Source organism: Thalassophryne amazonica, chromosome 3, assembly GCF_902500255.1.
Source record: "Thalassophryne amazonica chromosome 3, fThaAma1.1, whole genome shotgun sequence".
NCBI lineage: Eukaryota > Metazoa > Chordata > Actinopteri > Batrachoidiformes > Batrachoididae > Thalassophryne > Thalassophryne amazonica.
The window spans coordinates 71,327,317-71,471,495 of record NC_047105.1 but is presented as its reverse complement, the minus strand read 5'-3'; the positions used below and the strand labels follow the sequence as shown (position 1 = coordinate 71,471,495).

Sequence of the window (144,179 nt, the reverse complement as noted above, 5' to 3'; positions counted from 1 at the left end):
TCTTAAGACAACTTCCTACTTTTGTGGTTTAGGTATCATGTCATCACTGCTAGTTTTTGGTGGTAAGTGAAATACATTCTTACTTGAGGCAACTGGCCAAGTGTTTAATCATGCGGTGACGGCTTGTAACCCCCAGGGCATGGCTATGTAGCATAGCTGTAGTTACAGGGTCCTGCTGACCAGTGGTCAAGGCCAAAAGTGCACTGAGTGTTGGAAAGATAGTGGGAGGAGGGAAATGCTGGAAACTCAGCCAAGTTGAACAAAGCCATGACTGAACATCTTCCAAAGAAAGAGCCTCTGATAAATGAAGTCACAGACAAAACTAGATGAGTTATTGGTGATCAAACAGCACCTCGTGTACAACTCAGTTATTTACAAGATAAAGGGGTGAATTTAAATAAATACGTATATTGTGATACACTTATTTCTTGAACAGCTCAATGTGAACATACAATTCCCACCATTGTACACATTTTATAGATGTAAGCACCTCCACCTTATAGATGAAAATAAGAACTCTGTCCTTGACCAGATTATTTATAATATGCACCGAAAACACATAGTACCATTACAACTGCGACTGCACCATGGCTCACCCGGTGTGATATCTGAATGAGAAAGAGGAGTTTGTTGACCTCTTAGATAGCCTCTGCTCATGAGCTTAGGCAAATCCTCTTTCCCCATACTGGAGCCCACATCTCTGCGCAAAACTTCAAAATCAGAATCTACAAAGAATCAAGATGCATTAGAAATTTATAACATCCATATTTTGGGGAAAAACAGTAATTAGCCCTACTTGTATTGTAGATATGACAAGTTCTCTGTCCAATCTTCAAAACATTACATTTAACAGAATGATAAACAAACAAGCAAATAGATATGTTGATATTTAATGATAATAAATATTGATATTATGCATTTATAATAGTTAATTTCTACTGCAAACAAAAACAGTATCCAAACAATACCTTTATTTGATGCTTGACTGTCTTCAGTTTCAGGGTCAGATATTCTGAACTGCTCAATACTCATATCCAAGATTTCCTCAATTTCTTCATCAATAGTTCTCATTTTGTCTGGCTCTTCCACAGAATCTGCCTCAAGCCCAGGCACCTTCCTCCTTGTTCTTCCACTTCTTGTCGAAGGACGCTGACATACCTCAAACTCCTCATCCTCGGAGGAAGTAAAGAGTCCAACACCCTTTTTAGTCTTGGTTCGTCTCTTTGGCAAGTTCCTCTCAAGTGAAGGTGCTGAGGCTGTCTTAAGCTTGTGAGTAGCATTCCTATTTGAAGAACTCTTTTGGGGAACGTCCATGTTTACTTTGAGCTCCCTCTGGGTATTACCCTCAGTGTCACTCTCATCACTAAACTCGATCTGTATTAATATATGAAACATTTAAAGTTGATTGGTAAGACACAAAAATACTTTTTTAAAGTTCTGCAGTAAAAGTGTCAAATACCTTGAAACGTGATTTCTTTGTACGTCTGGGTGCAGCTGGAACAGGTTGTGCTCTGTCTTGAACTGGAGACAGCTCGGCATACACATGAAACTGAATTTTAGGAGCAGCCTTTACGGCCTTCTGTGCGGAAACAGTGGCTTTGACCTTTTGGACAGGCGTGCAGGTCAAAGTAGGTACCACTGTGTTGAAGTTGAAAGACCCAAGCTCTCCAGCAGTGGGCTTGGACTTTGTTACTACAGGTGTTTTTGGAACTGCATTGTACTTTATCTTTGATTTGGAGCTTGTGACCTGAATTTTAGGTCGAACAGCCTTTACCTTCCTGGCCTCAATGGCTTTGACAGCAGTGTCTTGGTTTTTAACGGTGAAGTCTTTAGCGTTCTTAGAAGGCAGGCGCATAAATTCCTCTTTACATTTCTGTTCTTTTGGCACATTCCAAGTCCAGACACTTGAGAATAGCTCCTCTATGGTGCAGTTACTTTTGTCAGCCAGGTTAACCAGTGACATTATGCTTTTGATGAACATTAAGGCTGCTTTCATAGGTCTCAGCACTGGAGAGGGCATCGAGCCAACAAATGCTAACCCAGCCTCCAGTATTTTCCATAGACTACAGACCTTGTCAAACCTCAGTTCCAACCCAAACAGAGCCATGTGTACGTAGATACGGCCCATCACTTCCTGCATCAAGGATGGCTTAATATCCTTCAATGGGCCATGAAGGGAGACAAGGCTTGCCAGTTTCACTGCAACTTTAGATGTGACATTCTTGCAGCGAGACAGTGTGGCCCAGTGAAGCTTCAATCCAACTCTGACATCAGCGGGATCTAGTTGGACAATCAGATCAGCCTGAGTAGCTGCCCAGCGAGCAGTGATGTAGCCTAGAGAGGGCTCAGAGCAACAGGGACATGGGCAATCAGGCATATGAGTGAGGGAGGAGAGCCAACGGCAAGGTTTATTTTTAAGAGGTGGGGAGCTGGACAACTCTCTCTCTATAGGCTCTTTTGGAATCCATCTTGTGCTCAGGATGCCATTACAGTCATCATCGGTGGTCAGAAGGGGAGAGTGAGATTTTGTTGTTGGACGACCTTTTTTTGGTTTAATTTTCAACTCTGACTTCTGCTCCTTATCAGAAAAGTCTGAAGAAAAACAAAAATAAGGAAATTTTGTAGCTCAGTTAAAGTGTCTACAGAAAAACAATTTAATATACTGGCTATTTAAGATGAAGTTAATGTCAGGCTATTAAGATTTTCTCGCTATTAACATTTAATCAAAATACAGTGGTATATATATATTTTTGTATGAATCAAAACCTCAAAAAATAAACTTTCGGTAACTCATTTTGTAAGCTTCTAAGCACAATTAGTGTATTTAACATCAACTTGATCAATGAAAAACATCTGGTTGCAATGGTGGGCACAGCTAACCAAAAAGTGAGCTTTGATAACCATTAATCCAAGAACTGAAAAGTTATCTTTTACGACGCTAAACCGATAAACTGCTACATACAGTAGTGTTCAGAATAATAGTAGTGCTATGTGACTAATCCAGGTTTTGAGTATATTTCTTATTGTTACACGGGAAACAAGGTACCAGTAGATTCAGAAGATACAAATCCAACAAGACCAAGCATTCATGACATGCACATTCTTAAGGCTATGAAATTAGGCTATTAGTAAAATAAAGTAGAAAAGGGGGTGTTCACAATAATAGTAGTGTGGCATTCAGTCAATGAGTTCGTCAATTTTGTGGAACAAACAGGTGTGAATCAGGTGTCCCCTATTTAAGGATGAAGCCAACACCTGTTGAACATGCTTTTCTCTTTGAAAGCCTGAGGAAAATGGGACGTTGAAGACACTGTTCAGATGAACAGCGTAGTTTGATTAAAAAGTTGATTGGAGAGGGGAAAACATACGCAGGTGCAAAAAATTATAGGCTGTTCATCTACAATGATATCCAATGCTTTAAAAATGGACAAAAAACCAGAGATGCGTGGAAGAAAACTGAAAACAACCATCAAAATGGATAGAAGAATAACCAGAATGGCAAAGGCTCACCCACTGATCAGCTCCAGGATGATCAAAGACAGTCTGGAGTTACAGTGACAGTTAGACGCCTGTGTGAAGCTAGTTTATTTGCAAGAATCCCCCACAAAGTCCCTCTGTTAAATAAAAGACGTGCAGAAGAGGTTACAATTTGCCAAAGAACACATCAACTGGCCTAAAGAGAAATGGAAGAATATTTTGTGGACTGATGAGCGTAAAATTGTTCTTTTTGGGTTCAAGGGCAGTTTGTGAGATGACCCCCAAACTGAATTCAAGCGACAGTTCACAGTGAAGACAGTGAAGCATGGTGGTGCAAGCATCATGATATGGGCATGTTTCTCCTACTATGGTGTTGGGCCTATATATTGCATACCAGGTATCATGGATCAGTTTGGATATGTCAAAATACTTGAAGTGGTCATGTTACCTTATGCTGAAGAGGACATGCCCTTGAAATGGGTGTTTCAACAAGACAGTGACCCCAAGCACACTAGTAAACGAGCAAAATCTTGTTTCCAAACCAACAAAAGTAATGTTTTGGAGTGGCCTGCCCAATCCCCGGACCTAAATCCAATTGAGAACTTTTGGGGTGACATCAAAAAAGCTGTTTCTAAAGCAAAACCAAGAAATGTGAATTAATTGTGGAATGTTGTTAAAGAAGCTTGGAGTGGAATAACAGCTGAAAGGTGCCACAAGTTGGTTGACTCCATGCCTTGCAAAACCAAGAAATGTGAATTAATTGTGGAATGTTGTTAAAGAAGCTTGGAGTGGAAGAACAGCTGAAAGGTGCCACAAGTTGGTTGACTCCATGCCTTGCAGATGTGAAGAAATCATGAAAAACTGTGGTTATACAACTAAATACTAGTTTAGTGATTCACAGGAATGCTAAAAAAAAAAAAAAGCAGTTTGAACATAATAGTTTTGAGTTTGTAGCGTCAACAGCAGATGCTACTATTATTGTGGACACCCCCTTTTCTACTTTTTTTTTTACTAATAGCCCAATTTCATAGCCTTAAGAGTGTGCATATCATGAATGCTTGGTGTGTGTGTATATATATATTACAGATAACCGATAACTTGTTATTGATTCAGATGTGGGCACATCAGATTACACTGTCGGCTTCTGATAAACCAGTTTTACTTTCACTTTTCACTGCTGGGTAAATTCAAGGATCACAAAAGAACACACGAAAAATTAATGAAGAAAAAAACAAAACAAAAAAAAACGAAAACCCCAACACTGTCATCTTTCAAAAGCAGTAAAACAGTATTAGAAGTCAGTTTATCTTGGTATCAGATACACAGTCATTTACGAACTAAAAAGCTGCTGCTTTTTTTCCCCACACGTTTTGAACCCTACGGCTTAACCAAAATATGTCCATTAATGTATTGATTGATCAAAAGATACGTAGTAAATATAAATTCTTACCTTTTAGTTTCAGTGGGATTCATCTGAATAAATAATCCACATAAAGCGTCTTTTTTTTTTTTTTTAATCCAAAACAGTGTCTAAATGGTGAAGAAAAGTCCCTCTGTACACACAGCTGCACCGTGACAGCTCCTCTCCCCCACAGAGTCTTGGCAATTAAATTATACAGTCAGCCACAAAGAAATAAAATAATGTTAAAATTAGTCAGTTTTGTTTTTGTGTCAAGCCGACGATAACACTCACTGTAACGTCCAAAATGAATCTGAACTACACTACCCACAATGCTCCCTGCATGGACCGGCCAATCACATTTTGCGATTAATGATGACATCATCAGCAGGCGACAGGCAGTCAGTTTGCCACAAACACACAACAGATAGACTAAAATGTTTGATTTTAGGGTTTACAAACGTTAAGCAAAAAAAATGTTAGACTGAAAGTGATCAGAACTAAATTTATCGGAAGATAATTGGTTTTAAAACTTATCTGAAAAGCTAATCCACTAGCAAAAACATTAGCGTTGATAATTATGTTATCAGATTAGCTGAACTGTGCCTACCACTGTCTGGTTGATGGGTTGGTACTGCCATTTCACTGACCTGTGCAAAGCTCCAGAAGGTTCCTGACTTTATCCAAATCAAATCCACATTCCTCTCTCTCACCCTGCATCAGCTCTAATTCAGCCTTCACCACCAGCAACTCTGCACAGCTGAAAAACACATTCATTCATGATTTGAACATTTTAAATTAGATTACGAAGTTTGACTGTATGTTCATGATTATTATTTTTTTGTATTCAGAGCCACCGTATAGAATAAATTACAATGCACAAGTACTACTGCTACTCTACAATTAAAGTGAATATGATCTAATCAGTTTAAATGGTACACAGCACAACTGTGGAAAATATAGATTGGGGGAGCACAGCCAAAAATTAAAGCAGTGTGCGGTGCATCCGGAAAGTATTCACAACACTTCACTTTTTCCACATTTTATGTTGCAACCTTATTCCCAAATGGATGAAATCCATTTTGCCCCCCAAAATGTGACACACAATACCCTAAAATGACAATGAAGAAAGTTTTGAGATTTTTGCAAATTTATTAAAAATAAAAAAAACCTAACAAAGCACATTTAATTTTCAATTTCTTTTCATTTATATAGCGCCAAATCACAACAAAGTTGCCTCAAGGCGTTTCACACAAGTCTAATTTAATGCTGCATTTACACATAGGCAGGACACATTACAAATGTCATATTTGCGTCATTCCTGGTACATTCCTGGCATTCTTATCGTGACTTACCACATCTTAATAGGTTTCTTAAATGCTCATCAGCATGCTCCTGCAGGTGTTCCACCTGCTGCTGCTTGATATTTGGGAAAACGGGCGAGACGAGAGCCGCGTGCAGCCAGACATCTGGCTCTCTCCGTCTCCTCCTCTCTGCACCACTCCATGGCAGAGCCCAAGTAAGGATGCAGTCACAAAGTTCTTCTGCTGTGGATGTTGAGGAGCAAACTGGAGCGATCTGAATTGTTCAGCAGCTGATGGATGAATATGAGTGTGTGTTTGTGGAGACAATTCACCTCATTCACAACGTGAAAGAACGTAACAATGCGCTGTTACATGCAATAGCGCATAACATTATTCTTGACTGTGTGTAATAGTTCCTGATAATTTGCCAGCAACACGTGCCATTAATCATAACAGGTTGCAGCAGTTCCTGAGGACACCTGACACCTCTGCCTCAAATCATCACATGTGAGATCAGCGGCCAAGAATGTATACTTCGTAGCATTCGTGACTTGTCGTTATGTGTAAACGCAGCATTACCAACCCCTAGAGCAAGCACACAGGCAACAGTGGTAAGGAAAAACTATCTCTGATTATTTGAGGAAGAAACCTCAAGCAGATGAGACTTAAAAGGGGTTACTCTTTGCTTGGGCCATTAACCACTAATCCTTGAGATGTTTCTACAACTTCATTGGAGTCCACCTGGGGTAAATTCAGTTGATTGGATATTATTTGGAAAGGCACACACCTGTCTACATGTAAAGTCCCACAGTTGACAGTTTGTCAGAGCACAAACCAAGCATGAAGTCAAAGCAATTGTCTGTACATCGCCGAGACAAGATTGTCTCAATGTACAAATGTGGGGAAGGGTACAGAAATATTTTTGCTGCTTTGAAATTCCCAATGAGCACAGTGTCCTCCATCATCAGTAAATGGAAAAGGATTAGATCCACCAGGACTCCTCCTACAGCTGGCTGCCCATCTAAACTGAGCGACCGGGGGAGAAGGACCTTATGCCTGATTTGTAAAAAGATTTTAAAGTTGTCAGTAGGTTTTCAATACCTAAGAGACCTGATACACAGCAAAAAGACAGTTTTGGTTGGATAGTGTGCAGTGCGCAGCCACATGGTAAAGACAACACACCACACAGGAACAGATTTCACTCACGAACATTCCCAGGTCAGATGGGAAATATCGCTAAACCTCCCGAGAATAAACGTGACTTTGGAATAAACAAATATGGTGGACGAGGAAGATTCAAGGAGATATTAGCGTGCAATTAGCATGCACGCTTACGTCTGCTAAATGTCTTTTAAATCACTTCAGAGGTATTATTAGGTTCTAAGAACAGCATTTTCAGTTTTAGAAGTGTTTATTTCTCACTCACTTTTACCTAATATATAACAAAGAGGTTATATTTACACACAAATAAAACACAGTTTGCAGCTAGCAACCAGACTGTGACGTCACAGTGCAACTCTCTGACTGGCTGTCACCCCTGCCACTCAAAAACTAAACTGAACAGATTGAAACAGAATGCGACTTTTTAACCTCTTGAAATGCCTCTTAAACTAGGTCAAGGTTAGCCGTCTTTGAACTTGTCCAAGGTCTGCGTCCCAAGAATGTTCCCTGTGAATTTGAACACTGTGCTGAAACAGAACTGGACTTGTGCTCAACACAGACAGATGGACGGACGCCAGGTCTTCGCAATACTCAATGGCCAAATGTTGGCCTCGGGTAAAAACAAAAACTTTTCACATCGTCATTATGGGATGTTTGTGTGTAGAATGTTTGGGGATGAACATCCATTTTGGAATAAGGATTTAACAAACAAAAAATGTGGAAGAAGTGCAGCACTGTGAATACTTTCTGGATGAACTGTATGTAATTAATGGGCACATACCTGAGTATTAGGAACTGTCATTAACTGACTCAAGCAATTGTTGTGTTGCTTGCACCCTTTAGACCCATTCATTTTAAATATTCATTTTAATGTTATGAGCTACGCCGGTATGAGCTAATATCTGTGTGCCACGTAAACTTTAAACCCATAACATACGGTCTGAGTGCTTGCAGCTTCATGGCCAGTTTAAGCGCTTCAAGGCATTGTAGCCTGGCGTCATTAATTGCACCGCAACTGCTCCTCATAGCCACCATCTGTACTGAGCAGTGTAGTAACTCTGACAGCAGCTCCCACTTCATAAGAAGGTTATCTCCTGCTCACAGAAGGAGGGGAGGGGAAAAGAACCCAAACAAAACAAGCAGTTAAAAACAAACTCTCCACTATTACACTTTTTCATGAATTACCCAGCGATGTGTCAGATATTTTACCATGGTTAATGAAGTGCACATCTGAGGTGCTGCCATTCGCACCATACAGGCCCTTCCCCACCAAAGTGACCAGTAGGCTGCAGAGAAGTTTCAGACTTTCATACAGGGCAGCATCTGGACTAATCATACCTGAAATATAAGATGTAACTTTGGTTACAACTATAACCGTCACTTACACAACACAAACTGAAAACTAATCACAATTCTAGGAAGTGCAGCAAATTGTTCTGCTAACCATGCTGTGTAATACGGCTCCGCTGAACTTGTGGTAGTGCAGCGGTGTCCAAACTCAGATAGGAACTGCAAGTCTGGAAGGCCCGTGCCCGCAACAAATACCAGCTCTTTGATTGTCTCTGCTCATTCACCTCTTTCAGCACCTCACACAAATAAGACACCCCACATTCCACCTGAAAAACAGACATGGTGAGATGAGTATGTAAACCCATGTTTCAGGAACAGAAGTGACAGCAATGCACAAATAAGGAAAATGCTTCCACATTTTCTGGCACGTTGCCTACCTCCCCTGTGCTGTAGCAGTACTGAGCTTTCAGAAGAATAACCAACATACTGATGGAAGACGGCCCATCAGCAGCGCTGTCTGACAACAGAAGCTTTTCTGCTTGCTCAAGTTGGGCCTAAGAAAACAGTAAAATAAATATATAGATATATATAGAGAGAGATAGAGAAACTAAAGAACAGGCATAATAAACATGTAATGGTCACAGTGTCTTGAAAGGACAGTACAGTCACATGGAAAAATCCTAATAGAACTACATTACCAGAGCCAGCTGGGGGGTGCCCATACATAGAAAGAGGCTGGTGGACTGACAAAGGTTGCTAGCACATGTTTTGGCATCAGCAAGTTGATGGGAAAGGCCAATGACAAGCTGGTAAGCTTCCAAAGCCTTCAGAGGCTACCAGAGAGAATGAAATAGTCACAACTTGAACGCTGGTTCTGGCAGCCAAAAGTACACAAACATTTTCTCAAAACAGTGTAGCATTTACTTTATGAACTGGCATAAAGAGACATTTGCTGGTGTTATGAAAATAAACAAATAATGCCAAAAAAGCATGCAGGTACTTAATATCAGTGTGTGTGTATACACACACACACACCATGGTCAGTGAGAAATCCATGTCTAACTGGCGTGCATTATTTTCGTATACACGCACACGTAGTTTGGCGAGTTAAGTCACTGTTATAATCTCTCTGCTCATCACCATAGCAACGCGCAAATCAGTTGGCGCAGATCAGCTGTGTTTTGACAGGTGAATGACAAACGCGATAAAACATGGATTTCCAAGTGAATTTTAATATTTTTGACCAAAAGAAAAACGTTTGAGGAATGGAAAGAGGAGGAGAGCAAACGAGAAGAACAGCAAAAGCAACGGCATGAAGATTTAACATCGGACAAACTGGACAAGATTGAAGGCGGGAAGGAAGAAGAAAACTGTTCTGTCCTTGCGGGCTGTCGGAGCGCTCTGCATCAAAACAGCGAGCGTAGTTTCTGGACCTGTTGCCAGTTGGTCGCAGCTCCACACAGCAGAGAGGGGGGTGGTGCGAGTGACCCGCTGCGGCGCGAGCCCGCAGACACGGTAAGCACATCGGAGGCAAAATGTCTTGCGACTGGCATAAAATAGTCCCAAATACTTACGCATGTTTTATCAAGTTCTATTAAGTTAAATAAATATGTGTGTTATCTTACTGTGTGGAACCATGGTATAAGCGGATTAAACGAGAAGCCGTGCATTATACGGTTTGAATGCACAATGTGGAGTCTAAAACACCACGACGCAAAGCGGAGTGGTGTTACTCCGCAAAGTCGTGGTGTTCACGACTCCGCGTCGTGCATTCAAACCGTATAAATGCACGGCTTCTCGTTGTTTAATCCTTACATATATCGGCTGTATTACATATGTTAAAGTCTGCGCAATGATCTGCAATTTTACCTTCCCCATGAGTCTGAAGAGAGCAGCCATCACTGCAATAGAGCTACAAGTCTGTTTTGGGTTACTAACTGATGGTAGGATTTTGCACTGCAGAAGAGAGGACCACTCATCTAGTGCTTGTTCCAAAGGCTGGCACAGCTCTTAAAAAGAGAAACAGCAAGTGATACATGATTATGCACACATCCACAGCACAGAGTATGGGATGGACTGTGGAGAAGAAAAACAGAGTACAAACATGAGACTTAGTCATTGCTTGATGTTACGAGTGGTTTTTGTATGGATACAATTTTTTGTTTAATTAGGTTTATAAAATTTTATGTGATCATTTGAGACAAGTGTAATAATAATAATTATTTTAAAAAAAACTAAAAAGGGGGAAGAACTTTTTCCACAGCACATCAAACAAGATGATTAATTAAAGGCCTTACTGTTCTCTGCAGCCAGGTTGAAATGTAGGCCTTCATAGACCAGGGTACTGTCATGCATCTTCTGCTTGTCTTCATAATCAAAATCATTGATCTCTGCAGGATTGGCCAGAGACTGAGATTGTTGCCGCAACTCTCGTAGTTTTTTGTCCTTATCAATGGCCTGGACAAAAACAGCACATCAAACCAAAACTCAATGAGTGTAGATTCCAGTTGACCTCTCCAGACTGAGAAATCGAGCAGGAAGCATCACTGCAGATCACACACGTACACACTGCATGTTTCTGAATCTCCCCTCTGGAAGGTGCTACAGATCACTCAGTACAAAAACAACCAGACAAGAACAGCTTCTTTCCTCAAGCACTCACCCTGATGTACACCTTATCACTGTAAATAACACAAGAAGCACATGCACACATCACTCAACCATTTATACTGCTGAAATATATTGCACAAACATCTTCCATCTTGCATGGCATGATGCTATTCTGGACAATAAGCATGTGCTTTTGGTTATTTAGAGGGACTATTACTCTGATTTCATAAACAAAAACAAGTATAATTCAAAGTTCTCGTTGTCACTGTGGCTACACTTATTCAAAGACAGCCATCTGTAAGCCCCTCTTTAATTACTGCTCAGGACTTCTTAGATCCTTCTGAAGAGAAAATACAGGACAATAGGTAAAATATATCCCAGCATGCTCTAGTTCCACAAACAGATCCTACTAGTGATGTGGGTATCATCTCTGATAGGATGCTGGGACTTACCACATTTGCTACTTCTGCTGGGTATGGGGACAAAACTTCGAACCTATTTACAAGCTGTCTTTTTGATTGGTTACCAACTAAACTGTTGAAGGACCTGTATGGTACACATGGGCCTACCATGTTGAAAATTAAGCTGTCAATAGCGTCAGGTTCTGTAATGTTTTAAATCTGCAGTAATTAAACCAATCCTGAAGAAAGCTAACCTGCAATTGAGTTTACTGAAAAACTGATATTGAACCAACCTTTTTGCACTAAAATCCATGAAAAAGTAGTTTGACATCAGCTTGTGGCCCACCTTACTGAGAATAACCTCGTTGAGCCACTATTGTCTCATAAACCGCCATGATCACAATGGTCGCCGTGAAGTATGAAGCTGCGCCAGATTTCTGCAGGAGAGTCACCAAGCCCCGAAGATGCACATATACCACAGAGGCCACCCATGATCGCCTGATGGACGCGCAAAGACTGTGGCGTTTTCACAACAGCAGATTCTCCACTGTCAGCTGATGTCTGCGGAGTACATTAGAAACTTGTGCATGATCAAATCTGAGCAGAGATCAGGCAGAAAGATTAGTCTTCTACTTTTCCTGCACCTGATGGTTCATTCTGGGCTTTTGAAAGCTCCAGTGTCAATAGACCACTGTTACATTGTTTGGCACATGTACACAGAATACTCCACAAAGTCACTCATGTAGGACGCTGTGGGGAGCAGCGCCCTTTAATGAGCGCATACATCCTCCATGTAAATACACGGACATCGATGGATAACACTGCAACAAATGCCTGTAACTTGCCCAAAGAAATGTGGACAAAGTCCCTTAAACGTATCCCAGATGAGACAATCAGAACAATAAACCAACATTTCGTAGATAGTGATGCTGCCAGCTGTAACCCTGTACGCACATTTTTGTCACAGCTGTATTCACGAAAATCATTCAGCAGAATTGTGCCCACCTGATAACCCGCTAACTACTGAAGATAATGTTTTCATTATCGGATTAGCTTTTCAGATAACGTTGAAAACTATCATCAGACCAATTATCTTCCGCTAAGTTTTGGTCTGATAATTTTTAGACCGCTAACATTTTTGCAGATGTTTTTTTGTAGTAGATGCGCAGTTCTATCCTCTACAAACAGAAGAGCTTCTTCCAGAATAAACTGCTCTATCCTCTGCAGGCAAAGGAGAACTAGTCATAGAAAAAAAAAAAAAAAAAAAACTAATTTCTTTTGACCCCATACTAATACACTGGCAATAGCACCCAAGTCATCCAGAGGCAGAGTTTTAACTTATGGTTAGAATTTTAACCAAACTAATTTCGGACAAGTTATTTAAATTAACGTCATGTCTGAAGTTTTATGAAAGTGAAAATATCAGATATATGTTTTAGTTTTAAAGTAAAGCACTAATTTTGAAGCTTTTAGTGTGGACATGGTATGTGCGCAGTGCATTATGGGTAAAAGTTCACGACAGGAGAAATGCATTTGAGATGCTCTGATCAGGCTCCACATGGACAACAGCATTAAGCTCTTTGTATATTGTGCCTAAAATAGGGCTGTGCAATTAACCAAATTTCGATCGCGATATCAATATTTGTATCAAACGATCTCCAAACTCATAATCGAGTGAAGCGATTTAAGGGCCTTTCATCAGGCCAATCCATCAATGTGCCCCCAAGACGCATGACGTCAGACGCGTCACTTCAGAAGCAGCAAGGGGGCGGGATTACTACGTCACACTCTGGCTGTTTCCACAACCTGAAAAAAGTTCAGCAATCGCCTTCTTGAATTTGCGTCGCCTGAACCACAAAAAAGCTTAAAAAAAACAGCAGAACGATTCTCCCATCACCCTGCTGGGAGAAGCTTTTTTCCAGCTACTTTTCGGAGTGACACCGACCGAGGGAGGACTGACGACTTGGTGGGATATCAATCGAACCGCGACAGTGAGCCAATCCGCACGGAGAAGCCGGCCTTCAGGCATTATTCCTGGGCAGAGCGAGGCAGGCAGTGATGGAGCAAACCCACTCAGTCCGAAATCTCCCACTTTTTGGATATATGCGAAGTCCCAGTTTGCCCAACGGAGTTTAGTTCTGCAGCTTTATCGAGGTGAGAATAATATAAAAATAAAACGTGACGTTTACTGAACTGCTGTGAAGGTTTAATGATTGGTTAGCATTACCTTAGCCTTTTAGCACAGCTGATCTGAGTGAACACTTTAATTTCTAAATGGTTCAGTCGTTATTTTTATCAAATAAAGCTACAGCTTTTTTCAGACACCACAAAAGCTCAACTTTAAATAACTTATTTTTTCCTCGCATTTTTTTCCATCGTTTTTTTTTTTTCCCTTTTTTATATATAAACTGTTTAGTGTTTTTTTATATTTAAAGAAATATTTATTTGTCCTAATCAGGAACATTTGCTGTGCAGACAACCAAAGTTCCATTGATGAGCTGAACACCACGTCCAGTTGAAAGAAAACATCTCTGCTCTTCAAAATAGGACAAAAGTGTTCAAAGTTCAGAGTTCAAAGCTGCAGAAGAGACCATCTAGTCCCAAGAATTCAGCATAACATCACCTGCTTCTAAATAAAAGGCTCTTTCAACAGCAACTATTTTATGATTTTTAAAAAAGCTGTTTCATTTTATATTTTAACAATAAATGAACGGATAAATTTCTCCAAAAGGAGATAAGGAGACATGGTCAAGGGAATGATGACAAAAACAAACTAATGAACATAAATTGAGACAAAAACAATGCAGCCGCACTATGTCCTAGTAGCACAAGTCAGGGAGATGCCAAAAGACACTGACCAACTGGTCAGTGACAACAGGGAAGGGAGAGGAAAACAGAAAAATAATACATAATGATATTTTTAATATTTATTTTATTCATTTTATGTTTTATACAGGTAAGGTACAGTACATTTTCAATTTGGAGGTTTTGCGCACATTGAGCCTCATGTATCAACGTTGCGTATGGCGATATTTGAGCGTATATGGGGTGAATGCCAAAATGGCTGCGCTACGTGGCATTTATCAATGTGGTCGTTGGCGTACGCTGCGCTGAAAATATACACCAGGTCGAGAGGTGGCGTAAATTATACACCAAAATGAACCAGCGCTGGAATCCACATAAAAATGATGAACAACATGATAAACAGTGCCATTATACAAATCAATGCATATGTTACATAAATAACACTTTCCTGATTATACTACATAATAATCAATACAAATCCCGCCCTTTGCGGGATTGTTGGTCTCGAGCACGATCTGTGGCCACAGCGCTGACAGGAAGGAAAGCGCTGCTCGCCTTTTTCTCCAGACTTCGAGCCTGGAGCCAGAGCAGCGCTGAGCTTAACTTCATGTGGTGTGATTGTTTTAGACTATGAAATTGATAACTGTAGTTTCGTCATTCCCTTAATTCGCCCGTGCTGCAACCAGGTTCTCTCATCTCCATTCGGTTGTCACAATAAAATAAATACAGAAATACATTTAAAAAATAAAGAAATCTGACAGATTAGGCGTGTCTTATTAATTGAGCGAGCAAATATCCGCATGTCAAGGATTGACATGTGAAAAGAGAATACAGTGGTCCCTCACTATAATGCCGTTCACCTGTCGTGGACTCGGAGTCTCGCGGAGTATTTAGTCCAACTTTGCATGCCTTTTTTTTTTTTATACAGTGTTCTGTGTTCAGCGTATCTGTTTATAAGAATCTCGTTGCCCAGAAGAGAAAAGAGCACCAACAACTACTCATAACTGTTTGTCAGAACGGAAACAAACACCTGCAGCCAGTTGTGAGTGGAAAAAGGCACGGCGTCAGGACGAAGAGGCCGATCTGTGAAATACTGGTCAGTCACTATTAATAATTTCTTATGTGTCCGACCTCGTTCGTTGATCATTAAAATTAATTCGTTAGTTCTAAATGCCATCATAATTATTTATAGGAAAACATTCTATTTTTATTTCTCAAACAAATGTTTGGGCCTGAAACAGTTTGGTATTATTTTCCTACTAAGGTTTGAAGTTTGAGAGTGTTTACACACGAGAGAAAAGTGAGAAAATGTTCATGCCTGATTGAGAAAGTGTATAAACTGTGTAGTGAGGGGTTTTACAGCTTTGAAATGTCTATAATAACTGTAAAAAAAATAATGGTGCCTAACGTCGCAGTTTCGCGTATTGCGGGCTATTTTTTAGAACGTAACTCCAACGATTAATGAGGGACCACTGTAAAACTTTATTGATTATATACTACAAAACAATTGATACTGTGATGACCCAAGGGTAAAATTTATTTCCATTAGCTGTTTTATTGTGCTTTTATTTTTGTACTTCCTTTCAACCCGGAAGTGTATCGAAAAGGACAGTGTCGGAAGGTAACTTGACAAGGTAAAAAACGAGGAGGGTGAGCAAACGCAAGGAGAAACGTGATGGAGCTCAAACGGGGAGAGAAAGTTTAGTTTCAGTCGAAAGTGGCTACAAGGTACGGTAAATTTATCGAGGAATATGTTGTAAATAAGCATGTTATGTCTTTAGTAAAGAGTAGAATATTAAGTTAAAACCCATAAGTAGTCTGTGTTCTAATGTATTGTTTTATTTCTTTGCCCCTTTTTTCATAGCTCTTACGTTGGTTTGAGAACGGCAAAAAAATCAATAAAACCCTTAAACCATCAGTCCGGGCTAACTGATTTCGACTGGAAGCTACAGTAAGAGCTTCACCACTCGCCGCCTCGTGGTCTCGAGGTTCAACGGTGTGTACCCAAGACGGGCAGCAGTTGGTCGGAAAATTGAAAGGACAACGGAACGAACATCTGAATTAAACATGGAGAACTCACAGGACATTAACGGGCAGACCCCGTGTCTACAAAAGGGAATTGAGAATTTTAAAGTTGCTCTTCAAAATGAAAGTGAGAACACAGTGGAAGTCATGCAAGCAACAATTAAGTGGCAAGAAAATCTGGTGGCTCATTCAGAGAGTAGAGGCCAGGACATGCCTGATGTGCCACGCCGCTCTGAAAGAATAAAAACACCAACTGAAAGGATGCTTGCTTATCAAAAGGAAGAATTAAATAAAAAGGAAAAGACTTTTGTACTTATATGAACAGTGGAAAATGGAAGCACGTGCAGCAAGGAAAAAATTAAAATCAGACCTAAGTGAAATAATTCTGTCATCACTCGCAGACATATTAGAAAAGGGTAAAGATGACATCATGAAACTGTACTCTGAAATAAGGAGCCACGTGGCACCACCAGCAGATTTACGGAGAAAAATTGACGCTTGTGAAGCAGTAACTCGTGACATTATGAAAATCATCTTTGAAAGATTATCTGGTGTTGATGGAGATTTTGATGGAGAAGATGTAAGAAGTAATCTACGTGAGCTTCTAGATCGTGACTATGCGCTCTCCATATATGGTTCTGCTGCAAATTCAAATAGCACCCACCATTCCTCATCTTCTCACCTTGCATCGAAACAGGCTGAGGCAGCCGCAGAGCTGGCAGTGAAGGAGGTCGAGTACAAGATCGCTCAAGAGGAAAGAAAGCAGAAGGAAAGGATTAAGGCTTTGGAAGAACAACACAAGAAAGAAATGGAAATTCAAAGATCTGAGTTGGAGCGTCTGCAGGCTGAGAAAGAGGTGGAAGCAGCCCGAGTCAGGCTTGAAGCTTACGACAGACAAATAATACAGGTGGGAAACGTCCAATCAGTCAGAAGTGAGCAAGTCATCCCCAACAGCGCATCTCAGCTGCCATCTAACACACCTACATCATCAGTAAACCCTAGTGTCGCTCAGCTTGCAAAGGCAGTTCAAGACAGCATAATGATGAACAGACTTCCTACACCAGAGCCGACGGTGTTCAATGGAGAGCCAATCCTCTTTATTGAATGGAAATCCTCCTTCATGTCACTGATTGATCAAAAGGGCATCTCAGCTGCAGACAAATTGTATTACCTTAAAAGGTATGTGAGCGGTCCAGCTCGTAAATGCCTTGAAGGAACCTTCTTCAGAAATGATGAGGAAGCCTACCGAGATGCCTGGGAAAAGCTTAACCAGCGGTATGGCCAAACATTCGTTATTCAAAGAGCATTCAGAGAGAGGCTATCAGGTTGGCCAAAAATACAGTCTAAAGACGCTGAAGGGCTAAGACGCTTTTCAGATTTCACAAATGCATGCATGCTTGCTATACCCCATGTAAAGGGCCTGGAAATATTAAACGACTGTGAAGAAAACCAAAGGCTCACACAGAAACTGCCAGACTGGTTAGCTGCCAGGTGGAATTGCCATGTTACAAAGGCCCTGATGGAAGGTAAAGAGTTTCCCCGCTTCAATGATTTTGCTGCATTTCTTTCAGAAGAAGCAGAAGTTGCCTGTAACCCAGTCACCTCTATTCATGCACTCCGTTCTCTGGAGACAACAGGCGACAAAGGTAATCCAAAAGACAATAAAAGAAACAAGGCCAGTGTATTCAATACAAAAACGACTGTACAAAGAGATGAACAATGTACTCATAAAACACGCACGGGATCTCCATGCATGTTGTGCCAAGACACACATCAACTCCACAAGTGCCCAAACCTCATGAAAATGCCTCTGAAAAATCGAAGGTCATTTGTCAAGGACAATAAATTGTGCTATGGCTGTTTGAAACCAGGTCACGGTGTGAAGGACTGTAAATACCGCCTTACTTGTGACATATGTGCAAAAAGGCATCCAAGCTGCCTTCATGATGTAAATTACAGTAGTGATCTGAAAAGAGAAAGGCATATGAATATTGAAAGTGCAGCACAAATTGACACACCAGAGACAACAACCGCCATGTCACTTAACATCGCCAGAGAAGGACAATCTGTCAACACCTCAATGATAGTTCCAGTGTGGGTGTCATCAACTACAAATCCTTGCAAGGAAAAGCTTGTCTATGCACTACTGGACACACAAAGTGACACCGCCTTCATTGATCAGGATGTGAGCCATGAACTGCAAACAGATGTTTATCCAGTGAAACTAAAATTAACTACCATGATGGGAAAGAATACAGTTGTAAGCAGTGGAAAGGTGTGTGGTCTCCGTGTCAGGGGCTACAGCTCTGCAACAGTTATCCAGCTCCCTCCTGCATACACGAAGGACTGTATTCCGGCAAACCGCAATCACATACCAACTCGTGAAACAGCCAAACGCTGGAGTCATTTATCACCAATTATCGATGAAGTCCCACCACTCCTCAGTTGTGAAGTAGCTCTCTTGATTGGTTATAACTGTCCCCGAGCCTTAGCACCAAGACAAGTGATACTAGGCCAAAATGATGAGCCTTATGCTGTGCAGACAGACTTAGGATGGAGTATAGTTGGCAGCTCAGAACCTTGTCTTGAGACTGATATGACAAGCAGCCTCTGTCACCGTGTCACTGTAAAAGAGATCCCTTCAGTAACTCCCATGGATGCAATTCGTGCATTGGAAAGTGACTTCAAAGAGGTCAGCAAAAATGACCGAACAGTGTCACAAGAGGATCTCATCTTCCTCGACAAACTCAAAAAGGGCATAAGGAAGACTGAACAAGGTCATTACAAAATGCCACTCCCCTTTAAGGAAAGACCACAGATGCCTGATAACAGACAGCTCGCAGAGGTCCGACTTAACCAACTCAAGAGGAAATTTGCCCGAGACGAGACATACAAGGAAGATTATGTCAAGTACATGAATGACATCATTCAAAGAGGTGATGCTGAGGAAGCTCAAGATGATGCATTTCCTGGTGAAACGTGGTATATACCACATCATGGCATTTATCACCCAAAGAAACCTGATAAGCTGCGTGTGGTTTTTGACTGTTCAGCCAAGCATAAAGGAACCAGTCTCAATGAGCAACTCCTGACTGGACCAGACATGATCAACAATATGACAGGTGTTCTTCTACGCTTCCGGCAGCATCAAATAGCTCTAATGTGCGACATAGAGAAAATGTTTCACCAGTTTCAAGTCCAAGAGAATGATCGCAACTACCTCCGCTTCTTGTGGTGGAAAAATGGAGATACAAGCACACAGCCACAAGCGTACAGGATGACAGTACATCTGTTTGGCGCCGTCTCCTCCCCAGGGTGTGCAAATTATGGGCTAAAACACCTAGCCAATGAGAACAGTCTTGCCTTCCCACTAGGTTCTCAGTTCATAGCCAGAGACTTTTATGTGGATGATGGAGTAACAAGTGCAAAGACCGTAGAAGATGGTATACGGCTGGCACAAGAGGCTCGTGAAATTTGTGCAAAGGGTGGTCTGCGGCTACACAAGTTTGTATCGAACAGCGATGCACTTCTAAACAGCATACCAGCATCAGAACATGCAAAGGACATCAAAACAAAGGACCTTGCTTTCTCTGAAACAACAGAGAGAGCACTGGGTATTCACTGGAGCATAGAAAGAGACTGCTTCACATTCAACTTTGTGCCAAGAGAACAACCTCCTACACGGCGTGGGATGTTGTCAACTGTAGCATCTATATACGATCCTTTGGGATTTGTCGCCCCCTACCTTCTCAATGGCAAAAAAATCCTGCAGGAGATGTGTCGTCAAGGTACTAGATGGGATGACCCACTGCCTGAACATCTAAGGCCACGGTGGGAGTGTTGGAGAAAAGATCTCATCAAACTAGAGAAATTGCAGATAGCTAGATGTTATGTGCCTGATGGCTTTGGAGAAGTGGTGAAAAGGGAACTGCATCATTTCTCAGATGCAAGCACCACTGGATACGGACAATGTTCATATCTAAGACTGATAAACAGTGACAGAGATGTTCACTGTGCTTTTGTCATGGGAAAGGCTCGTGTCTCTCCCACAAAGGTCACCACCATCCCAAGGTTGGAACTCACTGCAGCAGCAGTCTCAGTCACAGTGAGTAGCCTGCTCAGAGAAGAACTACTGTATGACAATGTGGAAGAGTTCTTTTGGACAGATTCAAAGGTCATCCTAGGATACATAAATAACGAAGCAAGACGCTTCCACACCTTTGTCGCGAATAGAGTACAGAAGATTCGCAATAGTACAATCCCACAACAGTGGTTTTATGTTCCCACCTGTGAAAACTCTGCAGACAAGGCATCCAGGGGAACAACAATGGATGAACTACTGTCATCTGACTGGTTCACAGGTCCTAAATTCCTGTGGGAAAGGGAAATACACCACCCCACAAAGGAGAGTATTGAACTTCCAATCGGAGATCCAGAAGTGAGGAAGGTGCAAATATTACACACACAAACAACCGAACATGTGAGTCTTGCTGATCGACTGGTAAAGTTTTCATCCTGGTCTCATGCCATCAGTGCTGTAGCACGTCTCAGACGCCGTCTGCTGAAGGATAAATCAAAGGCACACTCTACTGTAAGTGAACGACAAAAGGCAGAGCTTGTAATCATCAAAGCTCTCCAAAGACAAGCATATCGGGAAGAAATAAAGTTACTAAGCAAAGGTAGACCATTACCGAGTAACAACAAACTGCACCCTCTTGACATGTTTTTGGACAGAGATGCTGTGCTCAAGGTGGGAGAACGACTGCACCACTCATCCCTTTCAAGCTTTTTCAAACACCCAACTGTCATTCCTCGAGAACATCATGTCGCAAAACTGATAATTGCACATTGCCATGAAAGGGTTAATCATCAAGGCAAAGGTATGACAATGAATGAAATACGATCCAATGGCTACTGGATTCCCAGACTGGGTCAAGCAGTTGCATCCTATGTTCGCCAGTGTGTGTTTTGTCGTAGACTTAGGAGACCTGTGGAATGTCAGAAAATGAGTAATCTCCCAGTGGAAAGAATGGAACCCTCTCCACCCTTTACCTACTGCGGCATGGATGTTTTTGGTCCATTTCTGATAAAACAAGGACGGAAAGAACACAAAAGATATGGTCTCCTCTTCACATGTTTCTATTCTCGTGCCATTCATGTTGAGATGTTGGATGATCTTACAACTGATGCATTTATCAATGGACTGCGATGCTTTATCGCATTACGGGGCTTGGTCAAGCAGATTAAATGTGACCACGGTACCAATTTTGTAGGCGCCAAAAATGAATTGAATGCAGCTCTACAGGAAGTTGATGCTGAGAGACTAGTAACTTTCCTCACAGAAAAGCAATGCGATTTTGTCTTCAATGCACCTCATGCAAGCCATGCTGGTGGAGTGTGGGAGCGACAGATAAGGACTGTGAGAAATATTCTGAACTATACACTCAGCCTCTCGCCTAGTCGACTCAATGACACTTCCTTAAGGACCTTTTTGTACGAGGCAGCAGCGATCGTAAACAGCCGCCCACTCACAACAGACAACCTCAATGATCCGAACAGTTTGGAACCACTGACTCCTAATCACCTCATCACCATGAAGGCTACCACCGCTTTACCCCCCCCCAGGAAGGTTTGTTCGGGAGGACCTGTATGGACAAAAGAGATGGCGCCAAGTGCAGTATCTGGCAGAGCAGTTCTGGAGCCGTTGGAGGAAGGAGTACCTCCACAACATCATGGTCAGACAACGATGGCACAAGCCTAAGAGAAACATTCAAGTAGGTGATATAATAATGGACATGGACGAAACACAACCACGATCTATGTGGAGGCTCGGAAGAGTCTCAGAAACTGTAACAGACAAAGATGGGCTCGTAAGACGGGTGAAGGTATTGCTTGGAGATAAAAATCTGAGCAAAAGAGGTGAACGCGTGAGTAAGGTATCTGTGGTAGAACGCCCAGTTCACAAGTTGATTCTGCTATTAGAAGCTTGTTAGAGATAAAGTTCAATATAAAACGCAGGAAGGTTTATAAGTTCATAATCTTCTGTAAAAGGGTCATTTCATGTAAGGAAATAATTTGTGTGTTAAGTTAAAGTGTGTTAAAACACCAAATTATTTGGTGGGAGTGTGATGACCCAAGGGTAAAAATTTATTTCCATTAGATGTTTTATTGTGCTTTTATTTTTGTACTTCCTTTCAACCCGGAAGTGTATCGAAAAGGACAGTGTCGGAAGGTAACTTGACAAGGTAAAAAACGAGGAGGGTGAGCAAACGCAAGGAGAAACGTGATGGAGCTCAAACGGGGAGAGAAAGTTTAGTTTCAGTCGAAAGTGGCTACAAGGTACGGTAAATTTATCGAGGAATATGTTGTAAATAAGCATGTTATGTCTTTAGTAAAGAGTAGAATATTAAGTTAAAACCCATAAGTAGTCTGTGTTCTAATGTATTGTTTTATTTCTTTGCCCCTTTTTTCATAGCTCTTACGTTGGTTTGAGAACGGCAAAAAATCAATAAAACCCTTAAACCATCAGTCCGGGCTAACTGATTTTGACTGGAAGCTACAGATACGACAGCCGCTTTTGACGCTCTATTGGCACGCGTCGTGATTGGTGGAGTTCTTTTTCATTGCCATCTTTCCGGCTTCCATGTCGTAAAATGAGGGTGTGTCTGAAGCGGAGTCTGAATATTTATGGGCGTGTTTATTATAATTACGATCGTTTCCACCCGCTGCATTTATCAAGATCACGTCAGGCGTACGCCAGAAATGGGCAGGTGCGCACTGCTTGATACATGTCACGGCGACTTTGATGTATTTCAAGTTTACGCCGTAAATTTACGCCACAAGTGCGCAACATTGATACATGAGGGCCCAGTGTCTATAACTTTTTTTTTTTTTTGAGTGAGAGAAATGCTGAATAAATGCATTGTGTAACTAAAAAAAAATCGTTTGAATAATGATTTCAGTATTTACTTAAATAATCGTGATACTGATTTTTTCCATAATCGAGCAGCCCTAGCCTAAAACTCGTGAATATATTCTCTGGGTTTATAGATGTTGTTATTGCGTTTGTTTTATGTAAAAATGCCAGAAGCAGCCCAGATTGCTTTTCCAAAAGCCGAAATTGTGATTCAGGCCGTGATATAACCGCCGTCAAAATGCATAGAACACTGCCACCTACTGGTGACCGGTTATATCACAGTGTTTTCAACCGCAGGATTTTAAAATTATCTGTAGGTTTCCAAAACCTGAGAAACTCCACATGTGGAGATTAAAAACAAATTATAGATCTGACAGGTTTAGTTGTACAGTGTGTGGCGTCAGCCATACGGTAAAAACACCACACACAACCATTCCCAGGCCAAACACCTCGCTTTCTGATTGGCTGCATGTCACATTTAGCTCCTCACGTCCTTAACACACCACACATGGCAGGAATATCTGATAAGATTATATTTAGCATCATCACGATTGTTGGGGCGTCCTTAAGATTGTCGGAAGGGGAAGATCAGGTCCGATATCGGCCTAATTATCTTGCCATGTGAACCAGGCTTGATGTTATGACACCTCACGGAGCGACTGATTGATGCATTATGACACCGCACCGAACATGTTTTCACTATTATTTGATTTCTTTATGCAACTGACATTATTCAAGCATTCAAAAGGCGATGCCTATCGCTACACAATTTCAACACACGAGAGTTTTTTGACAGTTCTTGTTATTGAAAGAAACCTCATCTCCCTAACCAGATAGAGTTGTGATGACATCACAACTCTATCTGGGCTGTAACCTCTACTGGTGGTTGGCTCTCACTGCGGTATTGTATCACTTCCTGTTCCGGAGCACAGCGGTGTTTTGCTGTATCTGTTAGCTGTTTAATCTGCGCAGTTAGATTGATCTAGTTAACTAGATAACAATTTGTTTCACAGTGTAATCTTCACGTGCCTTAACTAAACTTAACTAACTGAATCACCTCTAAATTATTTACACATTATTCACTTTATGTGTTTTTAGGAATCCACTAGCTTAGCGCAGCTACTAGCTCTTAGCCAATTTAGCATGGCGGCTTCTCCTGTCTCTCCCACACTTTTCTGCTCTGGGTGTGAAATGTTTAGTTATTCCTCGGCCTCCTTTAGCAGTAATGGTACTTGTAATAAGTGTAGCTTATTCGTAGCTTTGGAGGCCAGGCTGGGCGAATTGGAGACTCGGTTCCGCACCTTGGAAAATCCTACAGCTAGCCAGGCCACTGTAGTCGGTGCGGACCAAGGTAGCTCAGCCGCTGTTAGTTCCCTCCCGGCAGATCCCGAGCAGCCGGGAAAGCAGGCCGACTGGGTGACTGTGAGGAGGAAGCGTAGCCCTAAACAGAAGCCCCGTGTACACCGCCAACCCGTTCACATCTCTAACAGTTTTTCCCCCACTCAGCGACACACCCGCCGAGGATCAAACTCTGGTTATTGGCGACTCTGTTTTGAGAAATGTGAAGTTAGCGACACCAGCAACCATAGTCAATTGTCTTCCGGGGGCCAGAGCAGGCGACATTGAAGGAAAATTGAAACTGCTGGCTAAAGCTAAGCGTAAATTTGGTACGATTGTAATTCACGTCGGCAGTAATGACACCCGGTTACGCCAATCGGAAGTCACTAAAATTAATATTGAATCGGTGTGTAACTTTGCAAAAACAACGTCGGACTCTGTAGTTTTCTCTGGGCCCCTCCCCAATCGGACCGGGAGTGACATGTTTAGCCGCATGTTCTCCCTGAATTGCTGGCTGGCTGAGTGGTGTCCAAAAAATGAGGTGGGCTTCATAGATAATTGGCAAAGCTTCTGGGGAAAACCTGGTCTTGTTAGGAGAGACGGCATCCATCCCACTTTGGATGGAGCAGCTCTCATTTCTAGAAATCTGGCCAATTTTCTTAAATCCTCCAAACCGTGACTATCCAGGGTTGGGACCAGGAAGCAGAGTTGTAGTCTTACACACCTCTCTGCAGCTTCTCTCCCCCTGCCATCCCCTCATTACCCCATCCCCGTAGAGACGGTGCCAGCTCCCAGACCACCAACCAGTAAAAATCTATTTAAGCATAAAAATTCAAAAAGAAAAAATAATATAGCACCTTCAACTGCACCACAGACTAAAACAGTTAAATGTGGTCTATTAAACATTAGATCTCTCTCTTCTAAGTCCCTGTTAGTAAATGATATAATAATTGATCAACATATTGATTTATTCTGCCTTACAGAAACCTGGTTACAGCAGGATGAATATCTTAGTTTAAATGAGTCAACACCCCCGAGTTACACTAACTGCCAGAACGCTCGTAGCACGGACCGAGGCGGAAGATTAGCAGCAATCTTCCACTCCAGCTTATTAATTAATCAAAAACCCAGACAAAGCTTTAATTCATTTGAAAGCTTGTCTCTTAGTCTTATCCATCCAAATTGGAAGTCCCAAAAAACAGTTTTATTTGTTGTTATCTATCGTCCTCCTGGTCGTTACTGTAAGTTTCTCTGTGAATTTTCAGACCTTTTGTCTGACTTAGTGCTTAGCTCAGATAAGATAATTATAGTGGGCGATTTTAACATCCACACAGATGCTGAGAATGACAGCCTCAACACTGCATTTAATCTATTGTTAGACTCGATTGGCTTTGCTCAAAATGTAAATGAGTCCACCCACCACTTTAATCATACCTTAGATCATGTTCTCACTTATGGTATGGAAATTGAAGACTTAACAGTATTCCCTGAAAACCCCCTTCTGTCTGATCATTTCTTAGTAACATTTACTCTGATGGACTACCCAGCAGTGGGGAATAAGTTTCATTACAGTAGAAGTCTTTCAGAAAGCGCTGTAACTAGATTTAAGGATATGATTCCTTCTTTATGTTCTCCAATGCCATATACCAACACAGGGCAGAGTAGCTACCTAAACTGTGAGTGAGATAGATTATCTCGTCAATAGTTTTATATCCTCATTGAGGACAACTTTGGATGCTGTAGCTTCTCTGAAAGAGAGCCTTAAATCAGAAGTGCCTGACTCCGTGGTATAACTCAAACTCGTAGCTTAAAGCAGATGTTGGAGAGGAAATGGCGTCTCACTAATTTAGAAGATCTTCACTTAGCCTGGAAAAAGAGTCTGTTGCTCTATAAAAAATCCCTCCGTAAAGCTAGGCCATCTTACTACTCATCACTAATTGAAGAAAATAAGAACAACCCCAGGTTTCTTTTCAGCACTGTAGCCAGGCTGACAAAGAGTCAGAGCTCTGTTGAGCCGAGTATTCCTTTAACTTTAACTAGTAATGATTTCATGACTTTCTTTGCTAATAAAATTTTAACTATTAGAGAAAAAATTACTCATAACCATCCCAAAGACATATCGTTCTCTTTGGCTGCTTTCAGTGATGCCGGTATTTGGTTAGACTCTCTCTCCGATTGTTCTGTCTGAGTTATTTTCATTAGTTACTTCATCCAAACCATCAACATGTCTATTAGACCCCATTCCTACCAGGCTGCTCAAGGAAGCCCTACCATTAATTAATGCTTCGATCTTAAATATGATCAATCTGTCTTTATTAGTTGGCTATGTACCACAGGCTTTTAAGGTGGCAGTAATTAAACCATTACTTAAAAAGCCATCACTTGACCCAGCTATCTTAGCTAATTATAGGCCAATCTCCAACCTTCCTTTTCTCTCAAAAATTCTTGAAAGGGTAGTTGTAAAACAGCTAACTGATCATCTGCAGAGGAATGGTCTATTTGAAGAGTTTCAGTCAGGTTTTAGAATTAATCATAGTAGAGAAACAGCATTAGTGAAGGTTACAAATAATCTTATGGCCTCAGACAGTGGACTCATCTCTGTGCTTGTTCTGTTAGACCTCAGTGCTGCTTTTGATACTGTTGACCATAAAATTTTATTACAGAGATTAGAGCATGCCATAGGTATTAAAGGCACTGTGCTGCGGTGGTTTGAATCATATTTATCTAATAGATTACAATTTATTCATGTAAATGGGGAATCTTCTTCACAGACTAAGGTTAATTATGGAGTTCCACAAGGTTCTGTGCTAGGACCAATTTTATTCACTTTATACATGTTTCCCTTAGGCAGTATTATTAGACAGCATTGCTTAAATTTTCATTGTTACGCAGATGATACCCAGCTTTATCTATCCATGAAGCCAGAGGACACACACTAATTAGCTAAACTGCAGGGTTGTCTTACAGACATAAAGACATGGATGACCTCTAATTTCCTGCTTTTAAACTCAGATAAAACTGAAATTATTGTACTTGGCCCCACAAATCTTAGAAACATGGTGTCTAACCAGATCCTTACTCTGGATGGCATTACCCTGACCTCTAGTAATACTGTGAGAAATCTTGGAGTCATTTTTGATCAGGATATGTCATTCAATGCGCATATTAAACAAATATGTAGGACTGCTTTTTTGCATTTGCGCAATATCTCTAAAATTAGAAAGGTCTTGTCTCAGAGTGATGCTGAAAAACTAATTCATGCATTTATTTCCTCTAGGCTGGACTATTGTAATTCATTATTAGGTTGTCCTAAAAGTTCCCTGAAAAGCCTTCAGTTAATTCAAAATGCTGCAGCTAGAGTACTGACAGGGACTAGAAGGAGAGAGCATATCTAATCCATATTGGCCTCTCTTCATTGGCTTCCTGTTAATTCTAGAATAGAATTTAAAATTCTTCTTCTTACTTATAAGGTTTTGAATAATCAGGTCCCATCTTATCTTAGGGACCTCATAGTACCATATCACCCCAATAGAGCGCTTCGCTCTCAGACTGCAGGCTTACTTGTAGTTCCTAGGGTTTGTAAGAGTAGAATGGGAGGCAGAGCCTTCAGCTTTCAGGCTCCTCTCCTCTGGAACCAGCTCCCAATTCGGATCAGGGAGACAGACACCCTCTCTACTTTTAAGATTAGGCTTAAAACTTTCCTTTTTGCTAAAGCTTATAGTTAGGGCTGGATCAGGTGACCCTGAACCATCCCTTAGTTATGCTGCTATAGACTTGGACTGCTGGGGGGTTCCAATGATGCACTGAGTGTTTCCTTCTCTTTTTGCTCTGTATGCACCACTCTGCATTTAATCATTAGTGATTGATCTCTGCTCCCCTCCACAGCATGTCTTTTTTCTGCTTCTCTCCCTCAGCCCCAACCAGTCCCAGCAGAAGACTGCCCCTCCCTGAGCCTGGTTCTGCTGAAGGTTTCTTCCTGTTAAAAGGGAGTTTTTCCTTCCCACTGTCGCCAAGTGCTTGCTCACAGGGGGTCGTTTTGTCAGCTGGGGTTTTTCTGTAATTATTGTATGGCTTTGCCTTGCAATATGAAGCGCCTTGGGGCAACTGTGTTGTGATTTGGCGCTATATAAATGAAATTGATTTGATCACGCATGCGCTTAGGCGCTGTCTAGTGGGATCTTAAATTTCTCTTTTTTTATACAAATTAAAAAAAAGAGACATTTACGAAAGCACATTTATTTGTAAACACCAACACGTTACACTGATTCACTTCTGTTGGTTTTTACATAGAATGAATGAATCAACCAATCAGTATGAGCGGAGGCTTAGTTACCCATCATCCCCTTAGGGGATCTGTGTGTTAATGTTCAAATCTTCAGAATTAGTACATTATTTTAAAATTAACAGATGTGTTATATATCACTTTGTACATTTTAAGAGTTTACATTAATGTAGCTATTCTATCCAGAATAATTTTATTTTTAAAGCAAAACCATAACTCAAACAGGCTTTCCATTTCTAGACCTCTGCCTCATCGCGGGACCACTGCATCCTGTCAGGGTAAATGATGTTCTCCTACAGCAGCGGGTAGAGTGCACAAAGAGAAGGGCTTGCTCATTGGCTGTTTGGGTTTGTGATCGCTATTGATTCTATCAGAAACTTTGGCGGTGTTTAAACTCAAAATCAGCTTCTTAGTAGCTGAGAGCGTATGGGAGGCAAAATTTGAAGTTATCGGTTATCTGTAGCTTCAGATAAGTTTTTAGGCAGTTTATCGGTTTAGCGTTAAAAAAAAAAAAAAAGACAACTTTTCCGTTGTCTGATTACCAGTTACTTAAGCTAGCTTTTTGGTTATCTGTGCCCACCACAGGTGAAACTACATTTCATGCCTTGATTCAAACGTTCTTCACACAAATGACAGCTATATTTGGGAGGAAAGCCGGAAAAACAGCGGAGTTGTCGATCACAAAGTGTTGTCAGGCAGACTGCTGATGCAGCATGCTATAAATTGCAACATTCCATTCATTCCTTGAAAACATTAAAGTGTACTGCTCCAGTCACCATGAAAAGAAAATGACTCGATGTTTTTCAAGCGTTTAGAAACAGTAAAACACGCACTGTAAGCAGCTGAACTTCTGGCTGAGGGCGCAGTCAGAGATGAGAATGGGCAAAGAAAAAAAAAAACTCTGAAAATTGGCGGGGGCAAGGGGGCCACCGTAGGCCCCCTGCGGGGTCCGGGATGGCACCCCTGTTGTTTTGAGCATTTTAGAGGCATTTTGGAGCCACTACAGAGATGTAATTCCAAGAATTTCTATTTTATATTTTTTGTAAGTTGGGGTATGTGTAAACCTGACTGTAATAAAAGAATCTGTCTATGTAGACCTTCTCTCAGTGGTACCTGCCTGTGCTATAGCATATGTACTTACTATAAATGCCATAGCATTGGACCGGTATCACTGAGCTTGCCAAAACTATTCTTCAAGTGTCTTTCCTTAACCTGCAATGAGCTCTGAAATATGCTGGAATGTCATTCATGTATGTGTAAATCATTTAAAGAGCTTAAAACCTAACAAAACAATTTTTGTGGTATAAAACAGACTGTATCAATATTTACATGTAAAATGTATGCTTACAAATTACAGCCCCATAATAAATTCCGAAGTCACACCATGTGAGTTTGCACCCAAACTACTTATGCCAGTCACCAGGAAAACCCCACATGCATATACAGCACAGTATCATTAAAAAGCACACATCCTGTGCACCAGCTGTACCGCAGTCTATAAAATTCACCAAAATAAAAATAAAATGGATATGGGCCGATTTTAGCACGCAGGCAAAATATGTCTTGTCATTTTACAATGATTTATCTATTACAGAGCAAAAACTGAAGGAAATCAATTTTATGGCCTGAAAGAGGTTTCTGTATGAAGTATTTTAGCCATAAGGTCAAGTGAGAGGGGGAAGTGTTGGCTTCTTAAATACTTGAAAGACACTGGACTCACTGAGAGCATTTAGTGCTGCTATAACAGACTGATGCAGAAGGTGCCAGCAATGCAACAATAAAGATGCCAGCTGCCATTAAATGCCACAGAAGAAGGCAGCCGCCAAGGGCAGCTTTTCACTGATGCAAGGCAAACCTCTTAGGATTTTATGTGGAAGAGATTACCAGCAGTTATAGGCCTGTATAAAATAAGACTTTATTGATCTCACAGTGGAGAAATTCACATGTTACGTCAGCTCTTAAAAAACAAGATGGGTGCGAGTAGAGGAAAATGTGCATCAAACAGCGTGTGCAAGGATAAGCAATAATACTTGTATCAATGCAATAAAATAAGAAAATGAGGTAGAAATAGAATATATACATATATATATACACATACACATATATATATATATATACATATACACACACACGCACACGTACATATGCATATATAAACTTGATTGGAATTGAAAAAATAGGAGGATCTTATTTACAATATGTGAAATGGAGTTTAGGTGTGGTAAGGTGACAGTGTTGGGATTTGTAAATGAGTTATTGCACATAATTTGTGGACATAATATTGCACGTGACTTGTGGACATATTATTGCATGTGGTTATTTCACAGTGTTATTGTACAGTTTGACAGCAGCAGGGAGGAACGACCTGCAGTATCGTTCCTTCTTGCACTGAGGGTGCCTCAGTCTGTCACTGAAGGAGCTGTTCAGCTCCACTACAGTCTGGTGCAGAGGGTGACAGGAGTTGTTCATGATGGATTTGAACTTGGCTAAAACCCTCCTCTCAGCCACCTCATCCAGAGGACAGCCCAGGACAGAGCTGGACTTCGTGACCAGCTTATTCAGTCTCTTTCTCTCCTGCTTTGTGCTGCCTGGGGCCCAACAAATGACAGCATAGAGGAGAGCAGAGGCTACAACAGAGTCATAGAAGGTCTTAAGCAGAGGCCTGCTCACTCCAAAGGATCTCAGTCTCCTCAGGAGGTGGAGGCGACTCTGGCCTTTCTTGTACAGGGCGTCAGTGTTGTGAGTTCAGTTTGTTCTTGAGGTGAACACCCAGGTATTTGAAACTGTCCACAGTCTCTATGTCCTCCCCCTGGATGTTCACCGGTGGGTGAGGTGGTGGTTTCCTCCTGAAGTCGATCACCATCTCCTTCGTCTTACTGGTGTTAAGACAAGTGGTTGCACTCATACCAGTCCACAAAGTCTGTGATGACCGACCGGTACTCCAGCTCTTTCCCCTCAGACACACAAACCACAATGGCGGAGTCATCAGAGAACTTCTGAAGATGGCAGCTGTCCGTGTTGTAGGTGAAGTCCAAGGTGTAAAGGGTGAAAAGGAAAGGTGAGAGGATGGTGCCCTGGGGGGCCCCGGTGCTGCACCTTACCACCTCAGACTGACAGCCGAGCATACTGTGGGCGGTCAGTGAGGTAGTTGATGGTCCAGGCGGCGAGATGTCCATCCACACCTGCGTCCTCCAGCTTCCCCTGCAGTAGCGCTGGTCTGATGGTGTTGAAAGCGCTGGAGAAATCAAAGAACATGACTCTCACAGCGCTCCTGCTGGTCTCCAAGTGGGTGAGCACTCGCTGCAGCAGGTAGATGACAGCGACCCCGATGTTGGGCCTGTAGGCGAACTGCAGTGGGTCCAGGATGTCGCTCACCATGGTGCGGAGGTGAGACAGGACAAGCCGCTCCATGGTCTTCATGAGGTGGTAGGTCAGGGCAACTGGTCTGTAGTGGGCTGGTTCCTTGGCGTGCGGTGTGAGTATCATCAGCATAGCAATGAAAGGAATCCCAAAATGCCACAATGTGCCCAAGGGGTACTATATAAAGAAAGAAAAGCAGGGGGCCTAAGACAGACCCCTGTGGAACCCCAAATTTCATGTCATCAAGGTTAGAGGTAGTGTTATTGTACAAGTAATGCAATGAAGACACGCACATCCAGAACACGTAAAAAGGTGTGCTGGACCAAGAAAATTTATACCAAAAAATAAAAAACGAATGATTCACACAACCACAGCGCTCCAATACAAACAAAAAAAAAAAAAAGAAAAAAAAAAAGCTGTATTTAATAAGACATAACATTTCTGGCAACCTGCCCTTCATCAGACCTGACGAAGGGCAGGTATTGGGAGCACTGTGGTTGTGCGGATCATTCGGTTTCTATTTTTAGTGTTATTGTACAAAACACAGAATGACTGGTCAGGTATGATGTCAACCATGCAAGGGCATTCCCAGTAATCCCAAAATGATTCTCTAGCTTATCGAGTAGAATATGATGATCCACGGTATCACACACAGCAATGAGATCTAACAGCACCAGAACGGTAGTGGCGTCCAAATCCATTGCAAGCAGATCATTCACCACTTAGTGAGAGCTGTCTCTGTGGAATGATATTTTCTGAAAGCAGACTGCAGTGGCTCAAAAAGATTATTTTCAGTAAGGTAGTCCACAAGCTGCTATGAAACCACCTTTTCCAGAATTTTAGAACAAAATGATAGATTTGATATCAGCCTATAGTTTTTCAATACACTAGGGTAAAGATAAAATTTCTTAAGTAATGGTTTAATCACTACAGATTTGAAACATTTAGGAACAGATCCAGAAGTTAAAGAAAGATTAGTAATTTCCAGCAAGTCTGCCCAAGACTGGGCCACAGGTCCTTAAACAGTTTTGTTGGTATGGAATTAAATAATCATGTTGAGTGTAGTTTTGAGCACCGAGTTTAACCTCGGTGCAAGACTATCTACTGATTGGGTATTTTCCAACTGTGAAGCTAAGATATCAGGCAGTCTAGGTTCGAGTTCAGCCATAGTTGAGGAATTGATGCGTCGCCACAGTGATAATCCACCATGCACAGCAGCAAAACTGTAAACCTAATAAGTGAGTGATCAGAAACCACTGATGCAAGAGGCATGATGTCAATATTTGTGGCAGCAATACCATGTGCAAGAACCAAATCCAGGGTATTTCCACTAATGTGTGTTAAATCCTGAATGCATTGCTGGAATCATAATATTACATCTACAATTTCCATAAATGATTTGATGAGGGGATCAGAAGGCTTATTTATATGAATGTTGAAGTCACCAATAATCAGAATGTTATCTGCACTTGTCGACAAGTTAGAAATGAACTCACCAAATTCATCTAAGAATTCAGAGTATGGGCCAGGGCGTCTATATACAGTGCCAAAGTAATCATAAAACACGCATGTCAAAGTGGGACATCTGGTCACCTTACCTGCCTGTGACACCTGGCTTGAATGATACTGCTGAGCTACAACAGTTCGCATGGACTTAAAATGAACTTTAAAATCTGGACTGTTTTGCATGCAGTTTTTGTTTGAATTTTGTTCATTTGCACCTTGTTTTATGCTCTCTGTTCTGGTTAGAATGGATGAAGCAGTGGTTCACCCCTCTGAGTCTGGTCTGCTTGAGGTTTCTTCCTCAAAAAACACTTGGAGTTTTTCCTTACCACTGTTGCCTATGTGCTTGCTCAGGGGGGTTGGTAAGGTTAGACCTTACCCATGTGAAGCACCTTGGGGTGACTTTGTTGTGATTTGGTGGTATATAGATATATTGAACTGAAATTCAGAACAGCTGACCTATTCACAGACACTACACATACATACACCTCACATCACTGTATCAATTATATGTTGCCTTTTACATAACTTCAGACTTAATATTTACCACACAAGTACTACAAGAGATACTAAACTGGAGTCAAATTCTCTGCATGTGCAATTGTACTCTGCCAATAAAGCTGACTGCTTGTTATGCAGAGTAGTAAAAGTGTTTCAATGCTTTTGATGAATAACCTACATTGTACAAAAATAGGTATCTCTACAATTAATATATAAACAAAAATTGTGAGCTATCAATTTTAGCCACATTGAGATTATTTTTAGCAAAGAAAACCAGTGAATGAAAATTTCATCTAACATGTCCTTAACATTAAATTCTGGCAATTTCAACTCCTTTTGGTCAGTATTACTTACAAAATACTTTGAAATCTTGACTCGAAACAGTCTTTAGAAGTGTAAAAAGGAAATAGGAAGACAAATTCTGACAACATAAATTATCATATGAAGGAGTAACAGTTGCTCACAAAAATAAGCAAACACTATTCTGAGAAGACAGCAGCTCTCACCTCTTGAAGATTCTTCTCAATCGTACATATATAGAGCCAAAGTAAAGCATGGGCCTTGTCATCCTTCAGCCTGTCTGCATTCTTAAAAGTCACTGGTTCCTCTTCGAGCAGCCGTAAAGCTTCATGGGTAAAATCAACTGCCATGCTGTGCAGGTTTTTTATTTTGGGTGGGGGGGGGGGGGGGGGGGGGTTGGGATTGGGTTGGGAGAGAAGTAGTTAGCTACAATGGTCCTACCCTGGACAAAATTAAATGTACTGGAATACTCCTTTATCAAACAATCCCTGGCTAGTAGTAAGTCCCTTCGGCTGCTCCCTTGTTTTTACACTCGGGGTCGCCACGGCAAATCCAAGGTGGATCTGCATGTTGAATTGGCACAGGTTTTACACCAGATGCCCTTCCTGACGCAACTCCACAGTACATGGAGAAATGTGGCAGGGGTGGGATTTGAACCCGGAACCTTCTGCACTGAAACCAAGTGTATTAACCACTTGGCCACCACCCCTGCCAAAATGCCTTTTGTCATTGTACATACAATGACATTTGTTCTCTGCATTTAACCCATACTAATTATAGTTTGACACAATCCAACCACAAGGAGCAGTGGGCAGCCACAGACCAGCACCAGCTCCAGATCTAGAGACGCTGCTTGGTCAGAGGTAGTGAAAGGAGAAGTCTGTGACATGCATGTTTTTTGATGACAGTGGGAGGAAACAAGAGTTGCGGAAGGAAATCCATAGACACGTAGAGAACACGCAAACTCAACATGGAAAGGAACCAAGCATGGGTGGAATCGAAGCCAGGACCTTCATGCAGCGAGGCAAGAGGGCTGATCGCTGAGTCCATAGCACAGTGTCATGACTCAACCTGAAGCAGGCTTAACCCATGCTGAATGTTTTTACCCTATTCCATACATGCTGCTGCATGTTCTGTCTAAGACAGTAAAGCATCAAGTAAACTTACAGTTTTATTGTAGCTTAAACATAAGGTTTTATTTCTTTCAAAAGGCTCACTGATTATCATAGATACATCTGCTCTCCTACTAGTCGTATCATTACTATGGAGTTTCTATACACGTTATGAACAACAATTCATATCAGAAATAAATGAATTATTTATCCCAGTAGCTTTGGGCAGATGTGTCAGCATTTCTGATTATTAGATCACCAGAAATCCTGATAGTTGTTGGCCATATGAATTGTTCGATTCATGGGTCAGTTCACATCAACCTCATTTTGATTTAGTCCCAGTTCACTGCCTTTTGGATATGGTGTTCTTATTTGAAATTCTAAAAAATACAGCACTTACCAGTCAGTTGCTCACTGAAATCTTGGAAACAGACAACTTGGGCCATTCACAAAGATAGACAGCACGAAGGTGAGTGTGGGTACTCTCCTCATGGCAGATGTCCAACAGATCACAGAGTGTGTTGTAACGTTCCTGGGAAGTGTCCCCCTGCTACTCTTTGTAGGCACGCAACTCTTCTTCCAAAGGCACAGCATTACTTCTTCATTAGGTGTATCAGGACCAAAACCATCACGCACGGTCCTGTTACAAGGTCAGACAACAGCTTCCTTTTTACACTACATTCACTCCCTACATGTTGAAAAATAAATAAAATCTTTTGTTCCCACTGTTGATTTGGCTTAAAACAATAACTCAAATTACACCATAACTGCCAAGATATCATAACATGCACTCTTGTAGCTATGTACAAGCACAAAAATTAGTTCCTGCTCCTGTCAGAGTTTGGTTGATAAAGTTGCCTCTGTACACCAACAAAATGGAGTTGAAATGAAACCATTAAGACATGCTTGTAGTGTAGCTTGTTGACTTTAAAGCAAAGGATTTAATAAAAAAATATCACATTCATTCATTTAGCAATTATGCCCATTTACATACATACATACATATATTATATATATATATATATATATATATATAGTAGTATGAAAAATGTCTTCAAAAGGGGTGATGTGGAGGGCACCCCCCCAACACCCTCTTTCTGTTCGGATTCACCCCTGGTTTGCAGACTCTAAGCATGAACATTTGAGAATTTGTGTATTTATGTGGAAAGCAAGACCTTATTGAGAGGTAATAAGGTTTAATCAGTGCATTTACATTATGTCATCCTCAGAAACCTGAGAGATTTAAATTTTAAAGTGATTTTAGGCATATTTTGTGGGCGACCTGTTAGTGTTTCTTGTTAATGCATCGCGGGTCTCCCTCTAGCTGTGTTTTTTTATTTAACCACAGCAACAACACTCACAGAGACACTTGGAGCAGACTTTGAAAAAAGTTTAAAAATATGTTTTTAAAACTCTGCCCTCTGCTCAATGTGCACTGAAAGACATACACTCTCAAACACACTGTCCGCCTCCCACTCCAGACAGGACACGACTCGCTGCCAGGAGGAGACACAAAAACAAAACAGAGATGTTATTCTAAACAAGTTTTGAACGTGGTTAGTTTTATATCTTGCATTCAGCCATGATTCTGCAGCAGGATGGCATCAGTGTGAAACCTGCATCTTGGCAGCCCAATTGACGGAAATCCGTCATAGCCACAGAGACCTTTAGTCCCTGTGTACATTAAAGACAGTTACTGTAAATCACTTAAGATGTTTCTGTACCTGAGGCGAATATCCTCCTGATCATTACGGGATGCATCAATCTTTGTTTTCACCCACAAAGAGACTGGTTCAGCCATATGAGTAGTGATTTTATCCCCAAGAGCTTTTAGCCATAAAATAACCCAGTTCAAAGCTCTCTCCAGATGTCCAGCCCGTCGAGAGGTTTGCACAGCCAGCATGAATGGGCGGCTTAACTAAGTGGGAACACAGGCAAAATGTATTCTGTTCTTTTATTAACACTGAAGCAATGTCATTTCTGGAAGGGAGGGTGGAGCTTGGAGAGATTACTTACCCGATCAACTGAGAGTGATTCAGGACAATTCTTGCACAGATCCCTGCACAAGATTTCTACGAGGATGAAGGCCTCGTCATAGAGCCGCTTGTTGTACAATCCACAAGCCAAGTTGCTCACAGCAATCACTACAGGCCAGACAGTGATGACAAAAAGGAAAGAAGAAATTGAGTTGCCACTTAATGAAACTTAGGGACATCCAGTGGCTTCTCATGCTGAAAATATCACAAACTCCCAAGCTGCACGATTTCACGAGAGATCCGTGAGGGACAATTTCCAGTTAGCTGGGAAAGTCTAGACAGATTTATCACTTTACCTCATTGATAATGGTCACAATGTTTTTACTGTATTGTTTTTGTATCCATTAGGCTTGAAGGATGGTTCCCACATGAGTTGCTGCACAATGGAGCATGACAAAAAAATAAAATGACCTGGATGAACCACTTTCCTTCTTTTACGCCAGTTCATTTGAATGAATCATTCAAAAAAAAGTGCACCTTCTGTGCCCACTATTGCTCTAGTCCAGTGGTTTCAAACTGTGAGCCCCCCCCCTCCCCCCCCCCTCCTGGGGAGCACCAGAGTTCTTCAGGGGAGGTGCGAGAGATGGGCACCATGAACTGGTTCTTTTTGAGAATCATTAAGAAATTCCTTCAGAGCGGCTGTTGTTTTTGAGGGTATTTTATCAGTAAAATTATCATTTCTTTACTTTGAAAACAGACCCTGCAGCGGGTCTGTTAACAGCTTCTGTAATGGCTCCGCCTTGAAGCTTGAAACAACGAAGCAGTGCTCTGATCCGCTGCTTCGTTGGTTCATTGCTTCGCTGCTTTTTAGAAGCAGCGAGTCTGTTTCGTAATCCCTCTCAAAGCCATTTCAAAATGTCAATCGTGAGTCACTTTTGTGCAGATGAAAGTCACTAACTGAGCCTCTTGTCTTGTTGCAGGCAAGAAACCAGAATCGTCCTCCATTCCGTTTGCACAGCTCCAAACACTACGCCGCTCTCTGCCGAGACAGACTCTGGTCAGAATTAATAACTTCAAAGTGAATCACCTTTTAAATCAAATGACACCTCTTTCCAAACAAACACAGACAGACGAAAACGTTTTTTTTTCCTCCCAAAATGAGATGTCCTGTGTTCTTTATGAATGACACTGATGTTGACTTGAAGCGCAGCCGGCTGTAAGAGCTCAGCTCATTTTGTTCATTTTTACTCATGTCCACAGATCAAGGATCCAGTGACCAATTTCTTATTTATTTAAAGACTCAATAAAACATTGACATAGAAAACCTGTAAAGCCTACTTTTAGTACACAGGAGGTATTGATAAGGAATCAGATCGATAAGCAGAATCAATAATGGCATCGATAGATAAAATCTTATCAATACCCATTGCTTATTATTTATGTTAAAATGTGTTAGTTATGCCAAAGACGTTTAAAAACACACAGATGTTTAAATGTTAAAAAAATGGTTGAGATATGACAAAAGATAAAAATAGAAGAATAGAAAGTTATTTAAAAACATGTTTAAAGTGTTTGAAAAAGGTGTAAAATGTGTAAATGCATCTATGCATTTACACGAAGAAACACACAAAGATATTGAAATTGTGTGTATGTGTGTCAGTGGGCGGGGTGGGGAGCAGCTATTCATTTGTTCTATGGGGGGGGGGGGTTTACTCTCCCACACTATGAAAAACCCCTGCTCTAGTCTTTACCGGAAATTCATCCAGCTGGGGAAGGCGCTGCCATCTTGTCTGTGAACATAGATAGAGCTCTTCAGGGAGGGTAATATTAGGATTTTACAGCAGGCCACAGAGCAGGTGATTAAAGACCCTGCAAGGGTTATGACAAATGTGGTTGTGGAATCCATTAGCTCAGCAGGGAAATTAGTGCAGAAAATCCACGATGGTGATAGTGCAGTTTATGTGGCAAGGAGGGAAATTCATCCAGCTGAGACTGTGGCCTGTTTCCGCAGATGTATCAATAAAAATCATAGAGGGATATGCTTTGCAAACTTAATACCCATTACTACACTGGATGATGTTGAAATTGAGGATGGCCCGTTGGCTGTTCCAGCAATATCAAATATTTTGTGTCTGCTACCTACAACCTGCGTGGAATGTCTCAAACCTAAACCTACTTCTAGGCATCTTATATATGCTACTCTGGAACCTCCCATAAATCCAAACAGTCCAACTGTCAACCACACTGAGGTCCTTGGTCTGGGTCTCATTAACATAAGATCACTGTCCTCAAAATCATTGCTGATTAATGATCTAATTATGTATGCATCACTTAGATAAGAATTATGTGAAACCTGGTTTAAAGCTACAGCTATCCTCCCCTTAAATGAGGCCTGCACACTGGCGTACACATTTAGTCACATCCCTTGTGATGTGAAGCAAGGCGGGGGTGCTGCTCTTATTTCTAAATCTAGGTTTAGCTTATTACCTGTTGGGGGTCACAAATATAACTCATTTGAACATCTGATTCTCCACTCTGCCCACAATGCTATGTATTGCCAAGGTCAGAAGAATAAAAAAAAAAAAAATCAGCTGTATTACTTTATCATTGTCTATAGGCCCCCTGGCCCATACTCTAAATTCTTAGATGAATTTGGTGAGTTCATCTCTAACTTGTTGACAAGTGCAGATAACACTGTGATTATTGGTGACTTCAATATTCATATAAATAAGCCTTCTGATCCCCTCTGCAAGTCATTTATGGAAATTGTGGATGTATTAGGATTCCAGCAATGCATTCAGGATTCGACACATTAGTGGAAATACCCTGGATTTGGTTCCTGCACGTGTTATTGCTGTCACAAATATTGACATGCCACTTGTATCAGTGGTCTCTGATCACTCACTTATTAGGTTTACAGTTTCGCTGCTGTGTATGGTGGAACAAGAACCTTATTCATCACTGTGGTGACACATCAACTCCTCAACTATGGCTGAACTCAAAGCCAGACTGCCTGATATCTTAGCTTCACATTTGGAAAATGCCCAATCAGTAGACAGTCTTGTGGATAGTTTAAACTCAGCGATTGAAAACTACACTTGATATGATTGCACCACCTATATTAAAACGACACCCCCCCCCACCCCACCCCAAAACACCTTGGTTCAATGATTACTTGTGTGACCTTAAGCATAAGGCTAGCAGTCTAGAATGGAAATTGCGTAGTTCAAAATTAGAAGTATTCCACCTTACGTGGCGTGATGTTATCTTAGACTATAAGCATGCACTACTGGCTACAAAGCGGACTTATTACTCTGATTTGATCAACAAAAGCAAGCATAACTCAAAGTTCTTGTTTGACACGGTGGCAACACTTATTCATGGACACCTGTAGTTTGCTCTCCTTTTACAGCACAAGAATTCTTGGATTACTTTGAGAAGAAAATTGAACACATTAGTTTAAACATATCCCAGCATGCCTTAACCCAGCATGCCACTACACCCTGCTAAAGAGGTGGGTGCCATTACTGAGGTATTACCAAGATTTACAGAATCGGATAGCATCTCACTTGGCATGCTGACGAAACTCGTAATGTCTACAAAGAGCACAACTTGCTTATTTGATCCCATACCAACAAAACTGTTTAAGGACCCGTGGCCCATTCTTGGGCCGACTGTGCTGAAAATTCTTAATCTCTCATTAACCTCTGGATCTGTTCTTAAATGTTTCAAATCTGCAGTGATTAAACCATTACTAAAGAAATCTAATCTTGACCCTAGTGTATTGAAAAACTATAGGCCAATATCAACTCTATCATTTTCTCTAAAATTCTGGAAAAGATGGTTTCGTGGCAGCTCGTGGACCACCTTACTGAGCCACTGCAGTCTGCTTTAAGAAAATATCACTCCACAGAGACAACTCTCACTAAAGTGGTGAATGATCTGCAATGGATTTGGACACCAATACAGTTCTGGTGTTGTTAGATCTTAGTGCTGCATTTGATACTGTGGATCATCATTCTGCACGATAGGCTGGAGATTCGTTTTGGGATTACTGGGAGTGCCCTTGTATGGTTGAAGTCATACCTGACCAGTCGATCTTACTGTGTTTTGTAAAATAACACTACCTCTAACCTTAGTGACATGAACTTTGGGGGTTTCCACAGGGGTCCGTCTTCGGCCCCCTGCTTTTCTCCCTTTATATAGCACCCCTTGGTCACATACCGCAATGTTTTGGGATTACCTTTAATTGCTATGCTGATGATACTCAGTTATACATGCCGAGAACTGCTGGTAATCTCATCCAAATAAAATCCCTAGAAGATTGCCTTGCATCAGTGAAAAGCTGGGTGTCTACCAATTTCCTACTTTTAAACTCTGACAAGACTGAAATGATGGTTCTTGGTCCAGTGAGACATCTGCATCAATTTGACCAGCTAACGCTTAGCCTAGGCTCCTGTGTCATACATCACACTGACAAAGTGAGGAATCTTGGGGTAATTTTGATCCCTATGTTGTCCTTTGACCTCGACATTACAGATATTACAAGAACTGCTTTCTTCCACCTGCAAAATATAGCGAAGATTTGTCCCATCCTGTCTATAGCTGATGCTGAGACCCTGATTCATACGTTTGTCTCTTCTAAATTGGACTACTGCAATGTTCTATTTTCTCGTTTTCCACAGTCCAGCATTAGGGGTCTCCAATTGGTTCAAAATGCTGCCGCCAGACTTTTGACAGGAAGCAGAAAGTTTGACCACATTACACCCATTTTTGGCATCTCTTCAATGGCTCCTGTCCCTGTGAGATCAGACTTTAAGGTTCTGCTACTAACCTATGAAATAGTTCACAGACTGGTACTTGCCTACTTAGCTGACCTAATTAAACCCTACCCTACCCTATCGTGCAGGACTACTTTGTGTCCCTAGGGTGAATAAAAAGTCTGCGGGTCACAAAGCGTTCTCTTATCGTGCCCCTGTTGTGTGGAATGATCTCCCTGCATGAATAAAACAGTCAGATTCTGTGGAGACTTTCAAGTCCAGACTTAAGACGCACTTATTTTCCCTTTCGTATGGCTAGCATACTGGCATAGTATGTTACTATACTTTTTAACCTTTTAAAAATTCACTTTAGGAAACAGAGCGGGCTGCAACAACTTTATCTGAAGTCCGGGTCTTTTAGTGAAGCTTAGGGCTAGTGGCCAGTGATCACCTTAGTATTTCTTCTGTTTTTCTTGTTGCTTAATGTTGGCAAATTATACTGTATTTGTTGTTTTTCCGATGCCTGATTCTGAAATTGAATTAGAAATTGGTGTGCACAGATTTTTTGCACCAAATTTCAAAATGCATTGTGGGAAAATCACAGTGCATTGTCGGAAATGAGAAGCCACTGGATATTTTAGGGCTACTCCAACAAGAAAACCTTAAGAACTGAAACAATTAGAATGTAATCACCTGCTTTGATGAGAAGACTTTCATTGGATGTCTTGCGTAGTTCAGTCATCATCTGTCCAGCTGTGGCTTGACAGTACAGCAGCACTCTGTCTAGTGTGTCACTGTTCTCCAGCTAAGAATGGCAAATCACAATCATTGCTCTAATACAAAGCAACTGTATTTCTACATGGTGTGTACATTACAGAACAGTGGCCTTCAACCATGTCCTATCAAGGTCAGAGAGGGTGTAGGTTTCGTTGTTGCAACTATGTTGGAGTGGTTGGAGTCCACTGTCATAGAACCCTTACCTGTGATGCCAGCATGCTCTCGTAAGCCATTACAAAGCCTTGGTAAAAACTGAAGCACAGGGCCTGTTGAAAACTACTGCTCTCAGTCACATTCTGTTGTGTCAATAAAATAAATAAACCACAGGTTAATTAGCTATCTAAAATAATTTTAACGATTTTAGACTTCGACAAAGACATCCACTTTGTCAATGTTTAAACTAACCTTCAGTAGTTTTATTATCTGTTCCTGGTGCTCTTCAAGAAATGAAAACCAGGCCAGAAGTCCAGCTCCACTTAATCCCTTGCTGGAGCAGCTTTCAACAGTCCACACCACCAGGCTGCATCCTTCCAGAACAACATGTGCTTCTCTATGTTCCAGCTGGACTGAGAGAGACCTCAGAATCCTGGTACACTGGGCAAATGCCTGGGCATTCTCCTTGCCGGCCGTCATTGAACAATGAATTTTTACAGCCCACTTGCCAAGCATCAGTGCAATACAATTAAAGTGAGTGTAGTCTGTGACCTTGTTTTCAATGTCATTCAGGACAGACAACGCCATGTCATAGTGACCTGCCTTACAAAGCGTCTTAACTATAATCAACACCATTTCAGAAAGTGCATATAAAATGAACAACTCAGACTGCCCGCTCCCATTTTCCTCACACCCTCGGCTATATGTTAAACAGCTCTTGAAAAGGGCGTGACTTTCCTGGACAAGAAATGAAGTATCGTCCTTGGTCACTGTGCCACAGTTCCTCTCAAATTCAGTCAAGGCATCTTCTGCATAAATGGGAACTTTAGAGTTGGAAGGACTTCCTGTGCTTTCTGAACTTAACAGAAACAGGAAGCCCAGAGTTTGCATTTGGCAGTGGAGTTTGTCCCAGGGACTCAGAATTGTTTTGTCTTTCTCAGCAGAAAGCCCATTCCAAAGTACAGAGAAGCAGCTTCGCACAAGAACCCAGTAGTCCTCAGCCTGTGGACAGCACAACAGAAGAACGTATGTTAAGTCCAATGATAAGAGTTAATCTATGTGTATTTAATGGTAAACCCGATACTTGCCTGTTGTGGTGGATTAAGCCTTCTGTAAAGCAACCCAGCTAGATGCTGGCATAAAGTGTAAACCTTTAGCGAGCTTAGCTTCTTGACAATGTGGAAAATTATCTTTTCCATGTACAGAGGATTGCTCTGAGGAACATGTACTCCAGAAGTATCATAGCCATGAAGAGCAAGCTCCACTAGCTTTAACAACTGACTAACACGGTCCAAGTCAGGAGACCCAACTCCCAGTTGGTGGTTACAGGCTCTGATGACCCTGTCGCACAGTGTTCGACCCTGAAGTCCAGGTCGACCCTTCACATAATTCTGGAAAACAGAAATCCAAACAAGCCGATATCAGCCTTTTAAATAAACTGCACATAAAACTTGGTGCTTTGTAATTAGATTCAATCAGATTATTTCAAGTACAAAGATGACATAAGTACATAAACTTAAAATCAATTTTAATTAAATAAAAAAAAAAAACTTTAGCCGTATTTTGGGACAGTTAAGGATTAGTACATAATCATCAATTTAAATCATCAGGATGATTTTGATTGTGAAATATGTCTATAACCTCTAGTTCTTGAAGTAAATGGTCAGTTTCAGTCACAGAAGCAGTCCGCTTGATGAACTCCTCAACTTTCAAATACTTCATGTTAAAAACGGTACAAAAAAATCGTTATCAATTAGCCAAACAGCACTTAGCTATCTTAACAGGCTAGTCGACATTTCCCTCACTCTCTACGCTGTACAGTTAACCTTAACTATAACTGACGAAGAAAATAGTTTACACGTTACATCGGTATCAAGTTCAAATTAGAAGGCAGAATAAACGTTATCTATATTTGACCACAAACGATAATCGAACAACGCCAGCAAACAGCAGCAACCACCAACACTTCCGCGCACTATTTTTGAACCGAATTTGTGAACCAATCAAACACAATTTCCGCCTCTGGCTGCTGCTTTTCTTCTTCTTCTTCTTCTTCTTCTTCTTCTTCTTCTTCTTCTTCTTCTTCTTCTTGGTTGTCGGCAGGCTAGACAGGGTCAGTGCATTGCTGCCCCCCTCAGGTCATAAGACACAGAACACCTATTAAATGTCAATGAGATAGACACAGCACCCCTATATTTTCCAATACAGCCACAGTTTAAAAAAAAAACCCCACCAAATTCGCTCTCTCCTTTGAGGAGGTTCCATGCCCCAGTAATGTCCTCAAAGAAAAGGTACTAAACCCAGATCTGCCAAACCTCGAAAACATGACCCTTCTATCCTCTGCATACAAAGGGCAGTGTATTAGCACATGAAGAACAGATTCAGTGACACCGCAAAATGACAGCAACCGTCCAGATGTTTCCCAAGCACGTACAGCCCACTGTTTAACCCACAGTGACCCAGCCTAAGCCTTTCCAACTTCACATCATCGTGACGTGAGGCACCCAGTGACACATTACCCTGCTCTACTTTTGAAACAATAGTGTGAAGGTGTCTTCCCTTGGTCTCAGTATCCCAAATGTGCTGCCACTGCTGGTGTATACTACCATTAACAAAACTACGGCACTCCATTCTACTAAAAGGAACATGAAACAGGATGACGTCAGTCCGTAAGCCGGCCTTAGCAGCAGCATCAGCCATTTCATTCCCATGAATTCCCGCATGGGCTGGGACCCACAGAAACCCTACACAACACCCAGTCTCCCCAAGTTTAAAAAGCAACATCAAAATTTAACTAACCACATCTGCTCTGGCCACTTCTATGGCGTTTAACAGCAGCCAGCATCCTTATTATTGCTTTGCTGCCCCCTTTTGCATCACTCCGTTATAGCAGTACTAAATCCTCTTGATGAGTCCAGTGTCTTTTAAGTATTTAAAACGTCAACACTTCCCCATTTTGACCCTGTCCCTAAAATATTTAAAACAGAAACTTCATTCAGGCCCATTCTTCTAAATTCTGAGAGAAGCTCTTGCCTTTCTCTGGAATATTTATTACATTACCAGTGTTGTATAGTAACGAAGTAAAAATACTTCACTACTGTACTTAAGTACGTTTTGGGAGACTTTGTACTTTACTTGAGTTTTTTAAATTCAGCTTACTTTCACTTTTACTTCACTACATTTCTGACCTTAATTGCATACTTCTACTCCGATACATTTTCTATGCACCATGCCGTTACTCGTTCCAAAAAAAACACAAAAAAAAAACACAAAAACATACATGTCAACCTATACGGATTGTCCGTAAATTATACGGATTTTTCCGAGTTTCAGAGTCATACGGACGAGAACAAGTTGCACTGTCTCTGGCTGTTGACATTCCAAACATAGTCCATCCTGATGCTTTCCTAGGAGGAAGAGAGTACTGTTCAAGAATGTATGACCAGTTCTCAGTCTAGCAATAGTGACTTCATACTTTCTTTTCCACCATCTTCTTCTACAGTTGTTTACTGAATCTGTCACTCTTCTCCTGGTTGTCCATTCAGCTGCTCCCGTTTTGTGTTCAGGGTCGCCACAGCGGATACAACCAGATCCGCATTGGTATTTGGCACAGGTTTTACGCCAGATGCCCTTCCTGGCGCAACTCCAGTGTTACCTGGAGAAACACACACAGCCACTGGTGTTCCAAAGAGGTCTCCCATCCAAGTACTAACCAGGTCCCACACTGCTTAGCTTCTGAGATCTGACAGGATCAGGCATACACAGAGTTCTCCTACCTATTGAAAATAAGTGCCTACCCTTAGTCTCCTGCTCCCAGCATTTTTGCTATTGAAAGTTAATTTCCCTCCATATAATACACTTGCCCTCTGCTTTGGAAAGATTGATATTGATGGCTATATTTTTTGGCACAACGTTTTGGCCAACCTATCCTCCTTCTCATTTGTTGGGACACATATATGCACTGGAACCCACATCAGTGTTATCTCAGCCCCTTTCACTGCCACATCCCTTATCGCCTAAAGAATGTTGTAAATGAGGTCTTGCCGATTCCTGAACGAACCTGTCCCAATAGGTGAGACCAAGTCACTACACACCAACACTTTATGATGATCGATCTGTGCTGTCCACCAGGCTGCCATTACAACAGGAAATAATTCTACTGTGAATACATACAGGAAGTCTGATGTTCTCTTGCATGACACAATAATCCATCCTTGGACTACAAAAGCTGCTCTAGTACCACCTGTTTCTGGATCCTTCGACCCGTCCGTAAAAAGTAAAACATGTTCTTGGTACTTCTCTGTTACATGTTCATGAAATGCATTGACTAGGACTCCATTGTTATTCTCTCCCTTAAATTCACATAGTGCAACATCAACCTTGGCTGTCTCTAGCTGCCTCAAAGGGACATGAGGTCACAATACTACTGGACAGAAGACATTATTATGCAATGTTAGTTCCTTTGCTATTACCTCTCCTGACCATCTCTCTCTCAGCTTTGCTGAATCACAACTTTAGCCGCGTGATCATCTCTCTGACCCATCAGGCTTATCCAATAATTTGCCTGTAGCTGCTTTTGAAGCAAGCTAAGTGGCATTTCTCCTGTTTCAGCCTGCAGAGCATACACTGGAGATGAACACACTGCTCCTGTACAGATCCTGAGGGCCTGAGCTTGAACTAGATCCAGCCAAGACAAAACTGACTTGGAGGCATACGCCAAGCTACCATATTCCATTCTTGATCTTCTCAAATACACATAAATATTCTTTAAGGATGCCATATCTTCTCCCCACTCCGTTCCAGCAAGACACCTCATTATGTTCATCACCTTTTTACATTTGTCAACCACTTTCATTATATGATCCCTCCATGTAAATCTTGAATCCAAAAACTCCCAAACACTTAAAACTTGACACTTTGTCCAAACTCTTACCCTACAGTGACAGTTTTATACTTCTCCATTTTTCCTCCTAGTCTTCCCAACAGATGCCCTACTTTCTTCCCCAATGTTCTACTTGAGTTCCAGTTTCTTATAACTTCCCCACAATAAATTTAAGATGTTTCCCCCTTTACCATAAACTTCCGTCAACTACAAACAATGACTTACCAATACCAAAATGAACAGTAAGTAAGTCCTTTCCAGCACTGTTGTTGATAGTGCCAGTTGGGAGTGTGTCTGCAATTGGGAAGAGAACCCGGAACGCTGGTGTCCCAATCCAACATGCAAACCATTACACCACCACCTCCCTTACCACCTAAATGAATATTTGAGAAAATATCATTTATCATATTATAAAACCGTATCAGACTTATCGCACTTCCTTGAGGGGTCCCATTTTGTACCAGACATTTCCTTGGTATTTCTGATCCTATCTTAACCTGTATACTTCTCCCCTTCAAGAAGACCATTCCCCAGTTAAACATAACCTCATATTCCTATTATATTCATCTTGATTAAATGGCTCCCCACCCAGAGCATTTCATATGCTTTCTCAACATCTGAAAATATTGCCACCACAGTCTCTTCCACCTCTAGCTGGCCCCATAGAGTGATATTCTATGGCTGGTCCCCACCTCTTCCTTTTCCGTGTGCACTGAGGAGGCGGAGAGCAGTCAGGCCAGTGTCCGCCTTTTTTCCAGCACAAGGCCTGTTGGATGTTGAAGTTTTGAATGCCATGTCCTTTCAATTCTTGCCTTGCCAACTTTTCAGTATTTTTCCATGTAAATGAGTAGTTTTAAAAACGCTTTCTTTTTTGAAAACTTAAAATGTCTGAAAGATTAGCTAACCGTCACCCCAGTCTGAGGCCAAGAGTGCTCTGGACCAGATTTCCATCCAGGATGTCTCTGTACATTGCTGTATTCATCTTTCAATCCATCCTGACTAGTCTCCCAGTCCCTGCTGCTGAAAACCATCCCCGCAGCATGATGTTACCACCACCATACTTCACTGTAGGGATGGTTCCTGGTTTCCTCCAAACATGACACCTGACATTGATGCCAAAGAGTTCAGTCTTTGTCTCATCTGACCGCACAATTTTGTTTCTCATGGTCTGAGAGTCCTTCAGGTGCCTTTGAGCAAACTTCAGGTGGGCTGCCATGTGCCTTTTACTAAAGAGTGGCTTCTGTCTGGCCACTCTACCATACAGGCCTGATTGGTGGATTGCTGCAGAGTTGGTTGTCCTTCTGGAAGGTTTTCCGCTCTCCACAGAGGAATGCTGGAGCTCTGACAGAGTGACCATTGGGCTCTTGGTCACCTCCCTGACTTTGGCCCTTCTTCTTCCTACTCAGTTTAGATATGTGGTCAGCTCTACAAAGAGTCCTAGTGGATCTGAACTTCTTCCATTTCTGGATGATGGAGGCCACTGTGTTCATTGGGACCTTCAAACCAGCAGAAATGTTTCTGTACCCTTCCCCAGATTTTTGCCTCAAGACAGCCTGTGTCAGAGCTCTATAGACAATTCTTTTGACTTCACACTTGGTTCGTGCTCTGACATGCTTCAACCTACCATCCCTGGTTCTCATGACAGGCACCTAAGTGGCTCTACTCTACTTTTTTCTACTCTTCAATTTTACTCTTCCTTTTTAGATATTTAGATATAACTTAGTATACTAGCGCAGGGGTGGTGGCCAAGTGGTTAATGCGCTTGGTTTCAGTTCAGAAGGCTCTGGGTTCAAAACCCACCCCTGCCACATTTCTCCATGTAATGTGGAGTTGCGTCAGGAAAGGCATTCGGCGTAAATCCTGTGCCAATTCAACATGCAGATCCACCTTGGATTTGCTGTGGCGACCCCGAGTGCAAACAAGGGAGCAGCCGAAGGTACTTACTTTTACCTTAGTATACTAGCATAGTTCCACCTTATAATTGGAAAATAATATATAAGATATACCTTACTGAATTTTCATGCACTGTCAACTGTGGGACCTTATATGTAGACAAGTGTGTGCCTTTCCAAATCAGGGTCAGTCAACTGAATTTACCCCAGGTGGACTCCAATTAAGCTGTAGAAAAAGCTCAAGGATGATCAGTGGAAACAGGATGCACTTGAGCTCAATTTTGAGCTTCTTGGCAAATGCTGTGAATACTTATGTACATATGATTTCTTAGTATTTTTTTATTTTTAATAAATTTGCAGAAATCTCAAAAAACTTTTTTCACATTGTCATTATGGGGTATTTTGTGTAGAATGTTGAGGAAAAAGATGAATTTCATCCATATGGAATAAGGCTGTAGCATAACAAAACATGGAAAAAATGAAGCACTGTGAATGCTTTCTGGATGCACTGTAAACTTAAATTAAGCTGAGTGGCGAAATTTTGTATGTAGCGGGAGTCTGACATATAGGACAAAGATAATATAATGGACATTCAACACGTAATAGACATAATTCACCATACAGAGTGTGTTTGCTGTTTGAAATGTGGTAACACACCCAGATGTGCGAAACACATATCAAAGTTTTGTCACTGGTGGTTAGAATGTGTGGTCTATTGTGCAGGTGTTAACACACCGGGATGTGCATATTGATGTTTCCTGTGTTGGCCCCTGCATAGCTAATTGCCAATGTGTATTCCTGCTGTGCATATAACAAGGTGTCTAGGGTATTGCCGTTTCCTGTCTCGGCCCCTGAGCAGATGATTTGTAATGTGTATTCCTGCTGTGCATACAGCAAGCTGTCTCGAGCTCCTGTGATTCTTTCTTGGGGTTAACCCTCTGGGGCTGACACCGTCGTATACAACGGCTAAGACCAAGCTTTACTAAATTATAAATAACGTTTTAATGATATGAGATAGAAACTTACTTTTTTTATGCTGAAAAGTTAACTCCGTGAACTTTTTGAGCCATCCATCTTTGTACTCCTCATAGAAGCTGCGTGATGACGTGTGCAATATGAGTGTCCAATCGGAATTGGTTCACCGTCACATGGTTTTCCAAAATCCAATCGTAGGGCAGATTCACCTCACGTGAAAAGCCAAAGATCGTTTTCAGGAGTGATATGTTACTAGTTGGCCTGTTTGAATAGCCCCCTCTGTGCTCCATTGAGTACATACTACTGTATTGGGCAGTGTTGCCACAGTTACTTTGAAAAAGTAATCCAATTACTGATTACTGATTACTCCTTGAAAAAGTAACTTAGTTACTTTACTGATTACTTAATTGTAAAAGTAACTAAGTTAGATTACTAGTTACTTTTTTAGTTACTTTCCCCAGCTGTCGACAACAACCCTCTGCCACCTCAACATGACAGTGATACCTGTTTTGCCAAAACTCACTTTATAGTCAATTTATAGTTAATTTAACGCTTAAAACTACACTTAATAAGATTGCGCCTCCTCTTTTAAGGTCACGCCCTCCTAAGGTACAGTCACCTTGGTTCAATGATTATTTGCGTGACCTCAGGCAGAACACTAGAGGTTTGGAATGGAAATGGCGTTGTTCCAAATTAGAGGTGTTCCGCCTTGTGTGGCGGGATGCTATTTTAGATTATAAGCATGCACTACTGGCCACGAAGCGGACCTATTACTCTGATTTGATCAGTAAAAACAAACATAACTCAAAGTTTTTGTTTGACACGGTCGCATTTCTTATTCACAGGCAGCCACCTGTTAGTCGTTCTCCCTTTTCAGCACAGGATTTCTTGGATTATTTTGAGAAGAAAATAGAAGATAGTAGGCTGAGCATATCTCAGCATGCCTCGGCCCAGCCATTAAAACCTGCTATGGAGGTGGGCGCTACCATTGAGGTGTTACCTAGATTGACAGACTTTAATAGTGTTTCATTCAGCGTGCTGACGAAACTTGTGGCGTGTACAAAAAGCACAACCTGTTTATTTGATCCCATACCAACAAAATTGTTTAAGGACCTGTGGGCCACTCTTGGGCCGACTGTGCTGGAAATTATTAATCTCTCATTAACTTCTGGATCTGTTCCGAAATGTTTTAAATCAGCAGTGATTCGACCATTACTTAAGAAATCTAATCTTGACCCTAGTGTATTGAAAAATTACAGGCCGATATCAAATCTATCATTCTGTTCCAAAATTTTAGAAAAGGTGGTTTCACGGCAGCTTGTAGACCACCTTACTGAGAATGATCTTTTTGAGCCGCTGCAGTCTGCTTTTAGGAAATATCACTCCACAGAGACAGCGCTCCCTAAAGTAGTGAATGATCTTCTGCGAGCAATGGACTCAGACACTACTACGGTTTTGGTGTTGTTAGATCATCTCAGTGCTGCATTTGATACTGTGGATCATCATATTTTGCTCAATAGGATGGAGAATTTTTTTGGGATTACTGGACGTGCCCTTGCCTGGTTGACGTCATATCTGTCCAGTCGTTCTCAATGTGTCTTGTATAATGGCACTACCTCTGACCTTGCTGACATGAGATTTGGGGTTCCACAGGGATCTGTTTTAGGCCCCTTGCTTTTCTCCTTGTATGTGGCACCCCTTGGGCGTATACTGCAGAGTTTTGGGATTTCCTTTCATTGTTATGCTGATGATACTCAGTTGTACATGCCGATAACTGTGGGAAATCTCACTCCCATAAAATCCCTGGAGGACTGTCTTCTATCAGTGAGAAGTTGGACGTCTAGTAACTTCCTACTTTTGAACTTTGATAAGACTGAAATAATGGTTCTTGGTCCAGCGAGACATCGGCATCAGTTTGACCAGCTGGCGCTCAGCCTGGGTTCGTGTGTCATACATCATACGGACAAAATGAGGAACCTTGGGGTAATTTTTGATCCCATGTTGTCTTTTGACTTACACATCAGGGATGTTACTAGGACTGCTTTTTTCCATCTGAGAAATATAGCGAGGATCCGCCCCAGGCCCGGCGCCACGAGGGGGCGTTTGGGGGCGACGCCCCCTCACGTCATCAGTCTCGCCCCCTCGGATGTGAGAGTTATCAAAAAAATAAAAAGAAAAAAGAAAGAAAAAGAAATACTGTTAAATATAGCAAAATATTAGTTTTTCAATATTATTATCACTTTACCGGGGCGTTGCTGGGCCGGTATCGTAGATTTACGTCAACAGTACCTGGCTATACCCGCCCGCCCAAGAACTGTCCGCAGAGGAAAAGATGAAAATGCGAGGTGTGTTTTGGTCCCAATATGGATATTCCGTATGATTTTCTCATGGATAGTACGACAATGAACAGCAGCTAAAGCAGCCAGCTTGATGAGGACGCACTGGTTAAATTGGAGAGTAGCGCGCGCCAGCTAGCCGAGAGCCGACACGACAAAAGTTAAGTGAGCCAACTTTTTATGTACACGTTACGTGTTGTGTATCTCAGTAAAAAGTGATAATAATGCAAATAACATGCTGTTGTCATGCGGTATGCATTTTATTAGTCCCTCCGTTCACGGCCAGTCGCCCGCAATGACAGATATTAAAGTTATGTATTGTTGTAAATATATCTACATGAAAGGTTTATCTTTGACCCGTTGTGTGACTATCATGCCCAATTGCGCTGTGTTTGCGCTTGTGATGGAGGGCTGTATGTGGGGTTAATCTACTGTCTCGTGTCGTTTCTCAGATCAGTTGTTGGTGTGGTTTTGTGGTATGCAGGAGATCACTTGACCGAGGGTCTATACGTTCAAATAATAATTTAAAAAATACTGTCATCACTCTTTACTCTTACTCAGTCAGTCTCTTACAACGGTGTAGCCTAAATACACGAGCTTTCTAGGAGCGCACCCACATCATTATGCACACTCAGAGGCACGTCCCCTCCGGTGTGCACTTTTTTTGGGGGGGTGGGGGGGTGCGACCCCGCCCCCTGTGATAAACTCATCGCCCCCTTAATATTTTTTTTCTGGCGCCGGGCCTGATCCGCCCCATCCTGTCCATGGCTGATGCTGAGACCCTGATTCATGCTTTTGTTTCTTCTAGACTAGATTATTGTAATGTTCTATTTTCAGGGTTACCACAGTCCAGCATTAGGGGTCTTCAGCTGGTTCAGAACGCTGCCGCCAGACTTCTGACACGTAGCAGAAGGTTTGAACATATCACACCCATTTTGGCATCTTTGCACTGGCTCCCTGTCTCTGTGAGAGCAGATTTTAAGGTTTGCTATTGACTTATAAGGTTGTTCATGGATTGGCGCCATCTTATCTGGCTGATCTGGTGGAACTCTACTTGCCGGCCCGGGCTTTGCGGTCGCAGGATGCGGGACTTCTCTGTGTTCCCAGGGTGAAGAAGAAGTCAGCAGGTCAAAGAGCCTTTTCGTATCGTGCACCCACCCTGTGGAACAGTCTTCCTGTGACCGTGAGGCAGTCTGAGTCCATGGACATTTTTAAGTCAAGGCTCAAAACCTATTTTAATTCTTTCTTATGGATAGTTTTTATTTTTATTTGTTTTATTCTTTTACTTATGTTTTATTTAAGTATTTGAATTTTTATTTTTTTATTCATTTTTAATTATTTATTCAATTTTATGTTGACTTGTTTTATGTAAGGCGCCTTGAGACAGCTTTTGCTGTGATTTTGCGCATTATAAGTTAATTAAATTAATAGTCACCCTTTCTTGACTTCAATGAAAATAAATACTTGCTTAAAGTAAAATAAAGACCTCTTTCTTGACCTCATATTTAACTGTTGACAGCACTGTAACATTCTAACCTACATTGTTTATAACTGTAACTATTAATTTCTTTCTAACATTTTTCTAACATTTAAATTCTCTCTAAACATTTTACTTGTCAAAATTATTATTATTATAAGTAGTATTAGTATTTGTAGTTAAAAAAAGGCTTCAAAACTGGACCTTTAATCTAGGGGTGTTGTGGGGGGCACATCCCTGCCCCACGCCCCCATTCCATCTGGATTCGCCCCTGCTTTTTGAGCACAAAGAATAGATAACATTTATTTATGCAGAAAACATGACCAGATTTACAGGTAAGAAAGTTTTATTGCGTTTTCACATCATGTGGTCCTCAGAAAGAGAGTTTAGGTGCATTTGAGTGGAAAATAGTGTTATGTGCTGACGCGTCGCGGAGGATCAGCTATTTTTAGCACGCAGATACGGAGCAGCTCAGCTCAGAATTCTAAATAAAGGAGAAAAAAAGCATAAAAATGTCTTTGTAAAGCTCAGTGCAGGTATGCTGTTGTCACCGCGCTTTAAGAGGTGAGGACGAGTTGTAGCTGCTGCAGAAAACTGTGGATGAAAAGCTCACAGCTCGCTTAAAGTGGGCAGTTCAGTCGAACCCCGACCCCCAGCCCACGGACCAAGTTTAATGCTGCTATCGACCCACAATGCAAAAATAATAGTAACGCACAGTGACTTGGAGAAGTAACTTTAATATGATTACTGAATTGGAAAGATTAACACGTTAGATTGTTTGTTACTAAAAAAAAGTGGTCAGATTAGAGTAACGCGTTACTAAGTAACGTGTTATTAAGTAACGTCCACCTGGAGTCCACCTGAGGTAAATTCCGGCATCACTGCTATTGGACTCCAGATGCGCCCTGCGCCATTACGCACAGCTATCACTGAAAGCAAATGGAGCAGACAGAGAGCCTCTGATGACAGTCTCACGTGCTCAAACAAAGAGTGTGTAACTATTAGGATTGCTCCACTAGTTTGCATGTGAATGTTACTGGATAACTCTGTTGCTTTTACCATGAAGACAAAAACGCATAGACCATTTTGTATATATTGTTCAAAATGTGCATTTGTGTTTATTGTTTGAACATTTTTGTTGTACAGTCTTTCACACAAGACCTCAAATGACCTTTATAAAGTGTCAAAACAGGTGTTTATTATAGTTTGCTGTGTGTTTTGAATAAATGTGTGTGGAAAATTATTTTCCGCTTTACTTTTTCCTTCCTTATTGTTGATTGTAAACCTTTATTACACTTATAAAACACAACACTAGCATATATATTATGAAAGCACAGGTTGTCCTGAAAAAAAGAGACATAAAACTTGATTGTGGGATGCAGGGGGAGCTGTTAACAGCAATAATAAATAGTCCGTGGGCTAGGGTGGGTTACCGTGCACCCCCCCAGGACTCATTGCCATTGGTGTTTTTTGATTCTGTAGGGTATATAAAAGAAGACTAAAGACGTTAACAGTGAAAATTTTGGGATGCAACCACCCTTCTGATAGAAATTCTAGAGTAACCCTCAAGAGATTACCCAAAAATGCAAAAATGTGTGTTTTTTAAACCTAACATTGTAGCTTCCTCATACCTTTATTGTTAACAGCAGGAAGAAATGTTGATTTGCCTCTATGTGGACACCTTTTGGATGTACAAAACAACAAACTAAATTTAAAAATCTCATCTACTTAAGACACAGTAGCTGTTTTACAAAATACTGTTTATTCGTTAACTTATAGTTGCAGTTTTGACAAAAATATAACCCAAAGGTTTTTTGGCAGCTATTGAATAAAAGCATGACTTGGACAAAACTACATTAATCATAAAGATCTTCTTCAAAGTCATCATATGCCTCTTCTTGTGCCTGGTCAATATCTTCATCAGAGCCACTAGTGTTTTCATCAATATAAATGTCTACAAGACTTTTTGGCAGTATTTCCTCATCAGTCCACAGAGGCTCCAAATGCCCATCTTTCATTTCCCAGCCGTTTGCTTCAGAAGGGGTTGGTAATTCAGGCAATGAAATGTGTGACTTTTTCCAAATGCCAACCTCGTAGTTTACCCTCTTTACATGCTGCCACAGGCTACTTTGGCAGGGCGGAAGTGAGCCTCTGTGGACTGATGAGGAAATACTGCCAAAAAGTCTTGTAGACATTTATATTGATGAAAACACTAGTGGCTCTGATGAAGATATTGACCAGGCACAAGAAGAGGTATACAAGGGCTGTCCGTAAAGTATAGGTCCTTTTTATTTTTTTCAAAAACTATATGGATTTCATTCATATGTTTTTACGTCAGACATGCTTGCACCCTCGTGCGCATGCGTGAGTTTTTCCATGCCTGTCGGTGACGTCATTCGCCTGTGAGCACTCCTTGTGGGAGGAGTCGTCCAGCCCCTCGTCGGAATTCCTTTGTCTGAGAAGTTGCTGAGAGACTGGCACTTTGTTTGATCAAAATTTTTTCTAAACCTGTGAGACACATCGAAGTGGACATGGTTCGAAAAATTAAGCTGGTTTTCAGTGAAAATTTTAACAGCTGATGAGAGATTTTGAGGTGATTCTGTCGCTTTAAGGACTTTTCACGGTGCGAGACGTCGCTCAGCGCTCTCAGGCAGCGTCATCAGCCTGTTTCAAGCTTAAAACCTCCACATTTCAGGCTCTATTGATCCAGGACGTCGTGAGAGAACAGAGAAGTTTCAGAAGAAGTCGGTTTCAGCATTTTATCCGGATATTCCACTGTTAAAGGAGATTTTTTTAATGAAAGACGTGCGGACGGGTCCGCGCGTCGGGACGCAGCCGACGCGGCGCGGCGGCACAGGAAAAACACCTCCGTGTTGATAACCATTTGTAAAATCCAGGCGGCTTTTGATGGCTTTCAGTGGAGTGAGTATATGAGAAATTGTTTATCAGCTGGAGATGTTCCAACTTTTCCTCAAGTCTTCCAACAGAGGTGTTTTTCCTGTGGCGGAGCGTCACGGCGGCTGCGAGCCGACGCTGCAATCCGTCCGCACGTCTTTCATTAAAAAAATCTCCTTTAACAGTGGAATATCCGGATAAAATGCTGAAACCGACTTCTTCTGAAACTTCTCTGTTCTCTCACGACGTCCTGGATCAACAGAGCCTGAAATGTGGAGGTTTTAAGCTTGAAACAGGCTGATGACGCTGCCTGAGAGCGCTGCGCGACGTCTCGCACCGTGACAAGTCCTTAAAGCGACAGAATCACCTCAAAATCTCTCATCAGCTGTTAAAATTTTCACTGAAGACCAGCTTAATTTTTCGAACCGTGTCCACTTCGATGTGTCTCACAGGTTTAGAAAAAAATTTTGATCAAACAAAGCGCCAGTCTCTCAGCAACTTATCAGACAAAGGAATTCCGACGAGGGGCTGGACGACTCCTCCCACAAGGAGTGCTCACAGGCGAATGACGTCACCGACAGGCGTGGAAAAACTCACGCATGCGCACGAGGGTTCAAGCATGTCTGACGTAAAAACATATGAATGAAATCCATATAGTTTTTGAAAAAATAAAAAGGACCTATACTTTACGGACAGCCCTCGTATGATGACTTTATGATTAATGTAGTTTTGCCCAAGTCATGCTTTTATTCATATGTTTAACTACTGTATAAAAATTATGTTCTATTTTTTATAGTTACCGTAGCATTTTGTTCAGTAACCTTTTATGCAGCTATATTCACTTTAATTGTGGGCAGCATAGTGTTTAGAGTAAGAGATGCAAACACAATGTCAGGATGTAAAACATCTGATATTGCCTACACAGAACCTCTGTCTATTAAAAGCTATTGTCAATATAATAAATAATCTGTATTACATGGCAGCCATATTTAATTTGTTGATAAATACTTTTCATTTGAATGGTTTTGTCATTTATAAAGTGATCAGAACAGCAGTAATACAAAGTTTATACCAGAATTCACCTAAATAGGCTTATTTGTGATATGATAATAGTTTACTGTAAAAACCAGAATGGGTGTGTGGTTTGCATATTGGCTGTAAATGTGTCAAAATACATCACAGGAAAGTCATTGGTGGCTTAAATTGTTCCCAAGACATTATACTCAAGACCTAAAGTCAATAAAATCCCAAATTGTAGGTACAAGTAGCTGCCAAAAAACGTTTGGGTTATATTTTTGTCAAAACTGCAACTATAAGTTAACGAATAAACAGTATTTTGTAAAACAGCTACTGTGTCTTAAGTAGATGAGATTTTTAAATTTAGTTTGTTGTTTTGTACATCCAAAAGGTGTCCACATAGAGGCAAATCAACTTTTTTTTTTTCCTGCTGTTAACAATAAAGGTATGAGGAAGCTACAATGTTAGGTTTAAAAAAACACACATTTTTGCATTTTTGGGTAATCTCTTGAGGGTTACTCTAGAAGTTCTATCAGAAGGGTGGTTGCATCCCAAAATTTTCACTGTTAACGTCTTTAGTCTTTTATATACCCTAGAGCATCAAAAAACACCAATGGCGATGAGTCCTGGGGGGGTGCACGGTAACCCACCCTAGCCCACGGACTAAAAACATTTATGCCAGGTGATTGAACTGTCCAAAAAAATGCCCTTGGACCCCAGAGGGTTAATGGGCGGGGCCAAGCTGTTATAAAAGGTCTGTGAATTGTGTGAAAAGTAGAAATAAGTTGGCACATCAGTGCATTGTCAAAATGGGAAACTGTTGCTCCTTCTTTTAGCTCTCCACAATGGCTATTTTTGAGAGATGTACAGCTTGTCTGGTAATTCCCTATCGGGACAAAGTGTGGTTCAGTAGGAGGGTGAATATGGTGATGTGCAGTACCACGGGATGTTTCGGTGCTTGACTTGACCTGAAACGTAGCACTGAAGCTGTGAATTTAAATCTTGTGTGTACCCTGAAACATTGTAGCATTGAAGATATTGACTCAAATCTCATCTGAACCCTGAAATATGGAATAACACTGAAGCTGTGGGTTGAAATTATGTTGTCCCTGAAACATAACACTGAAACTGCCACTAGATACTACACCCTGTGACTGCTGGGATAGGCTCCCCCGGTGACCCTTGATTGGAGTAGAACGAGTCTCCCATCATCTTGCTGAGAGAAGCTTTTTCAGCTATTTTTCGGAGTGACGCCAAGCCGATGCAGAGCTGCATGGAGCAGCCGGAGTTCAGGCCTCATTCTGGGGCAGAGCGAGACAGGCAGCCTGGATGATGGAGTAGAATGACTCAATCCGAAATTCCTCATTTTTGGATATATACAAACACCCAGTTTGACCAACAGAGTTTAGTTCTGCAGCTTAGTCTGAGGTGACAATAATTAAAAAATATATAATGCAATGCTAAAATACCCATGGCCGTATGAGCATTATGTTCTTTATAATTATTTATAATAATTAAAAGAGTGAAGCATTTCATTGAAAATAATGCTATTTAGAGCGATCCACGATGCTTCCAGTGTGAAAGGCCCATAAGCGGGTATAGAAATGAATGAATGACAATTCCCTTTCACAAGTCTACTTCCTAAAATCTTGAATAATCATTGTCAGGTATGCAGTGGCATCAGTCATGGATCCACACCCCTCTCCTCTCAATGCAAACATGTGTTGAACTTTATTTTGATCATTTTTTCCACAACAACACTTCAGACAAAAATAAATAAATACTTTGCTTGTGAGAAACAATGTACTGTTGGATGAGAAACATGACTCCTGGTTCCTTTCATTTGAGTCCACGCAAAACAAAAGCACAGACCAAGAAAGTGAGATGACATTTTAAATATGGGAGCAGTGATTCTGCTGTGGATCCCCCCTGTTGAAGTAATGAAAAAGCTGGACTTCAGAATAAGTTGTGTGAATATTGCATTTAGTTTCAGTCATTTTCAAAAATAAAATAAAATAAATAAATAAATAAAATAAAATAAATGAAATGTTAGTGAAATTGGAAGTCCAGGGGCCTCATGTACAAAGCGTGCGTACGCACAAAAACCTGGTGTACACATCCACATGCAGATGTATCAAAAGTGACTTGAGAGTGGAAATGTGCGGTGTGTCACCAAAATTGCTGGCTGGTGTACGCACGTTTCTACAGCTATTGTACCATCTCCGACGTGTACAGGTGATGCAGGGAACCGTTAACAGTGTGAAAACAAGAAGTCATCAGAGTGATGTGCACATTAGAGACACACTGATGAACAATTAACACACCCACGTGTTTGCAATTATATGGGTTGATAATAAAACACGTGCAGTGATGTGTAAAACGGCACTAACAGAGGCTGCGTTAGCGTTGTTAGAGGACCTTGCAAATGGTGCACTCTGACGTGAGGGTGTATTCAGAGAATGCGAGGATTTACTTCCAAATGAGGATAACTGGCTCATAAACCGATTTCGATTATCAAGGCCACTGTTACTGGAGTTGGCACAGAACTGTGGACGGCCCAGAGAGCAATACGACGAGGACTCAGGGGTTGTCTGTGCACACACAGGTGTTGACCATGCTGGGCGTCCAAGGCATTAGGGGCATACCAGCGTGAACTGGCTGATCAGTCAGGTATGTGCCAGTCAACCTTGTGCTGAGCCGCTATCATCCAAATGTCATCAGGTACATTCCAAAATTACAGCGCATTTTGCAGCAAGAGACGGTTTTCCGAATGTATTCAGAGCTATTAACTGCACAGATTTTTCTATAAAGGTGTTATCACAGGATGAATGTTCAAATCATATGTGGAGGCTGCACGGTGCGTGATGGGGGGGCTTGTGTGAAAATAGTTAATTCGTGTAATTGTTCTGAATGAAAACCAACGTGGGCACATTTGGGGATGTGCAGATTCAAATATGTTTATATTATATTATTAATGTCTTTTTAAAATTTTTGCCTGATGGTGAGCTGCAGAGCTTCTTAACAGGCTTCCTGTGTTCAGTATTTGTCAATAAATGCGTGTGTAAACTGTGAATGTCACACTGTCAGCAGAGGCGTGTCTCACCTTTTTAATGCCAGTGTGTGCACACTACACTATTCTGCATGTGTGTGTGTGGCCTCCCACACACACACACACACACACACACACACACACACACACACACACACACACACACACACACACACACACACACACACACACACACACACACGTAGCTCCCACGAACATTTTTCCAGTTTCATGATTAATCCGTTTAACAGCGCACCAAATAAACTATCCCTGCATGTCTCCACATAATTTCCAGTCATCTGTAGTATAATTTCTTTTCTGTATTCATGTTGTCTGATGTGACGTCGTGGGGAATCCCTGCTCCAAGGGCCTATTTACATGAAATTGCATATTTAAATAGGGCGTGGCCAGGGAGGAGTTTGGTTCCACGCTCAATTCCACGTTCAGTGAGATATACAAATGGAACGTGCGTGAATTCATGCCTACACACAGTTTCATACATCTGAATATATTTGTGCTTATGGCAGATTCAGGATTTTGGTGTACGCGAACTTTTAGTAGAAAGTCCACGCAAGTCTTTGTATATGAGGCCCCAGGAGAGTGATGCGTTGGGGAGCACAAAATAACACTCAGAACTGGGATACATGGCCACAACTGGGACCAATTGCTCTAATGAGAAATTACACAAAAAATATAAATTAAAATCATAGGGTTAATGTTTTCTGTCAATAAAACTAGTTCTTGTCTGCTTCTTGAGAGTTTTTTTTTAAATTGTTGACACTTTTGTTGAATACATTTTACAAAGTGTGTGGTAGAGAAGCACTCAGATCAAGCCTTCATGGCAAGAATAAATACATTCAAAGGCTACTGTGGAACTACGCCTCTCTTCTTGATGACGTGCTCCAATGCGGCACTTTTAGAGGTGTCCAAGCTGATCTTGTACTTGGCTAAGATCTTCAGGATTGGCCTCAGACTTAGCCACCACTGTGTCCTTGGAATACGATGTCTGGAGATGGATACATTTGTTAGTGCAACAGAGAAAACTAAAACTAAAAATGTCTAATTTTTTTAAAGTTTTCCAAAGCCACTTGTGTGTGCACAAGTGGCTTTAATAAATAAACAAAGAAAAAAAAAAAAAAAACAAGAGGCAGAAAGTGATAAATGAAGCCTTACTCAAAGTCGGTCTGTTCTTTCAGTTCTGCAAGAGACTGAAAGACCATCGATCTCTTCTTCAATCCCAACACACAGGCAGAATCCTGAGAATTGGCAAAGATGCGGCCTAGAGATTTGAAGATAAAGTAAAATGCACACTTTCACTGAGGAGTAATGCAGTAATTGACCATATCACTAAAGGCACACAACCTTTTTTGGCCCCATCTTCATGGCGGGCGCATAATGAGTGGTACAAATCCCTTTGGGGTGTGCTCACTATCCCCTTGTATTTACACAGAGCTAAATCTCAGCACAAACCAGGGGATACATTAAGTGTCATTATTCATGGCGTATTGTGGCCCTGGTGTGGGCATACCAAAAATTCACCAATCCTGTTCTCTCAATTAAGGTGGGATGCACCAAGTTCTCATTCATTATTATGTAGAGAGCACACTGAGAAGTGAGAGGTTTTCTGGCAAGGGAATAATTTTGTGTGCAAAATGCTTCTACAGCAGGCAAGACTACCATAAAATACTGGAAGTGTACTGTCTGTTATCAGAAATATGCTACAATCCAGAGTTATTAAAGGTGTTTTTGTGTTCAATTATTGACAGTTTTATCTAGGTGTTAATTTACATATTAAATTCTGTGCCATGGTCCGATGCGCTGTGTGGTCCCTGTGTGTAGGGTGCACCCACCATGTGTTCTCTGAAAACCAGGATGCTAAACTTTCTGGTTCCAGAAGATACATGCCTACATTAGTGCAAGTAAAATCACTGTTTAAAGAATGTGGGCGTTGGATGTCCAGTGGGAGCTAGCAGTGACACCCGGCACTGCATTGTGCCGGGTGTCAGATAGGGCTTTGTGTGTTGTGGGTGATCACATGTTCCCAACCGTGTCTGTAGCATTCCTTCAGCTTATCAGTCAGCCACAGAACAGACTTCATCCCCATCTTGGTGCCAAAGTTCCTGTCAAAAGGACTGGGTGTTCCACCCTAATACCAAAAGATCAGCCTCTTTATACAGTGGAATAAGGTTTTAATGTGCAAAATCAAACTAAAGATCAATAGGGACTGGCGCACCTGTTGCATGTGTCCAAGAACGTTCTTCCTGCAGTCAAACACGCCCTTGCCTTCCTCTGAGTATAGGTTGAAGATAAAATCTGTGGTGTAGTTGGGATTACACTTCTCATTCCTAAAAAAAAGTAGGTGTCAAATATTGAGTGATTCATTGAGCGTCATTGGAATGCAAAATGTAAAAACGATTTTCTCAGAGCAAGAAATCTCTGCATACCTCAGAATGAGCCCTCGCTTGACTGTAGTCTTCATCTTCTCCACCAGATGTTCCACATTCACCTGAGCAGACAAATCAACAATGTGTCCACTGAGGAGAAAATGTCTGTCCATCCATTACTTTTGTTTTTTTGTTTTGTTTTTTTACCACACACACACCTCTAGAACGTGAATGTTGAATGGCTCCTCATAAATATAGGCAGCATCAGCTCCAGAGGCCAAGCCAGCCATAGTTGCCAGGTAGCCACAGTATCCTCCCATCGTCTCCACAATGAAGACTCGCCTCTTGGTGCCAGCAGCAGATTGCTTGATCCTGTCACATGTCTGAGCCACAGTAAAAATAAAGAGTGCAATAAAACCAATGATGCCTCATATCTGAAATATTTTTGTGTTTCTGATGGCATCATTTTACCATGGTTATGGTGTTAAGGGCAGTGTCAGCACCAATGCTGAAGTCACTGCCGGGAACATTATTGGAAACGGTAGCGGGAAGAACAACCAGGGGTATGCACAGCTCCTCGTATTTCTCTCTAGCTTGCACTATCTCTAGACCACCAACAAAACCCTAATGAAGACGGGAAAGAAACATTTTAAATGAGAACATATGACTTTCAATATTGCTATGAGCTCATCTGCGTGAATGGTTTTGGGATGAGGGCTGTATTATGTGCAGAAACAAACAGAGACATACTTAAGAGTTTCCAGATTCCTGCAGCTCACCTCAAAACCGCCGATAATTATTAAAGCATGAATGTTGAATTTAGTGATGTTTAGACTGATTTCCTCCATGAACTGAGATGGTAGGATTCTCCATGAAAGCAAAAAAAAAAAAAAAAAGAAAGAAAGAAAGAAAGAAAAAAAAAGAAGTATTAAAGTGTTAAATTGCAGCTTTATAATCTTTTTTAATGCACATGCATAATCACACAATTTATTAAAAAGATTAAAACATCTCACCTCTTAGTGCCCAGGAAGGAGCCACCCTTACCGGTCCATCCTGCCACTCCAGACCAACCGATTGGCTCAATCTATGCAGGGACAGAGTGTTTACCCAATCATGCTCTCTCTCATCATAAAACCCCAAATCAGAAAAAGTTGGTATGATGTGGAAAAAAGGGGGGGTGGACCCACAGTGATTCTTACATTTACTTTGATACTTTGACTTGTATTTCATTGGAGACAGTATGAACACAAGATAGTTCATGTTTTGTGTCGTTAACGTCATTACATTTGTTAATACGAGTATACACATATGTAATTTAATGTCCCTTTCCAAGAACCAAACCATTGTATTCCTCATTTTGGATTTATTAAAGGTCACAATGAAAACTGGACCGGGACCCTCACAGACAGTGTCCATCTTGTGAAAGGCCCAGAAAATGGGTCATATCGCACTTTTTATACAGTGTGGGCGTATACAATGGGTGTAGTTTAGTCTCACATTTCTAATGTTACTGGCTCTCACAGCTCTCCCTCTCTGTATCTAAAACATAGACACAAATGATGTAAGTAAAACTTAATTCATGTTAAAACGTTAAACCAGATCCCAGAGACTTCCAATCAAATAGCAAAAGCCAACACTTGATAACTAACATAAAATAAGGACTTAGCACAGATATTATCTACCACTAAACATAACATTTAAATCATTGCTTTTACAGCCTTTTCTTGAGACAAGTTAAGAGATGGACACATGACCATTCCAAAGTCACTGAATATGTCTTGGGCTTCATTCACATCAATCATTAAGAAATACAAACAGTATAGTACTGTGTGGTTAATCTGCGACAAGTAGACCTCCTCAAAAATTGAGTGACCATGCTTTTGGGAGACTAGTGAAGGAAGCCACCAAGACACCCATGACAGTCTCATCAGATCTGGTCCAAATGGACGCAGTATGTAATGTCTGTAAGATCTGATTTTATTTGAATTTATTAAATAATGGTGGTAACCAAATGTATTTAGCCCTCCCCCACCCCCGCAGCCTACCTTTCTTAAATATGTGACATTTGTTTGACCACTGACAATAAGCTTTTATATTCATGTGTAATAAAAATGGGTGAAATCATGAAAAATTTCAGAAAAGCATATTGGACAGGCAGAGATATCTGGACTTCTTGTACCTGCAGTTTCCAGTCCCTGGTGGGATGGGGGGGGGGGGGCGAGACAATGGACTGCAAAATGACTATGGAGCATAAGAACCAATATTGTTGTAAATAGATTACATATTATGTGAACAAGTTGCATTTTTAAATAAAAAGAAAAATTTTAAAAAGGGATGATTTAATCCTTATATTTATAATAAATCACCCCTGTCCCAACTTTTTTTTGGAATGTGTTGCAGGCCTTCAATGTAGGAATGGATGAATATTAACAATTGAAATTAAGCTGACCTCACAAAACATGGAATATCTTTGGTCTGTTCTGTCTGCAGTTGAAAGGAAGTCAAAAGATCATGGCAGCTTTATTTATTTATTTTTTGTATTTTCTATGTCAATTTAAATTAATTCTGGGAGCATGCACTGGTACTGTGCTTCACTGCATCCACAACACCAAGGAACCGCCTTGGGTCCCAGATGGCAACCACTCAGGCAGACATATCATCCCAATTTTTTCTGATTTTGTGTTGTATTATCATAGATAGAGTAAAGCAACGCAAAGCCTTCTTGTATGTTGTGTTGATGTGTGTATAAACAGAAGGTACCATTCCGCAAGCCAAGCCCTCAAAGCCATCGTGCACTGCCAGCATCTGGTGGCCCTGGAGGATTCCAGTTCTGACAGCAGAACGAACTGCAGCATTCATCCCAGCACACGGAGCACCCACGTTTAATATGGCAACATTGATATTACTCTGGAAAGGAAACATTTAAATAAGTACTTGTCAGAATACAGTACATCCAGAAATGCTGCACCTTTTCAACATTTTTTTATGTTACAGCCTTATTCCAAAATGGATGAAATAAATTTTTCCCCTCAAACATCTACTCACAATACCCCATAATGACAATGTGAAAAAAGGTTTTGAAATTTTTGCAAATTTATTAAAAATAAAAAAAACTAAGGGCTCATACGTACATAAGTATTCACAGCCTTTGCCATGAAGCTCAAAATTGAGCTCAGGTGCATCCTGTTTCCACTGATCATCCTTGAGATGTTTCTACAGCTTAACTGGAGTCCACCTGGGGTAAATTTAGTTGATTGGACATGATTTGGAAAGACACACACCTGTCTACATATAAGGTCCCACAGTTGACAGTGCATGTCAGAGCACAAACCAAACATGAAGTCAAAGGAATTGTCTGTAGACCTCTGAGACGGGATTGTGTTGAGGTATAAATCTGGGGAAGGGTACAGAAACATTTCTGTGGCTTTGAAGGTCTCGATGAGCACAGTGGCTTCCATCATCTGTAAATGGAAGAAGTTCAGATCCACCAGGACTCTTTTTAGTGCTGGCCACCCATCTAAATCGAGAAGGGTCTTAGTCAGGGAAGTGACCAAGAACCCGATGGTCACTCTGTCAGAGCTCCAGCATTCCTCCGTGGAGAGAGGAGAACTTTTGAGGACAAGCATCTCTGCAGCAATCCACCAATCAGGTCTGTATGGTTGAGTGACCAGACAGAAGCCACTCCTTAGTAAAAGGCACATGGCAGCCCGCCTGGAGTTTGCCAAAAGGCACCTGTAGGTACTCTCAGAAACAAAATTCTCTGGTCTGATGAAGCAAAGATTGAACTCTTTTGGCGTGGATGCCAGGCATCATGTTTGGAGGAAACCAGGCACCATCTCTACAGTGAAGCATGGTGGTGGCAGCATCAGGCTGTGAGGATGTTTTTCAGCTGCAGGAACTGGGAAACCAGGATTGAGGGAAAGAGGAACGCAGCAATGAACAGAGACATCCTGGATGAAAACCCGCACCAGAACGCTCTTGACCTCAGACTAGGGAGACAGTTCATCTTTCAGCAGGACAATGACCTTAAGCACACAGCAAAGATATCAAAGAAGTGGCTTCAGGACAACTCCGTGAATGTCCCTGAGTGGCCCAGCCAGAGCCCAGACCTGAATCCACTTGAACATCTCTGGAGAGATCTGAAAATTGCTGTGCACTGACGCTCCCCATCCAACCTGATGGACCTTAAAAGGTGCCACAAAGAGGAATGGGCAAAAAGATAGGTGCACCAAGCTTGTGGCATCATATTCAAGAAGACTTGAGACTGTAATAGGGCCCCGCAGTCTCATTTGAACCCTGTGTGATATTGCGGGATTTGACCACATGGAAAAATGGTGTACTGTTATGTTTTCATCTGCAATCACTGAAGCAGTCACGAAAAGTGTTTTTTTTTTGTTTTGTTTTGGTTCCCAGTGGACAAGGGAAGATGAGGCGAATGGGAGACGTTGTGCCGGTAAGTGTTAGCCTACACAGCTGACCAGAGTAGCTGCGTTCTCTCGCCTGCAAAACCTCCTCAACATGTTTGTCCTCCGGGTCATAAACAAATCACAACACATGTCCCACTGCATTGTCACTTTTTCTTTGCATTTTCATTTTTTTGTGTGTGTAATTTGCCCAAAAACGAATTGAAAATGTTTTCCTCCTGGAAGTAGAGAAGTTAGGTCATATGCTTCATATTTTACCCCTTTAAACACCCGCCCTCAAACGAGACTGCGGTGACCAAATTCTGCCAAAGTATTGAGCAAAGGGTGTGAATACTTATGTACACGTGATTTCTTAGTTGATTTGAAAAATGTAAAAAAAAAAAAGGAGCAGCTTGAGGACAACTCCGTGAATGTCCTTGAGTGGCCCAGCCAAAGACCAGACCTGAATCTGATTGAACATCTCTGGAGAGATCTGAAAATGGCTGTACACCAATGCTCCCCATCCAACCTGATGGAGCTTGAGAGGTGCTGCAAAGAGGAATGGGGAAAACTGCCCAAAGATAGGTGCACCAAGTTTGTGGCATCATATTCAAGAAGACGTGAGGCTGTAATTGCTGCCAAAGGTGCATCAACAAAGGATTGAGTAAAGGGTGTGAATACTTACTTGACATGTGATTCCTTAGTTGTTGTTGTTTTTTAATAAATTTGCAAAAACGTTTTCATGTTGTCATTATAGGGTGTTGTGAGTAGAATTTTGAGGGAAAAAATGAATTTTGTTTCATTTTAGAATGAGGCTGTAACATAACAAAATGTAGAAAAAGTGAAGCACTGTGAATACTTTCTGGATGCACTGTAAACACGTTTTTCATTGGAAATAATTTTTAAAGTAGTCGATCCTCCCACCTTTTTCTCTGGTGGGTGCACATGAGCCAGCATTTTGTACGCGTTCCAGTTGTTCTCAAAACTCCTATTGTCAAAATTAGCAGAAATGTAGAGAAATTTGAAACTCAACACAACCCATGGGGATTTCTAACTGATAATAAGTGCATGTCTCACTTTCCCCTGAGCTGCACAGCTTCTTCAAACCTCCCTTCAGACATGGCTTTGGTGACATCTTTTGTCTGACATGAAAGAAAACAAAAGGAGACAAAGTAAATTTATCATTCAGCTAAAACAGTGTAATGTAACATCAATTTGCTGATAAATGATTATTCATTCCGCCTTGAGAAAGCCTCAAGTTCATTATACCCCTGTGTTTCCTTAACGCAGAAGATAGAACAATGATATTTACTGTTCAAAATGTTTTCACTCTTAGATCACCACCAGCATTCCCTGATTCAGTGATCCTCAGTGTCCCCAGATTACAGCTCCAATGTGCCTTGTTTCTGGAATTTTCCTGGAATAATGGACCTTGTTGGTCCAAAATGGATTGAAATCTCAAAATCTGCATATAGTTCACACAATTTTCATACTCAACCATTTGGTGAACTCTTGTATGTAGCGTCCTCATACCATGGAAGCATTTTTACAAGAAGCTAATGGAGCTGTGCAATCTTGTTGAGTTTATGTGTCAAGCACCTTGCAGTGTAATGGAGATGTGCAATAGTATGAAACAGGTGGGATAAAAATGCACAGATGAATGTCATGTGACATAGAATCCATAAATCAAATGGCAAGAAGCTATTCAGGTGTCATGCAAAGCCACATAAAAGAGAGTAGCCTATTTCCCACCTGTGCTGTTTGTTGTTAGCTATGTACTTTTTCATTTATTCTGCCTGTGTCTTTTTGTAAAGGTGTCCTGTTAGAAGGATAAATTTTATGATTGCTAAACAATGTCTTTTGCAGTTGTATATGTTGTGTAGTGGCCTAGTGGTTAGTGTGCTTGGTTTCGGTGTGGAAGGTTCCTGGTTCAAGCCCCACTCCTGCTGCATTTCTCCATGTAATGTGGACAGTGGGGAGCACAGTTCAACTAATCCGATAAACGATAATTATCGAAGGTAGTGTTTTTCCTTGCGGATTAGTTTTTCAGATAACTTTTAAAACCATCAGCAGACCGATTGTCGTCCAATAAATTTAGTTTTGATAACTTTCAATCTGCTAACATTTTTATTGCTGGTAAAGTGAGCAAAGTTTAACGGTCAAAAACATTTGTAAACCCTAAAATCAAACTTCTTCTTTTTCTAATAGATTCCGGCAGGCTGTACGCTGGCATAGCATAATGCTGCCCCCCACAGGTAATAGTTAAATACTTTATCTTATGTTAGACTCTCAAATAGAAGTTGGTGGAATGGAGGAACTTAATCACAGCTTTGTCCACTAAATGCGAGTAACTGGTCTCAGAAAAAATTGACCTAAAAGAAAACACAGTCAATCCAAAGTCTGACAACTCTTTAAACAATTTCCGCCTCTCACTAGAATACATAGGACAGCACATTAAAACATGATGAACACTTTCCAACTGACCACACTGACACAACCCGTCTGGATGTTTTCCAATCACTTTTAAATATGCTGCCAACCCACAATGCCCCTGTCTCAATCTAATTAATTTGACTTGATCCTTACGACAGGATGAGGAGTCTCTTATTTTTAATCGAAGGCTGACACATAAAATAGTGCCCCCCTACCGACTCACTCTCCCACTGCTTTTGCCACTTCTGATCACTCAACTCTTTAAAAATATTAAAACAATCAACCTTTCCCAAAGGGATATTAACATCAACTTTATTCTTCAAAAGGTGTTGTGAAAGTGTAGTGACATGGACCCACAACAGGGGGCGCAAATGAACGGTCAATAGATGAGCCAAAAAGTAACAATTTAATGTTGTGAAGGTGCACAACGAATACACAAACAATCTCAGAATCTGATAACAGTCAATCCACAAAGGTGACGTGTGGGCAGGCTTAAGGATAGAAGACGTCTGTCCTGAGAAGAGCCGGAACCACACGATTTCCGCTGCCACCGAACCTGGTGAATACTGGAGCCGCCAAGTCCCGAATTCCCAGGTGATCACCGTCCCCGACTGTCGGATCTGGTACTGCTGGCGAAGAACAAAGACAGTCAAGTGTGGGTGTGTGTACACCCAGTAACAACAACGGTGGGAATGCCACCTCCACCTCTAACACACACTCGTGCAGCGTCTGAGTAACCACTTATCTGACGGACGTAAGACGAAACAGTCGCGACCCACGCCGGTCCTCTGGTTGACAGCTGCAAAACAATAGCTCTTGGAATCAATTAATACAGGCAGAGAAAGTTACCTCCATAGAAGTACGATATCTCGGCAACGAGGTGGAGATGACGTCTGGTCTTTATGGAGTGAGATGCTGTAGAGTAGATGGGTGACAGCTGTCAAGAGCTAATGAGTGACAGCTGTCACCCCCGGCTGTGTCCGTGGGGGCAGCGCCCTCTCGTGCCTGAAGCCCGCACTTCAGGCAGGGCGCCCTCTGGTGGTGGGCCAGCAGTACCTCCTCTTCTGGCGGCCCACACAACAAAAGGGACTCCTTGGCCAATGAATCTGCAATCTCATTACCTATAATGCCAGAGTGCCCAGGAATCGCAGTGAAGGTTACACAACAGCCAGCTGACTCAACACGATGGAAGTAAGACAGAATTTAAAAAAAAAAAATCAAACATGTTAGTCCGTCTGTTGTGTATTTGTGGCTGTCACTTGCTTGATGACATCATCATTAAGCACAAAACGTGATTGGCTGGTTGACGCAGGGAGCATTGTGGGTAGTGTAGTTCAGGTTCACTGGCTGTTACAGTGAGTGCTACCGTCAGCTTGATGCAGAAACAAAACGGCAGTGTTGTATAGTAATGAAGTAAAAATACTTCACTACTGTACTTAAGTAGGTTTTGGGAGACTTTTTACTTTACTTGAGTTTCACCAGCCTTATCAATCAATATATTGATTGATAAGGCTGGTGAATTGGTATTGTTGTAAATTTAAATAAAGTGATTCCTGTATTTTCCTTTCTTAACACTTATATTTTATAATAAATTTTCCGAAAGTTTTCATTCTCAGGGATCTATACTTTAGTAGGCCTACTGTATACACACCGTACCGATGATAGTCTCGTCCGGATCGACCGGTTGATCGTGGGCTGGTTTCCAGTCGATCGCATGAAGGTGGGGGGGGGGGGGGGGGGAACAAAACAAATAAACCTCCCGCGGTTCATTCTATCTGCGCATGCGCATGGTCAAGAGGTCGTGAGAAGCTACAGTGGAGAGCGACGCGAGCGTACAATGGTGGAGGAAAAAGATCCCAAACTTATGTTTCTGTGTAGGCTCTCAGTTGTCCATGTGGTTTCCATAGTAGAGAAGCTTGAATCTTCAGACAGCACAAAATCCCAGTTTACTTTAAACCGGTTAACACCTTGAGACAGAAATTAGTTCACCCTAAGGACAGGCTCCCTAGTTACAAACAGAGCAATGTAGTGTTATATCAGATGTCAGGAAAACTGTAATGAACACTACATAGGTGAGACTAAGCAACCTTTAAACAAGAGGCTATACCAGCACCGCAGAGAGGGCGCAAATGGACCTCAGTCTGCAGTTCATCTCCACCTGAAAGACACTAACCACACGTTTGAGGACAAGGAAGTTAAAATCTTAGCCAGAGAGAAGAAATGGTTTGAGAGAGGTGTCAAGGAAGCATTCTTTGTAAAACAGTTGAAACCCAGCCTTAACCAGGGGGCGGGTCTCAGACACGCTTTGTCCCCTGTTTACAATGGGGTACTCAGGTCAAAGCAGTTTCAGTCTTTTGTTCATGGTAATGAGTCATTCACGTCATCAGGAGAGTCGTCAAGGGAGCCATCAGGGGAGGCTTCCATCCCATCATTAGGAGAGTGCTAACTAGAGCACAATAGGTGCTAATTAGAGCTATTGTTTAGTCACTAGCCTATAGCAGTCGGCCTCTCGGTAGGAGGGGTCTGGTTAGGTTAAAAACTCCAGCTTTTGTTGGCTTCTGGTTTATTCTTCTCTACAAGAGTCAAGACAGAAGTCAGACTACCAGAGCAAGAATTTTAGCTGAGGAAGCTTCTGTGATTTGAAGCGAAACGTCTTCATGTCAAGCAACCCAGTCCAGTCGAAGATTCAAGCTTCTCTACTATCCCAAACTTATCATTTTCATCCAGAGTGGGAGGAAGATTATTTTTTCGTTCATTCAAATGGCAAATCCATCTGCCTTATCTGCAATGCAAACGTGGCATTACCGAAGAAAGGGAATTTGGAGCGGCATTTTAAGATGATCCACAAGAGCTACGGTGCTAGCTTCCCGGCTAAAAGCCGGCTTGCAGCACAACAGGCCGTTTTCCCCCGGCCAAATACCACGAGTAAGGCTGCAACCACAGCTTCTTATCGTGCCAGCCGTGTTCTGGCAAAAAGAAAGTAATCATGCAAAGATGGTGAAATTGTGAAAGAAGCTTTCACGGAAGCTGCAGATGTGCGCTTTGCCGATTTTAAAAAACAGAAGAAGATCGTGTCTGCAGGATGTGCAGCTCTCAAGAAAGTCTGTTACACAACGATGCGAGTTCATGGAGGAGGATATTGATCGGCAGCTGAGGAATGATATTGAGGCATGTGAGTGTTTTTCTCTGCAATTCGATGAATCCGCTGATGCTGTGGACGTGGCTCAGCTATGTGTTTTTATTAGAATGGTTTTTGACAGCATGAATGTAAAAGAAGAGCTGCTGACTATTTTGCCTTTGAAACGGCACACGAGAGGCACAGATATTTTTCAGGTTTTTATGGAATTTGTTAATAAGAGCCAGGTGCCCCTCTACAAACTCATTTCTATAACCGAGCTGCCAGCTCGATGCCATCTTCAGCTTCACCTTTTTTAAAGTCCCGCTATACGGAGCCATAATGCAACTGAATGTCCTTTATTGTGTATTGTTGTATTGGACATTTGGATGTTATTTAGCTGAAAAAGTCTGGGTGGAGTAGCGCTTCTACTTAAAGTGTGAAGCCACATTATGTGTGGCGCAAACATTTGCCAGAAATGGATCACTTTTGCCAGTTCTGGATCACGACACTCTGTGTCACCTTGGGGTCATTCCTGGCATCTGGCTGGAGCCTTTCTAATGCAGACTGATACACACTGTGCCCGAGAATGTATTTTGAACACAAAATGATATAAATTATACTTATTAAATGAGAATTTACTTAGTTTCGAAAGGCGCCGTTATACGTTTTTACGAGCAAAAAATGAAGAGTGGAGGCGAGATTTCTCCCGAATTAAAAAGTAAAAGCCCCCACATTCATGCCCATTCGTGATTCGTGACCCCCAAAGTCCACACGGCTCACAACTACAGATACGAGGCTGCTGCTTCAGTGATCCGCAACCGGCAAATTTTCGCGTCAGAGATAAATGCGCGCAGCAATTAAACAGCAAAACATAACACACTGACATTTTCTACCAAAGTAAGTAAATATTTTCCCACTCTAGAACCAAAAACACAGAATGGCTAACTCACCTTTGCTACGTTTTAGAGATCGTTACTTTCCAACTTGCAGGAATGAGTGAGTGAGAAAAAGCGTGCACACCACAGACACTGGGATGTTTTGATTCCTCTGCTGATCACAAGGACGGCTGGATCAATTCGAGCTTGTTTGTAGACAAAACATCAATCTTTCCATTGGTACCAAGTATTAGTTTATTTGTGCTGATTACGAGAAACGGCGGCGCAAAAACTACAGCAGTGATCCAGAACTGGCAATGATCCGGAACTGGGCAAGTGACTGTATTTATACAAACAACCATGTCATCAAATTTCATTGCATGAAAGGCCTATTAACTGATACAGTAGTTCTGTTGTGTTTACATACGTGTTCCTGCTTTCAGCAGCATTGCATTGTAGCTGTTTCATGTATACTAAACTTGAAGCAACTTTGTAACAGATGGTATGCAGGAAAGACTCAACAGACAATGGTCACACAGCACAGATGAGAACTGATCCATTTTATACTGAGAACTTATCCCTGGCTTAATGCTATTGTAATTGTAATAATACTGGAGCGCGGATGAGAACTAATCCATTTACTGAGAACTTGTCCATGGCATAATGCATTGCTATTGTAATAATACTGATAAAGTAATAAACTTGCAATTTACAGACTCATGCAGTGTTCACAATGTTTCTTAGTGGTGGGGGACATTGCAACAACGTTGCAGCAATGTTGTGTTACAACCTCCCGAGAACGTTCTAGGTTGGTTGGTTGACTGGCAATGTTCTTGGCAACATCCCAGGAACGTTCTGGAGAGTCTACAAATGAACGTTCCTACAACGTTGTGATGCAACGTTACTGCCACTTTGATGTAACGTTCAGGCAACGTTCCATTGTTAGCTGGCCGTTACTCGTTACAAAAACAAAACAAAACAAAACAAAAAAACACACACGCAAAAAAGTCGTGTTTTCACCCAGAGACAGATTACTAGTAACTGCAACGAAGTCAGGCCGATTTGTCATGAGGCGTGTCCGGTAGGCTGTTTTTTGTTTTTTTGCAGTTGCGCACTTGTTTATCAGGAAAATTATAATTTCTCTATATTGATTACATTCCCTGCAACGGGTCTGTAATCAACTTTTCTGCCGCGCAACTTTGCATTGAACCTTGAACCAATCGAAGCAGTGATTCGCAGGTCGAAGCAGTGCTTCGATCTATGATTCGTGGATTGATTGCTATATTTCACTTTATCCTAATTTTTTCCCAGCTAAAACCCCGAAGAGCATATGTCTGTGAGTAATATTTAATATTTTTATGTTAAACCGACCTGTTATGGTCTTCTGAAACAGTTGATAGATGTATTTTATAACTTATAAACGGAACCGATGCTAATGCGTTAGCATGTCTATGGCGTTTTCAATGTTAAGTTAGCATTAAGCTGTTCGCATCAGCACGTTTGTGTTGATTTGTTTTCTGTATAATTAAAGGCCCAGCGTTCGTTGTCGTAAAAGAGTCAAATTGTATTTTTTTACATTTTTATTCATATATTATAGCAACAAAAATAATAGTCTACATAATAGACAATAATAGTCAATAATAATAGACTAATAATGTTACAATACAATTTTAGAGAAAGAGACAAAAAGAACCTATGAAACAACGCAACAGAAAAGATAAAACCATGTAACAATGAAAATAAATAAATACATATAGAAATAAATAACTGTTTCCTGTGAACACCTAGTGAGTAGCCTACTCTCGTTTATGTTTTGATACCTTGTTTCTGAAGTGTTTTTGTGTGATGTGCACAATTTTCAGTATTTTGACTAATACTACCAGTCATTTACAAGCCTAGATAAACTTTTATATATATAAAATCAGTCCGTTTTTGATTAACATGTACTTGTACGTTTACTTTCAATACTTGAGTACATTTAGTTGTACATTACTTGTCATACTTAAGTACAATAAATACTAGATACTTTAAGACTTTTACTTGAGTAGCATTTTAATCAGTGACTTGAACTTCTACCAAAGTCATTTTTTTAATGGGTATCTGTACTTTTACTTAAGTGTGATTTTCCGGTACTTTATACAACACTGCAAAACGGACTAATTTTAAGATTATTTTATTTCTTTGTGGCTGATGGCATAATTTAAGTGGAAGAGAGGAGATCTCATGGCGCAACTGTGTTACTGAGGGACTTTTCTTAGACACCGTTTTGGATAATCAGGATGCTTTATGTGGATTATTTCTTCAGAATTTAATAAACCCCACTGAAAATAACAGGTAAGAATTTATATTTAGTACGTGTCTTTTACTCTGCCAATCAATACATTAATGGACGTATTTCGTTTGTTTAAGCCGCAGGGTTCAAAGCGTGTGAAAAAAGCAGCAGCTTTTAGTTCGTAAATGACGTGTATATAATACCAAGATAAACTGTGACTTCTAATACTGTGTTTTACTGCTTTTGAAAGACGATGACAGTGTTTGGGGTTTTATTTTTTTAATCATTCATTTTCGTGTATTCTTTTTGTGTTTGTGATCCTTGAATTTACCCAGCAGCTTCTGTGGCGCTTAAAGTGAAACAGGTTTATCAGAACCCGACAGTGTAATCTGATGTGGCCGCATCCAAATCAATACTAATAGTTATTGGTTATCTGTAATAAAGATACATTTCTTAGCAGTTTATCGGTTTAGCATCATAAAGTGCAAAATACGACAGCGGAGACCCCGGACTGTTGAACAGCTGAAGTCATACATCAAGCAAGACTGGGAAAGAATTCCACCTACAAAGGTTCAGCAATTAGTGTCCTCAATTCCCAAATGCTTATTGAGTGTTGTTAGAAGGAAAGGTGATGTAACACAGTGGTAAACATACCACTGTCCCAGCTTTTTTGAAATGTGTCTTTGTGGTGTATTCAATTGAATATAGGTTGAAGAGGATTTACTAATCATTGTATTCTGTTTTTATTTCCATTTTAAACAGCATCCCACCTTCATTGGAATTGGGGTTGTATTTTTGAGGTGTGGAGATGAACTGATACTCAGTGCTCTCTCAGCACTTTTCTGTCAGAAAAAAAATGTATATATAAACGCAACACTTTTGGTTTTGCTCCCATTTTGTATGAGATGAACTCAAAGATGTAAAACTTTTTCCACATACACAATATCACCATTTCCCTCAAATATTGTTCACAAACCAGTCTAAATCTGTGATAGTGAGCACTTCTCCTTTGCTGAGATAATCCATCCCACCTCACAGGTGTGCCATATCAAGATGCTGATTAGACACCATGATTAGTGCACAGGTGTGCCTTAGACTGTCCACAATAAAAGGCCACTCTGAAAGGTGCAGTTTTATCACACAGCACAATGCCACAGATGTTGCAAGATTTGAGGGAGCGTGCAATTGGCATGCTGACAGCAGGAATGTCAACTACAGCTGTTGTATTGAATGTTCATTTCTCTACCATAAGCCGTCTCCAAAGGCGTTTCAGAGAATTTGGCAGTACATCCAACCAGCCTCACATCCGCAGACCACGTGTAACCACACCAGCCCAGGACCTCCACATCCAGCATGTTCACCTCCAAGATCGTCTGAGACCAGCCACTCGGACAGCTGCTGAAACAATCGGTTTGCATAACCAAAGAATTTCTGCACAAACTGTCAGAAACCGTCTCAGGGAAGCTCATCTGCATGCTCGTCGTCCTCATCGGGGTCTCGACCTGACTCCAGTTCGTTGTCGTAACCGACTTGAGTGGGCAAATGCTCACATTCGCTGGCGTTTGGCACGTTGGAGAGGTGTTCTCTTCACGGATGAATCCCGGTTCACACTGTCCAGGGCAGATGGCAGACAGCGTGTGTGGCGTCGTGTGGGTGAGCGGTTTTCTGATGTCAGTGTTGTGGATCGAGTGGCCCATGGTGGCGGTGGGGTTATGGTATGGGCAGGCATCTGTTATGGACGAAGAACACAGGTGCATTTTATTGATGGCATTTTGAATGCACAGAGATACCGTGATGAGATCCTGAGGCCCATTGTTGTGCCATACATCCAAGAACATCACCTCATGTTGCAGCAGGATAATGCACGGCCCCATGTTGCAAGGATCTGTACACAATTCTTGGAAGCTGAAAATGTCCCAGTTCTTGCATGGCCGGCATACTCACCGGACATGTCACCCATTGAGCATGTTTGGGATGCTCTGGACCGGCGTATACGACAGCGTCTACCAGTTCCTGCCAATATCCAGCAACTTCGCACAGCCATTGAAGAGGAGTGGACCAACATTCCACAGGCCACAATTGACAACCTGATCAACTCTATGCGAAGGAGATGTGTTGCACTGCATGAGGCAAATGGTGGTCACACCAGATACTGACTGGTATCCCCCCCCCAATAAAACAAAACTGCACCTTTCAGAGTGGCCTTTTATTGTGGACAGTCTAAGGCACACCTGTGCACTAATCATGGTGTCTAATCAGCATCTTGATATGGCACACCGGTGAGGTGGGATGGATTATCTCAGCAAAGGAGAAGTGCTCACTATCATAGATTTAGACTGGTTTGTGAACAATATTTGAGGGAAATGGTGATATTGTGTATGTGGAAAAAGTTTTAGATCTTTGAGTTCATCTCATACAAAATGGGAGCAAAGCCAAAAGTGTTGCGTTTATATTTTTGTTGAGTGTATATATATATATATTTGGACACAGTGCCATAAAGAATAGAAGTAATAGAAACTAGAAAATAGAAGATGAATAGAAACATGAAAAAGCCTTTCATGCTAACACAATGAAGGCTCTCAATAAATCATTCTGTGTAGATGTGTATTTGAACATACCACTTAAACTGTGTGCTGAATTATTGTTTAATTTGTAGATTTGACTTACCACTTGGACACACTCCATGAGAGGAAGCCGGACAGCCATGTTACCAGATAAACTGACCACACATGCAGGGGTTTCTGGGGTGGCTTCGAGCAGAGCCATTACAGCCTCCACACCCATCCTGCTTGCCTGAATCATGATGAGAAAAAAAAAAAAAAAAACACAAAGCCAAACATAAGTAAATTTTTTAAAATGAAAAATCAACTTTGCTCATATTCACTCATTCATTCATTTTCTACCACTGATCTGACAGGGGCAGATCTGTGTTGGGGGGGCACATGTCCCCCCCTTTTCTTTGACCAAAAAAAATAACAAAAAACCCCACTGAATGCTGTTTCTGAATGCTCTATTCAGCAACAAGTGATTCAGCTAGACAGATTTGTAGCAGACCATGATTCTGCAAGGTATAGCAAGGTTGTTCACCTTTTCAGCCAAAGACAATCCAAATATTTTCTGTTACTTGTTATCATAATGTCGTAAAATCATATTCAAGATTGTACAATTCAAGTTCATATTAATAAAAACAAGTTATAAAGTATTTTTTCTTCTTGATTGCATTTTGTCATAAAATATGCACTAAAATACAGGAAATGACTCCTAAAAATTCAAAACTTTTAGGGAAGCGCGATTGAGACACATTCATAAATTGACACCCCACCTTTACAAAATCCTGGATTTGCCCCTGTCTGGGTCCAGGTCAGGGTGGCACCAGAATAAGCAGCTCATCACACAGTTCCTTATTCCCGACCAGGTCCTCTAACTCCTGCCGGGTAATCCCAGTGGTGTCGACATTCCAAAGCAAGCTGGATGATGCAATCCCTCCAACGTCTCCTGATTGTTTTTCTACAGAGGTCTTCTAGGCACTTCCAACAGGGAGGAGGCCCAGTTGGATATACCTGGAAGACGTCCTTAGGGAGATGACCAGAAGGCATCATCACCAGATACCCAAACTACCTCAGTTGCCTCCTTTCAGTGTGAAGGAGCAGCGGCTCTACTTAGAGTTCCTCCCGGTATTCAAACTCCTCATCCTCTCCCTGAGTGTCAGCCTGGACACTATATGGAGGAACCCCATTTCCACCACATATATCTACAATTTTGTTCTTTTGCCCACTACACAAAGTTCATGATCAGGATCGGAGGGCAAATCAAGTGGTAAATCGACAGCTTTGCCATCTGGTTCAGCTCTTTCTTTGGTCACCATGTACAGCATCTGCAGGACGTCAAACGCAGCACAGAGCTATCTTCCCCTGACTCATGAGCAAAATCCCAAGATTCTTTGCTGATATGTTTAAGAAAAGACAGGTACAGTAAATGATTGCATATTTCTTTATCGATAAAATGCAGTGATTACCAGGATTCGGTCAAAGGCAGATGGTGTTCCACCTCTCTGTACGTGGCCCAATATGGTGGTGCGGGTGTCGAAGCCTAGCTTCTTTTGTACTAGCTACACACACACACACACACACACACAAAAAAAACATTTTACCGTTCATGGGATATGTGCATGATGTGACTGAGTCAACTGCTTTGCGATAATACCGACCTGTTTGACATGGTCACAGGTGATAGGTTTACCGTGGCGATCCATCGCTCCCTCTGCAACAATGATAATATTCAAACGGGAACCACGACTTCTTTGCTGAAAGGGACAATGAAAAGAGTTAAGTTCAGCAAGCAGACCCTGTGGAAGCAGATCCACAATTAGTGATGGTTTAACACATGATATATACATCAGTCAGCCTTCTGCAGAGATGGTCCTCCCATCCCTCCTCTGGGGGCATTTCTGGGATGAACACCCAGTCAGCGCCACAAGCCAGAGCCGTCACCAGGGCAAGGTAACTGTAAGTCAGGAAACATGCTTTGACTGTTTTTGGAAGGGTGATGCTTACTCTTAACTTTAAAATATAACTATAGTTCTGAGGATCATTCATGTTTTCAAATACATCTCTTCGCTTTTCTGACAGAAATTATCAGAAGGAAATATGCTTAACAACAAACAACAACAACAAAAACAACAACAAAAAAAAAAAACAACCAAAAGCCCTGTAAAAAACAGTAAAAAATTAAAAGTTCAGTAGGGTTATCATATATATAAAACATTTGGAATCTTGAGAAATACTTTTGTTTCTATCCCACAGCTTTGGGCAGTTCTGGGAGTCTTGGGCAGTAGCACCATTCTGATATAGTCTGGGCCCCATTTGGGAATAGTTCAGTTTCGCCAAATGGACACAACCATTAGCTTCTTCACAACTGTGGTTAATTTGAACTCAGCATTTTCCCTGCAGTTAGCAGCACACCCATACGGACTAATGGGATCAGCAAGTGTCTTCACAAAATGTAAGTAACTTTGTAAAAAAACAACAACAGAATATTCAACTCTGAAATTGTTGGTATATGCAAAATAAAGACAGGCAGGCTTATCAAATTGCTTGTGAAGGCTTGTTGCTCATCACAGTGGCCACTATAGGTCACTGTTGCTTGTAACCTAACTTGTATGCGTTTAGATTTTGTGGTAAAACAGAGATCCCAGCCTGCCATGTTGGCTTGAAACATAGAACCTTTTTTTTTTTCCTGTGAGGTCACAGTGCTCACCACAAACACACAAGGCTGTACTCACCCACAGTGCCTGCCCATTACCTCCAGGATGAAGGTCCTCTGATGACTGCACAGTGACATATGTTATGTTAAATAATTAAAATTTCTCACATCTATGTGTTTTGTACAGATGTCTGCAGGTGTACCTCTGTGCTGTGGTGGTGATGGCGTCCACTATTTCTATGATGCGGTGCAGAGCCGAGTCTGTGCCAATGGTCATATCAGTCCCACAGAAATCATTGTCAATGGAGCCCACCATGCCAACGATATTGAGGTGAGAGGAACCCTTGGCCTCCTCTGCTGTGATCTTACCTGCGCATAGGTTAAAAAAGTGACAGCTGATCCACTAAGATATGTGAAAGAGTGAAGCCCTGGTCCCACCGAGTAATGAATGATGAACAATGAGCCACCTAGCATGTTTTTTTTTTGGTACAAGTTCAGTTATTCAATAAACGTGGGAGAACAGTGGTTCTCAGAGGCTCTTAGAGGCAGAATATTCGGCTAACGAGACTCATGTCTGAGCATGGTGCTAATTTGGAGATGTTCAAAATTGAGCAAAAAAAGTGTGGGGTTGTTTGTGTACGAGGTACTGCGAGTACAAACGAGGATGTTAGAGGCATGTTAGTGGTGAGTACGAGGCTGTTAAAAGCCCATTATCCAAGCATCTGGCTACAAGGACAGGCTATTTTGGCTCTGCCCTCTCGCGTACTTTGCTGTGACAATCCCACTTGCTTTGTGCATATATAAAATAATGAATTTGTACCGGATTAATCATGTTCTGTCAGAGTTTGGCAGTTGAAAACACCTCTAATCACTTTCAGAATCAGAGAGGACTGTTTCATCTGCAGCTTTTTTCTCTCTTTCCTGCACTGCATGAGGTGGAGAATGTATTTGGAACAGTCTAAAAGGTAATTATTTGTAATGTTTGTATTGTAATGGCTTGTAAAACAGTTGCATGTTCATTACTTCTTATGAGCAGCTGTAAAAGTATGTTATGATAGATTTAACATCTCATTATAATCAATGAGATGAGCTGCACTGTGTGCGCTGATGCATAGATTTAACATCTCATTATAATCAATGAGATGAGATGCACTGTGTGCGCTGATGCACTCACTCACTGTGTTTTATAATAATTTGCGCAATGTTCATATAAGTGGCTCATTATTGGAATAATCACTGAAATTTCTGACAAATCCATACATGGCTCATTATTCATGGCTTTATTATTCGGTGGGACCAGGGCTTAATGTACCATAGCTTGGTGACTGACTCCATGACTCTCACCAGCTTTGACCAAGATTGCCAGCAGCTCAGCCCATTCTGTTCTAAACTCGTTGGCGCCTGTCAGACTGCCATCACCTCCAATCACACACAGGTTGGTGATACCTAGCTTCACCAGATTAAAGGCAGCTTTGGTGCGTCCTTCCTTGTTGCGGAAGTCCTGACAGCGGGCGCTACCAATCACAGTTCCACCCTGTCAAAATGGTTTCAGCATTAATCATGAGCCAAATGGGAATAATAAGGGTAGTACTATATGAACCCCCAAAACTATGCCTGTCTTGCAAATTGAAGGAACCTTGGCAGCTGAAAAACCATCTAGCCAATACAAAGAGAGTTCTGAAGTGCTGGCCAGAAAGTCTGTGTTCTCACCAGCTGTAGCATCATGGACACACTCTCCCAAGTAGCTGGGATGATATGATCTCCTCCATCCACCAGACCCTGGTAACCCTAAAATCACACACAGTATCACTTGCTTGAGCAACAGTCAGTTCTGAGAAGAAGGTTAAGGCTTAATTGTAAAAGTGTAGTTTTCACCCTGATACAGCTATTTCAGTTGATGTGGAATATTGTGATTGGTTGAGGCTATTGTAGACTTTACAACGGTTCTGAAATAAAAGGTTTAACAAATAAGTTGTGTAATTGATCAATTAAGCAACTTGTGAGGAGGTGATGGTCTAATGGTTAAGCATTGGGCTTAAGACGAGAGGATCCGTGGTTCAAACCCTCGTCTGGCCGGAAAGTCAATAAGGGCCCTTGGGCAGTGTCTTTAATTCCCAAATTGCTCCCGTTGTATAATGAGTGCCTTACACCGCAGTACCTTGACATTGGTGTGTGTGTGTCTGTGTGAATGTGAGACATTATTGTGTAGCACTTTGAGCTTCTGGTATAGATGGAAAACATTATATAAATGCAGTCCATTTACCAATTGCAAAATTATTGCTAGATTAATTTCCTATAAAACAAGAGCAATCTGAGATTTCTGACGTCCGCCAATCCGGATTCGGATCACCTCCAAAATTTAATGGAGTCTTCCATGCCCTAATATGTATGTGTAGTACAGATTTGGTGAGAATTTGTGATGTAGTTTTGACGTAATCCTTCAAAGCCTATATAAAGTGAAATCTGATCCAGATCACCTCCAAAATTTAATGGAGTCTTCCTTGGACTAATGTATATATGTGGTGCAAATTTCATTAAAATCCTTTCAGTAATTTACACGTAATCTTGCTAACAGATAGACAGACAAATAAATAAATAAATGCTGATGATTTTATTACATCCTTGGTGGACATAATAATTGTTGAACCACTTCAAATTATTAAAGCTACACTGTGTAGCATTTAGTGCAATCCTGCCATTGTGGGTCATAATTTTGTTTTCTTTCATGTTTTAGCTTCTTTAGTGACGGAGATTCATGCTTCCCGACTTTCTCTTGTGAAAAGCAAAATGATCCCCTTTCCACAAAAATGAGGGCCACCATACCGGATAGCCTTCACTAGCAACCAGTAGACACAGGGGAGCATTCCTCTTCTTTCTTTTTTTTTTCTTTTTTGTTGTTGCAAAAGACAAAGTAATTACAGTTGTGATCAGAATTACCTGCACTCCTATATTTATGTTACACATTTTAAAAGAAATAAAGGCAAATAAAGCCATTTTGTTTAATCAAATAAATTTTAAAAAAGTCCCAAATTATTTGGCAACAAGAAGAAATGCAACAAGGAAATGAGTGAGGAAAGTCACCAAGACACCCATGGCAACTCTGAAGAAGTTACAGGCATCTGTGGCTGTGACTGGACAAACTGCACACAGTGTAACTTTTAACTGTTCCATCAACAGTTATACACCTTCATGGTGGTGTGGCACAGAGAAGTATTTTCTTAAAAAGAAGTGACTTTTCAGACACAGCTTGCCAGAAGATATATGAGAGATGCAACCTAGATTTGATCTGTTTTGTTGTGTGAAAATCCTTCTCTGCTCCACTTCACTATGAGCCTGTGAGTGGTGGTGCAACAGACAAAAGTTACACGATGCACAATTTGTCCAATCACAGCCACAGAAGCCTATAACTTATTCAGAGTTGTCTGGGTGTCTTGGTGGCTTTCCTCACTCATTTGCTTCTTGCACGGTCACTCAGTTTTTGAGAACTGCCTCCTTCAGACAGATTTACCATACTGTTTATATTTCTTCATAATTAATGTAAAAAAAAAAAAGTCCAAAACATATTCAGTGACTTGGAAATGTTCATGTATCCATCCCCTGACTTGTCTAAAATAATAATTAAGAAAACTAGCTCTAAAAGTGATGATTTACGGTAAATTCATCAAAGGGTGCCAATTACTGTGTCCAGCATATATTTTATGTTTTTTTTTTTTTTTTCACTTTATGAAACAAATTGGTTTTGTTCTTGCTACTTTGGACAGTTTCAAAAATATTTTGATTAAACAAAACAGCTTTTGTTTACATTTATTTGTGACCACATTTTAAAATTGGGGCTGGGTATCGATTCAAATTTCAAGAATCGATTTGATTCCGATTATTAACATTCAGAATCGATTATTTTGATTCAATGCGAACTGATCCAATATCGATTTGGGATAGTGTTATTTAAACCATTTTTGAGCTGTTACCTGATTGTCTAGTTATGCAACATATTAATTCTAGTATTACATTGACATTTAACATCCAATTAATGAAGTATTGGTAGTTAATCATGATGGCTATAAGACTGGTGAAAATGGCACGGACCAATCCCCCTCGCAGAATGATAGAGTAATATTTTTATTTTACAAACATGCTAGAGGGCAGAATTACTGAACAGATTCAGGGCAGCCAAAAGAGGGCGCCAGAGGTCTCTACACCTGGTTCATTGCTCCCGACACACATTTCTACACTCTTCTATGTTGTGCCTGATGCCTTTCTTTTGGCTGTAAAGTAAGGCTGTAACAAAGATAAAAACAAAAAATAACTATAGCTTTACTTCACTAGATTTGACTCTCAAAATGCAGGCAATAGTGTTTTAGAGGGTTATAAATTTAAAAATCTTCCAGTATTCGCTTGCTGCGCGGTATGCTCCAGGAGAACTTTTCCCATAGCTGCACAGTGAGCGCTGAGTGACAAGTTCTCCCACAGTTCACACCAGAGAACCTTCATGCGTTGTCCCACAGAAAAGGCACGTTATGAGGAACAGAAAAAAACAAAAAAAACAAAAAACTACTGTGTGAAATAACGGACGATTCTTTTTTCTTGCCCACAGCAACAGACAAGAGTCCGGTAGTCATGATTGACATCTTTGAATGGCTTTGACAGAGTTGATGAATAAATTGTGGACACGCTGCTTATAAATCAGAACCAGCGGGTCCACAATCTGTAGAGAAATGAGCACCCTTGAAAACAGTGTAATGGCCCAAGTGCAGCCTAATTTTATCAGGCAGCTGGCGAGAACCCTGATATATAATGTATATATGTTTTTTTTTTTAAATCGATCTTTGGATGTATGAATCAATATGTTGGAATTAAAATGAGAATCCATTTAAAATTGGCGAATTCAACCTAGCACTCATTAAAATGTGTGCATAAAATATAGGGGCGGCAGTAATTCTAACCATTACTGTATGGGCATTTTGGGCGACTGTATCAACCTGGTGCAACAACCCTATTTCTGTAACACTGGCCAGGTTATAGATGCAGGTTGCAGGTTATACATGAATGAACAGATGGTTATGAATGCTGTATTTCATTTCTGCTGATAGTAAGTTCCTTCAGCTGCTCCCTTATTTCAGGGTCACCACAGCAGATCTGAGGTGGATTTGCATGTTTATTTGACACAAGTTTTACACCAGATACCCTTTCTGGCACAACTCCACATGACACGGAAAATGGGCAGGGGTGGGTTTTAAATCAGGAACTTTCTGCACTGGAAACAAGTGCACTTAACTGCTTCCTCTAGTCCACTTATTATACTAAACAACCGTAAATCCTGCACACTGTAGCGTTAAACACTAGAGCAGCAATTAATTAATCATTTCACCCAGTTACTTCCATTGTGGTTACTGCTCCGCTCTTCTGTGATATGAGTTTGGAGCCCTATTTATTACTGCACAGTTATTAAATGGAGAATGGTGAATCGATAATAAACAGTCTCTACACTTGGAGAAGACAGAATCAATCCTGTTTGGATCTACAACCCCAATTCCAATGAAGTTGGGGCATTGTATAAAATGTAAATAAAAACAGAATACAATGAATTGCAAATCCTCTTCAACCTATATTCAATTGAATACACCACAAAGACAAGATATTTAATGTTCAAATTGATAGACATTTTTGTTTTTGTGCAAATATTTGCTCATTTTGAAATGGATGCCTGCAACACATTTCAAAAAAGCAACAAAAGACTGGGAAAGTTGATGAATGCTCAAAGAACACCTAACTGGAAACAGGTGAGTGTCATGATTGGGTATAAAAGGAGCATCCCCAAAAGGCTCAGCTGTTCACAAGCAAAGATGGGGCGAGGATCACCACTTTGTAAACAACTGTGTTAAAAAATAGTCCAACAGTTTAAGAACAATGTTTTTCAATGTTCAATTGCAAGGAATTTAGGGATTCCATCATCTACAGTCTATAATATAACTAGAAGATTCAGAGAATCTGGAGAATTTTCTACATGTAAGCGGCAAGGCCGAAAACCCAACATTGAATGCCCGGGATCTTCGATCCCTCAGGCGGCGCTGCATTAAAAATGGACATCATTGTGTAAAGGATCTTACTGCATGGGCTCAGGAACACTTCAGAAAACCATTGTCAGTTAACACAGTTCGTTGCTACATCTACAAGTGCAAGTTAAAATTCTACCATGCAAAGCGAAAGCCATACATCAACAACATCCAGAAACGCTGCCACCTTCTCTGGGCCTGAGCTCATTTGAAATGGACAGACGCAAAGTGGAAAAGTGTGCTGTGGTCTGATGAGTACACATTTCAAACTGTTTTTGGAAATCATGGATGTTGTGTCCTCTGGACAAAAGAGGAAAAAGACCATCCAGATTGTTACCAGCGCAAAGTTCAAAAGCCAGCATCTGTGATGGTATGGGGGTGTGTTATTGCCCATGGCATGGGCAACTTACACATCTGTGATGGCACCATCAATGCTGAAAAGTACATCCAGGTTTTGGAGCAACACATGCCGTCATCCAAGCAACTTCTTTTTCAGGGACGTCCCTGCTTATTTCAGCAAGACAATGCCAAGCCACATTCTGCACATTCTTACAACAGTGTGGCTTCATAATTAAAGAGTGCGGGTACTAGACTGGCCTGCCTGCAGTCCAGACCTGTCACCCATTGAAAATGTGTGGTGCATTATGAAGCGCAAAATATGACAACGGAGCCCCTGGACTGTTGAACAGCTGAAGTTGTACATCAAGCAAGAATGGGAAAGAATTCCACCTATAAAGCTATATATGTGTGTGTGTATATATATATATATATATATATATATATATATATATATATATATATACACACACATATATATATATATATAATGTTCTCCACTCAGATTGCAATAGCCAATCACAGCTTAGGCTTTCTGTCCATCATTTACCTGCATTTTGGCATGCTTGGAGCCAAGTTATGTTGGATCCAAAAAGGCTAGGACCAAAAGTTCTATTGGATTGGTTCCCACTGACCAATAGCGTTAGAGCTTACTGCTAACAGCTAGCCAATCAGAGCACGACATACGAAGGTCAGGAACTAGCTGACAGATGCTGGTTGAAAAAAAATGGCAACAAACATGTCAACAACACCAGAAAATCATCTGCCATTGAGGTTTGCTGAGTTCACAGAGGAGGAACTGGTGGAAATATTGAACTCCAAGGATGCCAAAAACACTAAGAAGGTAGACAAGCACGCTACTGACGTTTTAGAAGCATTCATCGCATCAGAAACGTTATACTGGACGCGGCTACACCTCATCCAATATAACTTTTCTTCATCCAATATTTCTCTATGTTGGACTCCTTACCATCCATTATTTGTATAATGTGTGTGTATATATCACAAGAGTTTCAGTCAGGTTTCAGAATTCATCATAGTACAGAAACAGCATTAGTGCAGGTTACAAATGATCTTCTTATGGCCTCAGACAGTGGACTCATCTCTGTGCTTGTCCTGTTAGACCTCAGTGTTGCTTTTGATACTGTTGACCATAAAATGTTATTACAGAGATTAGAGCATGCCATAGGTATTAAAGGCACTGCGCTGCAGTGGTTTGAATCATATTTATCTAATAGATTACAATTTGTTCATGTAAATGGGGAGTCTTCTTCACAGACTAAGTGTTGTGTGGGCCGCCAGAAGAGGAGGTACTGCTGGCCCACCACCAGAGGGCGCCCTGCCTGAAGTGCGGGCTTCAGGCACGAGAGGGCGCAGTCGCCTCACAGGAGCAGCCAGGGTGACAGCTGTCACGCATCACCTGCAACAGCTGTTACCCATCATCTGATCAGCAGGGGAATATCAGCAGGACAACGCCTCCACCTCTTTGCCGAGATATCGTTCTACCTGGAAGGTAACGTGCTCAGCTGACTGGTTAACAGTGATCTTTTGTGACTTTTGTGAGTTGTTTAGCTGACTCCTTTTCCAACGAGTGGTGGAGGTAGTTTTCCTGCCGTACGGATTCCTGGGTGCAGACGCACCCACATTTAATTGTTCTTTTGTTCCTCGCCAGCAGTACCAGGTCTGACACGCGAAGGCAGTGGCCACCTGGGAGTTCGGGACTTGGCGACTCCAGTATTCCCGGGGTCTGGTGGCGGAGGAAATCGTGTGGTTCCGGTTATGCTTTGGACAGACGTGTCCTATCTTCGAGCCTGCCCACACGACACCTTTTGTGATTTGGCTTTTGTCTATTGTTGTAATTTGATTGTATTTGTTGTGCCCATTCACAACAGTAAAGTGTTGTTATTTGACCTCATCCATTGTCCGTTCATTTGCGCCCCCTGTTGTGGGTCCGTGTACCTACACTTTCCCAACACTAAGGTTAATTATGGAGTTCCACAAGGTTCTGTGCTAGGACCAATTTTATTCACTTCCCTTAGGCAGTATTATTAGAAAGCATTACTTAAATTTTCATTGTTACGCAGACGATACCCAGCTTTATCTATCCATGAAGCCAGAGGACACACACCAATTAGTTAAACTGCAGGAATGTCTTACAGACATAAAGACATGGATGACCTCTAATTTCCTGCTTTAAATTCAGATAAAACTGAAGTTATTGTACTTGGCCCCACAAATCTTACAAACATGGTGTCTAACCAGATCCTTACTCTGGATGGCATTACCCTGACCTCTAGTAATACTGTGAGAAATCTTGCAGTCATTTTTGATCAGGATATGTAGGACTGCTTTTTTGCATTTGCGCAATATCTCTAAAATTAGAAAGGTCTTGTCTCAGAGTGATGCTGAAAAACTAATTCATGCATTTATTTCCTCTAGGTTGGACTATTGTAATTCATTATTATCAGGTTGTCCTAAAAGTTCCATGAAAAGCCTTCAGTTAATTCAAAATGCTGCAGCTAGAGTACTGACAGGGACTAGAAGGAGAGAGAATATTTCACCCATATTGGCTTCTCTTCATTGGCTTCCTGTTAATTCTAGAATAGAATTTAAAATTCTTCTTCTTACTTATAAGGTTTTGAATAATCAGGTCCCATCTTATCTTAGGGACCTCATAGTACCATATCACCCCAATAGAGCGCTTTGCTCTCAGACTGCAGGCTTACTTGTAGTTCCTAGGGTTTTTAAGAGTAGAATGGGAGGCAGAGCCTTCAGCTTTCAGGCTCCTCTCCTCTGGAACCAGCTCCCAGTTCAGATCAGGGAGACAGACACCCTCTCTACTTTTAAGATTAGGCTTAAAGCTTTCCTTTTTGCTAAAGCTTATAGTTAGGGCTGGATCAGGTGACCCTGAACCATCCCTTAGTTATGCTGCTATAGACTTAGACTGCTGGGGGGTTCCAATGATGCACTGAGTGTTTCTTTCTCTTTTTGCTCTGTATGCCCCTCCCTGAGCCTGGTTCTGCTGGAGGTTTCTTCCTGTTAAAAGGGAGTTTTTCCTTCCCACTGTCGCCAAGTGCTTGCTCACAGGGGGTCGTTTTGACCGTTGGGGTTTTTCCGTAATTATTGTATGGCTTTGCCTTGCAATATAAAGTGCCTTGGGGCAACTGTTTGTTGTGTGTAAATAAAATTGATTTGATTTGAATTGATTTAACACAGTGGTAAACATACCACTGTCCCAGCCTTTTTGAAACGTGTTGCAGGCATCCATTTCAAAATTAGCAAATATTTGCACAAAAACAATAAAGTTTATCAGTTTGAACATTAAATATCTTGTCTTTGTGGTGTATTCAATTGAATATAGGTTGAAGAGGATTTGCAAATCATTGTATTCTGTTTTTAATTACATTTTACACGACGTCCCAACTTCATTGGAATTGGGGTTGTAAAAGAAGACTCGCTTTTAAGGACACCATCAAGGTCTGATGGGGAAACTATTAATAGTAAATCCTGTGTGAAATACACTGGTCCGGCCCTTGATCAGGCAGTTAGTGGAGATCAGATAGCCGATAGTATTAGCAGTAAATCTAATGCAAAATTGAAATTGTACAGACAGGCCAAACAATTTGATATTAAAACAAAACAGCTACTGGTGTCAACAATTTTAGTGTTATATGGACTGTGCTATTTCATCTTGGTACTCTGGCCTGACCATCAGTTGTTATATTTTAATATATAACTTTTAAAACGTGTGTAAAATGTGTAAATTTCTCATTTAAAATGTGAAAATATATTGTGCAAATAATCATATTTTTATATTAACCTTGACTGTATTATATACAACCACAATTCCAATGAAGTTGGGATGTTGTGTAAAATGTAAATAAAAACAGAATACACACACACACACACACACACACACACACACACTCATCTTCAACCGCTTAGTCCAATCAAGGGTCGCGGGGGGCTGGAGCCTATCCCCGCAGTCATAGAGCGCAAGGTGGGGTACACCCAGGACAGGACGCCAGTCTGTCACAGGGCCACAAACAGACAAACAAGCACATTCACACCCACTCACACCTACGGACAATTTAAAGATTCCAATCCACCTAACCCGCATGTCTTTGGATGTGGGAGGAAACCGGAGCACCCGGAGGAAACCCACGCAAACACGGGGAGAACATGCAGACTCCACACAGAAAGGCCACAGGTGGGAATTGAACCCATGACCTTCTCGCTGTGAGGCAACAGTGCTAACCACTAAGCCACCATGCTGCCAAAAACAGAATACAATGATTTGCAAATCCTCTTCCTTTGTGGTGTATTTAATTGAATATAGGTTGAAGAGGATTTGCAAATCATTGTATTCTATTTTTATTTACATTTCACACAACGTACCAACTTCATTGGAATTGGGGTTGTACATTGATAATCCATCCTCTTGCTATTTTAGTCTGTGATATCTCTGGGCCACAATGGAAACAAGTGATTTTCACTTTATTGTGTTACTCTGTATTTACATGTATTTCACATGTGTAGCGGGATGAGGGTCCCGGGTCCTGATTGAAAAGACGTTCCCGCTACCTTGACTAACGGGGGAATTCTCCTTTGGCTGACCTGGTAGAGGAATGGTCTTTAGTGTGAGCCGTTCGGGGTTCGATCCCACCAACGGCATCACGAACAGGATCTTTGTGGCCGGGACGGAATTCCCCCGTTAGCCAAGCTAGTGGGAACGTCTTTTCAGTTAGGACCCAGGACCTTCATCCCGCTACATATGTTTATATGAATAAATTCAGTCAATCAAAAATTCACTCCATATTCACTGGATCTGAACTTTTTTCCAGCTCAACACTAAATTCTACATATTACGAGACATTATCATTTTTTTGTTTTTAAAGTCCTGATTTACAGAGTTAAAGAAATAGAGGGAAAAAAACAACAAATCCCGGATTCCTCCTTGCTTCCACTCCAAAGTTTGATAAATTCTTCATTGGTCTGTATGCCACCACTCATCCATGCTATATGAAAATTGCCCTGATAGTTTTTTAACCTAATCCTGTGGACAGTCTGATAAACAAATCAAAACGTAATGAAAAGAAGCACAGCATCACGGTGGAGTGGATAACTGACCTCGATGGAAGTCTTCAGCACCATTCTTGTGAAGTATATAATGCAGTTAGGCTGTCAATTAGTGCCCCCTACTGGACATTTAAATACAAAGTGGCAAAGCAGCTTCAGTTGCTGTCTTTCTTCATTGTTCAAAAGCGAAAATGAACTTTTGAAAAGTGACATTTGTTTGAATTCATTGTTATTTAATTCATATCACTTCAAAACACAACTCTTTAATGCATCCCTGATCAAAATGGTCGTTTTCTGTGAAAGTTTTTCTTGTGTGGTTGTTTGTTCACTTTATAGGAGTTTTTGTTTGTTTGTTTAAAATCATTTAAGTATTCAAAACAGATATTTGACAATTCCAGAGTTCTGACACATGAGGTTTAATATGATTGAATTCTTGTGATTGAGTTTGGGTGAAGTCTTTGTGATTAGGTTCTATTTGTTGGCAGCGTCACATAAATCTCTCTGAAATGACGAGTGAAGTGGACTGCGACGGAGCTGAGTGTGTTCTGACTTGACATGCTGCAGTTGTTGTCAGCCAGCACTGGAACATATTTGGTTGGAAATTTACAAAAGTATCCCAGTCTGCAAAGTGTTATTTACCTCTTTCACAAAAAACACTTTTGCTCCAGTGTAAAGTCCCACTCGAACTGTGGCCCTCACCGCTGCATTCATACCTAGAGGCACAAAATGTATGTTATAAACTACAGAAACATGTAGAAACATCAGGACCATCTCTGCTTCATTTCTGAGATTTGACAGGATCAGGTGTACAAGGAGCAGACGTATAGTATATCACATGCCTGTTTATGTATCATGCCCCTCGTATCTGTATCAACCTTCGTCCGAAAAGGTATTTATTACATATTACAACCAAAATAAAGAAGAAGAACCATATAATTATCATCAACTCCATTTAATAACAACTCATTTACTCACCACACCATCAATGTTCATTCAACACGTGCTAATAATACATAGCATAACACAGTAGGTCTGATCCAGTATTGTATAGCAACAAAGTAAAAACACTTCACTACATTTCTGACGTTAATTGCATTCTTCTACTCCGATACATTTTCTACGCGCCATGCCGTTACTCGTTACAAACAAACGCACACACACACACACACGAAAAAAGTCATGTTTTCACCCAGAGACAACTAGTGACTGCAACGAAGTCAGGCCGATTTGTCATGTCCGGTAGGCTTTTTTGCACATGCGCACTTGGGGGGTGTTTGTCATGAAAATTATAATTTCTCTACATTGATTACAGACCTGCAGCAGGTCTGTAATAAATGTACAATAAATATTAGATACTTTAAGACTTTTACTTGAGTAGCATTTCAATCGGTGACTTGAACTTCTCCCAAAGTCATTTTTTTAATGGGTAACTCTACTTTTACTTAAGTGTGATTTTCCGGTACTTTATACAGCATTGGTCTGATCTACAACCCCTGGCAAAAATTATGGAATCACCGGCCTCGGAGGATGTTCATTCAGTTGTTTAATTTTGTAGAAAAAAAGCAGATCACAGACATGACACAAAACTAAAGTCATTGCAAATGGCAACTTTCTGGCTTTAAGAAACACTATAAGAAATCAAGAAAAAAAGATTGTGGCAGTCAGTAACGGTTACTTTTTTAGACCAAGCAGAGGAAAAAAATATGGAATCACTCAATTCTGAGGAAAAAATTATGGAATCACCCTGTAAATTTTCATCCCCAAAACTAACATCTGCATCATATTCCATAATTTTTGCCAGGGGTTGTATATAATCATCAAAATAGTTAAAGAATAATCAAACACATGAATCATGTAGAATGAATAACGCAGGTAAATCATGTGAATATGTAAATTATGGAATGTTCTTATATCTCTCTATAAAGTCATGAGTGTCCTCTTCACTGATGTCTCACAAATTCAGTATGAGACTCAAGTTGTAGAATTGTCCCTGCTAGGGAGGCTAAAACTCTCTCACCTTGATCAGACATCTTGGTTGAATGAAATGATCTGGATCCTGTATCAGGACCCTGCACTCGTCACCAGGGTAACACAAAATGAGTATGGAATAAAAATATATAGCTCACATATTCCCTTTGTTGGAACTGATTTTTGCGATGACATGTCAATGAAAACGGGGTGGAGGAGGGGCATCAAACACTACTGTCATTGTAACTCTGGGGTGCCTAAAACTTTTGCACAGTACTAAATGTATATGGGAAATTTTATGGTAATGAAATTACAATGACAGAAAAAACTGGCAATATTTTAGCTTACCATTAAAGATCTGCACTTACTGTAATTACTGTAGAATTGCTCATAAATCCACCCAATTATGGATGGGTGCTTTGTGGGCAGAGCATAAAATCAGCTAGTCAGAGTGTTATCTGACATTCCCTTTAAAATAGGTGCATTGATATGCAGAGGACGCACTCACAATGTGAGGTTTTCAAGCAAGAACCCACATTGCCTTGCATAAACCGTATGTGTGGATGCAGCAGCCAAACGAGACATGTACAGCACAAAATATCCTGCCAAAATGCTAGAAACCATGCCAAGGGTTGTGACTGCTATGGGACATGAATTAAAACTTGTTGCATCCACTGCTATGCACTGAGAATCACTCTCAGTACTGTGGAATGTCTTCACTGAGCACCATCAGTCTATGTACCATAAGGTACAGCTGGTTCAGCTGAGATGTGTCATCTGCAGCACTTTTTATGTTAAGGTAAAAACTGTGCACTCAAACAAAATTCTGTGCACTCTTTGATTTGTTGGTGTTGTTAACCAGCCAATCCAGGGAGGAAGCAAACCAGTTTCAAAATATGATACAAACCAGTTATTAAAGATACCCCCCCCCCCCCCCCCCCAATTAGTTGTTACCTTTATTTCATTGTTAATCTTTCTTTTCAGTTCAGTTTCATGGTAGTATGATGTTCTAATGCACATCCCTGTTTGCAGATTTTACGCACGCTGTGAATCCTCCACATCAGAATATTGCACCTTAGCAACAACAGAAAGACTTCAGGCCAGATTTTTTCTGGTTCATAGCACAATTGCTTTTTGCTTCCACATGGTAGTAATCCACCTACATTGCACTATAGACCACACCTCGTGGTTAGACTTGCTAACACAAATAAGTGCAAGAAGACATCATTTAAAGGACATGGACGTTGACGTGAAAACCAAAGCTGCATTGGTTGTACACCAACAATAACACATTCATTGTACTGTATGATGGGCTTTATGTAGACAGTTAACAACAATAGATCAAATCAAAGCCATACATTTTTTCATTTTACTGTAAAGGCTAGATGTCCCATTACTTTTGGACTGTAACCAGTAGTGACATACCTCTTACACTGCTAGGGAATACTGCCTGCAATACTTTGGCCTTGGGGTGCACTTCTCTGGTCATGATCCAGCACACCACTAAGTGGGAAAGGGTAAGTGGATGCCCTGTGCCAGAGGAAAGGGATTGAACCTATCACGTTCTGGTTACAAAGCTCATTCATATGTTTGCACAAGATTAATTTCTATTTTAGATTTGCCAATGTCCACATTCCATGTGAGTTTTGGATGAGACAGAAGAAGTGTTCTGAGTTGGGCTGGTGACCCATCATGTACAGAGCTGCTACGGTGCAGATGACAGTTTGAGGAGAAGTGCACAGTGTTGTAGGTGTTTCTACAGCTGCACTCATCCTTAGAGAGATCATGCATATTCCTGGAAACTGCGGGAGCCACTCTTCCAGTTGGGCGGGGGGTGGAAGCCTGGGTGCTCCTATTACCATGTGATAACTTTGGCCTTTACTTAAAGTTCAGCGCTATGTTCTTCATAAGCTTCTTGTGCTAATCACTACATCTATCACTGCTGACCTCATGTCTCAGCCACCACAGTAATTGGATGCTTGGCCAGCACATGTTCTTTGGTTTGGATTGGGAAGAAAACAGGATACAGTAGTATTCAAACACATCATGTCTGGTTTGGGAGACTGAGGTCCAAATCCAGATCTCAGCCAAGACCTCTAGTGCTATGCACCCCAGTTATCCATGACAAACAGATAAGAAGGGGGCTAATGATGAATAAGAACATAAAATAACATTATCCACCCCAAGATCTGTCTTCAAAGTGAATTAATGTTGTCTTTCAAGATTAATTTTTATGTTCATACCTGCGATATTTTCACTTTGTAAAAAATGACAGAGTTGCCGTTAATGTCGATAAACTGTCAGGAATTAGTTGTTTATAAATAAAACCATGAGTGAAAAGTGCTTTGTGTTTCATGTCTCCTGCCCAGTGTCTGAGTGGCTGCATGATGAAAGTCGATGATTTTTTTTTTTTTTTGTAGATGTGAGGTGGGTGCATAAAGACAGATGCTGTGGCTCGTTGTTTGTTTTCGGCTTGTGATTGCCTTTGAATTTATCTAGCACCACTTCCAGTGCTTAAACTCGAAATTGGCTTAACCGACAATGTACTGAGTCAATACTAATAGTTAGCAGCAAGCTGTAACGTCTGCTAAATTTTTTAGCGGTTTAGCATTAGAAAAGTTAACTTTTCAGTTAGCGGTTATCAAAGCTAACGTTTTAGTTAGCTGTGCCCACCACTGGGTGCTCCTTCTTCTGCTTACAGCAGATACAAGCCCCTTCTGATGAAACCAAAACAAAGGAGGTTAAGGGAAGATCTCTATAATGAGTTGTTTTAAAATGTTTACTTCAGTGAAGTAAATATGCTTGTCCGTAGATATCCTTGCCACACAACCAAACACTTTTAATTTTTCACTTTCAATTTATTTAATTTTATATAGTAAGAAATCACAACAAGCTGTCTCAAGGTGCTTCATACAAGTAAGGTCTAACCTTACCAACCCCTAGAGTAAGCACAGAGAAGACAGCGGTAAGGAAAAACTCCCTCTGATGATATTGAGGAAGAAACCTCAAGCAGACCAGATACAGAGGGGTGACCCTGTGCTTAGGCCAGGGGTTTTGAAAGTGTGGGAGAGTAAGCTCCCCCTCAGAGAACAAATGAATAGTTGCGCCCCATGGCACACAATGTCAACATCTTTGCTTGTTTCTTTTTATTCTTTTACACATCTCAAACACATTTTAAAAGTATTGGTGTTTGTTAAAGATCTATCTATGCATTTACACATTTTACAGCCTTTGTAAACATTTTAAACATGTTTTTAAAGAACTTTCTATTCTTTCACACATTTTACACTCCTTTCAAACATTTTAAATATGTTTTTAACGAACTTTCTATTTTTTTTTTTTTTTTTTTTTTACCTTTTGTCATATTTTTAAACATTGTTTTTTTAAACATTTAAACATCTCTGTGAGTTTTTAAATGTCTTTGGCATAACTAACACATTTTATCATAAATAATTTTAATTCAACTTTACAGAGATTGGTATTGATAAGATTTTATCAATATCAATGCTATTATCGATTCCGCTTATTGATCCGATTCCTCATCGATTCCCTTATCAATAGCTTCTGTGAATTTTCTGTTTACTAAATTTTTCAATTTCAATTTATTTTCATTTATATAGCGTCAAATCAAAACAGAGTTGCCTCAAAGCGCTTCACACAGGTAAGGTCTAATCTTACCAACCCCCAGAGCAACAGTGGTAAGGAAAAACTCCCTCTGAGGAAGAAACCTCAAGCAGACCAGACTCAAAAGGCTGACCCTCTGCTTGGGCCAAAAGTAGGCTTTACAGGTTTTCTATGTTAACAACATTTTATTGAGTCTTAAAGTAAACAAATATGAAATTGGTCAGTGGATTCTTGATCACTGGACATAAATAAAAATGAACAAAATCTGTAATTTTTGTCAAAAGCATTTCCTTTCAGACATTAATGGCATGAATGTCACTCAATACCTCTGAGCTGAGCTCTTGCAGCCGGCTGCTCTGCAAGTCAACATCAATGTAATTCATGAAGAACGCAGGACATCTCATTTTGGGAGGAAAACAAACATTTTAGTCTGTTGTAGTTTGTTGTCTGTGTTACAATGTTTGGAAAGATTTGATTTAAAATGGAGATTCGCTTTGAAGTTATTAATTCCGGCCGGACTCTAACTTAACTCGGCAGAGAGCCGCGCAGCGTTTGGAGCTGTGCGAACGGAATGGAGGACGATTCTCGTTTCTTTCCTAGAACAAGACATGAGTCCTAGTTAGTGACTTTAATCCGCACAAAAGTGACTCACGATTGACATTTTTAAATGGCTTTCAGAGTGGTTAAGAAGCGGACTTGCTGTTTCTGAAAAGCAGCGAAGCAATGAACCAATGAAGCAGTGGGTCGGAGCACTGCTTTGTTGCTTCAAGCTTCAAGAACAGCTGCTGCAGAAGCGGTTGATTACAGACCTGCTGCAGGGTCTGCAATCAACGTAAAGAAATGATCATTTTCACGATAAAACACCCTCAAAAACAACGGCTGCTCTGAAGGACCAATAAGGGAATCGTTAAGCAAAAAGGCTATTGATGTCAGTGGATCGAATCATTTTCTTAACGATTCTCGAAAAGAACCAGTTCTCGATACCCATAACTTTTGACCCATTTGGAAACCCCTCATGCTGGACTGCGGTAGACCAGAAAATAGAACATTACAGTAGTCCAATCTATAAGAGACAAATGCATGGATCAGGGTCTTAGCATCAGCCATATACGGGATGGGAAGAATCACTGATGCAAGGCAATCCTCTAAAGATTTTATGTGTATGAGATTACCAGCAGTTAGCGGTATGTACAACTGAGTATCATCAGTATAGCAATGATAAGTAATCCCAAAACGCTGCAATATGTGCTCAAAGGGTGCTATAGAAAGGGACAAAACCAGTGGCGACCACTCGTGTGTCACATGGACCACGTTTATGGGAGGTTTCTCTCTGAACACAGAGTGGGGGGGGGGGAGAGAATATGGGGCGGGGTGAGTTCATGGGGTTACTTCAATTGTTCGTTCTTAAGAATATGTTTTTTTTTATGTGTATTTCAGTGTTTAAATGGAGGAATAATGGCACTTTTTTTCTTTACATTTTATCTTTTCAGTGGTAGCAAGGTCTATTATAATATATATTTTTTTTTTATAATGGCTAAGTGTGTAAGAATGACAACTTGGAATGTAAATGGACTTCAGAACCCGATAAAGCTTAAGAAATGCCTAACATACCTGAAATCACAACAGACTCAGGAGGCCTTTATACAGGAAACACATTTGTCAGACTCAGAGGTACTTAAATTAAGGAGGGATTGGGTTGGGCAGGTGTTTCACAGTTCATATACAAGAAAAAGCAGGGGGTAACTATTTTGGTGCATAAAAAACTTAATTTTTCTATTATAAAAGAACAAAAGGATTCAGAAGGAAGAGTGATATGTGTGGAAGCTAATGTTAATGGGGTTAAGGTTAATTTATGTAATGTCTACGCCCCGAATATAGAGGATGCACATTTTTTCCATAAAGTAAACAAAATAATGGGGGGCTTGTCAGGGGATCATACAATAATTGCGAGAGATTTTAATCAAGTTTTAGATGTTGCATTAGATAAGACCACCTTCACCAGAAATAAACCAAAAGACAGAATGGCTATTACATTAATGATGGAAGATCTTGGACTAGTGGATATATGGAGAGTAGTCAACCCGAGAGAGAGGGAGTATACATTTTATTCACATAAACACAAATCACATTCTAGAATTGATTACTTTTTAATAAGTAATAATCTGGTTGGGAATGTATCAGATTGTATAATGGGACCAATAGCTTTAACTGATCATGCTCCTGTGCACCTGGGAGTGATTTTGGAGCCAGATCTAGGTAGAAGGGGTAGATGGAGATTAAATGTGTCTTTGTTGCAAAGCCCTGAATTTCTTAAGTTGCTGGAAGATGAGCTGAATAGTTTTTTCAAAATTAATATAGGCTCAACAGAAAAGATTGGAACAGTTTGGGAGGCATCAAAAGCTTATATGAGAGGGCAGATTATTGCTTATGCCAGCAGACAAAAAAGGGAACATTCAAAAAAGATAATAACATTGGAAACAGAACTCAAGGAACTGGAGAGGAAGCTATCAGCGCACTATTCAGATGATACATTGAAACATGTTTGTGACCTAAAACTACAGATAAATGAAATATATAATAAAAAAGTTGAATATTTTCCCTATTTAGACTAAACAGTAATTTTTATGAGAGTGGAGAGAAAACAGGTGGGCTGTTAGCCAGGCAGCTTAAAAAGAAAGAGGCTAGTTATACAATACCTGCTATTAAGGATGAGAACGGGGTACTTAAGACCAGTACTAGTGACATAAACAAAGTCTTTTTGACATTTTATAAGAAACTTTATGAGTCAGAGGTAGTATATGATAAACAGAGGTGTGACAAATTCTTTTCTAAATTTCATTTGCCAAGATTGACAGAAGACCAGCAGAAAGGTTTAGACAGTCCTATAACAGTGGAGGAGGTGAAAAAGGCCATATCTTTAATGAAAGTAGGAAAATCACCTGGATTAGATGGATTTCCATCTGAATATTATAAAAAGCTAACAGATAGACTGGCTCCTGTTCTGAGGTTTAGCAAGAGTCCTTTTCATCGGGAAAGATGCCTGACACTTTTAACGAGGCTTTGATTTCGCTTATTTACAAAAAGGATAAAGATCCTACAGATCCAGGTAGCTTTAGGCCAGTGAGTTTGATTAATGTCGATTGCAAAATATTGACTAAGGTTATTGCCCTAAGAATGGAAAGAATATTGCCAAGCCTGATTCACTTGGATCAAGTTGGCTTTGTGAAGGGAAGAACTTCATCTGACAATGTCAGAAGGCTCTTACATCTTATGTGGATGAGTAGAAATAATAGCACTCCAATAGTGGCTTTATCATTGGATGCTCATAAAGCCTTTGATAGAGTAGAATGGAGCTTTCTTAAATATACTCTTAGAGCATTTGGGTTTGGCGAGGGATTAATTAGATGGGTGAGTGTTATTTATTCTGATCCAAGGGCGGCAGTTTTAACAAATGGATTGGTATCACCATTCTTTAGATTAGGGAGAGGGACAAAGCAAGGGGATCCTCTCAGCCCCCTATTATTCATATTATTTTTAGAACCATTAGCGGCCGCTGTTAGAAACGACAAAAGCATCAGGGGAGTAATCCACGGTTCAGAAGAGCATAAAATGTTTCTGTATGCTGATGATATTTTGCTCTTTATAAGAGACCCTTCCTCTTCAGTTCCAAAGGTTTTATGCATAATTGACAAATTTTCAGAGTTATCAGACTATAAAATAAACTGGCAAAAGTCAGAAGCTATGCCAGTGTCAAAGGGATGTCTCCAACCTCTTCTTTCTCCATTCCAGTTTAGGTGGGTTCCAGTCAGAATGAAGTATTTGGGAATTAGGTTATGTTCAGAACTGACAAACATAATTTCAATAAATTTAGAGCCGTTATTACAAAAACTGAAAATTAATTTAGATAAGTGGAAATTGCTGAATTTTACTTTGTGGGGGAAAATTAATACTATTAAAATGTTGGTTGCTCCTCAATTTAATTATATATCAATGATGATACCAATAACAATAGGTAACATTTTTTTTAAACAATATAATTTATTAATTAGGGATTTTCTTTGGAATGGTAAAAAAAGCAAGAATTGGAATAGCAAAACTCACAGCTTTGAGGGAATGTGGAGGGCGCCTCCATTGTCGATGCGGCTGCACGTAGCTGTGGTCGCAAGGTCTCTGGTGCCTGTCACGGCGGTAATCCCCGAACCCGGTGGTGGACACCGGAAGTAAGGGATGCCATACAGCTGAAGAAGGAGTCCTACTTATCTTTGTTGGTAGGTGGGACCCCAGAGGCAGCTGACAGGTACCGGCAGGCCAAGCGTGCCGCAGCCCGTGCGGTCGCAGAGGCAAAAACTCGGGTCTGGGAGGAGTTTGGGGAGGCTATGGTGGAGGACTATCGGTCGGCCTTGAAGAGATTCTGGCAAACCATCCGATGCCTCACGAGGCAGAAGCAGCTCTCCACCAGCACTGTTTACGGTGCGGGTGGGGAGCTGTTGACCCTGACTGGGGATGTTGTCGGGTGGTGGAAGGAGTACTTCGAGGATCTCCTCAATCCCATCATCACGTCTTCCGAAGAGGAAGCAGAGACTGGGGACTCGGAGGTGGACTCATCCATTACCCAGGCCGAAGTCACCGAGGTGGTTAGAAAGCTCCTCGGTGGCAAGGCTCCTGGGGTGGATGAAATCCGTCCTGAGTACCTTAAGTCTCTGGATGTTGTGGGGCTGTCTTGGTTGACACGCCTCTGCAACATTGCGTGGCGATCGGGGACAGTGCCTCTGGATTGGCAGACCGGGGTGGTGGTCCCTCTGTTTAAGAAGGGGGACTGGAGGGTGTGTTCCAACTATAGGGGGATCACACTCCTCAGCCTCCCCCGTAAGGTCTATTCCAGAGTACTGGAGAGGAGAATTCGACCGATGGTTGAACCTCGGATTCAGGAGGAGCAGTGTGGTTTTCGTCCTGGTCGCGGCACACTGGACCAGCTCTACACGCTCCATCGGGTACTCGAGGGTTCATGGGAGTTTGCCCAACCAGTCCACATGTGTTTTGTGGATCTGGAGAAGGCATTCGACCGTGTCCCTCGGCGCACCCTGTGGGTAGTGCTCCGGGAGTACGGGGTCCGGGGTCCTTTGCTAAGGGCTATCCGGTCCCTGTACGACCGCAGCAGGAGCTTGGTTCGCATTGCCAGTAATAAGTCAAACCTGTTTCCAGTGCACGTTGGCCTCCGCCAGGGCTGCCCTTTGTCACCGGTTCTGTTCATTATTTTTATGGCCAGAATTTCTAGGCGCAGCCAGGGTGTAGAGGGGGTCTGGTTTGGGAACCACAGAATCTCGTCTCTGCTGTTTGCGGACGATGTGGTTCTGTTGGCTTCGTCAAATCAGGACCTTCAGCGTGCGCTGGGGCAGTTTGCAGCCGAGTGTGAAGCGTCCGGGATGAAAATCAGCACCTCCAAATCCGAGGCCATGGTTCTCGACCAGAAAAAGGTGCTTTGCCCTCTTCAGGTCGGTGGAGTGTCCTTGCCTCAAGTGGAGGAGTTTAAGTATCTCGGGGTCTTGTTCACGAGTGAGGGACGGATGGAGCGTGAGATCGATAGACGGATCGGTGCAGCATCTGCAGTGATGCGGTCGCTGTATCGGACCGTCGTGGTGAAGAGAGAGCTGAGTAGGGGGGCAAAGCTCTCGATTTACCGATCGATCTACGTTACGATCCTCACCTATGGTCATGAGATTTGGCTCATGACCGAAAGAACGAGATCGCGAGTACAAGCGGCCGAGATGAGTTTCCTCCGCAGGGTGGCTGGGCGCTCCCTTAGAGATAGGGTGAGGAGCTCGGTCACTCGGGAGGAGCTCGGAGTCGAGCCGCTGCTCCTCCACATCGAAAGGAGTCAGTTGAGGTGGCTCGGGCATCTTTTCCGGATGCCCCCTGGACGCCTCGCTGGAGAGGTGTTCCGGGCACGTCCCACTGGGAGGAGGCCCCGGGGAAGACCCAGGACACGCCGGAGGGACTACATCTCTCGGCTGGCTTGGGAACGCCTTGGGGTTCCCCCGGAGGAGCTGGAGGAGGTGTGTGTGGATTGGGAGGTCTGGGCGGCTTTGCTTGAGCTGCTGCCCCCGCGACCCGACTCCGGATAAAGCGGAAGAAAATGGATGGTTGAAAAATGCTGCAGTTCCCCTTTAATATGACAAAAACGAACTTTCCCTTTGAAAATCAATAGCTGAATTATTAGTAGGCATGACAAGCTTACATGAAAGGACTCTGGACCTTGCTGTGCTCCCCCAGCACTTTGGTGGGTTACTTAAAGGACAAGATGTGGATAGATTAGACTTGGAGGGTGCCAACAGCATCTCCACTTACAGAGTGAAGGAAAACAGAAAAGAAGATTGATTGGGAGAAGATAGCAGCTCCCACTGTACAAACATATAAAAGAAAGGTTATGCCTCTAATTAGCCCTCATAACAGATAGTGTTTGAGGAGAAAAAGAAAGGAAAGCAAAAAGAAAGATGTACCAAAGGATATCAAGATGTGCAAAAAGACATGGTTGTCATAGCAATTTTTGTGAGAAAATAAAAAAATAGCCTATTTGACAGTGTGGCATTTATGTGGTTTTACCTCAAGTCTTATAAAGCTCAGACAGATGAACAGCTTACCGCTTCACGTTATGCGGGGTCACTAACACACTTCCCAAAGGTCAGCATGGCGATATTCCTCATCAAGTTAAAGGTCAAGGGAGCGTTCGCTTCAACCAGCACCGGCTGACAGGCTGCAGCTGCCCCTTTCTATAAGTTAGAAAACTGAGATTGTGCTGCTGCAGCAGAGAAATTATTTAAATATTGTTATTTATTATATGCGTCAGCATGTCTGATCTGAAGGAGCTGGAATCATGGTTGAATCTGACAGCAAAAAGTGAGAAATCTTTCTAGTTTTTGAAAGTACCTATGTTATTTCTATGGCCTCTTAATATGTGCACTGCAACTCTAATCGCATTTTCAAATTATCTGGAGCAGCAGTATTTGAAAATGCAAATGTCCAAATTACTGGAACTGGAATTGAACCTGCCAACTTCCTGGGAACAAGTCTCTGTTGGTGTTGTTGTTGTTGTTGTCATCCTCTCAGCTGCTCCTGTATTTTTGGGAGTGTTGTTGACATGTTTATCTGTCAGTTGTGGGAACAATTCAGTTAACCCCTAACAGCTAATTAGCTATGCTAACTTTTTTATTTGGGGGACTAGCTCTTCAAATAACTTTGGATATTTGTCCCACCTGTCTTCAACTCTTCCATTCCAGACTGGTCCTGTTGAGTCATTTCAGAATCCACTGGAGAGAGCACAGATCTAGTCTAGGTCTACCACCACATCTTCATCATCATCATCATCATCTTGGCATGCTAAACCTTTTTGGGAGCTTTATGCCTCAACATTTTAAAAGCTCAGCTCTTTAGGCCTGTTCTTTAGAGTTTTATCCCCCCCAGAAAAGTGCCAATAAAGCTAAATTCATATAATAAATGACAGCAGTTAGTGGATATCAGAAGCTTCAGCTAAATGTTTTAGTAACTTAGCCTTTATCACAGTTAACTTTTCATTTAGTAGATTACTGATTAATGGAGCTAACTAAAGTTAGCTGTGCCCACTACTGTTGTTTATCTTTATACAACAGCTGAGTAGATTCTTGTCAGGTGATTGGTGCTTTGTATGTCACATGACATGGATTATTTGCCCATTTGTGTTGTGTTGCATTTAGTGCGAAAATTTGGTTCCATTTACTGTGCAGATAGCTTCCATATGTTTTGTACCATTGGACGCTGCGATGACGGACGACAATTTGAACGAGCTAATTGATGGTGCTAATTCTTCTAACACACACACAAATGAGGAAGTACACAAAGTATTTTTTTTTTTTTTTTTTGGAAGTACACAAAGTCAGTGCAAGGCATCACGGACTACATCATCAGAATTACTTTTGGACTCCTATTTAAAGTTTGTGTTGGATTGTTGATGCCAAAACACCGGTGACGCACACCAAAATGTAAGTCCCTTTTTCTGTTCTTTATAAATGAATAAATTATGAAATGACAAGGATCTATTTTAGCCATTATATAAAACAATTAATGAATGTTTTTACATTCTTTCAGTGGAACAAATATTTAACTCGATGAAAGATGGAATGTTCCATTCAACTCAGCTGAGTTGAATGGAACATTCTATCTTTCACCTCATGAAATATTCGTACCATTCAACTCAGAAACATTCATTATTATTATTATAACAGAAACAGGAAGAATACAAACTTCCAAAGGTGAAGAAGGGTCATTTATCAATACTGAAATTCAAGGACTGGCATGACTGAGCATCATGTTCTGCTTCCTGTCCACTCTATAAAGGCACCACTCCTCGCATGAGCCAAACAGAAAGTTTGTAGTTGGTGAGTATGCATCTGACGGGAACAGTCTGGCATGAGATTGTAATGGGTACTCTGGGCCATGTTTGGACCTGATTCTCAAGACTGTCTGGAATTCATATGAGACACAGCTTTTAAAATATGTAGTTATCAAGGTCAGACGTATTCAACGTTACAGTGCATCTGGAAAGTATTCACAGCACTTCACTTTTTCCACATTTTGTTATGTTACAGCCATACAGGCCTGATTGTTGGACTGCTGCAGAGATGACTGACTTTCTGGAAGGTTCTCCTCTCTCCAAGGAGGAATGCTGGAGCTCTGACATTCACAGTGACCATCGGGTTCTTGGTCACCTCTCTAACTAATGCTCTTCTCCCTCGATCACTCAGTTTAGACGAGTTGTCAGCTCTAGGAACAATTTACGTATGATGGAGGCCACTGTGCTCATCGGGACCTTCAAATCAGCAGAAATGTTTCTGTACCTTCCCCAGATTTGTGGCTCAAGACAATCTATAGACAGTTTCTTTGACTTCATGCTTGGTTTGTGCTCTGACATGCACTGTCAACAGTGGGACCTTATATATTGACGGGTGTGAGTCTTTCCAAATCATGTCTAATCAACTGAATCCCAGTTGGACTCCAGTTAAGCTGTAGAAACATCTCAAGGATGATCAGTGGAAACAGGTTGCACCTGAGCTCTATTTTGAGCTTCAAAAAATTAATCCATTTTGGAATAAGGCTGTAACATAACAAAATGTGGAACAAGTGAAGTGCTATGAATACTTTCCGGATGCACTGTAAGTAGAGCACTTGTCTGTGGTAATACAGCATCAGTGTTGGGCTCGAGAAAAATACATTTCTGAGTTGCTGCTTTCCAGATATTCCTTGATGTGTCATTGCCAAAATGGGAACTCTGGACCATGTTTGGACCTGTTTCTCAAGCCACTGTTTGGAGTTCAAAAGAGAAAACAGCTTTTCAAATCTGTAGTTATCAAGGTCAGACGTATATGACATAATGTTAAGTAGAACACTCGTCTGTGGTAATACAACGTCAGTGTTTTGCTCCAGAAATATACATTTCTAACTTGCTACCTTCCAGATATTCCTTAATGTGTCATTGCTTTTAAGAGATCATGTTGATCTATTAAGTACTGACTTTCCGCACATTACAAACCCAATCATCTGCTGATCCAAACAGCATTTGTGGCACTTCACATTCACATACCATGCTGGAACCCTGGACTTACCCTGGGCATCACCTCCTGAGGTTAGCACAGCAATCGCCCGGCCCACTCCCATCTTGGTGGGGTCCACAGGCGCTTTTTGTGCCATGGTCTGAGAGATGCAGCTGGCTGAGGAAAAGAGACTTTGACTGTAAAAATCCTTCTCAGCACTGCTGTAACATGTGGAGCCTCTCAACTCTCAGCCTGCCTGTTATGGAATCTCATAGCAGTGGCAAGCGAGCGCAGCTTATCTACCCTCTTGGCACACATATGGCGACTCAAATAGTTTTACACACACACACACACACACACACACACACACACACACACACACACACACACACACACACACACACACACACACACACACACACACACACACACACACACACACACACACACACACACACACGCGTGCAGGCACACACACAGCCTATTATAAGTATGCACACAATTAGCGTGCTGTTCAACATTGTTTTAAAGTAGTAACACAGTACTATGAAACACAAAATAATGTCTGTTGCCAGTGTTGCACAGTTGAACATTCTAACTTAACCAGGGATATGTTCTGGGTCCTGCTATTTTCAGTGCTTGCATAGACTGGGTGTTGGGTAAAGACTTGGGTGCCTTTGTCACTGAGGAAAGGTTTACTGATCTTGACTTTGCTTACGATGCTATGATCTTTGCAGAATCAATGAATGACCTGAGTGCAGCACCTGAAAAGTTGATTGAGGGCTTTGAATGTCTGGATTTTTGATTATCCTGGATCAAGACTAAGATCCATGCTTTGAATGGGTTTGTGGACTCTGCCATCAGTGAGATGCGCTGTATGTCTCTGCTCTAAAAAAAATAACTTGCTCAGTGAACATAAAATTATGGAGAGTATTTCCACCCATGTAAAAAGCATTAACTTAGAGTGACCTAAATGTAAATTTGTTGGGTCAACATGATGAATTTGCACTACTGTTACTTAATTACCATGGTTCAAACCAACTAGATTTTTAAGGGTAAATGTAACCAACAAACAAAAGTGAGTCCCTTCAGCTGCTCCCTTGTTTGCACTCGTGGTCTCCATAGAAAATCCAAGGTGGACCTGCATGTTGAATTGGCACAGCTTTAACACTGTATGCCCTTCCTGATGCTAGTCCCCATTACATGGAGAAATGTGGCAGGGGTAGGGTTTGAATCGGGAACCTTCCATACTGAATCGAAGTGCAATAACTACTTGGCCACCACCCCTGGCCTGTAAGGGTAAACGTAGCACACTGATGTCATTTTCTTGGGCCATTTAAACTTGTTAGATAAGATTAGGAGTTACCTAATTTAATAGTGTAGTTACAACTGTTGTTGTCCATTCGGCTGCTCCCATTTTTGTGTCCGGGGTCACCACAGCGGATACAACCAATTCCGCATTGATATTTGGCACAGGTTTTACGCCGGATGCCCTTCCTGACGCAACTCCGGTGTTACCTGGAGAAACACACACAGCCGCTGGTGTTCCAAAGAGGTCTCCCATCCAAGTACTAACCAGGTCCCGCACTGCTTAGCTTCTGAGATCTGACGGGATCAGGCATAGACAGAGCAGATCGGCTGCTATAGGGTAGTTACAACTACTTTTTAAAATAGTAGAGTTACATGAATAAATTGTGCTGATCCAACAAAGCAAAGTTAAGTTGATGCTGAATGCAAACAAGGGAGCAGCTGAACTTATTATTATTTTTTTTTACATTTACCCTTACAAATCTAGTTGGCCTGAACCATGGTTATTAAGTAACAGTAATGCAAATTCATCATGTTGAATCAAGAAATTTAAATTTAGGTTACTCACATTTTTTTTTCTGGCTAAGTTAAGGAAATTTACTTCAGTGGAAATGCTTTCCATAGCTTTATTATGTTCACTGAGAAAATTATTTTTTGAGTGTGGGACCTCTGCCTATGAGATTTAGAAACATTTGGGAAAAGCTGATGGAGTTTACAGAACAACTGTACAGATATGTTTGGTGATGCCAATATCTTTGCAGGAAAACAAGGTTCCTAGTCTTCGGGGTCCAGGGGCCTCATGTACAAAGACCTGTGTGGATTTGCTACTGAAACATGGAATATGCTAAAAACCCAGAATCGGTCGTACACACAAAAAAAGTCAGATGTAGCAAAGTGTGCATATGCGTGGATCGAAGCACGTCCCTTTTGTACATACCAATCAACATGTACAGTGAGGAAAATAAGTATTTCAACACCCTGCGATTATGCAAGTTCTCCCACTTAGAAATCATGGAGGGGTCTGAAATTTTCATCTTAGGTGCATGTCCACTGTGAGAGACATAATCTAAAAAAAAAAAAAAATCTGGAAATCACAATGTATGATTTTTTAAATAATTTATTTGTATGTTACTGCTGCAAATAAGTATTCGAACCCCTACCAACCAGGAAGAATTCTGGCTCACACAGACCTGTTAATTTTTCTTTAAGAAGCCCTCTTATTCTGCACTCTTTACCTGTATTATTTGCACCTGTTTGAACTTGTTACCTGTATAAAAGACACCTGTTCACATACTCAATCAATCACACTTCAACCTGTTCACCATAGCCAAGACCAAAGAGCTGTCTGTGGACACCAGGGACAAAACTGTAGACCTGCACAAGGCTGGGATGGACTACAGGATAACAGGCAAGCAGCTTGGTAGAAGACAACAACTGTTATGATTATTTATTAGAAAGTGGAAGAAACACAAGATGACTGTCAATCTCCCTCGGTCTGGGATTCCATGAACGATCTCACTTTGTGGGGTAAGGATGATTCTGAGAAAGCTCAGAACTACACAGGAGGACCTGGACAATGACCTGAAGAGAGCTGGGACCACAGTCACAAAGATTACATTAGTAACACATGATGATGTCATGGTTTAAAATCCTGCAGGGCAGCAAGGTCCCCCTGCTCAAGCCAGCACATGTCCAGGCCCGTTTGAATTTCACCAGTGACCATCTGGATGATCCAGAGGAGGCATGGGAGAAGGTCATGTGGTCAGATGAGACCAGAATAGAGCTTTTTGGAATCAACTCCACTTACCATGTTTAGAGGATGAGAACAACCCTAGGAAAACCATACCAACCATGAAGCATGGGGGTGGGGTGGAAACATCATACTCTGGGGGGCTCTTCTGCAAAGGGGACAGGACGACTGTGCCGTATTGAAGGGAGGATGGATGGGGTCATGTATTGTGGGATTTTGGCAAACAACCTCCTTTCCTCAGTAAGAGCATTGAAGATGGGTCATGGCTGGGTCTTCCAGCATGACAATGACCTCAAACACACAGCCAGGGCAACTAAGGAGGGGCTCTGTAAGAAGCATTTCAAGGTCCTGGAGTGGCCTGGCCAGTCTCCAGACCTGAACTCAATAAAAAATCTTTGGAGGGAGCTGAAACTCCAAACCTGAAAGATCTAGAGAAGATCTGTATGGAGGAGTGGACCAAAATCCCTGCTACAGTGTGTGCAAACCTGGTGAAAAACTACAGGAAACGTTTGACCTCTGTAATTGCAAACAAAGGCTACTGTACCAAATATTAACATTGATTTTCACAGGTGTTCAAATACTTATTTGCAGCAGTAACATACAAATAAATTATTTAAAAAAATCATACATTGTGATTTCCAGATTTTTTTTAAGATTATGTCTCTCACAGTGGACATGCACCTAAGATGAAAATTTCAGACCCCTCCATTATTTCTAAGTGGGAGAACTTGCATAATCGCAGGGTGTTCAAATACTTATTTTCCTCACTGTAACTAAGCGCACATGCAAAAGTGCCAAACTCCTCCCTGTCCACACCCCCATTTAAATATGCAAATTTATTTCAATATGACATGGGACCTGGGATTCCCTTCTCTGTCCGATCATTCCACATGAACAAGGAAAAGAAATTTTACCGAGGGTGAGCTACAGATGACTGGAAATGAAATGGAGACACACAGGGATATTTTATTTGGTACCCTGTCAACTGGAATAATCATGAAATGGAAAAGAAGTGTGTGGGAGCATGTGTATGAGGCCATAAACACTATGGGCTCAAAGCAGCACACACACGGAAGTAAAAAAAAAAAAGGTGTGCAGTGGTTGATAGTGTGTGACGTTCACAACTTTACGCACGCATTTATTGACAAATACTGAACACAGGGAAACAATCTGGGCTTGTTAAGAAGCTCTGCAGCTCTAGTTTCAACATCAGGAAACAAACAAACAAAAAATTAATAACAAAAACATATTTGAATGCACACATGCCCAAATGTGTCCGCACTGATTTTCATTCGGAACAATGACACGAGTAAATTATTTACTCAACAAGCAGATACCCATCATGCACTGTGCTAGCCTCTGAGTCATGTGTTGAACCAGGCCACCTAGCCACGGCATTAGCTGGATGCATTTGGGCATCACATATGATTTGAACATTGATGGAATGAAAATGTTTCCTATTATCAAAAGCAAATTCATCACGTGATGGCGCATTTATAGAAAAATGTGTGCAGTCAATAGCTCTGATTACATTAGAGAAACTGGCTCTCGCCGCAAATTTTAATGTTGGTCTGTTCAACAGCATTGTATGGGAATGCGATGTAACTGGTAAAAAATGGTAAATGGACTGCATTTATATAGCACTTTTCCATCTGCATCAGACGGTCAAAGCACTTTACAGTTATGCCTCACATTCACCCCAATGTCTGGGGTGCCATACAAGGCACTCACTACATACCGGGAGCAATAGGGGATTAAAGGCCTTGCCCAAGGGCCCTTAGTGATTTTCCAGTCAGGCGGAGATTTGAACCCATGATCTTCTGGACTCAGCACCTTAACCACTAGACCATCACCTCCCCTGATGATACTCAGATGATTGCATTCCACACAGCTCGCATTGCTCAGCTCAAAGTTGACTGGCACACTCCTGACCGATCGACCAGCTCCTGCTGGAATGCCCCTGTTGTCAGGAAGCCCAGCGTGGTCAGCACCTGTGTGCACACAGACAACCTCTGGCTCCTCACCGTATTGCGCTCTAGGGCCAGCCGCAGTTATGCACACAACTCCAGTAACACTGGCTTTGGTAAACAAAATTGGTTTATGAGCCAATTATTGTAATTTACAAGTAAATCCTCATGTTCCCTGAATAATCACTGATGTTGGATTGCATCACTTGCAAGGTCATCTAACAACACTAGCGCAGCCATTCTTCATCACTTTGCACATGCTTTTATATCCACCCATATAATTGCAAACACGTGGGTGTGTTAATTGTTCATAAGTGTGTCTCTGATGTGCACATCACTCTGATGTCTTCTTATTTTCACATTATTAACAGTTTCCCAGCATCACCTTTAAGTGTCGCCAGAGTAACAACAGCTGTAGAATTGTGCATATGCCAGCCATGAACTTGGCATGGGGCACCACACATTTCCATGGTCATTTTACTTTTGATACATCTGTACGTAGACATACATATGTTTTGTGCATAAGCAACCTTTGTACATGAGGTCCCTGGTGTTTCCACTCTTACTGTATGGCTTTGAGCCCTGCACCCTAATCGGTGAACTAAAGAGACATCTTTGGTCTCTCTGGAGAATCCTTTCGTACAGCTAGAAAGGCTTTGTGTCAAGCATGCAAGTGCCGTTCGTGCTGAGGACCCCAGAAACTTCAAAAGGCCAAGGATACAACATTGCCTGACAAGAAAGTACTATTTATTAATACCAATGGAAAATTCCAGGATCTTTGGTGAAGATATGCACTCTCTGGGTGTGTTTCTGGTTTATTATGTAACTGATGAGTTTAGTTTTTGGGCTTTTGCTCTTTATTTACTGCAACCCCATTCATTCCATCCAGTCTACCTCACCAGCTTCCCCCATTGGCGGCGGATCGGTCGGTGAGGATGTTTTGGTCTCACATTCAGTTCCTGATGTATCATCACTACCTGTTGAGGAAGAAGCATATCACATTATCAAAACTGTCATAAAGATTGGAACAGTACTGTACAGCACTTTCAGATGCTGTTAGAGTACAGACTGATCCACTTCATCCAAAGCAGAAAGCAGTGACTTTGTGTTTGCTTTCTTCAGGAATCTTTGGGATGCCCCGAAACAAATTAAAACAATAAAACAAACAAACAAAGAAAAAAAATACAGATACAGTTATATGTGAAACCGCTGATGGAGTGTGCGCTCATTCCATCACTTGTAAGAAGGAATTAGATGCTAACATTTCATATAACTGAATGTCATGCAGTGAAGAACCCAGAGAATGATAGGCATCAGAGGGTTGATGCATACCCTGCACAGTCTACATACCACAACATTAAGTGTATAAGTAAATATACATATGTCTATAATGGTGTTTTTCACCATGTATGACTCCGTCATGAAGTCATTCATACCAATTACATATATTTTGTTGATCAATATATATGCTTTAGGTCATCATCTTGGTTGTACAGATATACAAAAAGTGGTCTTTAGACCAAGTTTTCCTTGACCTTGACCAATGACCTCTGACCAAACTATACCAAAATCGATTCACCTCTAGATATCTGTCCAAGTAATATTCCCACCATGTTTGAAATAAATCCACACACACACACACACACACACACACACACACACACACACACACACACACACACACACACACACACACACACACACACACACACACACACACACACACACACACACACACACACGCCAGTGAACAAAAGAACAAGCCTATGTAATTTCTAAACACCCAAAGCTTGATATAGTGCATTGTCAGAATCAGGTTTTAGTCTACCTTTAGTAGGTAGATATGGCTGGGATTTCAAGTTAAACTCGATTGCATTCTGTGTGACCTGTGATGTGTCCTCAGTAAGAGTTACAAACCTTTTACAAATGAGTATAGTACTAACACGTGACAGATGACATACAAACTGAAGGACAGAAAACAATTCTGTCTCCCACATCCTGGACTGTTGGTTGAGAAGTCATAAAAAACCCTGTGAGAGTGGGCGGAGCATCTTTTTTAGGCACTGGAGCTAAGCCTTTTAATAGATATAGAATGTCTGAATGCAACAGAGTGACACTGGTGCTATCTATAAAACACTCTCCAGCACCTTCACTGGTATGAAAATGCACAGTCATCCCTGCGACAGAACATGCTACACTCACTGCTTAGTGCATCAAATCAATAAGAAAAAAGCAACTACAACATCTAAATTCAACGTGCAACTTGAGCTTAGCGTGTGCAACGTGTAAATGTAGAATATGAACTTTTCCAAACTGCCTCACACTCGCTCAGAAGAAAACAGACAGCATAGGCATACTCTGACCTTTAGCTTGTAGCATGTTTCGGATCCAGAGCAAGAACCAGGACAGCAGCACGACAAGGAGGAACCACGGGGTGGAGAGGAGAGCCTGGTACCACATCCTCGGACTGCCTTTCTGCTTTTCTTCATGAGCCTTGTATTCAAGACCTGATTTGTATTAATAGCCTTGATATCATCGTTTTATTGTGAGGAAAAGGCCCTCATTGCTAAAGCATGCTAATGTAAGACAGTAGTATCTGAGCACTGTATTGGACGATGTCCAAAGTTTCAGTGGCTTTGCTGGAAGCAACTCATTACATAAGGTTGAGTCGAAGTTTGCTGCTTATGCTGCTCATTTATGTTACTAGTACAGTGCCCGTAGGAAGTTTGTATTGCTATCGAAAATTGGGAGCTTAAGCAGATGTTTCATGGATGGTCGTATGAGGCTGTGTTTGAAGGTGGGATGTACAAAGACGCATGCTTATGTTATATTATTATTTGAATATAGTATTTCATATTGTTTTTTTTAAATCAGTTTTATTATCAATTATATAAAAATAAAAGGATTCCCATTAAACAGGTTAAGGCCCAGTCACATGGCACTTAAAGAAGGGTGACAAAGCCCTGACGAAACAAGAAATCTGGACTTTTGTTGACTGTCATTGACATCGTTTAACCTTCGCGCAGCCTCGTTCCTGCAGCTGGTGCTACATCAGGATTTAAAGACTCAGACAAAATTAAACAGAACATTTAGAATATTTTAAACAGCAAATCCTCAGTACCCCACCTCCTGAACATTTATTTAAACTTGAATACACAGCAAAGATAAGATTTTATTCAGCTTACAGTATGTACTTACTGAAATGTTGTACAAATAGTGGGAAAATTGTTGGTGTTGGCAAAAAATGGATTTTAGCTAACGTCTCTTCAGTGTTGTCAAGTTAAACTCAGTTGCAAGGAACACTAACAGCATGCATTTCACAGTAAAAATGTTTGCTGGGATGCTGGCATTTTATTGTGAAATGGTGCGAGCAACATGAACTATCTGATGTTGTTTAACTTTGCTACCAGTAACATGAGGGAGCCACACCATCTCGGAAGTAAAAATTTTACACTGTTATTCAAAATAACATTGGGCTCTCAGTTTCACTTAAGGACATATCAGACATTGCTATTTCAGATCACTTTCCTGTTATTTTTGAATTTATTGCTCCTCCATCTGCTAGTAAGCCACTTGTTCCTGTTTCTCGCCGCCGTTTGGTCACCTCCTCGACAGCGGGGGACTTTGCTGCTGCCTTCATGGACTCTCAGTTTTATGCCATGAATGGACTGGTTTCTCCATTACTCCCAGATAACATCCTCTCTTCTTTCCACTCTACATGCACAGTCATTTTGGACTCTGTTGCACCGATGCGCTGCAAATCCAGGAAATCAAAATCCGACCCCTGGTTAAATGCCACGACCCGTGCCCTCAGGCAACGCTGCAGACGGGCGGAGAGAAAATGGAAAAAGGACAAACTACAGGTGTCTCTGGGTTTTCTGAGGGACAGTCTAACTGACTATCAGAAGGCTGTGAAGGAGGCAAAAGCACAATATCTGTCTCATATTATTTCAAGCAGTTGTCATCGTCCCAGTGTGTTATTTCAGACTATAAACTCAGTTGTAAATCCACACACCTCTGTTTTGATGGACGCTACAACCATAACCTGTGAGGAGTTTCTTCAGTTTTTTATTGATAAGGTTTCATCAGTCAGACAGAACGCTGTAATGTTGAGTTGTCTGCTCCTCGTGCATTTAATCATTAGTGATCGATCTCTGCTCCCCTCCACAGCATGTCTTTTTCCTGGTTCTCTCCCTCAGCCCCAACCAGTCCCAGCAGAAGACTGCCCCTCCCTGAGCCTGGTTCTGCTGGAGGTTTCTTCCTGTTAAAAGGGAGTTTTTCCTTCCCACTGTAGCCAAGTGCTTGCTCACAGGGGGTCGTTTTGACCATTGGGGTTTTACATAATTATTGTATGGCCTTGCCTTACAATATAAAGCGCCTTGGGGCAACTGTTTGTTGTGATTTGGCGCTATATAAAAAAATTGATTGATTGATTGATTGATGCTGCTGTGCTCGAACAGTTTGAGCCCATTTCTTTTGCATCTCTCGCTGATGTAAAACACATAAAATCTACAAGTTGTCCTTTTGATGTTGTTCCAGCTAAGGTGCTGAAGGAGGTTTTTAATACTGTTGGGGCGGGTCTCCTAACTTTTATCAATGCTTGTCTTAGATCAGGGTCTGTTCCAGCTGCTTTTAAACATGCTGTGGTTCGACCTCTTCTTAAAAAACCTCACCTGGACTCATCAGTTTTATCCAATTTTAGACCTGTGTCTCATCTGCCATTTCTATCTAAGGTTTTAGAAAAGGTTGTCTTTTTACAGTTACAATCATTTTTAGAAGACAATCTCATCCTTGAAAAATTCCAGTCTGGGTTTAGATCGTGACACAGCACTGAGTCAGCACTTTTAAAAGTTCATAATGATATTACTCTGTCGGTGGATGCAGGGAATCCTGCTGTGCTGGTTCTGTTGGACCTCACAGCAGCCTTTGATACTGTGGATCACACAGTACTTGTTTCCCGGTTGGAACATTTTATTGGCATTCATGGTACTGCACTTAAGTGGTTTAGATCATATTTGGCTGAAAGGAGCTTTTCTGTCATGATTGGGGACCTTTCCTCATCAACTGCTCCTCTGTGCTGTGGAGTGCCGCAGGGATCTGTCCTTGGGCCGATTCTATTTTCTTTGTACATTCTGCCATTGGGGTCAATTATAACCCAGCACAACCTGTCCTTTCATTGTTATGCAGATGATCTGCAAATCTATCTGCCTGTGAGGACTAATGGGAGTGATGCTTTGTCATCATTATTTAATTGTATTCGTGATGTAAAGCAGTGGCTGTCCCAAAACTTCCTTTACCTGAATGATGGTAAAACTGAGATCATGGTGTTTGAGCGCTCTGGCATACCAAATGTGGTAACACCAAATTTTGGTGCTTTGGCTAACTATGTAAAAGCAGCTGTCAAGAATTTGGGAGTGATATTTGACAGCTGTTTGAGGTTCGATCAACAGATAAATTTTGTTGTCAAAGCTAGTTTTTTCCAACTTCGCCTTTTGGCTAAAATAAAGCACTTTCTCAGTAGATGTGATCTTGAGACGGCCATTCATGCTTTCATCAGCTCCAGACTTGATTATTGTAATGCACTTTATTCAGGCATTAATCAGTCGTCTCTTGCACGTCTCCAGTTGGTGCAGAATGCTGCTGCTCGTCTTTTGACAAACACTTTTAGATGTGAGCATATTACGCCCGTCCTGTACTCACTCCACTGGCTTCCAGTTCGTTTTAGAATTGATTTTAAAATTTTAATGTTTGTTTTTAAAGCTATTTATGGCCTTGCACATCCCTACTTGTCTGAAATTTTAACTTTGCGCACCTACAGTAGGACATTAAGGGCATCTGGCCAGCTTTACTTAGATGTTCCAAGGTCAAGATATAAACGCTGGGGTGATCATGCTTTCGCGGTAGCTGGCCCGAGACTGTGGAATGAGCTACCTCTTGAGTTACGTACTATTCCTGACCTAGCACTTTTTAAATCTAAGTTAAAGACTTATTTATTTAAACTGGCTTTTAACACTTAGTGGGGAGGTGACATGTTCTGTTATTTTTATGTTCTTTTTTTATGTGTTGTTTTAAAATTTTATTTTATATGTGTTTTATTTTTGTAAATTTGTGTTTTTAACGTTAAGCACTTTGGACACCAGTCGGTGCTGTAAAGCGCTTTATAAATAAATGTTGATTGATTGATTGATTGATTGAAAATAAAGGTTTCAGAATAAAGGTTTAGAAAATTAATTCCCCAAATTTTCATAATAAAGGATGCACATCATCGTGCTATGTGCAAGCCATATCCGAAAGCTGAGGCCGATCTGACAAATAGAGAGATAGACGAGCCACATACTCACACTCACACAGACTCTTCTAGCTTTATAGATAGATATAATAGGGGGAGGTCTAATGGTTAAGGCGTTGGGCTTGAGACCAGAAGATCCTCGGTTCAAATCCCAGCCTGACTGGAAAATCACTAAGGGCCCTTGGGCAAGGTCTTTAATCCCCTATTGCTCCCGGTGTGTAGTGAGTGGCTTGTATGGCAGAACCCTGACATCGGGGTGAATGTGAGGCATTATTTACAAAGCGCTTTGAGTGTCTGATGCAGATGGAAAAGCGCTATGTAAATGCAGTCCATTTACCATTTATATAACAATGGTGAAGTCGTCCACAATTTATCCTGTCACTTTTGTGTGTCATTAAATGATACACAGTACAGTGCTTAAACACAGCCACACTCCAAACAGAAACAGTGGTGGGGAAAGAACAAACTGCCAAGCAGTCAACCTTTTGACTTTGCAGTTGATACTGAATCAATGGATACCCTGATTACAGTACTTGAAAAGCTAAGAGTGGACTTGAGGTCTATGGGTTTGTGATTGTCCTGGATCAAGACTAAGGTCCATGCTTTCGATGGCTTCTTGGACTTGACCATCAGAAGTGTATCTGTGTGTGGCACACAGATACACCTTTGGTACTATATAGGGTCCATAAAGTATGTCCAAAAGTGGTTCTCCTATGATTACGAGCCAAAGAACTATAGATTTCGTGCTATTGAGTGGGAAGAAGTCTGCGGGTCACAGAGCTTTCTCTTATCGTGCCCCTGTTCTGTGGAATGATCTCCCTGCATCAATAAAACAGTCAGATTCTGTGGAGATTTTCAAGTCCAGACTTAAGACGCACTTATTTTCTCTTTCATATGGCTAACATACTAGTACAGTTTTGTTTTACGCTTTTTACTCTTAATTTATTTATTAGTAATTGGAGCGGGCTGCGGCCTCAACTTTACCTAAATTCTGGGTCTTTTAGTGAAGTTTAGGGCTAGTGTCCGGCGATCACCTTAGTATTTCTGTGTTTTTCTTGTTGTTTAATGCTGGCAAATTATACAGAATTTTTTGTCTTTCTGATGCCTGATGCTGTTTTTTCTCTCTGTTTAAGGTGCAGGTGAGTTGTATTCGTGTTGGCGATCCTCCTGTCCTGTGTGCCAATAGCATTTCTTGTATATTCATCCGTGAATTGTTCTGAGAATTGTTCTGTAATTTATGTTTATAGCATGGCCCAAGCAGAGGGTCACCCCTTTGAGTCTGGTCTGCTTGAGGTTTCTTCCTCAGAGGGAGTTTTTCCTTACCACTGTTGCTCTGGGGGTTGGTAAGGTTAGACCTTACCTGTGTGAAGTGCTTTGAGGCAACTCTGTTGTGATTTGGCGCTATATAAATGAAAATAAATTGAAAATTAAAATTGAATTGAACATCATTTTTGTTTTTGTGTGCAGCTCTCTTTGATTCCAGGTGTCTTTGGTGGATCCTTTAGTACCACTAAAATTACTCTGGGTCAAATGAAAGGTAACTTAGGTATCTTAAGTTAGTTTCACTTGAATTATGAGGGCAAATCACCCACATCATTTTGGCCACGTGGTCTGTTTCTCCAGGTATGATTCAGCTTCAGAGATGGGTCACAGGCACCACTGACACAGGCACAGGGAGCACAGGCACCACTGACATCACTGACACCACTGACGAGGTACTCCCTTTGAGTCCACACAGGCTCATGTACTCTCGGGCGTTTTTGTTACTTTGATAGATAGTTCTGGTTTTTGGATGTTTTTTGTTCTTTTGTTTTCGCACCACACTTTTTCTCTTCTGTGACGTGACTTAAGGTAAAAGAGATAAAAATAAGAACGTAAATGTACACAATTGCAACCACAGGCTGATTTCCATTGTCAGTCCTCCTGCCAGATGGTACAGGCAAATTCCTAAAATAGTAAAACCAAAAACACGTAATACAATCATAAAAAACACATAAAATCATATTAAACACAGTACACTCAGGTATAACACAGATTGCATCACATTCCCAACCCTTTACACGATGTCGAAGGTTCTACAGACTGTGATGGGAGGTTTGGGTGGACATCAACCATCCCTTCCGATGTTTTTAAAAGTACTAAAAGTGGGGCATTCCCTAACAGTATGGTGTTTCAGAAATGACCACCCTTGACAGATAAAGCCATCTGGCCAAAGATGGTGCACGTATATGACACAGTCGTCTCGATCAGATGATGGAGTGGTTCTGGCCGCGGGGCCGCAAGAGGAGCAGCGTTTGATGAAATAACCCAAAGGGGGTAGGGCTAGGCCATTTAATGTTTTGAAGACTAAGCAAGCGCTTTTAAAATTTATATAATTTTCAAAACTTATAAAACCATGTTTATCTAACATGTTACAATAATGCTATGATTGTGGTTTCTTATCAAATATTTTTAACGATGTCTTATACAAAGATTCAAGGGGCTTGAGAGTTGAGGCACATATGAGGGACCAGCTGGTTAGACAGTATTCAATGTGACTGGAGATCATTGAGTGTAGGAATGTCCTACCTGCATTCGTCGTCAAGCTGTGCCTGATATGCTTAAAATTATACATGCTAAATTTAATGGAGTTCACCAACTTTTTGACTTATACCTCTTAAAGGCCAAGGTAGAATCAAGTATAACTCCAAGATATTTAAACTCGGAAACCAACTCCAATTCATTACCATTTAGGAAAATGCCTGAGTGTGTTAAATTTAAAGATTGTTTAGTGAACATCATACTTACCTTTTTTTTTTTTTTTAGCTCAACAGGAGGTATGATTTAGTAAGCCAGACCTGGACATCGAATAACGCGGATGTCAAAATGCCTGAGGCTTCTTGGATGTTTTGAGTCAGTGCAAAAATGACTGCATCATCCGTGTACATCAGTGAATGAACAGTTGGGCAGGAGTAGGGTAGAGAGTTAATGTATAAAGAAAATAAAATTGGGCCAAGAACTGACCCTTGAGGAACACCTACAGGACATGTCAAATAGGGCATTTTCACACTACCAATAGTCACAAATTGAGTCATGTTAGATAAATATGATTGAAACCAGGAGACTGTGGACGAGGAGAAGTTAAAATCACTTAACCTAGATAATAAAACTCGATCTACAGTGTCGAATGCTCTCTTTAGGTCAATTAAAACTGCCCCAACACAGAACTATCTATCTAACATACCTTTAATGTTCTCCATAAGAACACACAGAGCTGTCTCTTTGGAACGATGAGTAGGAAAACCAAATTGCATGGGATGTATGAAAGAATAATCGCTATCAACATGCTCCATAAGTAGTTTTCAGCTATTTTGGACACGGCTGGCAGAATAGAAATTGGCCTATAGTTTGACATATCCAATTCTGACCCAGATTTAAAAACTGGTGTAATTGATGCAACTTTCCAGGCCTCAGGGACCACAGTTTGTTTTAGGGAAAGGCTAACTAAGTGAGTTATGGATTGGACCAAAGAGTCTTTGTGTTCTTTTAAAAAATTAGCACTTAGTCCAAACACGTCCTTGGATGAAGAGCTACTCATGGCAGCCATGATTTTAGCCACCTCAGATTCAGGTATATTCATAAAGTTAAAACCAGGTCTGGTGTTATCGACAGGAGAAGGAGTAGCTGTACTACATCATTCACAGAATCAATAAAGAAGTGGCTCAGACTAAATTGCCAAAGTTAGGTGATCCTTCACTAGCATGTTTTCATAGAAAGCTCCAGTTCCCTATCCTGTTTACAGTGGGGAAAATAAGTATTTGATCCACTGTCAAATTTGCAAGTTTTCCCACCTACAAAGAATGGAGAGGTCTGTATTTTTTATCGTAGGTACACTTCAACTGTGAGAGACAGAATCTAAAAAAAAAAAAAAAAAAAATTCAGAAAATCACATTGTATGATTTTTAAATAATTGATTTGCATTTTACTGCATGAAATAAGAATTTGATCCCCTAGAAAAACAGACCTCAAGGTGTGTTTACACATAATGACGACAAGTGTTGTGTGGGCCGCTGAAGAGGAGGTACTGCTGGCCCACCACCACCAGATGGCACCCTGCTTGGAGTGCGGGCTCCAAGCACGAGAGGGCGTCAGAGCCGCTGGGAGTGACAGCTGTCACTTATCAGCACCAGCTGTCACTCATCACCATCACTATAAAGGCCGGACTGCAACTCCACCTCCTCGCCGAGAAATCAGCTACCAATCGAGGTAACCTTCTCTGCGATTGATATTGAAACTAAAACATTGTTCTGTGTGCAGCCGTGTTCCTGCGGGCTCTGTCTGAAGCTGGATTGGCGGACAGTGGGAGGGCGACGTTCTTCGCCTCTCACTCCATCCAGGAAAGAGACCAACAGGAGCTGCACGGGTGAAATTGTTTCTGGAGGTGGAGGTTCTCCCTCCCGGAGGAACTAACCAAGGGACGACAAGGGTGTCTTCACACACCCACCATTAACTGTTTCTGTTTCTGCCAGCAGTAACTGGTCTGACAGCTGGAGACGGTGGCCACCTGGGACTCGGGACTTGGCGGCTCCGGTGTTCTTCAGATCCGCTGGCGGTGGAAGCCGTGTGGGATCCGGCTCTTCTTTGGACAGACGTCTTCTATCCTCGAGCCTGCCCACACGTCACCTTGTATACAATTGACTGTACTCCTCTATTGTTTTTGTCTGTATTCCGTTGTGCAGTTCACAACATTAAATTGTTACTTTTTGGCTCATCCATTGTCCGTTCATTAATGCCCCCTGTTGTGGATCCGTGTCACTACACCTTCCCAACAGGATTTCTCGGCCAGCGTCATGGATCCCAAGGGGCGTCAACCATTGCTTGAACAGCCAATGGAAGAGCGAGGTGAACAGGCATCAGCAGGAGGCGTGTTAGGTGAGCTGCAGCAAATCTTAACCGCTTTTACTGCTCGGTTGGACTTAGTCACTGAGCAGAATGTTATTCTCAATCGGAGGATGGAGGCTCTCACCGCCCAGATGGAAGCGCGTGCTCAGGGCGCTGCTGCAGCACCTCCTCCTGCTGACCGGAGGCCTGAAACAGACATTCCGCTGGTTGTTCAACGACCCCCCCCACCATCCCCTGAAGCTTACATAAGCCCTCTGGAGCCATACAGAGGCTGTGTCGAGACGTGCGCTGACTTCTTAATGCAGTGCTCGCTCATCTTTTCACAGCGTCCTGTCATGTACGAGTCAGATGCCAGCTGAGTGGCTTACGTAATAAATTTGCTTCGAGGAGAGGCACGCACCTGGGCTACGGCGCTCTGGGAGCAGAATTCACGGCTCCTAACGACATATACTGGGTTTGTGAGGGAGTTCAGACAGGTGTTCGACCACCCTCATAGAGGCGAGACCGCTTCAAGCGTGCTGCTGTCGATAAAACAGGGGTGCCGGAGCGCAGCTAAGTATGCAGTCCACTTCCGCATCGCGGCAGCGCGAGCCGGCTGGAATGCTGTTGCACTCCGCGCCGCCTTCGTAAACGGACTGTCTCTGGTCCTTAAGGAGCACCTGGTGGCGAAGGACGAGCCGCGGGATTTAGACGGGCTTATCGACCTGGTTATACGGTTAGACAACCGATTAACAGAACATCGACGGGAGCGAGACGAAGGGCGTGGTCAGGCACAAGCCGTCCCTCTTCCTCCCGGGTCCGAAAGGGAGCCGTCTTCCCCACGCTCCACAGCCAGGGTACTCCACGTGACGACAGCTCCCCCTGCTGCCGTTGTTAGGGAAACGAGCAGGACCAAAATGAGATCAGATCAGAGACAAAGGAGGCTGGTCCGTGGGGAGTGTTTTCTCTGCAGCTCAACCGAGCACACGCAGAAAAACTGCCCCAAACGGTCAAAACAGCAGCACTCGTCCTTAGAGACTGGGCTAAGGGTGGGTCATAATACACATGCGAGGAAACCCCGACGATCTGCACGCATCCCAGTTACGATCCTGAGTGGGGATCTAACCCTTCACGCCCCAGCACTGGTGGACACGGGGTCGGAGGGGAATCTGCTGGATAGTAGATGGGCAAAGGAGGTTGGGCTCCCTCTAGTGGCCTTACCGTCACCATTGTTGGTACAGGCACTAGATGGCACCCTTCTTCCACTAATCACACATCAGACACAGCCAGTGACAATGGTTGTGTCTGGAAATCACAGGGAGGAGATTGTGTTTTATGTAACACCTTCTACCTCCCGAGTGATTTTGGGTTTTCCATGGGTGTTAAAACACAAGCCCCGGATTGATTGGCCGTCTGGGGTTGTGACGCAGTGGAGCGAAACCTGCCACCAGGAGTGTTTAGGATCCTCGGTTCCACCCGGTGTGACAGCTAAGGAGGAGGTTAAAGTCCCCCCCAATCTGATGGCGGTGCCTAAGGAGTACCACGATCTCGCTGACGTCTTCAGCAAAGATCTGGCACTCACGCTGCCCCCCCACCGTCCGTACGATTGTGCCATTGATTTGATACCGGGCGCTGAGTACCCGTCCAGCAGGCTGTACAACCTCTCCGGAACGCGAATCAATGGAGACCTACATCCGGGACTCGTTAGCTGCCGGGTTGATCCGGAACTCCACCTCCCCGATGGGTGCTGGTTTCTTTTTTGTGGGCAAAGATAAAAAAGATACCCGTTACCTCTGTTGGATTCAGTGTTCACGCCCTTGCATGGAGCCCAAATTTTCACTAAACTGGATCTTAGGAATGCTTATCACCTGGTTTGGATCCGGGAGGGAGACGAGAGGAAGACAGCATTTAACACCCCGTTAGGTCACTTTGAGTACCTGGTCATGCCGTTCGGCCTCACCAATGCGCCAGCGACGTTCCAAGCGTTGGTTAATGACGTCTTGTGGGACTTCCTGCATCGGTTTGTCTTCGTATATCTGGACGATATACTCATCTTTTCCCCGGATCCTGAGACTCATGTTCAGCATGTACGTCAGGTCCTGCAGCGGTTGTTGGAGAACCGGCTGTTTGTGAAGGGCGAGAAGTGCGAGTTCCACCGTACTTCTTAATCCTTCCTGGGGTTTATTATCACCTCCAACTCCGTCGCCCCTGATCCGGCCAAGGTTGTGGCGGTGAGAGATTGGCCCCAACCAACAAACCGTAGGAAACTACAGCAGTTCCTCGGTTTTGCTAATTTTTACCGGAGGTTCATCAAAGGCTACAGTCAGGTAGTTAGCCCCCTGACAGCCCTGACCTCCACAAAAGTCCCCTTCACCTGGTCGGATCGGTGTGAAGCCACGTTTAGGGAGTTAAAACGCCGGTTCTCGACTACGCCAGTCCTGGTGCAGTCCGATCCAAAACGCCAGTTTATAGTTGAAGTGGACGCCTCTGACTCAGGGATAGGAGCCGTGCTATCCCAGAGCGGGGAGTCCGACAAGGTTCTGACTGTCAGATCACATACCGCCCCGGGACGAAGAACCAATGGTCTGACGCCCTGTCCCGGGTGCACGAGGAGGAAGTCAGGACCGAGCTGACAGACCCTACAGAAACCATCATCCCCAAGTCCACTGTCATGGCCACCTTCACCTGGGACGTGGAGAAGACCGTCCGGGAGGCCCTGACTAGGAACCCGGACCCGGGGACTGGACCGAAGGACAAGATGTACGTCCCACCAGAGGCCAGGGCTGCGGTCCTTGACTTCTGTCACGGTTCCAAGCTCTCCTGCCACCCGGGGGTGCGAAGAACCATGGCAGTGGTCCGGCAGCGCTTCTGGTGGGTGTCTCTGGAAGCCGACGTCCGGGAGTACGTCCAGGCCTGCACCACCTGCGCCAGGGGCAAACCCGACCACCACAAGACCCAAGGCCTCCTCCAGCCTCTGCCCGTGCCTCATCGCCCCTAGTCTCACATCGGCCCGGACTTCGTCACGGGCCTCCCGCCATCCCAGGGCATGACTGCCATCTTCACGATAGTGGACCGGTTCTCCAAGGCGGCCCACTTCGTGGCCCTCCCAAAGCTCCCGACGGCCCAGGAGACAGCAGACCTCCTGGTCCACCACATCGTGAGTCTGCATGGGATTCCATCGGACATTGTCTCAGATCGTGGTCCTCAGTTCTCCTCCCAGGTCTGGAGGAGTTTCTGCAGGGAACTGGGGGCCACCTTAAGTCTCTCGTCTGGGTACCACCCCCAGACGAACAGGCAGGCAGAGCAGACGAACCAGGAACTGGAGCAGGCCCTCCGCTGTGTGACCTCCGCGCACCCGATGGCCTGGAGCAACCATCTGGCCTGGATCAAGTACACTCATAATAGCCAAGTTTCATCTGCCACCGGCTTCTCCCCGTTTGAGGTATGTTTGGGGTACCAGCCCCCATTGTTTCCGCTAGTGGAGGGAGAGGTCGGGGTGCCCTCGGTCCAGGCCCATCTGAGGAGGTGCCGTCGGGTGTGGCGTACCGCCCGCTCTGCCCTGCTCAAAGCCCGGACGAGGGCTAAGGCCCATGCAGACCGCCGGCGTGCCCCGGCCCCTACGTTTCAGCCCGGGCAGGTGGTTTGGCTATCTACAAAGGACATCCCCCTGCAAGTGGAATCCCAGAAACTGAAGGACAGATTCATTGGACCCTTCACTATCACCAAAGTCCTCAGCCCAGCCGCAGTGAAGCTGAAGCTACCAGCTTCACTGCGGATCCATCCAGTTTTTCATGTGTCACGCCTCAAACCCTGCCATACCTCTCCGCTCTGTACCCCGGGACCGGCGCCGCCACCTGCCCGGATCATTGACGGGGAGCCGGCTTGGACTGTACGCCGGCTCCTGGACGTCCGTCGGAAGGGCCGGGGGACTGGGAGGGGTACGGACCCGAAGAACGCTCCTGGGTGAAGAGGAGCTTCATCCTGGACCCGGCCCTCCTGGCCAACTTCTACACCCGGCACCCGGACAAGCCTGGTCGGGCGCCAAGAGGCGCCCGTTGAGGGGGGGTCCTGTTGTGTGGGCCGCTGAAGAGGAGGTACTGCTGGCCCACCACCACCAGATGGCGTCCTGCTTGGAGTGCGGGCTCCAAGCATGAGAGGGCGTCAGAGCCGCTGGGAGTGACAGCTGTCACTTATCAGCACCAGCTGTCACTCATTACCATCACTATAAAGGCCGGACTGCAACTCCACCTCCTCGCCGAGAAATCAGCTACCAATCGAGGTAAACTTCTCTGCGATTGATATTGAAACTAAAACATTGTTCTGTATGCAGCCGTGTTGGATGTGTGCAGCTGGATTGGCGGACAGTGGGAGGGCGACGTTCTTCGCCTCTCACTCCATCCAGGAAAGAGACCAACAGGAGCTGCACGGGTGAAATTGTTTCTGGAGGTGGAGGTTCTCCCTCCCGGAGGAACTAACCAATGGACGATTACTGGGTGTGTCTTCACACACCCACCATTAACTGTTTTTGTTTCTGCCAGCAGTACCTGGTCTGACAGCTGGAGACGGTGGCCACCTGGGACTCGGGACTTGGCGGCTCCGGTGTTCTTCAGATCCGCTGGCGGTGGAAGCCGTGTGGGATCCGGCTCTTCTTTGGACAGACGTCTTCTATCCTCGAGCCTGCCCACACGTCACCTTGTATACGATTGACTGTACTCCTCTATTGTTTTTGTCTGTATTCCGTTGTGCAATTCACAACATTAAATTGTTACTTTTTGGCTCATCCATTGTCCGTTCATTAACGCCCCCTGTTGTGGGTCCGTGTCACTACACCTTCCCAACAACAAGTCACGAATGCCACAAAGTATACATTCTTGGCCGCTGATCACGAATGTGATGATTTGAGGCAGAGGCGTCAGGTGTCCCCATGAACTGGTGCAACCTGTTACCACGTGTTACGATTAATGGCACATGTTGCTGGAGAATTATCAGGAGCCATTACGCACGGTCAAGAATAATGTTCCGCGCTGTTGCGCACTGTTCCACGCAGTTCTGTCATGTGAATGAGGCGAATTGTCTCCACACACACACACACACACACACACACACACACACACACACACACACACACACACACACACACACACACACACACACACACACACACACACACACACACACACACACACCCATATTCATCCATCAGCTGCTGAACAATTCAGATTGCCCCAGTTTGCTCCACAGCAGAAGAACTTTGTGATCGCATGCTTACTTGGGCTGTGTGCCATGGAGTGGCGCAGAGAGGAGGAGGAGATGGAGAGAGCCAGATGTGTGGCTTCACGCGGCTATCGTCTCGCTTGTTTTCCCAAACATCAGGCACATGCAGCAGGTGGAACACCTGCAGGAGAGCGCTGAGGAGCATTGGAACAAAACTTTTAGCCGACTTGGCCTCACTGTCCTCCTTCAGCATTACTGCAGCAATGAAACTGAATGCGGTGCAGCAGGGTTTAATTGTGCGCACATCAGAGAAGAACACTGTCACACTCTATTAAGGATCATCACTAATCAAGACGGATCAACACGCTCAGTTGTGACCTCCACGACATGAGGTGAAATGAGGGTGGTGCGTGACATTCGTGGAAGATTTTTTGACAGCCAAAAACATGCTCCACGAAAATCACGAATATCACGCACCAACATGCACTATTAAGAAACCTATTCAGATGCGTTAAGTCATGTTAACAATGTCAAGAATGTGCCAAGAATGATGCAAATATGACATTCGTAACACGTCTTGCCTATGTGTAAACGCACCTTTCATATATGGGACAGAAACCTTTGTTTGCAGTTACAGAGGTCAGACGTTTCCTGTAGTTCTTGACCAAGTTTGCACACTGCAGCAGGGATTTTGGTCCACTCCTCCATAAAGAGCTTCTCCATATCTTTCAGGTCTGGAGACTGGCCAGGCCATTCCAGGACCTTGAAATGCTTCTTACGGAGCCCCTCCCTAGTTGCCCTGGCTGTGTGTTTGGGGTCATTGTCATGCTGGAAGACCCAGCCACAACCCATGTTCAATGCTCTTGCTGATGGAAGGAGGTTGTTTGCCAAAATCTTGCGATACATGACCCCATCCATCCTCCCTTAAATACGGTGCAGTTGTCCTGTCCCCTTTGCAGAAGAGCACCCCCAAAGTATGATGTTTCCACCCCCATGCTTCATAGTTGGGGCGGTGTTCTTGGGGTTGTTCTCATCCTCCAAACACAGTGAGTGGAGTTGATTCCAAAAAGCTCTATTTTGGTGTCATCTGATCACATGACCTTCTCCCATGCCTCCTCTGGATCATCCAGATGGTCACTGGTGAACTTCAAACAGTCCTGGTCATGTGCTGGCTTCAACAGGGGGATCATGCGTGCCCTGCAGGATTTTAAACCATGATGGTGTCGTGTGTTACTAATGTAATCTTTGTGACTGTGGTCCCAGCTCTCTTCAAGTCATTGACCAGGTCCTCCCATGTAGTTCTTGGCTTTCTCAGAATCGTCCTTACCCCATGAGGTGAGATCTTTCATGGAGCCCCAGACTGACGAAGCTTGACAGCTATCTTGTGTATTTTCCATTTTCTAATAATTGTGCCAACAGTTGTTGTCTTCTCACCAAGCTGCTTGCCTATTGTCCTGTAGTCTGTCCCAGCCTTGTGCAGGTCTACAATTTTGTCCCTGGTGTCCTTAGACAGCTCTTTGGTCTTGGCTATGGTGGATAGGTTGGAGTGTGATTGAGTGTGTGCACAGGTGTCTTTTATACAGGTAACGAGTTCAAACAGGTGAAATTAATACGGGTAAAGAGACCAGAGTAGGAGGGCTTCTTAAAAAAAACTTACAGGTCTGTGACAGCCAGAATTCTTGCTGATTGGTAGGTGATCAAATGCTTATTTCATGCAATAAAATGCAAATTAATTATTCCAAAATCATACAATGTGATTTTCTGGATTTTTTTTTTTATTTTTTTTTTTTAGATTTGGTTTCTCACAGTTAAAGAGTACCTACAATAAAAATTACAGACCTCTCCATTCTTTGTAGGTGGGAAAACCTGCAAAATTGGCAGTGGATCAAATACTTATTTTCCCCACTGTATCTTGGAGGCCTAGCATGTTATTAATATGTTGCCATACAACTTACCATGACCGTGAGTTTTTTCAATAAAACACATAAAAAAGTTATATTTAGCCTTACGTAGAGCCTGAGTGACTCTGTTCCTAGCTGTGAAGTTTAATCTATCAGCGGCCTGACCAGACTTTAAAGAACGCTTCAATAGAGAGTGCCTAATGGATATGAGCCTCCTGCAACCTCAACAACTAATGGCAGACTGTGTTTGGGATTCGACCTGGGTTTCCCTCTATGGCTAAGAGGTGCCATTATCTCCTTCACAGAACTCACAAGTAAATCCCAGCCACTCTCAGGGTTCACACACGCAAGGACGTCAGACCTTTAAGACTTTTCATAGCGATAGCTACGTTATGTTGCTGGTTTTTAGGTATGAACTGAAACATAGATGGAGAGTTAACTGGGATGCAAGGGACATTAGAAAAGCATAATTTTGTTAGTTTATTATGATCAGAGAGCCCAGTTAGCATATTATGAGTAGCCATTATCCTCTGTGGTCTGTTTGTAAATAGCAGGTCAAGTCTAGTTCTTGAAGAATTAGTAATTCTGGTTGGTTGCTTAACCAGCTGAGATAAATTGAAGCGGTCCATAGTCTGTTTCAGAGTTCTTCTGTCTTTCTTAACATGCCAGTTAATGTTCAGGTCCCCTATAACAACAATTTCAGAGTGATGGTCAGCATGGTGCTTTAAAAGAGTGTTAAGATGGACAAAGATGTCAGATTTAGCTGATGTGAGCAGTACACACATATCACCACAAATGACAATTCAGCAGATAGATAAACCTCCACACTAACGGCTTCAATATCAACTCCACTAGGAACAGAGAGTAGACTGCACTGAATGAAGTTTTTTTACATATAAAAGAACCCCATCACCTTTACCCACAGCCCTGTCACACCTGAACACATTATACTGTGGTAAGATAATAGCAGCTTCAGGTGAGGAGTTGGACAACCACATTTCAGATAAACCTAAAATATCCATATTTGAGTCACTGAGGAGATGTTCAACTTGTTCAGGCTTTGGTACTAAACTACGGATATTTAAATGCCCACATAATAAACCCTTAGGTATAGAAAGAGGGTCCCATACTAACTTGGAATGATTTAATGTGCTGAAGATTTGTGTCCGGTTGTTTCTTCAGAGCTGGATTCCTTCGTCTTGGCAGGCTAGCAGGAACCTCCACTGCTGGGCCACTGACATTGCATGACCCACCGCTAGGAGATGCTAGCTGTCTGGCTAGCAGCCTGGCTAAACAGCCCACGGGAGGAGAATGATGCACAGCTAGCAGAGCTTCTGCTGCTATGCCATTAACCATTGGCATGGTCCCGCCTGCCCACGATGCCATTGTTGGTAGTCCAGCTGCTGGGCCAGCGACCTTTAGCGCGAGCCCACAAAGACCCACTGGAGATGTTGACTGCTCGGCCCGCTGACTCGCTAAAGATATTGACTGCTTGGCCCGCTGAACTGCCATAGATGCTGCCTGCTCGGTCCACTGACTCACCAGGGATGTTGACTGCTCGGCCCGCTGAAGTGCGGAGATGTTTACTGCTCAGCCTGCTAAACTGCCGGAGATGTTGACAGCTCAGCCCGCTGCTCAACCGCCAGTGCCAGCGCCATGGCTAATATTACAGCAGACAAGTCCGCTAGAGGACAATGCTGCACGGCTACCAGGACCTCCTCTGCTAGGCCGCTGACCGTAGGCACGGACCCTCCTACCCCCCGCTGCCCTTCGAAGGAATCCAGCTGATGGCCCAGCAGTGTTAGGTGTGGGCCCATAGGGACCCGCTGGAGAAGAGAGCTGCACAGTTCATTGTGCCACAAGCCGATGGAGCGCTGGCACTGTTACGGTTGGATAGGTCAGCGGGGACAGAGGGCCCTGACTCATCTCCACTCCCCAGCAACTAACAGCATTACGGCGAACTGCATCAATCCCTGGACCCATTTCAAGGGGCTATCACTGGTGCTTGGAGCCTCCACTCTCCGATGATCATCACTGAGAAACAGCATGAACAACAGGTACTGGCTTCTTACTGCCAGGAGATAGTGGCTTTCCTTTACTTCTGGTAGGAAATGGTAATGGTTGGCACAGACGATAAAGCATAGAATGAGATTTACAACAAGCATCCATCTTTGAGAATGACCTGAAACATACTTAAATCTTTCACAACGCAGTTATGCAACTTGGTGTAGCTTCATGGCGGCCATATTGGACTTCATTCCTTTTATCTTAAATTTCATCCTCATTTCCACACCAGGAGCAACATTTGGGAGTAAATCCTAACAAGCTCGTGGCCTCAACTGAGATGAAGTGGGATCCGAAGAATCCGCAAGTGAAAACCACCGAGGACATAATGGCCAGGAGGTGCAGAAATCGTAAGGTTCAAAGGTTCCTCAACTTACTTCAGCACAACACACGAGACAAAAAATAAATAACCCAAACGTCAGTGGGTTTTTTGTTTCCGAAGAAAATAGCAGCACTTTGAAAATCCAGGGGCGACTCAAGCCATTAAATTTGGGTGATGCTGATTGGCCAAAGATTTATGCCGGACCATTTCCATTTTCCCTTGAAAGCAATCTGAATGTTTTGAATGCTGTTAGGATGCCGTAAGAATGTTTAGACTGCAGTCAGAATGCAGTTAGAGTACACCTCAAATGCCGTTTGATATTTTTCCACTTCGACTGCACCTCAAATGTTTTGAACATGAGCTAAAACATTCGGGCCAGCCACAGGAATGGATCCGACTGTTTGGAATGCACTCACAATACAGTCAGAGGTTTTGGAATGCACCTTGACTCTTCCAGAATGTACGTGGAATTTTCATTCCCACGGCATTCTGGCTCTTTCCACCTCTAGTGTGACGGGGTATTAGTGTTGGCAGTTGTCATCATCTTTAACCGCTTATCCAGGATCGGGTCGCTGGGGCAACGTCTCTAGCAGAGGACCCCAGACTTCCCTCTCCCATTCCACATTGCCACCTCTGACTGGGGGATGCCGAGGCATTCCCGGCCAGTGTGGAGATATTATCTCTCCATTTGACCCAGGGTCATGACCCAACCTCGTGACCAAAGGGGAGAGTAGGAACAAAGGCTGACCAGTAGATTGAGAGTTTCACCTTTTGGCTCAGCTCCCTTTTAATCACAACAGTATAGTAGAGCGAATTCAGTACCCTGCTGCGCTGATTCTCTGGCCAATCTCACGCTCCATTGTCCCCTCACTCATGAACAAGACCCCGAGGTACTTGAACTCCTTCACTTGGGGCAAGACCGTATTCCCTACCTGTTGTTAAATGTTCTGGATATAGAAAGTCCATAAATCCTGAAATTAATTTTGTTTCCCTATGCTGTACATTTTCCAGCAGAAAAATGTGTTTTCATGTGTACACCAGTCTATCACAGGACCACATATAGACAGACAAACTCATTCACACCTCCTGCGAATTTAAGTGTGCAGTTTACTTAACACGATTGTCGTTGGAAGTGGGAGAAAACCAAAGCACCTGAAGGGAAACCCACACGAAAATAAGGAAAACATGCAAACGCCAACAGCGGAAAGTGATCCCAGGACCTTCTTGCTGTGAGGCAACAGTGCAAAACAGTGCCACCCGTTGTGACCTAGTTTGTAATCAAAGTGTGGTTTTCAGATTTCTAGATCCAGATAACTCATAGATTTACGTGCCTAGATATAGTTTTAAAAGTGAATTTTGGTCCAAGACTGTAGCAGTGTACACAAAAACACACAGACACATAGTTAAAGAAAAGCTTCCTTAATTTGACTTTAACTGGGTCTCTTTAAATGATATTCCTCAGGTGACATTCATCTTTGAAGGGCATGTTTCCACTACCCCTGTCCAAAATACAGCACATCAACAGCACACATTCCTTTTGGCAGTACGACCTACAACATACCAATGCTCTTTGTGTATTGGTCTGATGTGTGGTGTCTTTCTTATATTGTGTGCTTCTGGTGCTTTTAGCGACACGGAGCACTCTGCAATCAATACAGCTATTTCCAGTAATCCTCTTCACGCACAGTGTTAACACACATTGCCATAATAAACCATATGGATCAATGCAACAACAGTTCAACAAACATTTCACTGCAGCTAATGCAGTCAAATGCAGACTGGATACATTTAAGGTTGACCCATGGCCTGTACTAATTATCTGGAATATACATGCAATTAGGCTTCCTAAATATATAATAATAAATGGAATATTTTTTGATTGGGTCATCATTTTTAAACTATGAAACAAGCTGCTAGGATTCTAATTTATTCAGTTAATTTCTTTTTTTGATCAAATATTTTTATTAAATTAGATTTGAGGCAGAGAAGAAAAACATTGTCATGAGTCAGATCTATTGCAATAGTCCAATGGTAATATGCATGTATCAACTGCCAAAATATATATCCATTAATAAAAGAAAACAAAAACAAACCCCCCCCGCCCCCGAAAAAAAAAAATCAATGAAAATTACAAAAATAAAAAAAATACCTTGCAACAAACACACACCCAATCCCATCCTACACACCCCAGGACCATTGAGTAATCTGTACTCACTCGTTCAATTGCTCAATGATAAACAACCATAAAGCAAACTTAGAGTCCTTCACACCATCACACAGACGGTGGACAACTCTAAGTAGATGACATTAAGGAATGTGAGAACCAATTGGTCAGATATTCAGTTAATTCATACTGAAATTGTAAAGCAGTTTGCATTAAACCTAAAGGGGTCATATTGCACAAAATCACAGGTTTTTTATGCTTTATTCACTTGAGATGATCTGTGGGTTTTGAGTGAACTTGTTGCTTTATTTTAGACTTTTGTTGTGACTACGTGTATTTTGAGTATGTTCATGGAACATCTTCCCTTGTGACATTTTTTTTAATTAATATATTTTATTGAGCCATATAAACATTATAATGCTGCATTTACAGATAGGCAGGACGCATTACAGATGTCATATTTTGCGTCATTCTTGGCACATTCCTGACATTCTTAACGTAACAACACATCTGAATAGGTTTCTTAATAGTGTGTGATATTCGTGATTTTCCTGGACATGTTTTTGGCTGTCAAAAAAATCTTCCACAATGTCATGCACCATCCTCATTTCGCCTCATGTGATGGAGGTCACAACTGAGCGTGTTGATCCATCTTGATTAGTGGTGATCATTAATAGAGCATGACAGCATTCTTCTCTGATGTGCGCACAATTAAACCCTACTGCACCACATTCAGTTTCATTACTGCAGTATGCTGAAGAAGGACAGTGATACCAAGTCGGCTAAAGGTTTCATTCCAATGCTCCTCAGTGCGCTCCTGCAGGTGTTCCACCTGCTGCATATGCCTGATGTTTGAGAAAACATGCGAGACGAGAGCCGGGTGAGCCACACATCTGGCTCTCCCTGTCTCCTCCTCCTCTCTGCGCCACTCCATGCACAGAGCCCAACTAAGCATGCAATCATCGGGAGTAGTGGAGGCTCCAAGCACCAGTGATAGCCCCTTGAAATGGGTCCAGGATGATGCAGTTCGCCGTAATGCTGTTAGTTGCTGGGGACGTGGAGATGAGTCAGGGCCCTCTGTCCCCGCCGACCTATCCCCCAACGTAACAGTGCCAGCGCTCCATCGCTTGTGGCACAATGAACTGTGCAGCTCTTCTCTCGCGGGTCCCTGTGGGCCCACACCTAACATGCTGGGCCACAGCTGGAGCTTTCGAAGGGCAGCGGGGGGTAGGAGGGTCCGTGCCTACGGTCAGCGGCTAGCAGAGGAGGTCCTGGTAGTGCAGCATTGTCCTCTAGCGGACTTGTCTGCTGTAATATTAGCCATGGCGCTGGCATTGGCGGTTGAGCAGCGGCTGAGCTGTCAACATCTCCGGCAGTTTAGCAGGCTGAGCAGTAAACTCCCGGCACTTCAAGCAGGCCGAGCAGTCAACATCCCTGGTGAGTCAGTGGACCGAGCAGGCAGCATCTATGGCAGTTCAGCGGCCAAGCAGTCAATATCTTTAGCGAGTCAGCGGGCCGAGCAGTCAACATCTCCAGTGGGTCTTTGTGGGCTCGCGCTAAAGGTCGCTGGCCCAGCAGCTGGACTACCAACAATGGCATCGTGGGCAGGCGGGACCATGCCAATGGTTAATGGCATAGCAGCAGAAGCTCTGCTAGCTGTGCATCATTCTCCCGTGGGCTGTTTATGCCAGGCTAGCCAGCCAGACAGCATCTCCTAGCTGTGGGTCATGCAATGTCAGTGGCCCAGCAGTGGAGGTTCCTGCTAGCCTGCCAAGACGAAGGAATCCAGCTCGGAAGAAAACCGGACACAAATCGTCAGCATTAAATCATTCCAGTTAGTATGGGACCCTCTTTCTATACCTAAGGGTTTATTATGTGGGCATTTAAATACCGTAGTTTAGTAGCAAAGCCTGAACAAGTTGAACATCTCTCAGTGACTCAAAATATGGATATTTTAGGTTTATCTGAAAGGTTGTTGTCCAACTCACCTGAAGCTGCTATTATCTTACCCACAGTATAATGTGTTCAGGTGTGACAGGGCTGTGGGTAAAGGTGATGGGGTTCTTTTATATATATTGAGGAGCAAACTGGAGTGATCTGAATTGCTCAGCAGTTGATGGATGAATATGGGTGCGTGTGTGGAGACAATTCGCCTCATTCACAACGTGACAGAATTACGTGGAACAGTGCGCAAACAGCGCGGAACATATTCTTGCGTAACAGTTCCTGATAATTCGCCAGCAACTCGTGCTATTAAGCGTAACGCGCGTGGTAACAGGTTTGCAGCAGTTCCTGAGGACACCTGATGCCTCTGCCCTGAATGATCACATTCGTGATCAGCGGCCAATGTATACTTCGTGGCATTTGTGACTTGTCGTCGTTATGTGTAAACGCAGCATAAAGAAAGAGGTGCATCACATAGTATTCAGAGGCTTCCAGTGGTGATAGAACCTATTGGAGGAACCTCTAAGCATGTACTTTCTTCCTGTTTCAAAAGAAACAAGACATCATGCAACCAGGCCTGAATGATTATCTGCAGTTCATACTCTAGAACATCTAGACACATCCCTTATCTAGTTTGCCTGGATAAAGCTGGCAAGTCTGGCCTTACTATAGGAACTCTATGTAGTACTTGAATTATATCAGAGGAGGAAGAATTAACAGCATGCAAAGCTTTGTTTCCAGAAGTCATTTCACGGATAATGTCATGGTCTGCCTCCCTATCCTGTTTTTAATCCAATTGTAGTTTGTGAGTTTGTCTCCAGATGGCACACTCAGAGCCGAGTCATGCCTGCTGTGCTTCACCGCTCATCACGGCCACACACTGCCGGTATGAGCGGGTGATGAGCAGGGGCTACATAAACCCTGAGTTTAGCTCAGCCATTGCCAGATACTTGCTAGATCCTTCCAGGTTCCAGATGCTCCCGCTATTCCCTGAAGTTCGTTCATGATTCCTGAGGCTTCCAGCTCCTCCAAGACTCCTGGCCTTGACCTCATCTTACTGCTGCTTCCATGTGCTAAGACGACTTTCTGCAGCTATATTCAAGGTAACCTGGCCAGCTCTCTAATTCCTGTATTTGAGCATTAAGTTCCTTCATGTATGTGGGATTCTGTTGTCACATGTTCCTATCTGTGACTGTGCATGACTAAGAACTGTTCCAAGAACTATATCATGAACTATATGAACTCTGGCATCGTCAAGTCCTGCTTAACTGGAACTGCGTCATAGACGTGTAGCACTTGACCCTGAAGATAATTCATGAACTGTGTACAATTCCTGAACTGCAAGCCTTATTTCCTAAGTGGAGAACATTATTTCCAGAACTGTGAACATTCTGTTTTAAGCCTTCTGTGAATTGTGAACTGTTAAGACTTTCAGTGTTAAGAGGGCAATCACTCACCATCTCTCTCCTCATTCTCCTGGTTCTGGTCCCGGCCTCTAAACATCCAAGATCTCAATTCATTCTCCAGACTGGTTCGGGAACCTGCAGCTCCCTAATTTCCACTGCCATGAGCAGGCTGACGCTCCACTCTGCAGGCAACTCGGCGCAGCATTATTACTTTCCTTCTTGTAAATAATCTTTTTGTTCATAACCCACTCTGCCTTGCTCCCAGCATTTGAGTCCTTAGCCTGAAATGGTCCAGTCCCATCGGACCCTAACCGAACAGATTATCTGCAGTTCATACTCCCAATTGGCCCTTATTTTTATGAAAGATTGGTTCAAATGAAAGAGAAAAGGTTATAAAAGAAAGAAATATGCCCAGCTTTAAGGATTAAGTTTAACCACACGGGTGTGAAATTTGAGGAATTATGAACAGTGAGTCCTCGCAAAGTCGCATATACAGTAAAATCACCAGTGTAAAACTAACATGGATATATGGATGGAGTAATATTGTAATACCTAAATATTGTATCCTTCATTAGAAAGCCTAAAAGGAAGTAACTATTGTGGCAATCATTCAGCCCATTTGTTGACAGCAAAACATTTCTTTTTTGAAAGGTTTAATTTGTTCCTTGAAAGTGTACGAAAAGACTCTAAGAGTCTGAGCTTTTAAAGCAATCGAAAGTGGTTCACTAACTCGTGCAAATAAGAGTGGTACCAGTGAACAACCTGGCTAGTGTCTTGGAAAAGGGGGAAGGATCAGAGCTGGGTATTAGTACAACCCCAGTTCCAATGAAGTTGGGACGTTGTGTGAAATGTAAATAAAACAGACTACAATGATTTGCAAATCCTCTTCAACCTATATTCAATTGAATACACCACAAAGACAAGATATTTAATGTTCAAACTGATAGACTTTTTTATTTTGTGCAAATATTTGCTCATTTTTAAATGGATGCCTGCAACACATTTCAGAAACGTTGGGACAGGGGCAACAAAATACTCGGAAAGTTGATGAATGCTCAAAGAACACCTGTTTGGACACATTATGCAGGTGAACAGGTTAATAGGAAACAGGTGAGTGTCATGATGGGTATAAAAGGAGCATCCCCAAAAGGCTCAGCCTTTCACAAGCAAAGATGGGGCGAGGATCACCACTTTGTGAACAACTGCGTGAAAAAAAATCCAACAGTTTAAGAACAATGTTTCTCAATGTTCAATTGCAAGGAAATTAGGGATCCATCATCTACAGTCCATAATATAATCAGAAGATTCAGAGAATCTGGAGAACTTTCTAAACGTAAGCTGCAAAGTCGAAAACCAACATTGAATACCTGTGACCTTCGATCCCTCAGGCTGCACTGCATTCAAAACCAACATCTTTGTGTAAAGGATCTTACTGCATGGGCTGGAACACTTCAGAAAACCATTGTCAGTTAACACAGTTCGTTGCCCCATCTACAAGTGCAAGTTAAAACTCTGCCATGCAAAGCGAAAGCAACATCCAGAAACGCCACCACCTTCTCTGGGCCCAAACTCATTTGAAATGGACAGACACAAAGTGGAAAGTGTGCTGTGGTCTGATGAGTCCACATTTCAAATTGCTTTTGGAAATCATGGACATCGTGTCCTCCAGACAAAAGAGGAAAAAGACCATCCAGATTGTTACCAGCGCAAAGTTCAAAAGCCAGCATCTATGATGGTATGGGGGTGTGTTAGTGCCCATGGCATGGACAACTTACACATCTGTGATGGCACCATCAATGCTGAAAGGTGCATCCAGGTTTTGGAGCAACACATGCTGCCATCCAAGCAACATCTTTTTCAGGGACGTCCCTGCTTATTTCAGCAAGACAATGCCAAGACACATTTTGCACATGTTACAACAGTATGGCTTGTAGTAAAAGAGTGCAGGTACTAGACTGGCTTGCCTGCAGTCCAGACCTGTCCCCATTGAAAATGTGTGGCGCATTATGAAGCACAAAATATGACAACGGAGACCCCGGACTGTTGAACAACTGAAGTCGTATATCAAGCAAGAATGGGAAAGAATTCAGCCTACAAAACTTCAACAATTAGTGCCCTCAGTTCCCAAACGCTTATTGAGTGTTGTTAGAAGGAAAGGTGATGTAACACAGTGGTAAACATACCACTGTCCCAGCTTTTTTGAAACGTGTTGCAGGCATCCATTTCAAAATGAGCAAATATTTGCACAAAAACAATAGTCTTTCAGTTTGAACATTAAATATCTTGTCTTTGTGGTGTATTCACTTGAAGATAGGTTGAAGAGAATTTGTAAATCATAGTATTCTGTTTTTACTTCCATTTTACACAACGTCCCAACTTCATTGGAATTGGGGTTGTACACACTGATGCCTGAGGAGAGGAGTAGAGCAACTGAACCCAAGAGACAAAGCCTGCACCAAAACCATTGCAAAGAGAACAAAAGATAGGCCTGTTCCACTCTATTGATACCCTTCTTTGTGTCCAGAGTTATGACTACCTGTGGTTTTGTAGAGGAGCCCGGGATGTGAATGACATTAAGAAGTGTGCCGATATAAGCAAATTAATTTCTCACTTTAACACATCCTGTCTGATCTTCTGACATAATTGATGGCATAACAAGCTCTAATCTGAGCCATATTTTTTTCATAGCCAACTTTAAAAATTCGTTCCATTCTGTCTATGGCTGATGCTGAGACACTGATTCATGCATTTGTTTATTCTAGACTGGACTACTGCAATGTTCTATTTTCTGGTTTACAGCAGTCCAGCATTAGGTCTCTCCAATTGGTAGAAAATGCTGCTGCCAGACTTTTGACAGCAAGCAGGAAGTTTGACCACATTACACCCATCTCTTTACTGGCTTCCTGTCCCTGTGACATCAGATTTTAAGGTTCTGCTACTAACCTATAAAACTGTTCATGGACTGGCACCTCCCTACCTAGCTGGCCTACTTAACCCTACATGCCACTGGGCTCTACATTCTCAGGATGCAGGACTACTTTGTGTCCCTAGGGTGAATAAAAAGTCTGCGGGTCACAGAGCTTTCTCTAAGACTAAGGTCCCTGCTTTCGATGGCTTCTTGGACTTGACCATCAGAAGTGTATCTGTGTGTGGCACACAGATACACCTTTGGTACTATATAGGGTCCATAAAGTATGTCCAAAAGTGGTTCTCCTATGATTACGAGCCAAAGAACTATAGATTTCGTGCTGTTGAATGGGAAGAAGTCTGCGGGTCACAGAGCTTTCTCTTATCGTGCCACTGTTCTGTGGAATGATCTCCCTGCATCAATAAAACAGTCAGATTCTGTAGAGACTTTCAAGTCCAGACATAAGATGCACTTATTTTCCCTTTCGTATGGCTAGCATACTGGCATAGTATGTTACGATGTTTTCTACCCTTTTAAATTCAGTTTATTAGGAAACGTAGCAGGCAACGGCCTCAACTTTATCTAAAATCTGGGTCTTTTAGTGAAGCTTAGGGCTAGTGGCCGGCAATCACCTTAGTATTTCTTATGTTTTTCTTGTTGCTTAATGCTGACATATTGCACTGTATTTGTTGTCTTTCTGTTGTTTGATTCTGTTTTTGCTCTCTGTTTGAGGTGCAGCTCAATCCAGAAATGGGAGTGGGTGTCTTCTTCTGCGGGCCTCCCATCCTGTGCACCAGCATAT

At 42.1% G+C, this 144,179-nt stretch overlaps 2 protein-coding genes and 1 long non-coding RNA gene across 4 annotated transcripts in view; 1 reads left to right on the top strand and 2 right to left on the bottom strand.

Annotated features, from left to right (window-relative positions):
• The window catches only part of espl1 (extra spindle pole bodies like 1, separase), a 56,993-nt gene extending 11,592 nt beyond the window's left edge, over window positions 1-45,401 (bottom strand). Inside the window, 23 exon segments of the mRNA XM_034166703.1 lie at window positions 84-297; window positions 597-725; window positions 969-1,374; window positions 1,460-2,592; window positions 5,527-5,636; window positions 8,279-8,435; window positions 8,551-8,679; window positions 8,786-8,957; window positions 9,069-9,185; window positions 9,330-9,464; window positions 10,501-10,640; window positions 10,929-11,088; window positions 34,879-35,023; window positions 36,181-36,232; window positions 36,235-36,369; window positions 36,372-36,424; window positions 37,509-37,702; window positions 37,801-37,928; window positions 43,214-43,325; window positions 43,501-43,593; window positions 43,703-44,452; window positions 44,539-44,841; window positions 45,092-45,401. Coding sequence (XP_034022594.1) covers window positions 84-297; window positions 597-725; window positions 969-1,374; window positions 1,460-2,592; window positions 5,527-5,636; window positions 8,279-8,435; window positions 8,551-8,679; window positions 8,786-8,957; window positions 9,069-9,185; window positions 9,330-9,464; window positions 10,501-10,640; window positions 10,929-11,088; window positions 34,879-35,023; window positions 36,181-36,232; window positions 36,235-36,369; window positions 36,372-36,424; window positions 37,509-37,702; window positions 37,801-37,928; window positions 43,214-43,325; window positions 43,501-43,593; window positions 43,703-44,452; window positions 44,539-44,841; window positions 45,092-45,172 — 5,048 coding nt within the window. The 5' untranslated portion in view covers window positions 45,173-45,401.
• Window positions 45,402-62,722: 17,321 nt separating this feature from the next.
• Window positions 62,723-112,642, bottom strand: pfkmb (phosphofructokinase, muscle b). 2 transcript variants are annotated; one of them, XM_034166702.1, is made up of 23 exons: window positions 112,630-112,642; window positions 109,353-109,397; window positions 94,768-94,841; window positions 84,371-84,448; window positions 84,005-84,194; window positions 82,864-83,029; window positions 82,740-82,784; window positions 81,853-81,961; window positions 81,666-81,761; window positions 81,474-81,566; window positions 80,126-80,251; window positions 69,838-69,902; window positions 69,685-69,748; window positions 67,118-67,264; window positions 65,371-65,441; window positions 65,137-65,224; window positions 64,829-64,981; window positions 64,576-64,740; window positions 64,418-64,479; window positions 64,207-64,318; window positions 64,020-64,119; window positions 63,147-63,252; window positions 62,723-62,979 (listed from the first exon to the last, which is right to left on the bottom strand). In XM_034166702.1, the coding sequence occupies exons 3-23, from the start codon at window positions 94,837-94,839 to the stop codon at window positions 62,838-62,840; spliced, it is 2,250 nt and encodes a 749-aa protein (XP_034022593.1). In that variant the 5' UTR covers window positions 94,840-94,841; window positions 109,353-109,397; window positions 112,630-112,642; the 3' UTR covers window positions 62,723-62,837. The 2 variants fall into 2 exon arrangements, with proteins under 2 accessions (XP_034022593.1, XP_034022592.1); XM_034166701.1 differs by lacking the exon at window positions 112,630-112,642 and having other exon boundaries at window positions 109,353-109,575.
• Window positions 63,691-83,578, top strand: LOC117507017. Its single transcript, XR_004559602.1, has 3 exons — window positions 63,691-63,828; window positions 73,436-73,447; window positions 83,566-83,578. It is a non-coding gene; the product is annotated as an uncharacterized LOC117507017 (long non-coding RNA).
• Window positions 112,643-144,179: the final 31,537 nt, after the last annotated feature.

Bases quoted from the DNA above. Each gene is read 5' to 3' on its own strand.
- pfkmb (XM_034166701.1), bottom strand. From the start codon at position 109,437: ATGGCACAAAAAGCGCCTGTGGACCCCACCAAGATGGGAGTGGGCCGG. The intron at 80,252-81,473 runs GTAATCACTGCA...ATCATGATTCAG, and splicing joins CTGCCTTTGACCGAATCCTG to GCAAGCAGGATGGGTGTGGA. The intron at 65,225-65,370 runs GTGAGATGTTTT...GCTTTCATGGAG, and splicing joins TCCTTCCTGGGCACTAAGAG to AATCCTACCATCTCAGTTCA.